Raw genomic sequence first — 144,179 nt, 5'->3', positions numbered from 1 at the left:
CTTGCCCCTCTCTGCCTTTTACACTATTACTACCTGTTACGACCAGGTGAGAAAGGTGTCTAAGGGTCCGTCTCAGCCTTCACGTGGTCTTACTGTAACAGGGTTTAATTTTAAACATACCATGTTTTCAGCTCCCCCTTGGTGAATCCTTATTCACCGCTTTCCGATTATAAGGTAGAGAAATTAGCACAAACAGGCTTTCTTAGGTTTAAAGGAGAAAGGTGAAATGTTATTAAACTTAAACTCTAATTCGGTTAACGCCTACGGATACACGACACGCCCACACAAGCATGCATACGCAATACACACATGCAGATAGAGACAGAAAAGAGCAGAAGAAAAAATAAAGTGAAAAGGTTTGAGGCAATATCTGAAGAGTTGTTACGGTTCTTTGAGCTCACTGTAGAGTCCTTGCTTGTAGGTAATTCTTGCTTTTCATTAGGGCCCAGTATTCTTCTTAAACTCTGTTCAGTGTAGGAGACTTTTCTCTCTTGGGGTTCATGTGTCTTCGTGAGAAAGTGATGGGACCAGACAGGAGAGGCTCTTTTCAATCCAGGAGCCAAGAGATTTCAGACTTCAAACACTGTTTCTCCAATTTAAAACTCCCCAAGTTGACCAGCAGGGTAGTCACATGACTGGTATAACCACTTCTGGCTTTGTGTATTGGGTGGGTCAGGGGATAGCTCCTTTGTTACAAGCAGTGTCTGTTAGTATGCAAAAATGTCCTTCCAGCCAGGGGCCTGCAACCCCTTGTAATAGGCCTTCTCTTCTTCCCAGCAACAATTGAAATTTAATGTCCATGTGGCAAAATTAATGTGCCCCATTCTTGGCAGCTGGGGGCCTGCATGACACTACCCCAGTCTATATCAGAATAATTAAAGTCCCTCATTATTACTACTCTATAATTCTTGCACTTACCTGTAATTTCCTTGCAAAATTGTTCCTCTATATCTTTCCCACTAATCGGTGGCCGATAGAATACACCCAGCAATGTAATGGTACCTCAATTGTTTCTTAGCTCTAACCAAATATTCAGGGGAAAAAAATTCCTTTACCTGTAATACCTAAAGCAAAACTTTTGACTTTTACTCTACTCTCTTCCCTTTCATTCGTTTTAGAATTATTCATATTAGTTTTCCACCTGACAGCATCTTGGTACAGTAGTTTGAATGCACACACCTAACGATCACCAACAGTATCTAGAGCGGGTAGATTATGACATCAATCAGTGTGCATCCTGATTTGACACCAGTATTGCCATTTTTGAATGCCACACTCGAGCCAACACCTTCTCCTGACTTTCCACAGCACAAAATGCATTTAACAGCATGAGGGATTTCACCAGTGCATCTCTGAGTACATCTCACTCTCCAACAGGTATTCAGTTTTGAATACTGAGGAAAGTGATGCTTCACCTGGGGAGTGCAGCCAGAGCCAAGTCCATGGCACCACGGGTGGCTCAGCTGCACATTGGGGTTCAGGGACAACTGGAAGAGCCATAGTAATAGGTGATTCAATAGTCAGGGGAACAGACAGGCGTTCCTGTGGCCTCAGACGTGAATCCAGGATGGTCTGTTGCCTCCCTGGTGCCAGGGTCAAGGATGTCACTGAGCGGCTGCAGAGCATCCTGAAGAGGGAAGGTGAACAGCCAGCAGTCATGGCCCACATCGGAACCAAGGACACAGGTAGAAAGAGGGATGTGGTCTTGCAGTCAGAATTTAGGGAGCTAGGGAAGAAATTAGCAAGCAGGAACTCAAAAGTAGTAATCTCCGGATTACTCCCAGTACCACGCGGAAGTGAGTACAGAAATAGAAGGATAAGACAGATGAATGCGTGGCTGGAAAGATGGTGCAGGAGGGAGAGCTTCAGGTTCCTGGGACATTGGGACCGGCTCTGGAGGAGATGGGATCTGTACAGGCTGAACGGGTTGCACCTGAACAGATCTGAGACTGAGTTCCTTCCAGAATGTTTTGCTAGTGCTATTGGGGAGAGTTTACACTAGTTTGGCAGGGGGATGGGAACCTGGTGGCAGACTCAGCTGGGACAAAATCAGAAATTAAAATGGAAGGATGAAAATTAATGGATGAGTCTGGAAGACAGAGGAAACAAGGGTTAGAAAATTTAAAAAAGAGAGTTTGGCAGTGCTCAAGGGTATCTATTTCAATGCAAGGAGTATAGCAAATAAAGCAGATGAGCTGAAGGCACAGATAGACACATGGCAGTATGATATCATAGCTATTACAGAAAGATGGCTTAAGGAGGGACAGGAATGTGGGTGGCACAGTGGTTAGCACTGTAGCCTCACAGCTCCAGCGACCCAGGTTCAGTTCTGGGTACTGGCTGTGTGGAATTTGTAAGTTCTCCCTGTGACCATGTGGGTTTATGCCAGGTGCTCCAGTTTCCTCCCACAGCCAAAGACTTGCAGGTTGATAGGTAAATTAGCCATTGTAAATTGCCCCCAGCGTAGGTAGGTGGTAGGAGAATTGAGGGAAGGTGGGGATGTGGTAGGGAATGTGGGATTAATGTAGGATTAGTATAAATGGGTTGTTGTTGGTCAGCACAGACTCAGTTGGCTGAAGGGCCTGTTTCAGTGCTGTATCTCTAAATAAATAAATTAAAATGGCAGCTCAATATTCCTAGTTACAGGGCTTTCAAATGCAATAAAGAGGGGGAGTGACAATTTTGGTCGAGGAAACTATTACAGCTATGAGGAGGGATGATGATATGTTGGAAAGTTCATCAAATGAGGCCATATGGATTGAGCTAAGGAACAAAAAAGGGGCAATCACACTGCTGGGAGTGTACTATAAACCCCGAAACAGTCGAGGGAGATAGAAGGGCAGATATGTAGGCAAATCTCTGAGAAGTGCAAGAACAATAGGGCAGTAATAGTAGGGGATTTTAATTACCCCAATATTAACTGGGATAGTTTTAGTGTGAAAGGAATTGAGGGAGCAGAATTCTTGACGTGCATTCAGGAGAACATTTTGGCCAGTATGTAGCAAGTCCAACAAGAGAGGGCGCAGTTTTAGACTTACTTTTTGGAAATGAAGATGGGCAGGTGCAAGGAATGGCAGTGGGAGTGCATTTTGGTGATAGTGATCATAATTCAGTCAGTTTTAACATAATTATGGAAAAAGACAGAGATATAACAAGAGTTAGAGTTCTCAATTGGAGCAAGGCCAATTTTACTAAACTGAGGAGTGATTTAGTGAAAGTGGACTGGAAACAGCTACTTGAAGGTAAATCAGTGTCAGAACAGCGGGAGGCATTCAAAGGGGAGATTCAAGGGGTTCAAGGTAAACATGTTCCCACAAAGAAAAAGGGTGAGGCGGCCAAATCTAGAGCCTCAAGGATGTCAAGGAGCCTACAGGGTAAGATAAGGCAGAAAAGGAAAGCTTATGTCTGACACCGAGAACTCAATACTACAGAAAGCCGAGAGGAGTATAGAAAGTGGAGGGGTGAAATCAAAAATGAAATTAGGAAAGCAAAGAGAGGGCATGGAAGAATATTGGCAAGAAAAATTCAGGTGAACCCAAAGATGTTTTATCAATACTTTAAGAGTAAGAGGATAACTAAGGAGAGAGTCGGGCCCATAAAAGACCAAAAAGGTAACCTATATGTAGGAGCGGAAGATATTGGTATGTTTCTTAATGAATACTTTGCGTCTGTCTTCACAAAAGAGGGGGAATGATGCAGGTATTGTAGTTAAGGAGGAACAGTGTGAAGTATTGGATGTGATAAACATAGAGAGAGAGGAAGTATTAATGGGATTAGCATCCTTGAAAGATGATAAATCACCAGGTCCAGATGATTTGTATCCCAGGCTGTTAAAAGAAGCAAGAGAGGAAATAGCAGAGGGTCTGACCATCATTTTCCAGTCCTCACTGGATACAGGTGTGGTGCTGGAGGATTGGAGAATTGCTAACGTTGCACCTCTGTTTAAAAAGGAAGCGAAGGATAAACCGAATAATTACAGGCCAGTCAGTCTAACCTCTGTAGTAGCAAATTATTGGAATCTATTCTGAGTGGCAGTATAAACTTTAATCACTTTAATCAAGGATAGTCAGCATGGATTTGTTAAGGGAAGATTTTGTTTGACCAACCTGATAGAATTTTTTGAAGAAGTAACAAGGAAGATAGATGAGGGTAGTGCAGTTGATGTAGTCTACATGGATTTTAGCAAGGCTTTTGACAAGGTCCCACATGGCAGACTGGTTAAAAAAATAAAATCCCATGGGATCCGGAGAAATGCAGCAAGGTGGATACAAAATTGGCTCAGTGGGAGGAAACAAAGGGTAATTGTTGATGGCTGTTTTAGCGACTGGAGGGCTGTTTCCAGTGGCGTTCCATCAGGTTCATTACTGGGTTCCCTGCTTTTTGTGGTGTATTTTAACGATTTGGACATAAATGTAGGAGGCAGAATCAAGATGTTTGCTGACGACACAAGGATTGGCCGTGTAGTAGATAGCGAGGAGGATAGCTGTAGGCTGCAGGAAGATATTGATGGTCTGGTCAGATGGGCAGAAAAGTGGCAAATGGAATTCAACTTGGAGAAGTGTGAGGTGATGCATTTGGGGAGGTCAAACAAGGCATAGGAATACACGACTAATGGGAAAATACTGAGAAGTGTAGAGGAAGTGAGGGGCCTTGGAGTGAATGTCTACAGATCCCTGAATGTAGCAGGACAGGTCGATAAAGTGGTTAAGAAGGCATATGGAATCCTTTCCTTCATTAGCCGAGGTATAGAATATAAGAGCAGGGAGATTATGCTGGAACTGTATAACTCATTGGTTGGGTCACAACTTGAGTACTGTGTGCAGTTCTGGTCACTTCATTACAGAAAGGTTGCAATTGCACTAGAGAGGGTGCAGAAGAGATTTACGAGGATGCTGCCGGGACTGCAAAAATGAAGCTATGAGGAAAGATTGGATAGGCTGGGGTTGTTCTCCTTGGAACAGAGAGGTCTGAGGGGAGATCTGATTAAAATGTACAAAATTTTGAGGAGCCTGAATAGAGTGGAGGTGAAGGGTCTATTCACCTTAGCAGAGAGGTCAGTGATGAGGGAGCATAGATTTAAAGTGATTAGTAGGAAAATTAGAGGGGAGATGAGGAAAAACCGTTTCACCCAGAGGGTGGTGATGGTCTGTAATTCACTGCCTGAAAGGGTAGATGAGGCAGAGACCCTCAACTCATTCAAAAGGAGTCTGGATATGCCTTCAAGTGCTGTAATCTGCAGGGCTACAGACCAAATGCTGGAAGGTGGGATTAGAATAGGTGGATGGTTTTTTGGCCGGCACAAACATGAGGGCCAAGTGGCCTCTTTCTGTGCATTAAACTTTCTATGATTCTATAAAGGGATCATGAACTACTTGCAGGTTAGTTGCTGGATTATTTCTTCTGACTGCTGGTGCAATTTGGAGCCTTCCTATACTTATCTAAAGTTTGAATCTACAAGGAGTGCTCTGGCTGATGTTGAAGTTTTTTTTTTGGTGGTTTAAAAGCTTGTGCTGAAACAAGTTGTTTCCAGACATGGGTAGCCTAGTAGTTCTTCCTCTTGGAATTCAGCAGAACTGGGAGGTTGAAGAGAAGCCACACCTAGCTAGACAAGCTGCTGGAAGAGGGTGGGAGAATGGCTCTGAGTGAGGTCATATATATTACGGTAGCAATTCTCTTACCTGATCTTCAGTGATAACTAATGCTTGTCTGTGCTTCATTGTGACTGAAATCTGCAGCCACAACTGGAACCTCAAAGCAGTGTGAGGACAACATTGCTTCTGGTTGTCAAATTGACTGTGGCTCTTAACTCTAATGTGTCTGTCTCCTTCCATGTTGTTGCTGGAGATACAAGAATCATCTCACAGTTTGTAATCCCCTTCTGCATAAGGGAGGTCACTGAGGCTCTCCATACACAGATAGACAGCTTCATTTCATTCCCTCTTGCCAGAGACAAGCAGGGGAGTGAGTGCAAGGGTTTTGCACTGATTGTAGGCTTCCCCATGATGATGGTGTCATTGACTGCATGAACGTCACTCTACATGCACCTTATGTGAACATTACCATGTTTATGAACTGAGAAGGATTCCACTCCCTCAATGTGTAGCTGGTGTGTTACTGCAGGGAGTTCATCATGCAGATGAATAATGATTCCTTCATTCTATGGTAATGCTCTATGCCAACTCTGGAGTGCTGTGATGTCCTGGAAACCCCCTTCAACACTATTATCTAGACCTATTATGAGAACAGTCTGAGCTTCCACTACTGTGCTCAGACCTTTGGAAGAAGCTATTTGTGCTGCAATGGAGTTGAGTCTTCAGTCATGAGACAGTGCATCATCCTGGGTTCCACGAGTGTGTTGATGGAGGTGACAAGGCTTTCAGACAAGTTTTCCAGTGCATCAAGCATTTGGTTATGTTCACCCATCAGCCTTGTCTGTAGCCTGGCCCAAAGTCACCATCTGACTTCTCTGCGGAAGTATGTGACCTCACCCTCCAGTGAGCTGGCACCTGTACTATTCTTTCCCCCCACTATACCTCCTGCGCACTTGTGCCCGATGTTTCACCACATATAGATCCCTCAGCTATCCTACCTCTAAAGATATGGGAAGTGTCAGCAGCTGAGCTGTTCACTGTGAGTCTAAGATCGAGGGCTGCACTCGGCAGTGAGCTTCAAAAATAGCGAGGTGCATGCACGAGATTCACTCCGCAGAGCCGCCGTGATGTTTAGCGCGGCGGCTCATTTACATGGATGGGGCAGATCGCACACCCCCCTCCCCCGCCGATGACGTGAAGGGGGTGAGGGCTCCATCCTCAGCAACAGCGTCCAGCGCCACTGCGCAGGTGCTGGCACCATTTTTAAAGGGCTTCAAGCCCTTCCATTACACTCGAATTTGTAAAGATATATACACCATACAATTAAAGTTATAAATTTAATGAAAGAATCAAGCCCCTCTCCCACCACCCTGATGACTAAACAATGTATTAATTGCCCTCTCCCCCCCAAAAAACCTACCTTGCGATCCCGACCTTTCCCCCAAGAACTTTATTAACTTTCACCTTCAACCCCTTCCCACCATCCCCTCCATCAATCACAATAGTTTTCCCTGCTCCCCCCCCCCCACCCTGAAAACTTACCTCCTCCCCCTCCCCACTACTGTTCCTCCCCCTTTCCACTACTGTTCCGCCATGCTTCACCTTTTGGGGATTGGACGGCACAGGAGTGCCAGCCACCAACTGTAATATGGGATTGGGACGACTGCGTGATGAGGTAAGTATTTATTCCTTCATTAGCATCCATTAGAATATTTAAATTTCGGCCCCGTCGCCGAGTGGAGGGGGCGCTGCCACGAGGCTTCGCTGCCGCCAGTAATATGGGGCGGGCCCTGCTCAGCGTCGAGGCCCTTGGCGGGCCTCTCCCAGAGGCATTTTCGAGCCCACCACCCCCCCCCCCCCCCCCACCGCCACGACCCCTCAACGTCAGGGGGCTGGTAAAATTCAGCCCCAGGGTTGGTGTGTCTTCATCTTCACTGTCTTCCTCCTGTTCCTCCACTGTCTGGCAAGGTTCCCGTTACTTCAATATCTGAAGTGAATTAAGGACAAAGGCTGGGTTGTAGTGAGGGGAGAGGGAAAAGTAAGAAGCACTTGCTTACACCATCAGCAGCTTCTCAGTCAGAAGAGACTGAAGGAGAGGTGTGGTGAGAAGGAGGATTAGCTATACATATACCTTCATAATTAATCGCTTCAGTCCCTCCAGTAGCTACAGCCTCAGCGATGCTCCTTCCCATGATGGTCATCACTCTCTCCTCCATGGGAGTTAAAACTTGCAGGTGCATTTGTCTTCCTCCATTTCTTTGCTGCTGCCTGTTGGTGTGCCCTACGTTCTCCTGCAAGAATGAAGGAAGTGTGTCAGTGAGTCTCCTGCAATATGAGTGGATGATGTGGCTGTCATGGTGACTAGCTGCCAGTTTATGTGAGCTGTGAGGATTGTTACAAGTTAAGAGTGTGAGGGTGAGTTAATGCATATGAACGGTAGGGTTGAGTACTGATTGATAGAAATTATTGGTATGTGAGTGATGTGAATGCAGTGAATTGAGTACCGAATGAGGCTACAGCTGCAGTTGGTAGGATATGGCATTTGAATAAGAAGTCACTCACCTTGAAAACTCGTGTGAGGATCATTAAGCTTCTTAAATCACTTATGATTGACAAATACTCCAGGTTGATTGGGGGATGCTTTGATTGCCATGTGAATGTAGTCAATGGCAGCCTGCAGCTGGGGAAATCCAGACGGAAATGCAAATCCCAATGCCTTCTCATTCTGTGTTCATTGGTAAAGTTTACAAATCCCCCAGCCCTGGCAAACAATCCGTTCATTACCTGCCTTATGCATTTATGTGCTGCAGACTGCTTATTGTACAGAATACAAATAATTATTTTGTGTAAAATGAATTTCTTAACTATTTCTCAATCTTAATCGCGAACACTTGTAGTGTCTTGCTACCTTAATTTGTGTCCAGTAGTGCCCTGGTAGAAGACAGAGGCAAAAATAAATTGGTAACTTTCACAGTCACAAGTAATGTGTGGCCACTAGGTCCAGCAAGTAGCAGGTCTTCTTCTAAGAGGCTGCAGATGTCTGCGACCACCTGATGTGACAACCTCAGCCTATGGAAGCACTGCTCTTCTAAGAGCTCAGGGGAGCTGAACCTGTCTGTAAAATCTGTTATGTGGAAAGTGTCTCCTGCGATCTCGACTCTCTGTTGCACCCTTCTCTGCGAGCCACAAATAGCTCCCTTCACAACATGCCTTTGTTGCTGCTGCTGATTGTCTTCATGGTTCAAAGTCCAATCGAGAGCAGCCATGGGACCACCCATTGTGATGTTCTCTGTATGAACACCTTCAAACTTTCCAAGTAAGTCTCTCACAAGAAATGATCACACCAAACGGTGTCCCAGAGGGACTTCATGTGGCGTTTGCAGACGTCTTTAAAGCGGACATATGGACGGCCGGTGGGTCTGATACCAGTGACGAGCTCGCTGTACAATGTGTCCTTGGGGATCCTGCCATCTTCCATGCGGCTCACATGGCCAAGCCATCTCAAGCGAAGTTGGCTCAGTAGGGTGTATATGCTGGAGATGTTGGCCGCCTCGAGGACTTCTGTGTTGGAGATACGGTCCTGCCACCTGATGCCAAGGATTCTTCGGAGGCAGCGAAGATGGAATGAGTTGAGACGTCGCTCTTGGCGGACATACGTTGTCCAGGCCTCACTGCCATAGAACAAGGTACTGAGGACACAGGCTTGAAACGCTCGGACTTTTGTGTTCCGTGTCAGTGCGCCATTTTCCCACATTCTCTTGGCCAGTCTGGACATAACAGTGGAAGTGTTTCCCATGCACTTGTTGATTTCTGCATTGAGAGACAGGTTACTGGTGATAGTTGAGCCTCGGTAGGTGAACTCTTGAACCACTTCCAGAGTGTGGTCGCCGATATTGATGGATGGAGCATTTCTGACGTCCTGCCCCATGATGTTCATTTTCTTGAGGCTGATAGTTCGGCCAAATTTGTTGCAGGCAGCTGCAAGCCTGTCGATGAGTCTCTGCAGCCACTCTTCAGTGTGAGATGTTAATGCAGCATCGTCAGCAAAGAGGAGTTTCCTGATGAGGACTTTCCGTACTTTGGTCTTTGCTCTAAGATGGGCAAGGTTGAACAACCTGCCACCTGATCTTGTGTGGAGGAAAATTACTTTTTCTGAAGACTTGAATGCATGTGAGAGCAGCAGGGAGAAGAAAATCCCAAACAGTGTAGGTGCAAGAACACAGCCCTGTTTCACGCCACTCAGGATAGGAAAGGGGTCTGATGAGGCACCGCTATGCTGAATTGTGCCTTTCATATTGTCGTGGAATGAGGCAATGATACTTAGTAGCTTTGGTGGACATCCAATCTTTGCTAGTAGTCTGAAGAGACCACATCTGCTGACGAGGTCAAAGGCTTCGGTGAGATCTATGAAAGCAACGTAGAGGGGCATCTGTTGTTCACGGCATTTCTCCTGTAGCTGGCAAAGGGAGAACAGCATGTCAATGGTGGATCTCTCTGCTCAAAAGCCACACTGTGCCTCAGGGTTGACACGCTCAGCCAGCTTCTGGAGTCTGTTTAAAATGACTCAAGCGAAGACTTTCCCCACTATGCTGAGCAGGGAGATTCCACGGTAGTTGTTGCAGTCACTGCGGTCCCCTTGTTCTTATACAGGGTGATGATATTGGCATTGCGCATGTCCTGTGGTACTGCTCCCTCATCCCAGCACAGGCAAAGCAGTTAATGGAGTGCTGAGAGTATAGCAGGCTTGGCACTCTTGATTATTTCAGGGGTAATGTCGTCCTTTCCAAGGGCTTTTCCACTGGCTAGAGAATCAATGGCATTACTGAGTTCCGATTTTGTTGGCTGTTCGTCCAGCTCATCCATGACTGGCAGAGACTGGGCTGCATTGAGGGTGGTATCAGTGACAGCATTCTCCCTGGAGTACAGTTCTAGGTAGTGCTCCACCCACCAAGCAATCTTGCCTCCATTTCATTGGCAATTTTCCCAACTCTCCGGAAACCTGTGCTGCACCAGTTAAATTAAATTTGAGATTTGAATTGTATTATAGAATCCCAATTTATTTATATTAATAAGCCTCCCACCTCTTCACAATCAAATGGCCCAATATCCAACACTGTACAAATTGTGGTTGGAGTGTACTTGCTTTATTGCAGTTGGGTTACGCAATTGGGGCACTTTAACCACAATCCTCCCCCCAACAGTCCTTCCTTTTTGTTCTTCTTCCCTCCTCCCCATTTTCACTTGCTCAAAGACTTCTAACTTTTGCCAGTTCTGATGAAGGGTCAGTATCTGTGTAGAGAGAAATGTTAACTCTGTTTCTCTCTACACAGATACTGCCAGACCTGCTGAGTATTTCCAACACTTTTTGTTCTCATTTCAGAGTTCCAGCATCTGCAGTATTTTGCTCTTATTGTAGCTTCTACATCTATTATAATTTAGTGTGGGGAAAAGGAAGTAACACCAAAAGTTTGGACAAAAGGAATCATTGTCAAGCTTCCCAAGGAGGAGTGATTATAATAATGGTGATGTTATAGTCTTCCCTTCACCTGGCAAACTCTTCTGGATCTTCAACAAAATGCGGGTGGCCATTAATGGCAGACTTTGAGAAGAGCAAGTTGGATTTGCCAGAGCTGGTCTTGCATTGAGCAGATCTTTATGCTTCATAATATCATTGAGCAAAGTAAGGAAAGGCAGTTACCAGTGGTGCTGAATTTCACAGACTTTCAGAAGGCATTTGATAGTGTCAATAGAAATTCACAATGGCAGATTCTCGAAGTGCATTGGCTACTGAGGAATCATTAGCATGATTAAGATTCTGCATCAAGAAGCACAGTGTGCAGTCAGAACAAGGCAATGAAAAATGTGACTAGTTTCATGTAACAACCGGCATTAGAAAAAGCTGCAACAAAAACAAGAAATGCTGGATTCACTCAGCAGGTCTGGCAGCATCTGTGGAAAGAGAAGCAGAGTTAACGTTTCGGGTCAGTGACCCTTCTTCTTAGAAAAAGCTGCACCTTGTCCCCCTTTACTTTTTTAGCATTGTGATTGATTTTGGGATGAAACATGCAGCTAGAGTTAAATTAAGCAAGGCATGCACCAGCAAAACACTTGAGGATCGAGAAATGTATCAGCATTTCTTCATTGTTAGGTCAAAATCTTGCAACTCCCTATCACACACCTTCCCTATTGTTCTTCTTCCCCCATCCCAGTGTTGTGAGAGTGCCTTCACCACGTGGGCTTCAGCAGTTCAAGAAGAAGGCCCATCATTACCCACTCAAGGATAACTGTGGACGGACAATAAATGCCAGTATTGCCAGAAATGCCCACATCCTGCCAATTAATAAAGGTGTTTCCGCTAACATCTGCCTCATTAATAAAAATATAGAGGACAAGATAAACAAGTTTTCAGACACAGTCAGATAAGTTAGCTTATCCATCAATGGTACAAAATCCAAAGTCACGAAGGTTGACATTAACTTGGACGAAAAATTACACCTGGAAACTGTGTGTTCTGTCACCTAAAAGGCAGTGTTGTAAAACATGGAGAGTGATGCTCAAAATAAAAGCAAAACACTGCGGATGCTGGAAATTTGAAATAAAAACAGAAAATGCTGGAAATACACAGCAGTTCTGGCAGCATCTGTGGAGAGAGAAGCAGAGTTAACGTTTCAGGACTGTGACCTTTCATCAGAACTGGCAAAAGTTAAAAATGTAATATTCTTTGAGCAAATGAAAGGGGGGAGGGGGAAGAAGAACAAAAGAGAAAATGTGTGATAGGGCGGAGGGCAGGAGAGATTAAATAACTGAGATGTCATGGAATAAAAGGCCATGGGAGTGTTAATAGTTGTAGTAAAAGACAAAGCATAAGTGCAGAGCGAATGTTAATGGCAGAATAATGAAAAGCTCATGTCCGAAAGCAAAATCATGAAAAACAAGTTTACGACAGGCGCACGATGAAAAATAAAATAAAATATTGGCAGTCATGCTCTGAAATTGTTGAACTCCATATTGAGCCAGAAGGGTGTAAAGTGCCTAATTAGAAGATGGGGTGCTGTTCCTAGAGCTTGCATTGAGCTTCACTGGAACCCTGCAGCAGGCCAAGGACAGAAATAGGGGCGTGAGAGCAGGGTGGTGAATTAAAATGGCAAGCAACTGGAATCTCGAGGTCATGCTTGCAGACTGGGCAGCGATGTTCTTCAGAGGGGTCACCCAATCTGTGTTTGGTCTCCCCATTGTAGAGGTGACCTCATTGTGAGCAGCAAATATAGTATACAAAATTAAAGAAGTACAAGTAAATCACTACTTCACCTGGAAAGAGTGTTTGGGATCTTGGATGGTGAGGAGAGAGGAGGTAAAAGGGCAGGTATTACACCTCCTGCGATTGCATGGGATGGTGCCATGGGAAGGAGACCAGGTGTCGAGGGTGATGCAGGAGTGGACCAGGATGTTATGGAGGGAGCAGTCCCTTCGGAATGCTGACAGGGGAGGAGAAGAGAAGATCTGCTTTGGGTGGCGTCACGCCAGAGGTGACGGAAATAGCGGAGGATGATCCTTTGGATGTGGAGGCTGGTGGGGTGGAAAGTGAGGACAAGGGTAACCCTGTTGCGGTTCTGGGAGGGAGGGTAAGGGTTGAGAGTAGAGGTGTGGGAAATGGGTCGGATGCATTCAAGGGCCCTGTCAACTACAGTGGGGCGGGGGGGGTGGGAATCCTCGGTTGAGAAAAAAGGAAGACCTATCAGAAGCGCTGTTGTGGAATGTTGCATCATCAGAGCAGATGTGCGGAGATGGAGAAACTGGGAGAATGGAATGGAGTCCTTACAGAAGGCAGGTGTGAAGAAGTGTAGTCGACGTTGTTCAACTATATTAATGGAAAACCTTTTCTCTTTCTTTCAGGTGTTGAGGAACGCAAGCTCCAGCAGCTCATGGGGACCAACCACCCCCCACCCCTCCAGACCCTTCTTCCTCTTCACTTTCCTCTGACCCCATCCCTTCTAGTAATCTCACCCCTTGCCATGTAGTTGCAAAACCCTCTGATCTTCCCCTCTCTGATGCTGAACGATCTATACTTAGCAAAGGACTCAGTTTTATCACCTTACGCCCCCACCTCAATGAATTTCACGCTCAGCATGACGTTGAGCTCTTCTTCTGTCGCCTTCACCTCCAGGCTCACTTCTTTGACCAGGAGTGCTGCCCCCCACCCCTCTCCCCCCAACCAGCGGAACCTTTCACTCACCTCCGATACTCTCCCTCCACCTGAACCATTCCCTCTGGCCTCTTACTCTCTCTTGCCCTTTTCATTGAGAACTGTTGGTGTGACATTGGATGTCTTAATTTCTCTGCTCCACTCACTCACTCTAACCTGTCTCCCTCTGAATTTGCTGCACTCAGTTCTTTCAAGTCTAACCTCGGCATTGTGATCAAACTGCTGATAAGAGTGGTGCTGTTGTTGTCTGGCATACCGACCTCTACCTTGCACAAGCTGAGTGCCAACTCTTAGACACTTCTTCCTACCTCCCCCTGGACCATGGCCCCCCACCAAACATCAATCCACCATCTCCAGGACTGCCACTGTCCTCATCTCCTCTGAAGATCTTCCCTCTACAGCTTCCCACTCATAGTCCTGCAACCCCGGACAGCCCGCTTCTATCTCCTTCCCAAAATCCACAAACAGGACTGTCCTGGTAGACCCATCATTTCAGCCTGTTCCTGCCCCACTGACCTTATTTATTCCTATCTTGACTCTATCTTTTCTCCCCTGGTCCAGTCTCTTCCCACCTATACCAGTGATTCTTCTGACGCCCTACATCATTTCGACAATTTCCAGTTTCCTGGCCCTAATCACCTCCTCTTCACTATGGACGTCCAATCTCTCTACACCTCCATCCCCCACCAGGACAGTTTAAAGGTTCTCCGCTCCTTCCTTGAACAGATGCCCAACCAGTCCCCATCTACCACCACCCTCCTCCACCTGGCTGAACTTGCTGTCATATTGAACAACTTCTCCTTCAACTCCACTCACTTCCTCCAAATAAAAAGTGTTGCTATGGGTACCCGCATGGGTCCTAGTTATGCCTGTCTTTTTGTGGAGTATGTTGAACATTCCTTGTTCCAGTCCTACTCAGGCCACCTTACTCACCTCTTTTTCAGGTACATTGATGACTATATAGGTGCCGTTCCCTGCTCTTGCCCCGAACTGGAAAACTTCATCAATTTTGCTGCCAATTTCCACCCTTCTCTCACCTTCACATGGTCCATCTCTGACTCTTCCCTTCCCTTCCTCGACTTCTCTGTCTCCATCTCTGGGAATGGGCTGTCTACTAATATTCATTATAAGCCCACCGATTCCCACAGCTACCTCGACTAGACTTCCTCACACCCTGCCTCCTGTAAGGACTCCATTCCATTCTCCCAGTTTCTCTGTCTCCAATGCATCTGCTCTGATGATGCAACTTTCACCAACAGCACTTCTGATATGTCTTCATTTTTCCTCAACCGAGGATTCCCACCCCCCCCAATTGCGGTTGACAGGGTCCTTGAATGTGTCCGACCCATTTCCCGAACTCCAGCTTTCACCCTTCCCCGAACCGCAGCAGGGTTCCCCTTGTCCTCATTTTTCACCACCACCAGCCTCCACATCCAAAGGATTATCCTCCGCCATTTCTGCCACCTCCAGCGTGATGCCACCACCAAACACATCTACCCCTCCCCTGTCAGCATTCCGAAGGGACCCTTCCCTCCGCAACACCCTGGTCCACTCCTCCATCACTCCTGATGCCCCGTCCTCTTCCTACATCTTCCCATGCAATCGCAGGAGGTGTAATACCTGCCCTTTTACCTCCTCTCTCCTCACCATCCAAGGTCCCAAATACTCCTTCCAGGTGAAGCAGCGATTTACTTGTCCTTCTTTCAACTTATTCAACTGTATTCGCTGCTCACAATGTGGTCTCCTCTACACTGGGAAGACCAAATGCAGACGGGGGACTGCTTTGCAGGACAACTCCGCTCAGTCTGCAAGCATGATCCCGTGCTTCTGGTTGCTTGCCATTTTAATTCACCACCTTGCTCTCACACCCACATTTCTGTCTTTGGCCTGCTGCAGGGTTCCAGTGAAGCTCTCAACGCAAGCTCGAGGAACAGCACCTCATCTTCTGATTAGGCACTCTACAGCCCTCTGGACTCAACATTGAGTTCAACAATTTCAGAACATAACTGCCATTTTTAAAATTTCTTTTTATTTTATTTTTTTACCATATGGTTGTCGTAAACTTGTTTTTCATGTTTTTGCTTTCGGACAGAACTTTTCATTATTCTGCCATTAACTTTTACTACAACTATTAACACTCCCATGGCCTTTTATTCTGTGACACCTCTGTCATTTAATCTGTCCTGCACTTCGCCCTATCTCACACCTTCCCTTTTGTTCTTCTTCCCCCTCCCCCCTTTCACTTGCTCAAAGCCTGTCACATTTCTAACCTTTGCCAGTTCTAATGAAAGGTCACAGACCTGAAAGGTTAACTCTGTTTCTCACTCCACAGATGCTGCCAGACCTGCTGTGTATTTCCAGCATTTTCCGTTTGTATATCGGAGAGTGATGCTCAATGCTCAGGGAGATGGTAGCGTAATGGTAATGTCACTGAACTAGTAATCCAGAGACCTGGGCTAATGCCCTGGGGACATGGGTTCAAACTCCACCACGACAGCAGGCGGAAGTTAAATTCAATTAATCAATAAATTCAATTAATTCATAGAAATTTAGAATTGAAAGCTGGTCTCAGTAATGACGTTATCAAACTATCATCGATTGTCATGAAAAACCATCTTGTTCACTATTGTCCTTTAGGGAAGGAAATCTGCTGTCCTTACCTGGTCTGGCCTACATGTGACTCCAGACCTACAACAATGTGGTTGACTCTTAAATGCCCTCTGAAATGCATGGCAAACCACTCAGTTGTCAAGGGCAATTAGGGATGGGCAACAAATGCTGGCCTTGTCAGTGATGTCCACATCCCATCAAAGAATTTTTAAAAAATTCCAAGCTCACATTGCAAAAACTAATGGAGCTTTTCACACTGCACACAATCAGGAAATCAAAATGTATTTGAAGAACAAACAACATTCAGAACATTTAAGAGTAATGCGCTACTGTGCTTCTATATGGATCAGTAATGTGGTGATCTAACAAAGCCAGGCAAAAGAATCTTCACAGCTTCCAGTGCAGCATACTTCAGAAAGCATGGATGCCATGAACCTACATTGCCATATTCTGAAATTGACAGACACAGGAATCCCTAAGCAAATGTGAAATTGGAAGTCAAATGGGAAAAGTGCGAGGTATCAACAGAGGAGCTTTGTGCAGTACAATAACAACAGATGCAGCTGAACTGCACTACACAGGCTGGAGGAAAAAGCCCAAGATAGAATTGGTTACTGCCTTATGTGCCTCAACAGCACAGGAACAATGATGATGGAAAAGGTTTATCAGCAATACTTTAAGGGGGTGAAACATGTTTAGACTAGTAAAAGGTAACATTAGGACTAATCAACACTTGGAATGGATTTATAGTCAGAGTGATGGAGATGAATACCCTTAAAACATTAAGGAAACAATTGACTGTAGAAATGGGAAGTGGAAGATCATTCTGGATGAAATAATAATGAGCCAAATGGCCTTCTTCGTCTGTCATTATCTTGTGAGAGAGAGGTCATTTCAGGGAGAGAGAAACAGGTCATTGCTGGGAGATGAGGAGAGAGAGAATGACAAGTTATTGCAGGGAAAAAGAGAAAGCAGGTCATTGAAGAGAGATAAAAGAATGACAGATGATTGCAGGGAAAAAGCAAACTAAGTCATTACAGATAGAGACACAGATAACTGAAGAGAGAGGCAGATCATTGTAGGGGGAGGCAGAGAGATGTCATCGCAGAGAGAGAAAGTCAGGCTATTGTGTGCACCTCTCTCTGTCTACAGAGTTCATTGCAGAGAGAGGTCGCTGCTGGGGGATGGAGAGACAAGCATTGTAGAGGAGATATCATCAGTCGTTGCACAGAGAGAGAGAGAGAGAGGGAGATGGGTTATTTTAGAGAGAGAGACAGAGAGCATCAGAGAAACAGACAGAAAGGTCATTACAAAGAGAGAGAAGATTATTGCAGAGAAAGGAAAATAAATTAGCCATTCCAATGAGAGCAAGGCCATTGCAGAGAGGGGGAAGTGAGAGAGAGATAGGTCATTGGAGAGAGAGAGAGAGGGGAGAGAGGCACACCGACCATCACAGGGAGGAACAGAAATGTCATTGCAAAGAGAGAGAAACAGGTCACTGCAGAGAGAGGAGAGATAATGGTAATTCCAGAAACTGACACATACAATTCACAGCAGACAGAGAGTGAGTAAAGGTCATTGGAGAGAGAGAGAGAGATAGGTGAATTTAGGAGAAATGTGACAGAGACAGAGAGAAACATAGAGGTCAATATGGGAAAAGAAAGAGTGAGAGGTAAACAGACAGTTTATTACAGGGAGACACAGGCAGAGATATGGAGAGAGATATGGGTTATTGCAGGGAGAGAGGTAGGACATTGCAGACAGAGATAGGGTCAGAACAGGGTTGATGTGATGGATAGTGTACAGAGTAAGGGAAACCCAGGTGTGATAGAGAACAAGGATCCACAGAAACTATTCCAACAGGTACAATGTATTTGCAACCTGCAAGGAGAGATATGGATAAAGACTGTCAGAAGGACAGCCAGAATGTGGACCAGGGCACCTTGGAGCAGGAGGTGGTCCAAAGTGGGGAGGAGGAGGAGGAGGGGAAGCCTAATTTAGTAACTAAAGGGGATTCAATAATTTGGGGACTGACAGCATCCTTTGTAATCAGGATCAGGAGTCCCACATGGTATATTGCTTACCTGGTACCAGAGTGAGAGACATCTCAAACCAGCTTGAAAGGATATTGGAGAGGGAGGCGGAAGATCCAGCAGTTGTGATCTATGTTGGGACAAACAACATAGGGAACAGTAGGCAAGACATCCTGTTTGGAGCGTATCAGGAACTGGGAGCACTACAAGTAAAGGGAAAACTAAAGATGTAACATAATTAAACCAGAAGAGATAAATAAGAAATGTGTGAATAAAACATTTGAGGTGGACGGGTTAGGGTGTGTGGCCCAAATAAGTGTCCTTTATACAGAATATAAGAAATAAATTGAATGAAGTGCAGGTGTAAATTCAACTTGGAAGGTATGACATGGTAGCCATTGCAGAGACATGGCTGAAAAATGGTCAGGACTGGGAATTAAATATACCAGTTTATAAGGTCTGCAGCAAAGATTGGGAAAATAGTAGAGGGGGAGGAGTAGCCTTAGTGCTTAAGGATAAAATCACTCCAATGATAAGAAACAATATAACGAGAAGTAAGCAGGACCTGGAGACTTTATAGTTAGAAGAAAGAAATAGAAAAGGATTTAAGACTGTAGTGGGAGTTGTGTACAGGCCCCTGGGAGTAGCTGTGAAACAGTAGAATGTACAAATGCAGAGATTTGACAAGTATGTAGCAAAGGCAGATTGGTTTTAATGCATATTTTAATTTTCATAGAGATTAGAATAAGCAGTCTAGCTCACGACAGAAAGGCAGTGAAATTGTTAGTGTGTTCAGAACAGTTTTCTGCAATAATATGTCTTCGAACCAACAAGGGGTCACAGCATATTAGATTTAGTAATGAGCCAGATTTAGTTAACAGCCTAATGATGCGTGAACCTTTATTTAATAGTGATCATAATATGATTAAGTTAAATGTTGTAAAAACAAGAAATGCTGGAACCACTCAGCAGGTCTGACAGCATCTGTGGAAAGAGAAGCAGAGTTAACGTTTCGGGTCAGTGACCCTTCTTCGGAACTTGTCTACCAAGTTAAATGTTGTGTTTGAAAGGGAGAAATGTGAAACAGCTACTATGATTCTAGATTTTGGTAAAGCTGACTTCAATGGGATGAAACAGAGACTGTACAGTAAACTGGACAAATCTGTTAATAAGTAAAATGACAGAAGATTAGTGGGAGGTTTTGAAAAAGAATGTAATATGACACAGAACCACTTTATAACCTGAAGGGCCAAGAGCCCTACCTGCTAAAAAAAAGCCATGGACAACTAAAGAGGTAAGAGACAATGCACAACGAAAAGAAAAAGCAAACAAAAATGCAAAAATAGCACAGATCCTGGTGAATGAGAGAGTACAAAGAACAGCAAAGGGGGCAAAATTAGATTGTAAGAGCTACGAAAAGGGAGTATGAAAAGAAACTTGCAAGGGATATCAAAAACAACACAAAAATATTTACAATTATGTTAGGAAATAGAAAGTGTTTAGGAGCTATGTGGGCCCCTTGAAAACTGATAATAATGAAATTGTCAATGAAAATAAGGAAAAAGCGGACATGTTGAATAATTAATTTGCATCAGTATTTACAGGAGAGGAAGAGATCAGCATGTCAATATCCCAAGGAAACTAATATTGAATCATCAGGGATGGGGACTCACCAAAAGTAATGTAAGCAAAATAACAGTAATGAAGAAAATAATGGCACTAAAGAATGATAAATCCCCAGGGCCAGATGGTTTCTATCCTAGCATTTTAAAGAAAGTAGGTGAGAGCATTGCAGATGCCCTAACTATAATATTCCAAAGTTTTCCTGATTCAGAAACTTCCTTTAGATTGGAGAATTATGAATGCTACGCCGTTATTTAAGAAAGGTAAAAGAAGGAAGCAAAGGAATTATAGGCCAGTTGGCCTAATATCTACTGTTACGAAATTATTAGAATCTATAATTAAGGATAGAATGACTGAACACCTTGAAATTTGCAGCTGATCAGAGGGAACTAGTATAGATTTGTAAGGGGTAGATCATGCCTGATGAACCTGATTGAATTTTTTGAAGAAGTGACTAAGGTAGTGGACAGACAAAGCCTATTGCTGTTATTTATATGGACTTCAGAAAATCCTTCATAAGAACTGTTAGCTAAAGTTGAAGCTCATGGAATTGAAGGCAAATTATTGTCCTGGATAGGAAATTGGATGAGTGGCAGGGGACAGAAATAGGGATAACGGGCAGGTAATTTAATTGGCAGGATGTAACTTGTGGTGTCTCGCAAGGATCTGTGTTGGGGCCTCAACTATTCACCATATTTGTTAGTGTTATGACCAAGGCAGGAGTAATGCACTGTTAATTCAGTCCCACTTCTCCACAGGTCGTAGCATATCAAATAAAGTTTCCCACCTACTGAAGACTAGCCAAAATAAACACTGTATTTTTCTCCCAGAATAAAGCACACCAAACCAGGTTTCTTTAAACAACAACAGTAACTATTTATTAGAAAATAAATAAATGGTCTTAACTACTAACGAGATATATCTTTATATATGAGAACACTCCTTAATCTCTTAAATCTCATGCACACACACATACATTCAAAGAGAAACAGTTAACCAGTTTCAAAAGGATGTTTTGCATTACAACTGTTTCTTAGGAATAGAAGGAATAATAAAAAATAATTGAGGTTCACATTCTGGTAGGATGTTTTTGGTATGGTGAAGTGTCCCAGAGTTGCAACTTGAAGTCTGTCCAGGCGAGGTTGATGAACAGTCTGTGATGGGTAGGTGTTCTTGGCAATTTAACTGCAGCAGGTGTTACATAGGTCTTCCATCAGGGATGTAGCAACAGATTTGCTTGGGTTTTGAAGCAGCAGTCTAGCAGTAGAAGAATTCTTCAGATTTAAGGATTTTCTATAACACAGGAGGCAGCAGGAATCTCACTGGATGCAGAAAATCTTTAGAGACTGGAGGCAACAGGAATCAGCTTTCTTTCAAATGCAGGATTCCTTTTTAAGAGGTACAAGTCTCATTAACAGAGAGGTAACACTTTTAGAGAGATACAGCACTGAAACAGGCCCTTCGTCCCACCGAGTCTGTGCTGACCATCAACCACCCATTTATACTAATCCTACATTAATCCCATATTTCCTACCACATCCCCACCATTCTCCTACCACCTACCTACACTAGGGGAAATTTACAATGGCCAATTTACCTATCAACCTGCAAGTCTTTGGCTGTGGGAAGAAACCGGAGCACCTGGCGGAAACCCACGCGGTCACAGGGAGAACTTGCAAACTCCGCACAGGCAGGACCCAGAACCAAACCTGGGTCGCTGGAGCTGTGAGGCTGCGGTGCTAACCACGGCACCTCTGTGCCATCTTTTCTCTCTGGCTCCAGGCAGGTCAAAGCAAAGACTTCAAATGCCTGCCCTTTGTCCAATTCACAGGCTTTTAAAGGGTCTGAAGTGAAAAAAGAACCTTCTTGAACATGGTCACATGTTCAGACACAATATCTCCCCCGGTTCAAAAGCTGCTCTGAAGAAAGGTCAAACTCCTGTGATTTCCTTGAAACTGTTGATCTTCCTGTCCTTTTACAAGTTTAACTTCCTTTCACAACACCCATAAAGTTCACTCTTGTTCTGAACTTCCTTTCAAAACATTGCAGGAATTCCAAGTATTTTTGCAGGTGTCTTTCACTGAACAAAATCCTTTTTTTCAGTTTTTTTGAAACACAAAGACATCCAAGATTTTAGTACAAAAATAAAACCTTTTGTGACATTAGTGACTCAAATGATGGGATAGAAAGCCACATGTCCAAGTTTGCCAATGATACAAAGACAGGCAGCATTGTAAGCAGTGTAGATGGAAACATAAAATTAGCAATGAACAGGCAAAACTGTGGCAAATGGATTTCAATGCAGGCAAATGTGAGGTCATCCACTTTGAATCTAAAAAGGATAGTGAAGAGCTCTTTCTAAATGGTGACAAGCTAGAAACAGTGAAGGTCCAAAGAGACTTTGTGTCCATGTACATAGATCATTAAAATGTCATGATCAGGTACAGAAAATAATCAAAAGGCTAATGGAATGCTGGCCTTTATATCTAGATGGCTAAAATACAAGCTATACAAAGCCCTGGTTATATCACACTTGGCTTAGTGTGAGAAATTCTGGGCACCACACCTTAGGAAGGATACATTGGCCTTGGAGGGAGTGCAGCAAAGATTTCCCAGAATGATACCTAGACTCCCAGGGCAGTATTTTATTAGTGGCACACCGTTCACAACAGCAGTATCGGAAGTGGGCAGCACTTCCGCTTTTGTGTCGGAAGCTGGTTCCCATGCGATTAAAATTAAAATATCATTGGCTGGCAGTGGGCACAGAAGAAAGATCGCACATCAGAGGAAGCTGATTGGTGAAAGCTGCCATTATTTAACATGCAGAAGGTACGTCTGGGCTATAAAACGGACCCCTGGGCAAACAGGGACGCTCTGCATCACAGCCACAATGTTCCTGGCTAGCTCCTTAACCTTAGTCAAGTATCTTTTTTTTCCGAGCATCAGTTCTTGTCCCTCACCCCAAGACGTAGTGATCGTAAGCGTAAACATAAGAGTTATTGAGAGCACAAAGGTGACACGGGTGTCCTTCAACAATATTTGTCAAATTTTTCACAATATATCTGTGTATGCATTATCTTCATTTTGTTTGGACTAGTTTAGTGGGAGAGCTAAATGTAATGGAATGCCTCATAGCTAGCACACTTTGATGGTTACAGAGCAGGTATGGAGATTGCATTTAACGTGGAAGTCACGATGTAGTGCTTCAGTGATCAAATTTCCATGAATGTTGGTGTTACTGCCCAGTTTTGTAGTTGACAGTCTGTGGGAAATGGCTGCACCTGCAAGTCCAGCTGGCATTCCCATTTGAGCACTGTCATGATGCCTGTTGCTGGCACTGCGAACTCAGTTGCTAAGCGGCAAGAGCCCTCCTTAGCAGCATCCTTTCCACCTGCTCCCGAGGTTCCAGGAAAATTGGGTATATAAGAACCAGATTATTCTAGCAACATAAGTGTGTTCATAAGGCAGACAGGGAAATGAAAACATCCTTGTCCATAGAACTGCTGAGCAGTGAGTTGATAAACCCCTCCCATTGTCTACCCACACAACTGCACCCACCCCACTCTGGCCTCCTCCCACTTCGATCTGCAATCCTTGCAGCCGCACGTGTGTCTTGAGATACTGTGAGAATACGGTACGTGTGAGCTTCCAGCTCAAGGCTTGACCCTCACCTTGCCTCATATCACCCTCACGCTTGTAACCAACACCCTTGATCCTCCCAACATCACCTTGCACCTTCCTTCTTTAACCCTTCAACCAAACCCATTTACCCTGGACCCTGTCACCATCTAATTGGATGTGCCCTCTCTCCCCCCTGAGCCGACACCTGTCCCCGTCAACATACCCACCCCTTATCCTAGGCCCTCCCCGCATTATCCTTAGAGTACTTGTTAGATCCCTTTGATTACCCCAACCTCAGACTGGACCTACCCCCTACCGAATTGAACTCCACCCCACCCCCGTGACTGTGATCATTCCCTTTTCCAGCCAGCACCCTGAGTTTGACCGACAGGACCCCAGTGTGGACATTACTGACTCATCCATTTAGGCCCCTCATTTCCCTTACCTTGACTGACTAAAATTCCACCCCCCCCTCAACATCTGGGATGCCAGGCCCTACCTACTTCACTCCTCCATTCACCCGACCCCTCCCTCTGTCCTCCTGTTTATCCCTCGGCCTACTCCTGTTCCTATGCTGATAGAGCACTATCCTGATCCATGACTGACATACTATTAATCCATTCTCCATATTTTATGACAGCCGATTACCACAGGGCTGTCTCGATTGCCTGCCAGAAATTTGGCAGATCCCCTTTATGCCATTTGTCCATGGTGGGAAACCCTCTGCAGGAACTCACTAAAATAAGTTCGAAAGGACTGTACCATAGTGTCACAGACCTTATTATAGTGGGATTTTGTTCATGTTTATAATTGATAATCTCAGCTGAAGTCTTTCTATTCCAGTAGAGACACAGATTGCTGCTGTACTTTTTCTCTCTGAAACCAGTTTCCCTGAACAGTTGGATTGGGAATAAATATATTATTTGTCTTCTTGAGTTCCAGTTTCCTCCCCTCCTCTTCTCCACAAACACCAACAGCCCTCTGGTACCTCGCTGACAGAAATCTGCTGTTTTGTTGGCATTGAATTTTTAACTTGTACAAATCCTATTACTGGAAACAGCACACATGAGGATTAATTATAGTTTTCTGGGAGCTGGGTGTCTGCATTGTGCTGAAAATAGACATTACGTTATCACAGGAGAAGGTCAACTAATGTGCATCGGGAGAGTGGTTGCTGTAAAATAGGGTGTTCTCATGTAAATGCAGGCTGAGTACAGGGACAAAGATGATGCACCATCTACAGTGGGAAGCACAGGAGTGTTCATTTTTTTGAATAAAGATAAGACGGGTTGCAGTTATTGAACTAAGGAAGCCCGATCATAATTGTTGATCTGTGTGCTCACTTGCTGTGAAATAAAACAGCTAAATAATTCATGTCTGTCCTCTCACCAGTTTCCTCCATCTGCATTTGAAAAGTTTGGAAAAACACACACGAAGACACATGCAAAACGCACGTTATCCAGGTTGATATGGCAACAGGAACACATTTCTTCATCCGGTGGGCTACACTATTGTCTAGATGTTGGGGCAGCAGTAAGTGAACTTTACAACATAAAGGACATGAGTGATTATTGCCACTAAGATGAATGTCCTTTAGGTAAGGAAATTAATATTCCATGTGAAATCCTCTCCCTCAGCGATGAGGTAGAAGACCACAGTATGCTAACAAGGAGCATTAAGAAGTGTCACGCAGAAGCCCCACCTGCCAAGAATGAGGCATATTAATTTTGTCATATGAACATTGATTTTAAACTATTGCTGGAGTGAAGAAATGACTTGTTAAACAGATCACCAAACATTTGGGCTGGAAAGATATTTGCATACTAAGATGCTGCTTGTGGAGTCAAAGGACTATTCCCTGTTCCAATTAACACAAATGGATTTTGATCACCAGACATTGAAGGTGTAAGGAAGTACATTCCAGGGACTACTAAGATAATACAATCCACAAACCTCACAGGAGAGACTGTTCCAAATAAGGAGCTAGTCACATGACTAACCTGCTGGGCAACCTGGGTTTTTTTTTAATTATGCCACACAGAAAGGAACAGAAGGTAGTTGTTTGCAACTGAAGCTGGAACAAGGAAGCCTGTCTCCTGGTGGTCTCTCTCTCGCTTTCTCCCAAGCCACCGGACCCACAGAAGACATGTAAACCTCAAGAGAGAAAAGACTCCGACACCAAAGCAAGTTGAAATGTGAACTGGGCCTCAATGAACAGCAGGATTTACCGGCAACCTCCACATGTCTTTACTCCACATTGAACTTAAAGGACTGTAATTATAATCCAGAGATTGCCTCAAACTTTTCTCTTTTATTCTTTTCTACTTTTTCAGTCTCTATCTGCGTGTGTGTTTATCTCGTATGCATGCTAGCGTGGTCATGTCACATATTCGTAGTTGTTAACCGGATTGGAGTTTAAGATTAATAAACTTTCTTCTTTCTTGTTTAAATCTAAGGAAACCTGTCTGACTTCTTTGCCTTACAGTTGGAGCAGTGAACAAGGATTCACTGATGGGGGTGGGGTGGGGGAAGCAGCTAAAAACAAGGTGTTTCTAAAATTAAACCGTTACGGTTAAGCCAGGCAAAGGCTGAGAGGGAACCCCTAGACCCTTCTCACCTGGTCATAACAGAAGTACGGACTATTGTCATTCATTCACCAACATCTTACTACAGGACTGAATGATCTAAAGCAAGATCCTAAACTGTGGCTATGGCTCACCATCTCTGCGCCAGCTTTCCAGATCAATCACTACTACTTTCTTTTCCACCATGGGACTCTGGGTCAGCCGGCATGGCTGATGAGGAAATGGAGACCCCCTCATAGACCAGCCGATGAGAGTGGGCAGTGGTTCATCAAATAGCGGTGCCCCGAGGTACTGAACAGAAATACTAAGACTGGCCCACGAGCTTCCCATGGCAGGACATGTCGGGGTACGGAAAACCAAGCCCGCATAAGGCAGCATTTTGACTGGCCACAACTCCACAAAGATGTGGTGGAATTCTGTAAAACCTGCCACACGTGCCAGGTGGTGGGGAAGCCCCAATTTGCAATTAAACCTGCCCCCCTAATTTCCATCCCCGCTTTTGGGGAACCCTTCAGCCGAGTGCCGGTGGACTGTGTGGGGCCCCTCCCAAAAACCAGGGGTTGGGGGGGGGGAGGGGAAGGCCACCAGTATCTCCTCACCATCATGGATGTCACTACCCGATTCCCAGAGGCCACTGGCCTATGAACTATCTCTGCAAAGGTGGTGGTCGATGGGCTAACACAATTCTTCACTCGCTATGGCCTGCCGGTCGAAATCCAGACAGATCAGGGCACTAATTTCATGTCTGGAGTCTTTCAAAAAGGCATGGGCAACCTGGGCATAACCCCACTAAAGCCCTCAGCCTACCACCCCCAGTCCTAAGGGATGTTAGAATGGTACCACCAAACCCTAAAGACAATGATCAGGGCTACTGCTATGAGTATCGCCATGACTGGGACAAAGGGCTGGAACTCCTCCTGTTTGCCACCAGGGAGTCGCCAAATGAGTCCACTGGTTTTAGCCCCTTTAAACTAGTTTATGGACACGAGGTGAGAGACTCCCTGAAACCAGTCAAAGAGAGGTTTCTGGGGCACGGGGGCGAGTCGCCTATGTTGGACTACATTTCCACACTACCGGAGCAGCTTACCAGAGCATGTGCAGTGGCTCTGAGCACCTCAAGGCCTCCCAGGCAGCTATGAAAAGGCAAGCTGATAAACATGCCAAAGACAGACCTCTTCGGCCTGGGGACCACGTATTGGTATTACTCCCGATTCAGGGCAGACCCCTGAAAGCTCGGTTCAGGGGTCCACACCAAGTGACAAAAAGAATCAGCCAGGTAAATTATTTAATCGACACCCCAGATCGAAGGAAAGAACAGAGGCTGCGCCACATTAACATGTTAAAGCAATACCACAGCCGGGAAGGGGATAGACAGGCACAGGTCTGTCAGGTAGTCCGGGAGGAAGGGGACAATCAGGACCATGGAGACGAGCTAGCGGAAGGCTTGGGGGACCCCCACATTGAACCCTCTCCTGCCCAGTTGACCAACACCAAAATGTTGAATAACCTGGACACCACACTCTCCTATTTAGAGGTGGAACAGAGAGGAGCCCTGGTCAGGCTGCTCACCACCTGTAAGGAAGTCTGCAAGGACACACCAGGGTGTATGACTTTAGCCCTACATGATGTGGAGGTGGGAGAGACCTCCCCCCGCATTAAACAGAACCCTTACCACATAGGCCCCCAGAAAGTGGCCCAGGTTCAGGAGGAAATCAGGTACATGCTAGACAACAACCTGAATGAGCCCAGCCAGAGCAGCTAGAGTTCGCCAGTGGTGCTAGTGCCCAAGCCCGATGGCTCTACCCGGCTCTGCATTGATTGCAGGCAAGTCAATGCAGTGACCAGAGCGGACTCCTATCCCATTCCCCGCCTGGAGGACTGCATTGATAGAGTGGGGAATGCCACCTGCATCCCAAAAATAGATTTACAAAAGGGGTATTGACAAGTTCCCTTAACCCCCACCAAGCCAAGGACATATCTGCATTTGTCACCCCAGATGGCCGACTTCAGTGTCGAGTAATGCCTTTAGGGCCGAAGAATGTCCCAGCCACCTTCCAAAGACTGATGACCTGGGTGGTGGCTGACCTACCTAATTGTGTGGTATACCTAGATGATCTGCTGGTATACAGTGAGACCTGGGGGGAATCACTTGGCCCAATTAGACGCCCTATTCCAACAATTGCAGGCAGCCCACCTGGTAGTAAACCTCACCAAGAGCGAGTTCGCTAAGGCCCAAGTGACCTACTTTGGGCATGTGGTAGAACAGGGACGAGTGCTACCCAGGTCAGCAAAATTACAAGCACTGGTGGACTTCTCTGCCCCTACCTCAAAATGGGAAATCATGCACCTCCGGGGGATGTGCGGGTTTTACTGCAAATTCGTTCCAAATTTCAGCATTATAGCTGCCCCACCCACGGACGTACTGCAGAAAAAAGCGAAGGTGGTGTGGTCAGAAAAGTGTCCAGCTGCTTTTGAGAGGCTAAAGGCCATATTGATGAATGAACCAATCCTGGCAGCTCCCAACTTTGCGACCTGGGGTAGGTACTATCCTGCTCCAGGATGATGATACAGGCATTGAGAGACCGGTAGGGTACTTCTCCAAAAAGCTAAATCAGCACCAGAAAAGGAACTCCACCACAGAAAAGGAGACGCTGGGGATGTTGCTAGCTCTCCAGCACTTCAGCATCTATGTGCAGAATGGATACAGGGAGACCATAAACCCCTAATCTTTGTGGAGAACGTCAAGGCCCAAAATGTCAGGCTGTTTCGATGGAGCCTGCTCCTACAGCCCTACCATTTAAAAATTACCCACATCGCAGGGAAAAGAAACATTATTGCAGATGCCTTGTCCCGGGTCTCAAATGAAACCTAACCATCATAAAGACCCTAGGCAATCATGGAAATGGGCAAACTGAAAAAAAAACTTTCCCAAAAACCACATTTACTAGGATGCCAAAAAAGGGGCAGTTTTACTAAGTTTTAGGATTTGTGAATGAATGAGAGAAATGCTTTTTTTTTTCTGTATCTGATATTTTCTCACGACCCTTTTCGGAAATGCGCTTTTCTCAAATTGCATTTCATTCTGCTGGGTGTGGAGGTGTCATGCTAGGCCCTCACCTGCCAATAATGAGGCACCGCAATTTTGTTATGAACATTGATTTTTAACTATTGTTGGAGTGAGGAAATGAATTGTTAAACAGATCAGCCGTGGCTGGAAAAAGAGTTACATACTAACAGACATCGAAAGTGAGGAAGTGCATTCCAGGGACTGCTAAGGAGGATACAATCCACAAGGACCAGGACTGGTTGGACCAGCTGGTCACATGACTACCTGGCTGTTCCAGGGTCTTCTTTTGAACTAGTCACAGAGAGTTTGAACTCAGAAAGACTGTTTGCTCCTGGACTGAGAAGATCTCTCCTGTCTGCTCCCATCTCTTTCTCACAAGCCTCTGAATCCACTGAAGCCACATGAACCCCAAGAGAGAAATGTCTCCTACAGCGAACAAGGTTTGAGAAGAATACTGGTCCCCAACGAAAAGCAAGATCTACCTACAATCAAGGACTCTACAGTCAGCTTGAAGAACCGTAACAACAACTCTTCAGATATTGCCTCAAACTTTTCCACTTTATTTTTCTTCTGCTCTTTTCTGTCTCTTTTTACATGCGTGTATGATGTATGCATGCTAGTGTGGACGCGTCGTGTATCCATAGGCATCAAACAAATTAGAGTTTAAGTTTAATAAATTTCAACTTTTCTTCTTTAAACCTAAGAAAGCCTGTCTGTGCTGGTTTCTTTGCCGCATAATTGGAAAGTGGTGAACAAGTATCCACCAAGCGGAAGCTAAAAATACGGTGTGTTTAAAATTAAATCCTGTTACAGTAAGACCAGGTGAAGGCTGAAAGGGAAGCCTAGACCTCTTTCTCACCTGGTCGTAACAGTATTATTTTATTAAAATAAAGATAGGGACAATAAATGAACAGACAGTGCTCACCAACCACTCTGTGGGTAAGCACAGTTAGCACAGCACCCCAGTCTTTCAGACCAGAGAGTCTGTTTTCCAGTCCCAGTCAGGCGCCAGTTAGTTGATCTCACTTGGGGCAGCAACTGAGACACTGAAATTGTTCCTGATCTCAGCAGCCTAGGTTGGGTAGGGTCGAATGAGAGGGAAATAAATCAACCACTGTTCCTGAACACAGTGATGCCTGCTGGATGGAGACATTGAGTTAGGTCGGGATTGGGCCTGGCTGGGTGCCTTCGTGCTTGAATAAGCCAATGCTCCATCTAGGCTCAAAGACCAAGAATGCTCACTTGAGCAAGGTACCTGTGCAACCATACTGCAGGAAGGGTCGTGCCTTCAGGTGAGGACAGGTGTAAAGAGAAGGGGGACTGACAATCCATTTGTTACATATGCTTTCAGAGCTTCATGTGGCTCCCCCTGTCTCTTCTCAGAAGATTTTACCCCATCTTGTTCAGATAGATATTTTACAACCAACAGGTCTTTCATTTCCCAGCTAACAAACTGAAAGAAATCAGACAGCCCGAACATTTCAGCATTTATTAACAATGGATTTGTACTGAGCCCAGTGATCAGTTAATGTCACGGTACTGTATCACACAGGCTGGGAGTCCACCAGTCAATTACACTCACGCCTCTGGCTGGTGGTTACAAACTGCCATCAATCCCAGGCCACTTGTGCAGTCATAGCACTGGGAACAATTTGAGATAATTAAACACTTCAATTCAACCTAACTGTTGGTTGACAAGCTGCCCGGTGCTCTACCAATTCAAAAGAAAAAAACTCTCACACACTCTCTCCCCCTTGTGCACTTGATAGTGAATGGGGACATGGACAGTGGCCTGAATCAATGCTGTGGGGAAGGCACAAACAATTAAATGGGTAGTGGGGAAAGGGGAAGGTGAGATTTGTGCTGCCTCTCTCAGCTGCTCAGACTGGCACAGGAGAATCAAACCAGAATTGCTGTAGTTCTACTACAGTTAGTTTGTGCTTCTTCAGGATATATTTAATAAATAGAACGCAGCTTTCTTTTTTGTTGCTGCCATGCTCCATGCCCCATTCCCCAGTAAACGAACACATTGATCAATTGCTGCTGCTGGCACTGGCTAAGGGTGGCCTGACTCATTTTTCTTTAACCTTCTCCTGAAGCAGTCTATTTGTGCAGTGATTCTGGCTTCACAGGTGTCACTAAACTTCCAGTGCCTCACCTTACTGGCCATTTACCATGAGGCAGTCAGGGCAGTGAATGCTGCTGGGCTGTTCAACCACAGATAGGTAACACACCACACCCAATTCCGTCCCTACCCGACACTGGTAGCTGGGTCACTGGTTAGTAATCAGGGGTGTGACCTCTGCAGATTTGTGTTAATCCCAGCACCGAAGAGTGCCCTAATCAACTGTAGCACCTCAAATAAGGTCAAGATACCTCAGCACAGATCACAGTTTGAACCTGGCAGCTTCCAGTCTCTATCAGTTTATACCTACATCCAAATAGACCACAGGGGACAAGGGAAGACAGTAATTTGACTTGACTTGCTCCCTTACACCCAGGGTGGGATCAGGAACTTTACTGCATTGAGAACTGCAGACAGAACAATGAGAGGGGAAAAATGAACAGTGAGGGGCAGAGGCTGAAGACGACAAATTAAATTCTACATTTTAAAAAATAAAGATACCCAAAAAGAAAGGGACAGATGAGAGGCAGCTGGATGCAGTTGACCATCGAGAGGGTGAGCCTGTAGCTTGACCAGACATGGCTCTATTTCTTCTTCAAGGCTCGCTTCCCTTCTCCTTTTTTTGGCTTCCCTTTGCCTCGCAACTTCCTGAGCCGCCTCATTTCCTCTTTGAAATCTTCGTGCTCGTCTCTGCGGAGACAAAAAGAGTGAGCCAGTTACAGGCGATCCGGCCAGGCAGCAGGATTTCACTCCAATCCCGTGACACAACCCCACGCTGCTGACCTCCCAGGTCAGAGCTCCGGGCTCAATCCCTAGTCGCTTTGGATTTAGTAATGCCCATGTTTTGGTGTTATTGTGTTTCTACACCACTGGCCTTTTCAATGTGTAAAAGTTCCTGCCTCACAATTTCTTCCCCAATATACTGACTCCTATTCCATAGGGACCGAAAGATCCTTGTGAAAATGCCCCATGTTGACCAAGAGTCCCAACAGATTATGTAACCATGGCTGGTACCACAGATGAGCCTAATCCTGTCCACACCCAATCTCCACATCTGTGCACTTCCAGCAGGGAACACAAATCAGTTCCCAGTGAGAGGAATGTAGCAGCATGCTTGGGAGGAAGAAGTCACTTGGTTTCATAGGAACAGGAGCAGGCCATTCAGTTCCACGAGCCTATTCTGCCAATCAATTGGATCACAACAGATCTGTATCTTAACTCCATCTACTGACCTTAGTTCCATAACCCTCGCTACCCTTCACAGAATCACAGAATAATACAGTGCACAAGAGGCCCTTCGGCCCATCGAGTCTGCACCGATGCATTGAAGACACCTGACCTGTCTACCTAATCCCATTTGCCAACACTTGGCCCATAGCCTTGAATGTTATGACGTGCCAAGTGCTCATCCAGGTACTTTTGAAAGGATGTGAGGCAACCCACCTCTACCACCCTCCCAGGCAGGGCATTCCGGACCGTCACCACCCTCTAGGTAAAAAAGTTCTTCCTCAAATTCCCCTTAAACCTCCCGCCCCTCACCTTAAACTTGTGACCCCTCGTAACTGACCCTTCAACTAAGGGGAACAGCTGTTCCCTATCCACCCTGTCCATGCCTCTCATAATCTTGTACACCTCGATCAGGTCACCCCTCAGTCTTCTCTGCTCCAGTGAAAACAACCCAAGCCTAACAAAAATCTAGCAATCTGTTTTGAAATTTTCAATTAACCCCCGGCCTCAACAGCTTTTTGGGGGAGAGAGTTCCAGATTTTCACCACCCTTTATGTGAAGGGTTGCTTCCTGCCATCACCCCTGAACGACCTCACTCCAATTTTAAGGTTATGCCTCCTTGATCTGGACACCCCCACCAGAGGGAATAATTCCTCTCTATCTAATCTATCAACTCCTTTAATCACCTCAAAGCTCTTCATCACTGGGCTTTTCCTTGCCTCATGTCTGGGTCTGTTATAGACTAACTGATAAGAGATTAATTGCTACAATCATCCAACAACTTCATTGTTGTTGTACCTCGTGACTACCAGGATGGCAGAAGACGAACTAGAATGACATTGGTCTTTTTACATCTAGCAATTCCTATGTTCCTTACATTAAACTTTTTCTGCACTAGAACCCAGGGAAATGGACTGATTGCAATGCCCCAAATGCCTGGTCAAACAGTTCTGCCCTGCCCAGGGACTGAATCTAGAACCCTCCAGTCTATATGGCTCAGCAGTGCACCAGCCAGTACATTTATCTACAAAGACACAAGCTGTATTCTCTCTGCACTCAATGTGGGCCATATTCTTATCTCCTTGCCATTCAGTAGAAACGAAATAAAGCATGGCCTTTCCAATCACCCCCATTGAGATAATAGATTTGCAGCTAATTTTCTAATGCCATGTCTGATGCGTAGGAAGCATGACAGGCAGGCTAGCACAAGCTGTTTTATAAGGATAGCAACAATGCATAATATAAAATACAAGGCATTATTTGTATAAGGAGGCAAAGTTTACAAATAGAAAGCCCTGTCATGCTCAGGGAATTGCTAGTTTTGCTGTCAATCTGGGGTGGGGGTGGGGGGGGTGCGTGCGGAGGGGGTTAATACAAAAATGAGGCAGGCACAGGTTTATCCTGGGATATGTGGCCTGCCTGTTGAGTGCCTGTTGAGTGTTGAAGTGTTAGGCTTTTACCGAAGGCACAAACCTCTGACAGAAACCATTTCTGGCTGCATTTCAGAAACACAGAATACTACTGTACAGGTAGGTTTAACCCTCGTCTTGTAAATGTTATTTTTTTACGACTTTATTTATCTTATTCCAGCACTGAGCACTCAGTTTAGAGGAAGAAACAGAGTGAAATGATAATGGGAAAATTCATTGCTGCATCTTGTGCCCACTTGAAAATCAATTCAAAGCACTCATCAGGCGATATGATAAACACTAACATTCATCAAACCTGAACTGAAGCACAACACGGCTAACATGATCTTTACCACAATGATTAAATAACGCTGGCAAGCGTGCTTCATGCTACTTACAATTCAGAAGCACCATCACCCAACCTCAAATGACAATAGTCCCCGCAATAGCATATTACTCTTATTATTGATGCACTTTGAGCTTACCGAGTTGGGGATTTCGTACTGAGGGAACACAACACTTGGCAGTCCAGCCACCTGGTATCAGTGTCAAGCACTCTCAAAGTCAGGCATATTACGTATAGAAAGCACAGTAAAGGTCCTTCTGTTGTGTTCCAACAATGTGCCTCAGCCCCAAATTCGGAACAGGACCCATTCTAACCCAAACTCAGAACAGGACCCATTCTACACCATTCGCACACTGACCACCCTCAGAGACTGCCAGTTTAGAACGAGTTTTGTGATATGGCGCATGTTCGTTAAGAACTAGGCTGAAAGTACTCAACCTCATTTTTATGTCGGGTCCTTACAATCAGCAGAGAATAGAGCAAATAAGGCGAAATTCATTCAACTGGTCCGATGATCATTAACCAGATGAACACAAGAAACATAAGAAATAGGAGCAGGAACAGACCATATGGCCCATCGAGCCTGCTCCACCATTCAAAACGATCATGGCTGATCTTAGGTTTCAACTCCACTTTCCCACCCTCTTGCCATATCCCTTATTTCCCTAGAGACCAAAAATCTATCTATCCCAGCCATAAATGTATTCAATGATGGAGCATTCACAATCCTCTGGGATAGAGAATTCCAAAGATTCACAACCCTTTGGGTGAAGTAATTCTTGCTTATCTAAGTCCTAAATGATCGGCCTCTTATCCTGAGATTGTGTCCCGTGTTTTAGATTCCTCAATTAGCTGAAACAATCTCTCAGTGTCTACCCTATCCAGCCCCTTCAGAATCATGTATGTTTCAATTAGATCACCTCTCATTCTTCTAAACTCCAGAGAATATAGGCCCAATTTACTCAGCCTGTCATCATCAGACAACCCCCTCATCCCAGGGACCAATTTAGTGAACCTTCGTTGTACCGCCTCCTATGCAAGTATATCCTTTCTTAAATGTAGAGACCAAAACTGCACACAGTACTCCAGATGTGGTCTCACCAAAACCCTGTGCAAATGTAGCAAGACTACTTTATTCCTGTGCTCCAAACCCTTTGCAATAAAGGCCAATGTGCCATTCGCTTTCCTAACTGCTTGCTGTACCTACATGCTAACTTTCTGCGTTCCTTGTACAAGCTCACCCAAGTCTCTTTGAACATCAATACTTCAAAGTTTAACACCTTTTAAAAAACATTCTGCTTTTCTATTCTTATGACCAAAGTGAATAACTTCACACTTCACTTCATTATGCTTGTTGCCCGCTCATTTAACCTGTCTATATCTCTTTGCAGCCTCTGTGTCCTCCCCACAGTTTACCTTTCCACCTATCTTTGTATCATCAGCAAACTTAGATACATTAGATACATCAGTTCCGAAGAAGGGTCACTGACCCGAAACGTTAACTCTGCTTCTCTTTCCACAGATGCTGCCAGAACTGCTGAGTGATTCCAGCATTTCTTGTTTTTGTTTCAGATTTCCAGCATCCGCAGTATTTTGCTTTTATTTTAGATACATTACTCTCTGTCTCTTCATCTAAGTCGTTAATATAGATTGTGAATAGCTGAGGCCCCAGCACTGATCCTTGCAGCACTCCACAATTCAATGCCTGCCAACCGGAAAATGGCCTATTTATGTCCACTCTTTGCTTCCTGTCTGTTAACCAATCCTCTATCCATGCTAATATATTACCCCCAAGTCCATGAGCCCTTATCTTACATATTAACCTTTTGCGTGGCACCTTATCGAATGCCTTTTGGAAATGCAGGTATACATCGTCTACTGGTTCCCCTTTATCTACCCTACTAGTTACATCCTCAAAAAACAGGATTTTAGTAAAACCATGTTGACTTGTTCTAATCATACTATGCTTTTCCAAGTGAATTGTTAAGACTTCCTGAATAACGGATTCCAGCATTTTTCTAACGGCTGATGTTAGGCTAATTGGCCTGTAGTTCACTGTTTTCTCTCTCCCTCCTTTCTTGAAAGTGGTGTAACATTTGCCAACTTCCAATCTGATGGGACTGTTCCCAAATCTAAGGAATTTTGGAAAATCATAGCTAGCGCATCCAGTATCTCTGCAGCTATCTCCTTTAGAATCCTAGGGTGTAGGCCATCAGGTCCCGGGGATTTGTTGGCTTTTAGTCCCTTATGTTTCCCCAATACATTTTCTCTGGTCAATAAGATGGCTAAGAAGGCATATGGAATCCTTTCCTTTATTATCTGAGGTATAGAATATAAGACCAGGGAGGTTATGCTGGAACTGTATAACTCACTGGTTAGGCCACAACTTGAGTACTGCGTGCAGTTCTGGTCACCTCATTACAGAAAGGATGTAATTGCACGAGAGAGGGTACAGAGGAGATTTACGAGGATATTGCCAGGACTGGAAAAATGCAGCTATGAGGAAAGATTGGATCGGCTGGGGTTGTTCTCCTTGGAACAGAGAAGGCTGAGGGGAGATCTGATTAAAACGTACAAAATTGTGAGGGGCCTGGATAGAGTGGAGGTGAAGGGCCTATTTACCTTAGCAGAGAGGTCTAGGGGGCATAGGTTTAAAGTGATTGGTAGAAAAATTAGAGGGGAGACGAGGAAAGATTTTTTCACCCAGAAGGTGGTGGGGGTCTGGAACTCACTGCCTGAAAGGGTAGTTGAGGCAGAGACCCTCAACTCATTCAAAAGGAGTCTGGATATGCACCTTAAGTGACGTAATCTGCAGGGCTACGGACCAAATGCTGGAAAGTGGGATTAGAATAGGTGGATCATTTTTCAGCCGGCACAGACATGATGGGCCAAGTGGCCTCTTTCTGTGCCTTAAACTTTCTATGATTCTATTGAGCATCCCCAATTTTAATCGCTTCATCGTTGGCAGCGGTGCCTTTAGTTGCCAGGGGCCTACTCTCTGGAGTTCCCACCTGAAAACTTGGCGCCTCTCTATTTCTCTTTTGTGCTTTAAGATGCTCCTTAAAACCTGCTTCTTTGTCTAAGCATTTGCTTTCTAGAGTTGGTCACCCACAGCTTAAGGGTATGCAGTCAGAGAGGAAATGGGTGACCCCCAAAGAGAAAAACAGGACTAGGCAGGTAGTGCAGGAGGCCTGAGTGTAACTCACTCTCCAACTAGTATGGAGTGCAGACAGAGCCAAGTACCATGGGCAGCTCAGCTGTGCAAAGGCAGGGGGGAGGAGGGCAGGAGAAAGACTGGGAAAGCAATAGTGTTAGGGGATTCTATAGTTAGGGGACCAGACAAGCATTTCGGCAGCCACAGATGTGAATCCAGGATGGTATATTGCCTCCCTGGTGCCAGGGTGTCACTAAGCAGCTGCAGAGTACTCTGAGGGGGGTGCTGGGGGGGAGGGTGATCAGCCAGAGGTCGTGGTCCATATCAATTCCAACTACATAGGCAGAAAGAGGGATGCGGCTCTCCAGGTAGATTTTACAAAGCTAGGAAGGAGACTAGCAAACAGGACTTCAAAGGTAGTAATCTCTGGATTACTCCCTGCGCCACACACCAGTGAGTATAGAAATAGGAGGATACAGCAGATGAATGGGTGGTTGGAGAGATGGTGCAGGAGAAAGGGCTTTTGATTCCTTGGACATTGGGACCAGCTCCGGGGGAGATGGGACCTGTACAGGCTGGATGGGTTGCACCTCAACAGAACTGGGACCAATACACTGGCGTGGTGATTTGCTAGAGTTGTTGGAGAGGGGTTAAACTACCTTGGCAGGGTGATGGGAAGTAGGAAGTAGCATTAGAAAGCAGAAACAAGATGCACAAAGGATTGGGAGAGACAGCTAGCACTACAGTAAAAAATATTAGGTGGGGTCAGACTAAAAGGAAATGTAATAAGGTCTGAATTCGGTTTACAGTCCATGTATGTAAACGCACAAGCGTGGTAAATAAGGTTTTTTTTTTAGAGATACAGCACTGAAACAGACCCTTCGGCCCACCGAGTCTGTGCCGACCATCAACCACCCATTTATACTAATCCTACACTAATCCCATATTCCTACCACATCCCCACCTGTCCCTATATTTCCCTACCACCTACCTATACTAGAGGCAATTTTATAATGGCCAATTAACCTATCAACCTGCAAGTCTTTGGCATGTGGGAGGAAACCGGAGCACCCGGAGGAAACCCACGCAAACACAGGGAGAACTTGCAAACTCCACACAGGCAGTACCCGGAATTGAACCCGGGTCCCTGGAGCTGTGAGGCTGCGGTGCTAACCACTGCGCCACTGTGCAGTGAGCTGCAGGCACTGATAGGCACATGGAAATATAATGTGGCAATAATGCAGACCTGGCTAACAAAGGGGCAGGACTGGGTCCTAAATATTCCTGCATACAAGGTGTTTAGGAAACACAGGGAAGGAAAGAAAGGAGGAGGGGTGATAGTATTGATTAAGGAGAATATTACAATGCTGGAGAGACAGGATATCCTAGAGGGGGTCAATGACAGAATCAATTTGGTTAGAGTTAAGAAACAATAGAGGTACCATTACACTACTGGGTGTATACTAATGGCCAGCAACTAGTGAGAAAGATATAGAGGAGCAAATATACTGGGAAATTACAGAGAGGTGCAAAAACTATAGGGTAGTGATAATGGAGGATCTTTAATTATCCTAATATAGACTGGAATAGTAATGGTGTAAAGTGCAGAGAGAGAGAAGAGTTTCTGAAGTGTGTTCAGGAGAATTTTCTTCATCTGTATGTTTCCAGAGTTTAGAAAAATGAGAGATGATCTTATTGAAACATATAAGATTCTGAGGGGGCTTGACAGGGTAAATGTTGAGAGGATATTTCCCCTTGTGGGGGAATGTAGAACTAGGGAACACAGTTTCAAAATAGGGGGTCTCCCATTTAAGACGGAAATGAGGAGAAATTTCTTCTCTCAGAGGGTTGTTAATTTTTGGAATTCTTTACCCCAGAGTGCAGTGGAAGCTGGGTCATTGAATACGTTCAAGGCTGAGTTAGACAAATTTTTGATTGACAAGGGAGTCGAGGGTGATGGGGGCAAGCAGGAAAGTGGAGTTGAGGCCACAATCAGATCGGCCACAATCTTATTGAATGGCAGAACAAGCTCGAGGGGCCTGAGGCACTAGATGAGTACTTTGCATCTGTCTTCACCATGAAAGATGCTGCCCAAGTCATAGTGAAAGAGTAGGTGGTTGACACACTGGATGGGATAAAAATTGATAAAGAGGAGATGTTAGAAAAGCTGACTGTTCTTAAGGTGATAGGTCACCAGGACTGAATAGGATGCATTTGAGAACCCTGAGGGCAGCAAGGGTAAAGATTGTGAAAGCACTGGCCATAATCTTCCAATCCTCCTTAGATACAGGGTGGTTTCAGAAGACTGGAGAATTGCAAATAGAGTCATAGAGTTATACAGCACAGAAACAGGCCCTTTGGCCCACCGTGTCCATGCTGGCCATCAAGCTCCTATCTATTCTAGTCCCATTTTCCAGCACTTGGCCCATAGCCTTGTATGCTATGATGTTTCAAGTGCTCATCTAAATACTTCTTAAATGTTGTGAGGGTTCCTGCCTCTACCACCCCTTCAGGTAATGTGTTCCAGATTCCAACCACCCTCTGGATGAAAAATGTTTTCTTCAAATCCCCTCTAAACCTCCTGCCCCTTACCTTAAATCTATGGCCCCTGGTTATTGACACCTCCGCTAAGGGAAAAAGTTTCTTCCTATCTACCCTATCTATGCCCCTCATAATTTTGTATAACTCAGTCAGGTTCCCCCCTCAGCCTTCTCTGCTCTAAGGAAAACACCCTGGCCTACCAGTCTCTCTTCATAGCTGAAATGCTCCAGCCCAGGCAACATCCTGAAGAATCTCCTCTGCACCCTCTCCAGTGCAATCACATCTTTCCTATCATGTGGTGACCAGAATTGTACACAGTACTCCAGCTGTGGCCTAACTAGCGTTTTATACAGCTCCATCATAACCTCCCTGCTCTTATATTCTATGCCTTCCTAACCACCTTATCTACCTGTGCTGTTGCCTTTAGTGATCTATGAACAAGTACACCAAAGTTCATCTGACCTTCTGTACTTCCTAGGGTCCTACCATCCATTGTATATGCCCTTGCCTCGTTAATTCTCCCGAAATGCATCACCTCACACTTCTCAGGATTAAATTCCATTTGTCATTGCTCTGCCCATCTTCCCAGCCCATGTGCAGCACAGTGGCGCAGTGGTTAGCACCGCAGCCTCACAGCTCCAGCGACCCGGGTTCAGTTCTGGGTACTGCCTGTGCGGAGTTTGCAAGTTCTCCCTGTGACCGCGTGAGTTTCCGCCGGGTGCTCCGGTTTCCTTCCACAGCCAAAGACTTGCAGGTTGATAGGTAAATTGGCCATTGTAAATTGCCCCTCATGTAGGTAGGTGGTAGGGAATATGGGATTAATGTAGGATTAGTATAAATGGGTGGTTGTTGGTCGGCACAGACTCGGTGTGCCGAAGGGCCTGTTTCAGTGCTGTATCTCTCTATATCGTCCTGTAATCTAAGGCTTTTTTCCTCACTATTTACGACACCACCAATTTTCGTGTCATCTGTGAACTTACTGATCATACCTCCTAGATTCACGTCTAAATCATTAATGTACACTACAAACAGCAAGGGTCCCAGCACCGATCCCTGCAGTACACCACTGGTCACAGGCTTCCAATTGCAAAAACAACCCTCGACCATTACCCTCTGCCTCCTGCCACTAAGCCAATTTTGGATCCAATTTGCCAAATTGCCCTGAATCCCATGGGTTGTTACCTTAGAAACATAGAAAAATAGGAGCAAGAGTAGGCCATTCAGCCCTTCGAGCCTGCTCCGCCATTCAATACGATCATGGCTTATCACCCAAACTCAGTAACCTGTTCCCGTTTTCTCCCTGTATCTCTTGATCTCATTAGCCCCAAGGACTATATCTACCTCTTTCTTGAATATATTTAATGATTTGACCTCAACTGTTTTCTGTGGTAGAGAATTCCACAGGTCCACCACTCTCTGGGTGAAGAAATCTCTCCTCATTTCAGTCCTAAATGGCTTACCCCTTATCCTTAGACAGTGACCCCTGGTCCTGGAATCCCCCGCCATCGGGAACATCCTTCCTGCATCTAGTCTGTGCAGTCCTGTTAAAATTTTGTAGGTTTCTATGAGATCCCCTCTCATTCTTCTAAACTCTAGTGAATACAAGTCTAATCGACCTAATCTCTCTTCATACGTCAGTCCTGCCATCCCAGGAATCTTGACCAATCTCCCATGCGGGACCTTATCAAAAGCCTTACTGAAGTCTATGTAGACTACATCAACTGCCCTACCCTCATCTACACACCTAGTCAATGACTCAAAAAATTCAATCAAATTTGTTAGACATGATCTCCCCTTGACAAGGCCATGCTGACTATCCTTGATTAATCCCTGCCTCTCCAAGTGGAGATTAATCCTGTCCCTCAGAATTTTTTCCAATAGTTTCCCTACCACTGATGTTAGACTCACTGGCCTGTAATTACCTGGTTTATCCCTTCTACCCTTCTTGAATAATGAAACCACATTCGCTGTCCTCCAGTCCTCTAGCACCTCTCCTGTGGCCAGCGAAGATTTGAAAATTTGTGTAATAGCCCCTGCAATCTCCTCCCTTGTCTCACATAGCAGCCTGGGATACATCTCACCTGGGCCTGGGGATTTATCCACTTATAAGCCCGCTAAAACAGCTAATACCTACTCCCTTTCAATGCTAATTTGTTCAAGTCTATCACAATCCCCCTCCTTGATCTCTACACCTACATCGTCCTTCTCCATAGAGAACACAGATGAAAAGTAATCATTTAAAACCTCACCTATGTCCTCCAGCTCCACACACAGATTGCTACTTTGGTCCCGAATGGGCCCTACTCTTTCCCTGGTTATCCTCTTGCCCTTAATGTATTTATAAAACACCTTGTGATTTTCCTTTAACTTGCCCGCCAGTGTTTTTTCATGCCCCCTCTTCGCTCTCCTAATTACTTTTTTTAAGTACCCCACTACACTTGCTTTACTCCTCTAGGGCCTCCGCTGTTTTCAGCCCTCAGAATCTGCCATAAGCCTCCTTTTTTTTTATCCAATCCTCTATATCAATTGATATCCAGGGTTCCCTGGACTTCTTGGTCCTACCCTTCACCTTTACGGGAACATATTGGCCCTGAACTCTCACTATTTCCTTTTTGAATTACACCCTTGTTTAAAACAGGGTGCAAGGATAAATCCAGAAATTATAGGCCAGTCAGTTTAACTTAGGTAGTGGAAAAGTTTTTAGAAATGATAATCTGGGAAAAAAATTAATAGCCACTTGGATAAATGTTGATAATTAAGGAAAGCTAGCACAGATTTGTTAAAGGCAAACCATGTTTAACTAACTTGGTTGAGTTTTTTGATGAGCTAACAGAGAGGGCTGATGAGGATTATGGTGCACATGGACTTCCAAAAAGCATTTGATAAAGTGCCACATAACAGCAATCTTGCCAGCAAAATTGAAGCCCATGGGAAAAAAGGGACAGTGGTAGTATGGATACGAAGTTGGCTGAGTGACAGTAGTGGTGAATGGTTGTTTTCCAAAGTGGAGAAAGGTATGCAGTGGACTACTGCTTTTCTTGGTACATATTTATGACCTAAACTTGGGTGTACAGGGCACAATTTCAAAATCTGTGAATTACACAAAACTTGAAAGTATTGTGAACTGTGAGGAGGCTAGTGATAGACTTCAAGAGGACATAGACATGCTGGTGGAATGGGTGGAGAGGACACATGAAATTTAATACAAAGAAGTGTGAAGTGGGGGGGAGGGGGAGACGGTGGCGTACTGGTATTGTCACTGGACTAGTAACCCAGATACCCAGGTATTGCTCTGGGGACATGGGTTCGAATCCCACTACACTCAATTAATAAATCTGGAATTTAAAAGCTAGTCTAATGATGGCCATGAAACCATTGTCGATTGTTGTAAAAACCCATCTGGTTCACTAATGTCCTTTAGGGAAGGAAATCTGCTGTCCTTACCTGGTCTGGCCTACATGTGACTCCAGATCCACAGCAATGTGGTTGACACTTACATGCCCTCGAAATGGCCTAGCAAGCCACTCAGTGCAAGGGCAATTAGGGATGGGCAATAAATGCTGGCCTGGCCTGCGACGCCCACATCCCATGAAAGAATAAAAAAAACTTGGTAGGATGAATGAGGGTATAATTCTAAAGGGGTGCAGGAACAGAGAGAGATCCAGGGGGACATGGGCACAAATCCTTGAAGGCGGCAGGGCAGGTTGAAAAAGTGGTTAAAAAGGCATAGGGGATCCTGGACTTTATGAATAGAGGCCATAGAGTACAAAAGCAACAAAGCCATGATGAACCAGGGATGAGACACTTCTATTACGTGGATAGATTGGACAAGCTGGGGTTGTTCTCCTTTGAGAAGGTTGAGAGGAGATTTAATAGAGGTGTTCAAAATCATGAGTGATCTAGGCGGAGTAGATAGAGAGAAACTTTCCATTTGGGGGAAGAGTCAAGAACCAGGAGGTCACTGTTATAAGGTGAATGGCAAAAGAATGGATGTGTGCAAACACCTTTTTATGCATCAAGTGGTTCGCATCTGGAATGCACTGCCTGAAGTGTGGTGGAGGCAGATTCAATTGTGGCTTTTAAAAGGGAATTGGATAAGCACCTGAAGGGAAACATTTGCCATGCGACAGGGAAAGGGTGGGGGACTGGGACTAGCTGAGCTGCTCTTACAGAGCGCCAGCATGGACACGATGGGCCAAATGGCCTCCTTCTGTGCTGTAACCATTCTATGATTCTGCGGTCATCTGCCCTAATATCTCCTGATGTGGTTGCATGTCAAATTTTGTATGATAATCGCTCCTGTGATGTGCCTTGGGATGTTCTACTTGTCAAGATTATTATTGCTGCTATAATTCGATAAACTAACCGAACAGCACAGGCTGGATATCATCACCAGATCCTCAGGTGGAAGGAGAGTACACTAAACCACTATTGTCCTATCCTGATCCAAACATTGTTGAGCATTAAACTTTGTGCCAGCTGCTTGGCTGCAGTCCAACAGACATCTGTTGCAAGACACAGAGCGCCTGCAGCCTGACCCTGAGCAAGTGGAGCTAATCTAGAAAGCTGCACAAAGACGGGGCAAGAGAGAAACAAGTATTGTTACCTGTACAAACCCAGAAGTCGTATTTTCTTCATCAGGGCGTAGTACTGGTTGTGCTGTGGATACCAATCATATACCTCTTTCTGCAGTGCCAGTGGCTGCTCGCTGAACAGCTTCACTACCTTCATCGACTGGTCATCAGTGGGTCGAGCGACCTCCTGAAAAATCTGTGCACTGAGTCGTACCATGCGCCGCGCATAATTGGACAGCGTCGACATCACAGCTTCAGGAGTACGAGAGCAGTCAGTCCTTGCAAGGGAAATAGCAGTACAACATGACAGAGCTTCCCAAAAGGCATATTTTACCATCCCATGAAACGCCTGAGACCACTCACACTTAATTCCAGCATAATACAGAGACAGACCTTTACCCACAGGTATTGTACCCCAGTGTAAAACTGTGACAGACCTTTACCCACCAGTATTGTAGCCCAGTGTTATACAGTGACAGACTTTTACCCACCAGTACTGTACCCCACTGTTATACAGTGACAGACCTTGACCCACCAGTATTGGATCCCAGTTTTATACAGTGACAGACCTTTACCCACCAGTATTGTATCCCAGTTTTATACAGTGACAGACCTTTACCCACCAGTATTGTATCCCAGTTTTATACAGTGACAGCCCTTTACCCACCAGTATTGTATCCCAGTTTTATACAGTGACAGACCTTTACCCACCAGTATTGTATCCCAGTTTTATACAGTGACAGCCCTTTACCCACCAGTATTGTATCCCAGTTTTATACAGTGACAGCCCTTTACCCACCAGTATTGTATCCCAGTTTTATACAGTGACAGACCTTTACCCACCAGTATTGTATCCCAGTTTTATACAGTGACAGCCCTTTACCCACCAGTATTGTATCCCAGTTTTATACAGTGACAGCCCTTGACCCACCAGTATTGTATCCCAGTTTTATACAGTGACAGACCTTTACCCACCAGTATTGTATCCCAGTTTTATAGTGACAGCCCTTTACCCACCAGTACTCTACCCCAGTGTGATACAGTGACAGACCTTTACCCACCAGTATTGTATCCCAGTGTTATACAGTGACAGACCTTTACCCACCAGTATTGTATCCCAGTTTTATACAGTGACAGCCCTTTACCCACCAGTACTCTACCCCAGTGTGATACAGTGACAGACCTTTACCCACCAGTATTGTATCCCAGTGTTATGCAGTGACAGACCTTTACCCACCAGTATTGTACCCCAGTGTTATACAGTGACAGACCTTTACCCACCAGTATTGTACCCCAGTGTCATACAGTGACAGACCTGTACCCCAGTGTTATACAGTAACAGATCTGTACCCCAGTGTTAGACAGTGACAGACCTGTCCCCACCAGTACTGTACCCAGTGTTATACAGTGACAGACTTGTACCCCAGTGTGATACAGTGACAGACCTTTACCCACCAGTATTGTATCCCAGTGTTATGCAGTGACAGACCTTTACCCACCAGTATTGTACCCCAGTGTTATACAGTGACAGACCTTTACCCACCAGTATTGTACCCCAGTGTCATACAGTGACAGACCTGTACCCCAGTGTTATACAGTAACAGATCTGTACCCCAGTGTTAGACAGTGACAGACCTGTCCCCACCAGTACTGTACCCATGTTATAGTGACAGTACTGTACCCACCAGTACTGTACCCTAGTGTTATAGTGACAGACCTGTCCCCACCAGTACTGTACCCGTGTTATACAGTGACAGACCTGTACCCCAGTGTTATACAGAGAAAGACCTGTCCCCACCAGTACTGTACCCCAGTGTTATAGTGACAGACCTGGACCCCAGTGTTATACAGTGACAGACCTGTCCCCACCAGTACTGTACCCCAGTGTTACACAATGACAGACCTGTACCCACCAGTACTGTACCCCAGTGTTATACAGTGACAGACCTGTACCACCAGTACTACACCCCAGTGTTATACAGTGACAGACCTGTACCATCAATACTGTGCCCCAATGTTATACAGTGACAGACCTGTACCCACCAGTACTATACCCCAGTGTTATACAGTGACAGACCTGTACCCACCAGTAGTGTCCCCCAGCATCATACAGTGACAGACCTGTACCACTGGTACTGCACCCCAGTGTTACACAGTGACAGACCTGTACCATCAATACTGTACCCCAGAGTTATACAGTGAAAGAACTGTACCCACCAGTATTGTACCCCAGTGTTATACAGTGACAGACCTGTACCCCAGAGTTATACAGTGAAAGACCTGTCCCCACCAGTACTGTACCCCAGTGTTATACAGTGACAGATCTGTACCCACCAGTACTGTACCCTAGTGTTATACAGTGACAGACCTGTACCTACCAGTACCGTACACCAGTGTGATACAGTGACAGACCTGTACCCCAGTGTTATACAGAGAAAGACCTGTCCCCACCAGTACTGTACCCCAGTGTTACAGTGACAGACCTGGACCCCAGTGTTATACAGTGACAGACCTGTCCCCACCAGTACTGTACCCCAGTGTTACACAGTGACTGACATGTCCCCACCAGCAGTGTACCCCAGCATTATACAGTGACAGACCTGTACCACTGGTACTGCACCCCAGTGTTACACAGTGACAGACCTGCACCATCAATACTGTACCCCAATGTTATACAGTGACAGACCTGTACCCCAGATTTATCCAGTGAAAGACCTGTCCCCACAAGTACTGTACCCCAGTGTTATACAGTGACAGATCTGTACCCACCAGTACTGTACCCCAGAGTTATACAGTGACAGACCTGTACCCACCAGTACCGTACACCAGTGTTATACAGTGACAGACCTGGACCCAGCGGTACTGTACCCCATGTTATACAGTGAAAGAACTGTACCCACCAGTACTGTACCCCAGTGTTATACACTGACAGACCTGTACCCCAGAGTTATACAGTGAAAGACCTGTCCCCACCAGTACTGTACCCCAGTGTTATACAGTGACAGATCTGTACCCACCAGTACTGTACCCTAGTGTTATACAGTGACAGACCTGTACCCACCAGTACCGTGCACCAGTGTTATACAGTGACAGACCTGGACCCAGCGGTTCTGTACCCCGTGTTATACAGTGACTGACCTGTAACCACCAGTACTGTGCCCCAGTGTTACACAGTGACAACAGTGTTACATAGTGACTGAGTGTCCCCACCAGTACTGTACCTCAGTGTAATACAGTGACACACCTGTACCCCAGTGTTATCCAGTGACAGACCTGTACCCACCAGTACTGTACCCTAGTTTTATACAGTGACAGAGCTCTCCACACCAGTACTGTACCCAGTGTTATACAGTGACAGACCTGTAGCCAGCTGTATTGTACCCCAGTGTTATCCAGTGACAGACCTGAATCCCAGTGTTATACAGTGACAGACCTGAACTGTACCCCACTGTTACACAGTGACAGTAGTGTTACATAGTGACTGAGTGTCCCCACCAGTACTTTACCCCAGTGTTATACAGTGACAGACCTGTCCCCACCAGTACTGCACCCCAGTGTTATACAGTGACAGACCTGTCCCCACCAGTACTGTACACCAGTTTTATACAGTGACAGAGCTGTCCCCACCAGTAATGTACCCAGTGTTATACAGTGACAGACCTGTACCCAGCTGTATTGTACCCCAGTGTTATAGTGACAGACCTGTATCCCAGTGTTACACAGTGACAGACCTGTACCCACCAGATCTGTACTCCAGTGTTATACAGTGACAGACCTGTATCCACCAGTACTGTATCCCAGTGTTATTAAGTGACAGACCTGTCCCCACCAGTACTGTATCCCAGTGTTATACACTGACTGACCTGTACGCACCAGATCTGTACTCCAGTATTATACAGTGACAGACCTGTACCCACCAGTACTGTATCCCAGTGTTATACAGTGACAGACTTGTACCCACCAGTACAGTACCCCAGTGTTATACAGTGACAGACCTGTACCCCAGAGTTATACAGTGAAAGAACTGTACCCACCAGTATTGGACCCCAGTGTTATACAGTGACAGACCTGCACCCCAGTGTTACACAGTGACAGATCTGCACCATCAATACTGCACCCCAATGTTATACAGTGACAGATCTGTACCCACCAGTACTGTACACCAGTGTTATACAGTGACAGACCTGGACCCAGCGGTACTGTACCCCATGTTATACAGTGAAAGAACTGTACCCACCAGTACTGTACCCCAGTGTTATACAGTGACAGACCTGTACCCCACAGTTATACAGCGAAAGACCTGTCCCCACCAGTACTGTACCCTAGTGTTATACAGTGACAGATCTGTACCCACCAGTACTGTACCCTAGTGTTAGACAGTGACAGACCTGTACCCACCAGTACTGTACCCTAGTGTTATACAGTGACAGACCTGTACCCACCAGTACCGTACACCAGTGTTATACAGTGACAGACCTGGACCCAGCGGTACTGTACCCCAGTGTTACACAGTGACAATAGTGTTACATAGTGACTGAGTGTCCCCACCAGTACTGTACCTCAGTGTAATACAGTGACAGACCTGTACCCCAGTGTTATACAGTGACAGACCTGTACTGTACCCCAGTGTTACACAGTGACAGTAGTGTTACATAGTGACTGAGTGTCCCCACCAGTACTGCACCCCAGTGTTATACAGTGACAGACCTGTCCCCACCAGTACTGTACACCAGTTTTATACAGTGACAGAGCTGTCCCCACCAGTAATGTACCCAGTGTTATACAGTGACAGACCTGTACCCAGCTGTATTGTACCCCAGTGTTATAGTGACAGACCTGTATCCCAGTGTTATACAGTGACAGACCTGTACCCACCAGATCTGTACTCCAGTGTTATACAGTGACAGACCTGTATCCACCAGTACTGTATCCCAGTGTTATTAAGTGACAGACCTGTACCCACCCGTACTGTATCCCAGTGTTATACAGTGACAGACCTGTCCCCAGCAGTACTGTACCCCAGTGTTATCCAGTGACAGACCCGTCCCCAGCAGTACTGTACCCCAGTGTTATACAGTGACAGACCTGTCCCCATCAGTTCCGTACCCCAGTGTTATACAGTGACAGACCTGTACCCACCAGTACTGTACTCCAGTGTTATTCAGTGGCTGACCTGTACCCACCCGTACTGTATCCCAGTGTTATACAGTGACAGACCTGTACCCACCAGTATTTCTTCTTTGATATCCTTGCCTCGGGAGACAATGGGTAAGCGCCTGAAGGTGGTCAGTGGTTTGTGGAGCTGCGCCTGGAGTGGCTAGAAAGGTCAATTCTAGAGTGACAGGCTCTTCCACAGGTGCTGCAGAAAAATTTGATTGTCGGGGCTGTTACACAGTTGGCTCTCCCCTTGCCCTTTTGTCTTTTTTCCTGCCAACTGCTAAGTCTCTTGGACTCGCCACACTTTAGCCCCGCCTTAATGACTGCCCGCCAGCTCTACAGAACGCTGGCAACAGACTCCCACGACTTGTGATCAATGTCACAGGACTTAATGTTGCGTTTGCAGACGTCTTTGAAGCGGAGACATGGACGGCCGGTGAGTCTGATGGCAGTGGCGAGCTCGCTGCACAATGTGTCTTTGGGGATCATGCCATCTTCCATGCGGCTCACATGGCGCACCCACCAGTACTGTATCCCAGTGTTATACAGTGACAGACCTGTACCCACCAGTACTGTACCCCAGTGTTATACAGTGACAGACCTGTATCCACCAGTACTGTACCCCAGTGTTATACAGTGACAGACCTGTACCCACCAGTACTGTACCCCAGTGTTATACAGTGACAGACCTGTATCCACCAGTACTGTACCCCAGTGTTATACAGTGACAGACCTGTACCCACCAGTACTGTATCCCAGTGTTATACAGTGACAGACCTGTACCCACCAGTACTGTATCCCAGTGTTATACAGTGACAGACCTGTACCCACCAGTACTGTACCCCAGTGTTATACAGTGACAGACCTGTATCCACCAGTACTGTACCCCAGTGTTATACAGTGACAGACCTGTACCCACCAGTACTGTATCCCAGTATTATACAGTGACTGACCTGTACCCCCAGTACTGTATCCCAGTGTTATACAGTGACAGACCTGTCCCCACCAGTACTGTACCCGTGTTATACAGTGACAGACCTGTCCCCACCAGTACTGTCCCCCAGTGTTATACAGTGACAGACCTGTACCCCAGTGTTATACAGTGACAGACCTGTTCCCAGCAGTACTGTACCCCAGTGTTACAGTGACAGACCTGGACCCCAGTGTTATACAGTGACAGACCTGTCCCCACCAGTACTGTATCCCAGTGTTATACAGTGACAGACCTGTACCCACCAGTACTGTATCCCAGTATTATACAGTGACTGACCTGTACCCCCAGTACTGTATCCCAGTGTTATACAGTGACAGACCTGTACCCACCAGTACTGTATTCCAGTATTATACAGTGACTGACCTGTACCCCCAGTACTGTATCCCAGTGTTATACAGTGACAGACCTGTACCCACCAGTACTGCACCCCAGTGTTAGACAGTGACAGACCTGTCCCCACCAGTACTGTACCCGTGTTATACAGTGACAGACCTGTACCCCAGTGTTATACAGTGACAGACCTGTCCCCACCAGTACTGTACCCCAGTGTTATACAGTGACAGACCTGTACCCCAGTGTTATACAGTAACAGACCTGTCCCCAGCAGTACTGTACCCCAGTGTTATACAGTGATTGACGTGTCCACACCAGTACTGTACCCCAGCGTTATACAGTGACAGACCTGTACCATCAATACTGTACCCCAGTGTTATACAGTGACAGACCTGTACCCCAGTGTTATACAGTAACAGACCTGTCCCCAGCAGTACTGTACCCCAGTGTTATACAGCGAAAGACCTGTACCCACCAGTACTGTACCCCAGTGTTATACAGTGATTGACGTGTCCACACCAGTACTGTACCCCAGCGTTATACAGTGACTGACCTGTACCATCAATACTGTACCCCAGTGTTATACAGTGACAGACCTGTACCCACCAGTACTGTACCCTAGTGTTATACAGTGACAGACCTGTACCCACCAGTACCGTACACCAGTGTTATACAGTGACAGACCTGGACCCAGCGGTACTGTACCCCGTGTTATACAGTGACTGACCTGTACCCACCAGTACTGTACCCCAGTGTTACACAGTGACAGTAGTGTTACATAGTGACTGAGTGTCCCCACCAGTACTGTACCTCAGTGTAATACAGTGACACACCTGTACCCCAGTGTTATGCAGTGACACACCTGTACCCACCAGTACTGTACCCAGTGTTATACAGTGACAGACCTGTAGCCAGCTGTATTGTACCCCAGTGTTATACAGTGACAGACCTGAATCCCAGTGTTATACAGTGACAGACCTGTACTGTACCCCAGTGTTACACAGTGACAGTAGTGTTACATAGTGACTGAGTGTCCCCACCAGTACTGTACCCGTGTTATAAAGTGACAGACCTGTCCCCACCAGTACTGTACACCAGTTTTATACAGTGACAGAGCTGTCCCCACCAGTAATGTACCCAGTGTTATACAGTGACAGACCTGTACCCAGCTGTATTGTACCCCAGTGTTATAGTGACAGACCTGTATCCCAGTGTTATACAGTGACTGACCTGTACGCACCAGATCTGCACTCCAGTATTATACAGTGACAGACCTGTATCCACCAGTACTGTATCCCAGTGTTATACAGTGACAGACCTGTACCCAGCTGTATTGTACCCCAGTGTTATAGTGACAGACCTGTATCCCAGTGTTATACAGTGACAGACCTGTACCCACCAGATCTGTACTCGTGTTATACAGTGACAGACCTGTATCCACCAGTACTGTATCCCAGTGTTATTAAGTGACAGACCTGTATCCACCAGTCCTGTATCCCAGTGTTATACAGTGACTGACCTGTACGCACCAGATCTGCACTCCAGTATTATACAGTGACAGACCTGTATCCACCAGTACTGTATCCCAGTGTTATACAGTGACAGACCTGTACCCACCAGTACTGTATCCCAGTGTTATACAGTGACAGACTTGTACCCACCAGTACAGTACCCCAGTGTTATACAGTGACAGACCTGTACCCACCAGTACTGTACTCCAGTGTTATACAGTGACTGACCTGTACCCACCCGTACTGTATCCCAGTGTTATACAATGACAGACCTGTACCCACCAGTATTTCTTCTTTGGTATCCTTGTCTCGGGAGACAATGGGTAAGCGCCTGGAGGTGGTCAGTGGTTTGTGGAGCAGCGCCTGGAGTGGCTATAAAGGTCAATTCTGGAGTGACAGGCTCTTCCACAGGTGCTGTAGAAAAATTTGATTGTCGGGGCTGTTACACAGTTGGCTCTCCCCTGCGCTTTTGTCTTTTTTCCTGCCAACTGCTAAGTCTCTTCGACTCGCCACACTTTAGCCCCGCCTTAATGACTGCCCACCAGCTCTACAGAACGCTGGCAACAGACTCCCACGACTTGTGATCAATGTCACAGGACTTAATGTTGCGTTTGCAGACGTCTTTGAAGCGGAGACATGGACGGCCGGTGAGTCTGATGGCAGTGGCGAGCTCGCTGCACAATGTGTCTTTGGGGATCCTGCCATCTTCCATGCGGCTCACATGGCGCACCCACCAGTACTGTATCCCAGTGTTATACAGTGACAGACCTGTACCCACCAGTACTGTATCCCAGTGTTATACAGTGACAGACCTGTACCCACCAGTACTGTATCCCAGTATTATACAGTGACAGACCTTTACCCACCAGTACTGTATCCCAGTGTTATACAGTGACAGACCTGTACCCACCAGTACTGTACCCCAGTGTTATACAGTGACAGACCATAACCACCAGTACTGTACCCCAGTGTTATACAGTGACAGACCTGTACCCGCCAGTACTGTATCCCAGTGTTATACAGTGACAGACCTGTACCCACCAGTACTGTATTCCAGTGTTATACAGTGACAGACCTGTACCCACCAGTACTGTATCCCAGTATTATACAGTGACTGACCTGTACCCCCAGAACTGTATCCCAGTGTTATACAGTGACAGACCTGTACCCACCTGTACTGCACCCCAGTGTTAGACAGTGACAGACCTGTCCCCACCAGTACTGTAACCGTGTTATACAGTGACAGACCTGTACCCCAGTGTTAGACAGTGACAGACCTGTCCCCACCAGTACTGTACCCCAGTGTTATACAGTGACAGACCTGTACCCCAGTGTTATACAGTAACAGACCTGTCCCCAGCAGTACTGTACCCCAGTGTTATACAGCGAAAGACCTGTACCCACCAGTACTGTACCCCAGTGTTATACAATGATTGACGTGTCCACACCAGTACTGTACCCCAGCGTTATACAGTGACAGACCTGTACCATCAATACTGTACCCCAGTGTTATACAGTGACAGACCTGTACCCACCAGTACTGTACCCTAGTGTTATACAGTGACAGACCTGTACCCACCAGTACCGTACCCCAGTGTTATACAGTGACAGACCTGAATCCCAGTGTTACACAGTGACAGACCTGTACTGTACCCCAGTGTTACACAGTGACAGTAGTGTTACATAGTGACTGAGTGTCCCCACCAGTACTGTACCCCAGTGTTATAAAGTGACAGACCTGTCCCCACCAGTACTGTACACCAGTTTTATACAGTGACAGAGCTGTCCCCACCAGTAATGTACCCAGTGTTATACAGTGACAGACCTGTACCCAGCTGTATTGTACCCCAGTGTTATAGTGACAGACCTGTATCCCAGTGTTATACAGTGACAGACCTGTACCCACCAGATCTGTACTCGTGTTATACAGTGACAGACCTGTATCCACCAGTACTGTATCCCAGTGTTATTAAGTGACAGACCTGTATCCACCAGTCCTGTATCCCAGTGTTATACAGTGACTGACCTGTACGCACCAGATCTGTACTCCAGTATTATACAGTGACAGACCTGTATCCACCAGTACTGTACCCCAGTGTTATACAGTGACAGACCTGTCCCCACCAGTACTGTACCCCAGTGTTATACAGTGACAGACCTGTACCCCAGTGTTATACAGTAACAGACCTGTCCCCAGCAGTACTGTACCCCAGTGTTATACAGCGAAAGACCTGTCCCCACCAGTACTGTACCCCAGTGTTATACAGTGACAGACCTGTACCCCAGTGTTATACAGTAACAGACCTGTCCCCAGCAGTACTGTACCCCAGTGTTATACAGTGATTGACGTGTCCACACCAGTACTGTACCCCAGCGTTATACAGTGACAGACCTGTACCATCAATACTGTACCCCAGTGTTATACAGTGACAGACCTGTACCCCAGTGTTATACAGTAACAGACCTGTCCCCAGCAGTACTGTACCCCAGTGTTATACAGCGAAAGACCTGTACCCACCAGTACTGTACCCCAGTGTTATACAGTGATTGACGTGTCCACACCAGTACTGTACCCCAGCGTTATACAGTGACTGACCTGTACCATCAATACTGTACCCCAGTGTTATACAGTGACAGACCTGTACCCACCAGTACTGTACCCTAGTGTTATACAGTGACAGACCTGTACCCACCAGTACCGTACACCAGTGTTATACAGTGACAGACCTGGACCCAGCGGTACTGTACCCCGTGTTATACAGTGACTGACCTGTACCCACCAGTACTGTACCCCAGTGTTACACAGTGACAGTAGTGTTACATAGTGACTGAGTGTCCCCACCAGTACTGTACCTCAGTGTAATACAGTGACACACCTGTACCCCAGTGTTATGCAGTGACACACCTGTACCCACCAGTACTGTACCCAGTGTTATACAGTGACAGACCTGTAGCCAGCTGTATTGTACCCCAGTGTTATACAGTGACAGACCTGAATCCCAGTGTTATACAGTGACAGACCTGTACTGTACCCCAGTGTTACACAGTGACAGTAGTGTTACATAGTGACTGAGTGTCCCCACCAGTACTGTACCCGTGTTATAAAGTGACAGACCTGTCCCCACCAGTACTGTACACCAGTTTTATACAGTGACAGAGCTGTCCCCACCAGTAATGTACCCAGTGTTATACAGTGACAGACCTGTACCCAGCTGTATTGTACCCCAGTGTTATAGTGACAGACCTGTATCCCAGTGTTATACAGTGACTGACCTGTACGCACCAGATCTGCACTCCAGTATTATACAGTGACAGACCTGTATCCACCAGTACTGTATCCCAGTGTTATACAGTGACAGACCTGTACCCAGCTGTATTGTACCCCAGTGTTATAGTGACAGACCTGTATCCCAGTGTTATACAGTGACAGACCTGTACCCACCAGATCTGTACTCGTGTTATACAGTGACAGACCTGTATCCACCAGTACTGTATCCCAGTGTTATTAAGTGACAGACCTGTATCCACCAGTCCTGTATCCCAGTGTTATACAGTGACTGACCTGTACGCACCAGATCTGCACTCCAGTATTATACAGTGACAGACCTGTATCCACCAGTACTGTATCCCAGTGTTATACAGTGACAGACCTGTACCCACCAGTACTGTATCCCAGTGTTATACAGTGACAGACTTGTACCCACCAGTACAGTACCCCAGTGTTATACAGTGACAGACCTGTACCCACCAGTACTGTACTCCAGTGTTATACAGTGACTGACCTGTACCCACCCGTACTGTATCCCAGTGTTATACAATGACAGACCTGTACCCACCAGTATTTCTTCTTTGGTATCCTTGTCTCGGGAGACAATGGGTAAGCGCCTGGAGGTGGTCAGTGGTTTGTGGAGCAGCGCCTGGAGTGGCTATAAAGGTCAATTCTGGAGTGACAGGCTCTTCCACAGGTGCTGTAGAAAAATTTGATTGTCGGGGCTGTTACACAGTTGGCTCTCCCCTGCGCTTTTGTCTTTTTTCCTGCCAACTGCTAAGTCTCTTCGACTCGCCACACTTTAGCCCCGCCTTAATGACTGCCCACCAGCTCTACAGAACGCTGGCAACAGACTCCCACGACTTGTGATCAATGTCACAGGACTTAATGTTGCGTTTGCAGACGTCTTTGAAGCGGAGACATGGACGGCCGGTGAGTCTGATGGCAGTGGCGAGCTCGCTGCACAATGTGTCTTTGGGGATCCTGCCATCTTCCATGCGGCTCACATGGCGCACCCACCAGTACTGTATCCCAGTGTTATACAGTGACAGACCTGTACCCACCAGTACTGTATCCCAGTGTTATACAGTGACAGACCTGTACCCACCAGTACTGTATCCCAGTATTATACAGTGACAGACCTTTACCCACCAGTACTGTATCCCAGTGTTATACAGTGACAGACCTGTACCCACCAGTACTGTACCCCAGTGTTATACAGTGACAGACCATAACCACCAGTACTGTACCCCAGTGTTATACAGTGACAGACCTGTACCCGCCAGTACTGTATCCCAGTGTTATACAGTGACAGACCTGTACCCACCAGTACTGTATTCCAGTGTTATACAGTGACAGACCTGTACCCACCAGTACTGTATCCCAGTATTATACAGTGACTGACCTGTACCCCCAGAACTGTATCCCAGTGTTATACAGTGACAGACCTGTACCCACCTGTACTGCACCCCAGTGTTAGACAGTGACAGACCTGTCCCCACCAGTACTGTAACCGTGTTATACAGTGACAGACCTGTACCCCAGTGTTAGACAGTGACAGACCTGTCCCCACCAGTACTGTACCCCAGTGTTATACAGTGACAGACCTGTACCCCAGTGTTATACAGTAACAGACCTGTCCCCAGCAGTACTGTACCCCAGTGTTATACAGCGAAAGACCTGTACCCACCAGTACTGTACCCCAGTGTTATACAATGATTGACGTGTCCACACCAGTACTGTACCCCAGCGTTATACAGTGACAGACCTGTACCATCAATACTGTACCCCAGTGTTATACAGTGACAGACCTGTACCCACCAGTACTGTACCCTAGTGTTATACAGTGACAGACCTGTACCCACCAGTACCGTACCCCAGTGTTATACAGTGACAGACCTGAATCCCAGTGTTACACAGTGACAGACCTGTACTGTACCCCAGTGTTATACAGTGACAGACCTGTACCCACCAGTACTGTACCCCAGTGTTATAAAGTGACAGACCTGTCCCCACCAGTACTGTACACCAGTTTTATACAGTGACAGAGCTGTCCCCACCAGTAATGTACCCAGTGTTATACAGTGACAGACCTGTACCCAGCTGTATTGTACCCCAGTGTTATAGTGACAGACCTGTATCCCAGTGTTATACAGTGACAGACCTGTACCCACCAGATCTGTACTCGTGTTATACAGTGACAGACCTGTATCCACCAGTACTGTATCCCAGTGTTATTAAGTGACAGACCTGTATCCACCAGTCCTGTATCCCAGTGTTATACAGTGACTGACCTGTACGCACCAGATCTGTACTCCAGTATTATACAGTGACAGACCTGTATCCACCAGTACTGTACCCCAGTGTTATACAGTGACAGACCTGTCCCCACCAGTACTGTACCCCAGTGTTATACAGTGACAGACCTGTACCCCAGTGTTATACAGTAACAGACCTGTCCCCAGCAGTACTGTACCCCAGTGTTATACAGCGAAAGACCTGTACCCACCAGTACTGTACCCCAGTGTTATACAGTGATTGACGTGTCCACACCAGTACTGTACCCCAGTGTTATACAGTGACAGACCTGTACCATCAATACTGTACCCCAGTGTTATACAGTGACAGACCTGTACCCACCAGTACTGTACCCTAGTGTTATACAGTGACAGACCTGTACCCACCAGTACTGTACCCTAGTGTTATACAGTGACAGACCTGTACCCACCAGTACCGTACACCAGTGTTATACAGTGACAGACCTGGACCCAGCGGTACTGTACCCTGTGTTATGCAGTGACTGACCTGTACCCACCAGTACTGTACCCCAGTGTTACACAGTGACAGTAGTGTTACATAGTGACTGAGTGTCCCCACCAGTACTGTACTTCAGTGTAATACAGTGACACACCTGTACCCCAGTGTTATACAGTGACAGACCTGTACCCACCAGTACTGTACCCTAGTTTTATACAGTGACAGAGCTCTCCACACCAGTACTGTACCCAGTGTTATACAGTGACAGACCTGTAGCCAGCTGTATTGTACCCCAGTGTTATACAGTGACAGACCTGAATCCCAGTGTTACACAGTGACAGACCTGTACTGTACCCCAGTGTTACACAGTGACAGTAGTGTTACATAGTGACTGAGTGTCCCCACCAGAACTGTACCCCAGTGTTATACAGTGACAGACCTGTCCCCACCAGTACTGCACCCCAGTTTTATACAGTGACAGAGCTGTCCCCACCAGTAATGTACCCAGTGTTATACAGTGACAGACCTGTACCCAGCTGTATTGTACCCCAGTGTTATAGTGACAGACCTGTATCCCAGTGTTATACAGTGACAGACCTGTACCCACCAGATCTGTACTCCAGTGTTATACAGTGACAGACCTGTATCCACCAGTACTGTATCCCAGTGTTATTAAGTGACAGACCTGTATCCACCAGTCCTGTATCCCAGTGTTATACAGTGACTGACCTGTACGCACCAGATCTGTACTCCAGTATTATACAGTGACAGACCTGTATCCACCAGTCCTGTATCCCAGTATTACACAGTGACAGACCTGTACCCACCAGTACTGTATCCCAGTGTTATACAGTGACAGACCTGTACCCACCAGTATTTCTTCTTTGGTATCCTTGTCTCGGGAGACAATGGGTAAGCGCCTGGAGGTGGTCAGTGGTTTGTGGAGCAGCGCCTGGAGTGGCTATAAAGGTCAATTCTAGAGTGACAGGCTCTTCCACAGGTGCTGCAGAAAAATTTGATTGTCGGGGCTGTTACACAGTTGGCTCTCCCCTGCGCTTTTGTCTTTTTTCCTGCCAACTGCTAAGTCTCTTCGACTCGCCACACTTTAGCCCCGCCTTAATGACTGCCCGCCAGCTCTGGCGACCGCTGGCAACAGACTCCCACGACCTGTGATCAATGTCACAGGACTTCATGTTGCGTTTGCAGACGTCTTTGAAGCGGAGACATGGACGGCCGGTGAGTTGATGGCAGTGGCGAGCTCGCTGTACAATGTGTCTTTGGGGATCCTGCCATCTTCCATGCGGCTCACATGGCGCACCCACCAGTACTGTATCCCAGTGTTATACAGTGACAGACCTGTACCCACCAGTACTGTATCCCAGTGTTATACAGTGACAGACCTGTACCCACCAGTACTGTATCCCAGTATTATACAGTGACAGACCTTTACCCACCAGTACTATATCCCAGTGTTATGCAGTGACAGACCTGTATCCACCAGTACTGTATCCCAGTGTTATACAGTGACAGACCATAACCACCAGCACTGTACCCCAGTGTTATACAGTGAGAGACCTGTACCCACCAGTACTGTATCCCAGTGTTATACAGTGACAGACCTGTACCCACCAGTACTGTATCCCAGTATTATAGTGACTGACCTGTACCCCCAGTACTGTATCCCAGTGTTATACAGTGACAGACCTGTCGCCACCAGTACTGTACCCGTGTTATACAGTGACAGACCTGTACCCACCAGTACTGTATCCCAGTGTTATACAGTGACAGACCTGTACCCACCAGCACTGTATCCCAGTGTTATACAGTGACAGACCTGTACCCACCAGTACTGTATCCCAGTATTATACAGTGACAGACCTTTACCCACCAGTACTATATCCCAGTGTTATGCAGTGACAGACCTGTATCCACCAGTACTGTATCCCAGTGTTATACAGTGACAGACCATAACCACCAGCACTGTACCCCAGTGTTATACAGTGACAGACCTGTACCCACCAGTACTGTATCCCAGTGTTATACAGTGACAGACCTGTACCCACCAGTACTGTATCCCAGTATTATAGTGACTGACCTGTACCCCCAGTACTGTATCCCAGTGTTATACAGTGACAGACCTGTCGCCACCAGTACTGTACCCGTGTTATACAGTGACAGACCTGTACCCCAGTGTTATACAGTGACAGACCTGTCCCCACCAGTACTGTCCCCCAGTGTTTTACAGTGACAGACCAGTACCGCAGTGTTATACAGTGACAGACCTGTCCCCAGCAGTACTGTACCCCAGTGTTATACAGCGAAAGACCTGTACCCACCAGTACTGTACCCCAGTGTTATACAGTGATTGACGTGTCCACACCAGTACTGTACCCCAGCGTTATACAGTGACAGACCTGTACCATCAATACTGTACCCCAGTGTTACACAGTGACAGACCTGTACCCAGCTGTAGTGTATCCGTGTTATACAGTGACAGACCTGTAACCAGCTGTATTGTACCCCAGTGTTATACAGTGACAGAACTGTACCCCAGTGTTATACAGTGACAGACCTGTCCCCATCAGTTCCGTACCCCAGTGTTATACAGTGACAGAGCTGTCCCCACCAGTACTGTACCCCAGCGTTATACAGTGACAGACCTGTACCATCAATACTGTACCCCAGTGTTATACAGTGACAGACCTGTACCCAGCTGTAGTGTATCCGTGTTATACAGTGACAGACCTGTACCCACCAGTACTTCTTCTTTGGAATCCTTGTCTCGGGAGACAATGGGTAAGTGCCTGGAGGTGGTCAGTGGTTAATGCAGCTGCGCCTGGAGTGGCTATTAAGGCCAATACTAGAGTGACTGGCTCTTCCACAGATGCTGCAGAAAAATTTGATTGAAGGGGCTGTTACACAGTTGGCTCTCCCCTTGCCGTTTTGTCTTTTTTCCTGCCAACTGCAAAGACTCTTCGACTCGCCACACTTTAGCCCCGCCTTAATGACTGCCCGCCATCTCTGGCGAACGCTGGCAACAGACTCCCACGACTTGTGATCAATGTCACAGGACTTAATGTTGCGTTTGCAGATGTCTTTGAAGCGGAGGCATGGACGGCCGGTGAGTCTGATGGCAGTGGCGAGCTCGCTGTACAATGTGTCTTTGGGGATCCTGCCATCCTCCATGCGGCTCACATGGCGCACCCACCAGTACTGTATCCCAGTGTTATACAGTGACAGACCTGTACCCACCAGTACTGTATCCCAGTGTTATACAGTGACAGACCTGTACCCACCAGTACTGTATCCCAGTATTATACAGTGACTGACCTGTACCCCCAGTACTGTATCCCAGTGTTATACAGTGACTGACCTTTACCCACCAGTACTGTATCCCAGTGTTATACAGTGACTGACCTGTACCCACCAGTACTGTACCCAGTGTTATACAGTGACTGACCTGTACCCACCAGTACTGTACCCCAGTGTTATACAGTGACAGACCTGCACCCTCCAGTACTGTACCCCAGTGATATACAGTGACAGACCTGTACCCACCAGTACTGTACCCCAGTGTTATACAGTGACTGACCTGTACCCACCAGTACAGTACCCCAGTGTTATACAGTGACAGACCTGCACCCACCCGTACTGGACCCCAGTGTTATACAGTGACTGACCTGTAGCGATCAGTACTGTACCCCAGTGTTATACAGTGACTGACCTGTACCCATCAGAAGTGTACCCAGTGTTATACAGTGACTGACCTGTACCCACCAGTACTGTACCCCAGTGTTATACAGTGACAGAGTTGTACCCATCAGTACTGTACCCCAGTGTTACACAGTGACTGACCTGTACCCACCAGTACTGTACCCCAGTGTTATACAGTGACTGACCTTTACCCATCAGTACTGTACCCCAGTGTTATACAGTGACAGACCTGTACCCACCAGTACTGTACCCCAGTGTTATACAGTGACTGACCTTTACCCATCAGTACTGTACCTCAGTGTTATACAGTGACAGACCTGTACCCACCAGTACTGTACCCCAGTGTTATACAGTGACTGACCTGTACCGATCAGTACTGTACCCCAGTGTTATACAGTGACTGACCTTTACCCATCAGTACTGTACCCCAGTCTTATACAGTGACAGACCTGTACCCACCAGTACTGTACCCCAGTGTTATACAGTGACAGACCTGTACCCACCAGTACTGTACCCCAGTGTTATACAGTGACAGACCTGTTCCCACCAGTACTGTACCCCAGTGTTATACAGTGACAGACCTGTACCCACCAGTACTGTACCCCAGATTTATACAGTGACTGACCTGTACCCACCAGTACTGTACCCCAGTGTTATACAGTGACAGACCTGTACCCACCAGTACTGTACCCCAGTGTTATACAGTGACAGACCTGTACCCACCAGTACTGTACCCCAGTGTTATACAGTGACAGACCTGTACCCACCAGTACTGTACCCCAGTGTTATACAGTGACAGACCTGTACCCACCAGTACTGTACCCCAGTGTTATACAGTGACAGACCTGTACCCACCAGTACTGTACCCCAGAGTTATACAGTGACAGACCTGTACCCACCAGTACTGTACCCCAGTGTTATACAGTGACAGACCTGTACCCACCAGTACTGTACCCCAGTGTTATACAGTGACAGACCTGTACCCACCAGTACTGTACCCCAGTTTTATACAGTGACTGACCTGTACCCACCAGTACTGTACCCCAGTGTTATACAGTGACAGACCTGTACCCACCAGTACTGTACCCCAGTGTTATACAGTGACAGACCTGTACCCACCAGTACTGTACCCCAGTGTTATACAGTGACAGACCTGTACCCACCAGTACTGTACCCCAGTGTTATACAGTGACAGACCTGTACCCACCAGTACTGTACCCCAGTGTTATACAGTGACAGACCTGTACCCACCAGTACTGTACCCCAGTGTTATACAGTGACAGACCTGTACCCACCAGTACTGTACCCCAGTGTTATACAGTGACAGACCTGTACCCACCAGTACTGTACCCCAGTGTTATACAGGGACAGACCTGTACCCACCAGTACTGTACCCCAGTGTTATACAGGGACAGACCTGTACCCACCAGTACTGTACCCCAGTGTTATACAGTGACAGACCTGTACCCACCAGTACTGTACCCCAGTGTTATACAGGGACAGACCTGTACCCACCAGTACTGTACCCCAGTGTTATTCAGGGACAGACCTGTACCCACCAGTACTGTACCCTAGTGTTATACAGTGACAGACCTGTACCCACCAGTACTGTACCCCAGTGTTATACAGTGACTGACCTTTACCCACCAGTACTGTATCCCAGTGTTATACAGTGACTGACCTGTACCCACCAGTACTGTACCCAGTGTTATACAGTGACTGACCTGTACCCACCAGTACTGTACCCCAGTGTTATACAGTGACAGACCTGCACCCTCCAGTACTGTACCCCAGTGATATACAGTGACAGACCTGTACCCACCAGTACTGTACCCCAGTGTTATACAGTGACTGACCTGTACCCACCAGTACAGTACCCCAGTGTTATACAGTGACAGACCTGTACCCACCCGTACTGGACCCCAGTGCTATACAGTGACTGACCTGTAGCGATCAGTACTGTACCCCAGTGTTATACAGTGACTGACCTGTACCCATCAGAGGTGTACCCAGTGTTATACAGTGACTGACCTGTACCCACCAGTACTGTACCCCAGTGTTATACAGTGACAGAGTTGTACCCATCAGTACTGTACCCCAGTGTTACACAGTGACAGACCTGTACCCACCAGTACTGTATCCCAGTGTTATACAGTGACAGACCTGTACCCACCAGTACTGTATCCCAGTATTATACAGTGACTGACCTGTACCCCCAGTACTGTATCCCAGTGTTATACAGTGACAGAGCTGTCCCCACCAGAACTGTACCCCAGTGTTATACAGTGACAGACCTGTCCCCACCAGTACTGCACCCCAGTTTTATACAGTGACAGAGCTGTCCCCACCAGTAATGTACCCAGTGTTATACAGTGACAGACCTGTACCCAGCTGTATTGTACCCCAGTGTTATAGTGACAGACCTGTATCCCAGTGTTATACAGTGACAGACCTGTACCCACCAGATCTGTACTCCAGTGTTATACAGTGACAGACCTGTATCCACCAGTACTGTATCCCAGTGTTATTAAGTGACAGACCTGTATCCACCAGTCCTGTATCCCAGTGTTATACAGTGACTGACCTGTACGCACCAGATCTGTACTCCAGTATTATACAGTGACAGACCTGTATCCACCAGTCCTGTATCCCAGTATTACACAGTGACAGACCTGTACCCACCAGTACTGTATCCCAGTGTTATACAGTGAGAGACCTGTACCCACCAGTATTTCTTCTTTGGTATCCTTGTCTCGGGAGACAATGGGTAAGCGCCTGGAGGTGGTCAGTGGTTTGTGGAGCAGCGCCTGGAGTGGCTATAAAGGTCAATTCTAGAGTGACAGGCTCTTCCACAGGTGCTGCAGAAAAATTTGATTGTCGGGGCTGTTACACAGTTGGCTCTCCCCTGCGCTTTTGTCTTTTTTCCTGCCAACTGCTAAGTCTCTTCGACTCGCCACACTTTAGCCCCGCCTTAATGACTGCCCGCCAGCTCTGGCGACCGCTGGCAACAGACTCCCACGACCTGTGATCAATGTCACAGGACTTCATGTTGCGTTTGCAGACGTCTTTGAAGCGGAGACATGGACGGCCGGTGAGTTGATGGCAGTGGCGAGCTCGCTGTACAATGTGTCTTTGGGGATCCTGCCATCTTCCATGCGGCTCACATGGCGCACCCACCAGTACTGTATCCCAGTGTTATACAGTGACAGACCTGTACCCACCAGTACTGTATCCCAGTGTTATACAGTGACAGACCTGTACCCACCAGTACTGTATCCCAGTATTATACAGTGACAGACCTTTACCCACCAGTACTATATCCCAGTGTTATGCAGTGACAGACCTGTATCCACCAGTACTGTATCCCAGTGTTATACAGTGACAGACCATAACCACCAGCACTGTACCCCAGTGTTATACAGTGAGAGACCTGTACCCACCAGTACTGTATCCCAGTGTTATACAGTGACAGACCTGTACCCACCAGTACTGTATCCCAGTATTATAGTGACTGACCTGTACCCCCAGTACTGTATCCCAGTGTTATACAGTGACAGACCTGTCGCCACCAGTACTGTACCCGTGTTATACAGTGACAGACCTGTACCCACCAGTACTGTATCCCAGTGTTATACAGTGACAGACCTGTACCCACCAGCACTGTATCCCAGTGTTATACAGTGACAGACCTGTACCCACCAGTACTGTATCCCAGTATTATACAGTGACAGACCTTTACCCACCAGTACTATATCCCAGTGTTATGCAGTGACAGACCTGTATCCACCAGTACTGTATCCCAGTGTTATACAGTGACAGACCATAACCACCAGCACTGTACCCCAGTGTTATACAGTGACAGACCTGTACCCACCAGTACTGTATCCCAGTGTTATACAGTGACAGACCTGTACCCACCAGTACTGTATCCCAGTATTATAGTGACTGACCTGTACCCCCAGTACTGTATCCCAGTGTTATACAGTGACAGACCTGTCGCCACCAGTACTGTACCCGTGTTATACAGTGACAGACCTGTACCCCAGTGTTATACAGTGACAGACCTGTCCCCACCAGTACTGTCCCCCAGTGTTTTACAGTGACAGACCAGTACCGCAGTGTTATACAGTGACAGACCTGTCCCCAGCAGTACTGTACCCCAGTGTTATACAGCGAAAGACCTGTACCCACCAGTACTGTACCCCAGTGTTATACAGTGATTGACGTGTCCACACCAGTACTGTACCCCAGCGTTATACAGTGACAGACCTGTACCATCAATACTGTACCCCAGTGTTACACAGTGACAGACCTGTACCCAGCTGTAGTGTATCCGTGTTATACAGTGACAGACCTGTAACCAGCTGTATTGTACCCCAGTGTTATACAGTGACAGAACTGTACCCCAGTGTTATACAGTGACAGAACTGTCCCCATCAGTTCCGTACCCCAGTGTTATACAGTGACAGAGCTGTCCCCACCAGTACTGTACCCCAGCGTTATACAGTGACAGACCTGTACCATCAATACTGTACCCCAGTGTTATACAGTGACAGACCTGTACCCAGCTGTAGTGTATCCGTGTTATACAGTGACAGACCTGTACCCACCAGTACTTCTTCTTTGGAATCCTTGTCTCGGGAGACAATGGGTAAGTGCCTGGAGGTGGTCAGTGGTTAATGCAGCTGCGCCTGGAGTGGCTATTAAGGCCAATACTAGAGTGACCGGCTCTTCCACAGATGCTGCAGAAAAATTTGATTGAAGGGGCTGTTACACAGTTGGCTCTCCCCTTGCCGTTTTGTCTTTTTTCCTGCCAACTGCAAAGACTCTTCGACTCGCCACACTTTAGCCCCGCCTTAATGACTGCCCGCCATCTCTGGCGAACGCTGGCAACAGACTCCCACGACTTGTGATCAATGTCACAGGACTTAATGTTGCGTTTGCAGATGTCTTTGAAGCGGAGGCATGGACGGCCGGTGAGTCTGATGGCAGTGGCGAGCTCGCTGTACAATGTGTCTTTGGGGATCCTGCCATCCTCCATGCGGCTCACATGGCGCACCCACCAGTACTGTATCCCAGTGTTATACAGTGACAGACCTGTACCCACCAGTACTGTATCCCAGTGTTATACAGTGACAGACCTGTACCCACCAGTACTGTATCCCAGTATTATACAGTGACTGACCTGTACCCCCAGTACTGTATCCCAGTGTTATACAGTGACTGACCTTTACCCACCAGTACTGTATCCCAGTGTTATACAGTGACTGACCTGTACCCACCAGTACTGTACCCAGTGTTATACAGTGACTGACCTGTACCCACCAGTACTGTACCCCAGTGTTATACAGTGACAGACCTGCACCCTCCAGTACTGTACCCCAGTGATATACAGTGACAGACCTGTACCCACCAGTACTGTACCCCAGTGTTATACAGTGACTGACCTGTACCCACCAGTACAGTACCCCAGTGTTATACAGTGACAGACCTGCACCCACCCGTACTGGACCCCAGTGTTATACAGTGACTGACCTGTAGCGATCAGTACTGTACCCCAGTGTTATACAGTGACTGACCTGTACCCATCAGAAGTGTACCCAGTGTTATACAGTGACTGACCTGTACCCACCAGTACTGTACCCCAGTGTTATACAGTGACAGAGTTGTACCCATCAGTACTGTACCCCAGTGTTACACAGTGACTGACCTGTACCCACCAGTACTGTACCCCAGTGTTATACAGTGACTGACCTTTACCCATCAGTACTGTACCCCAGTGTTATACAGTGACAGACCTGTACCCACCAGTACTGTACCCCAGTGTTATACAGTGACTGACCTTTACCCATCAGTACTGTACCTCAGTGTTATACAGTGACAGACCTGTACCCACCAGTACTGTACCCCAGTGTTATACAGTGACTGACCTGTACCGATCAGTACTGTACCCCAGTGTTATACAGTGACTGACCTTTACCCATCAGTACTGTACCCCAGTCTTATACAGTGACAGACCTGTACCCACCAGTACTGTACCCCAGTGTTATACAGTGACAGACCTGTACCCACCAGTACTGTACCCCAGTGTTATACAGTGACAGACCTGTTCCCACCAGTACTGTACCCCAGTGTTATACAGTGACAGACCTGTACCCACCAGTACTGTACCCCAGATTTATACAGTGACTGACCTGTACCCACCAGTACTGTACCCCAGTGTTATACAGTGACAGACCTGTACCCACCAGTACTGTACCCCAGTGTTATACAGTGACAGACCTGTACCCACCAGTACTGTACCCCAGTGTTATACAGTGACAGACCTGTACCCACCAGTACTGTACCCCAGTGTTATACAGTGACAGACCTGTACCCACCAGTACTGTACCCCAGTGTTATACAGTGACAGACCTGTACCCACCAGTACTGTACCCCAGAGTTATACAGTGACAGACCTATACCCACCAGTACTGTACCCCAGTGTTATACAGTGACAGACCTGTACCCACCAGTACTGTACCCCAGTGTTATACAGTGACAGACCTGTACCCACCAGTACTGTACCCCAGTTTTATACAGTGACTGACCTGTACCCACCAGTACTGTACCCCAGTGTTATACAGTGACAGACCTGTACCCACCAGTACTGTACCCCAGTGTTATACAGTGACAGACCTGTACCCACCAGTACTGTACCCCAGTGTTATACAGTGACAGACCTGTACCCACCAGTACTGTACCCCAGTGTTATACAGTGACAGACCTGTACCCACCAGTACTGTACCCCAGTGTTATACAGTGACAGACCTGTACCCACCAGTACTGTACCCCAGTGTTATACAGTGACAGACCTGTACCCACCAGTACTGTACCCCAGTGTTATACAGTGACAGACCTGTACCCACCAGTACTGTACCCCAGTGTTATACAGGGACAGACCTGTACCCACCAGTACTGTACCCCAGTGTTATACAGGGACAGACCTGTACCCACCAGTACTGTACCCCAGTGTTATACAGTGACAGACCTGTACCCACCAGTACTGTACCCCAGTGTTATACAGGGACAGACCTGTACCCACCAGTACTGTACCCCAGTGTTATTCAGGGACAGACCTGTACCCACCAGTACTGTACCCTAGTGTTATACAGTGACAGACCTGTACCCACCAGTACTGTACCCCAGTGTTATACAGTGACTGACCTTTACCCACCAGTACTGTATCCCAGTGTTATACAGTGACTGACCTGTACCCACCAGTACTGTACCCAGTGTTATACAGTGACTGACCTGTACCCACCAGTACTGTACCCCAGTGTTATACAGTGACAGACCTGCACCCTCCAGTACTGTACCCCAGTGATATACAGTGACAGACCTGTACCCACCAGTACTGTACCCCAGTGTTATACAGTGACTGACCTGTACCCACCAGTACAGTACCCCAGTGTTATACAGTGACAGACCTGTACCCACCCGTACTGGACCCCAGTGCTATACAGTGACTGACCTGTAGCGATCAGTACTGTACCCCAGTGTTATACAGTGACTGACCTGTACCCATCAGAGGTGTACCCAGTGTTATACAGTGACTGACCTGTACCCACCAGTACTGTACCCCAGTGTTATACAGTGACAGAGTTGTACCCATCAGTACTGTACCCCAGTGTTACACAGTGACAGACCTGTACCCACCAGTACTGTATCCCAGTGTTATACAGTGACAGACCTGTACCCACCAGTACTGTATCCCAGTATTATACAGTGACTGACCTGTACCCCCAGTACTGTATCCCAGTGTTATACAGTGACTGACCTTTACCCACCAGTACTGTATCCCAGTGTTATACAGTGACTGACCTGTACCCACCAGTACTGTACCCAGTGTTATACAGTGACTGACCTGTACCCACCAGTACTGTACCCCAGTGTTATACAGTGACAGACCTGCACCCTCCAGTACTGTACCCCAGTGATATACAGTGACAGACCTGTACCCACCAGTACTGTACCCCAGTGTTATACAGTGACTGACCTGTACCCACCAGTACAGTACCCCAGTGTTATACAGTGACAGACCTGCACCCACCCGTACTGGACCCCAGTGTTATACAGTGACTGACCTGTAGCGATCAGTACTGTACCCCAGTGTTATACAGTGACTGACCTGTACCCATCAGAAGTGTACCCAGTGTTATACAGTGACTGACCTGTACCCACCAGTACTGTACCCCAGTGTTATACAGTGACAGAGTTGTACCCATCAGTACTGTACCCCAGTGTTACACAGTGACTGACCTGTACCCACGTGTACTGTACCCCAGTGTTATACAGTGACTGACCTTTACCCATCAGTACTGTACCCCAGTGTTATACAGTGACAGACCTGTACCCACCAGTACTGTACCCCAGTGTTATACAGTGACTGACCTTTACCCATCAGTACTGTACCTCAGTGTTATACAGTGACAGACCTGTACCCACCAGTACTGTACCCCAGTGTTATACAGTGACTGACCTGTACCGATCAGTACTGTACCCCAGTGTTATACAGTGACTGACCTTTACCCATCAGTACTGTACCCCAGTCTTATACAGTGACAGACCTGTACCCACCAGTACTGTACCCCAGTGTTATACAGTGACAGACCTGTACCCACCAGTACTGTACCCCAGTGTTATACAGTGACAGACCTGTTCCCACCAGTACTGTACCCCAGTGTTATACAGTGACAGACCTGTACCCACCAGTACTGTACCACAGATTTATACAGTGACTGACCTGTACCCACCAGTACTGTACCCCAGTGTTATACAGTGACAGACCTGTACCCACCAGTACTGTACCCCAGTGTTATACAGTGACAGACCAGTACCCACCAGTACTGTACCCCAGTGTTATACAGTGACAGACCTGTACCCACCAGTACTGTACCCCAGTGTTATACAGTGACAGACCTGTACCCACCAGTACTGTACCCCAGTGTTATACAGGGACAGACCTGTACCCACCAGTACTGTACCCCAGTGTTATTCAGGGACAGACCTGTACCCACCAGTACTGTACCCCAGTGTTATACAGTGACAGACCTGTACCCACCAGTACTGTACCCCAGTGTTATACAGTGACTGACCTTTACCCACCAGTACTGTATCCCAGTGTTATACAGTGACTGACCTGTACCCACCAGTACTGTACCCAGTGTTATACAGTGACTGACCTGTACCCACCAGTACTGTACCCCAGTGTTATACAGTGACAGACCTGCACCCTCCAGTACTGTACCCCAGTGATATACAGTGACAGACCTGTACCCACCAGTACTGTACCCCAGTGTTATACAGTGACTGACCTGTACCCACCAGTACAGTACCCCAGTGTTATACAGTGACAGACCTGTACCCACCCGTACTGGACCCCAGTGCTATACAGTGACTGACCTGTAGCGATCAGTACTGTACCCCAGTGTTATACAGTGACTGACCTGTACCCATCAGAGGTGTACCCAGTGTTATACAGTGACTGACCTGTACCCACCAGTACTGTACCCCAGTGTTATACAGTGACAGAGTTGTACCCATCAGTACTGTACCCCAGTGTTACACAGTGACAGACCTGTACCCACCAGTACTGTATCCCAGTGTTATACAGTGACAGACCTGTACCCACCAGTACTGTATCCCAGTATTATACAGTGACTGACCTGTACCCCCAGTACTGTATCCCAGTGTTATACAGTGACTGACCTTTACCCACCAGTACTGTATCCCAGTGTTATACAGTGACTGACCTGTACCCACCAGTACTGTACCCAGTGTTATACAGTGACTGACCTGTACCCACCAGTACTGTACCCCAGTGTTATACAGTGACAGACCTGCACCCTCCAGTACTGTACCCCAGTGATATACAGTGACAGACCTGTACCCACCAGTACTGTACCCCAGTGTTATACAGTGACTGACCTGTACCCACCAGTACAGTACCCCAGTGTTATACAGTGACAGACCTGCACCCACCCGTACTGGACCCCAGTGTTATACAGTGACTGACCTGTAGCGATCAGTACTGTACCCCAGTGTTATACAGTGACTGACCTGTACCCATCAGAAGTGTACCCAGTGTTATACAGTGACTGACCTGTACCCACCAGTACTGTACCCCAGTGTTATACAGTGACAGAGTTGTACCCATCAGTACTGTACCCCAGTGTTACACAGTGACTGACCTGTACCCACCAGTACTGTACCCCAGTGTTATACAGTGACTGACCTTTACCCATCAGTACTGTACCCCAGTGTTATACAGTGACAGACCTGTACCCACCAGTACTGTACCCCAGTGTTATACAGTGACTGACCTTTACCCATCAGTACTGTACCTCAGTGTTATACAGTGACAGACCTGTACCCACCAGTACTGTACCCCAGTGTTATACAGTGACTGACCTGTACCGATCAGTACTGTACCCCAGTGTTATACAGTGACTGACCTTTACCCATCAGTACTGTACCCCAGTCTTATACAGTGACAGACCTGTACCCACCAGTACTGTACCCCAGTGTTATACAGTGACAGACCTGTACCCACCAGTACTGTACCCCAGTGTTATACAGTGACAGACCTGTTCCCACCAGTACTGTACCCCAGTGTTATACAGTGACAGACCTGTACCCACCAGTACTGTACCACAGATTTATACAGTGACTGACCTGTACCCACCAGTACTGTACCCCAGTGTTATACAGTGACAGACCTGTACCCACCAGTACTGTACCCCAGTGTTATACAGTGACAGACCAGTACCCACCAGTACTGTACCCCAGTGTTATACAGTGACAGACCTGTACCCACCAGTACTGTACCCCAGTGTTATACAGTGACAGACCTGTACCCACCAGTACTGTACCCCAGTGTTATACAGTGACAGACCTGTACCCACCAGTACTGTACCCCAGTGTTATACAGTGACAGACCTGTACCCACCAGTACTGTACCCCAGTGTTATACAGTGACAGACCTGTACCCACCAGTACTGTACCCCAGTGTTATACAGTGACAGACCTGTACCCACCAGTACTGTACCCCAGTTTTATACAGTGACTGACCTGTACCCACCAGTACTGTACCCCAGTGTTATACAGTGACAGACCTGTACCCACCAGTACTGTACCCCAGTGTTATACAGTGACAGACCTGTACCCACCAGTACTGTACCCCAGTGTTATACAGTGACAGACCTGTACCCACCAGTACTGTACCCCAGTGTTATACAGTGACAGACCTGTACCCACCAGTACTGTACCCCAGTGTTACACAGTGACAGACCTGTACCCACCAGTACTGTATCCCAGTGTTATACAGTGACAGAGTTGTACCCATCAGTACTGTACCCCAGTGTTACACAGTGACAGACCTGTACCCACCAGTACTGTATCCCAGTGTTATACAGTGACAGACCTGTACCCACCAGTACTGTATCCCAGTATTATACAGTGACTGACCTGTACCCCCAGTACTGTATCCCAGTGTTATACAGTGACTGACCTTTACCCACCAGTACTGTATCCCAGTGTTATACAGTGACTGACCTGTACCCACCAGTACTGTACCCAGTGTTATACAGTGACTGACCTGTACCCACCAGTACTGTACCCCAGTGTTATACAGTGACAGACCTGCACCCTCCAGTACTGTACCCCAGTGATATACAGTGACAGACCTGTACCCACCAGTACTGTACCCCAGTGTTATACAGTGACTGACCTGTACCCACCAGTACAGTACCCCAGTGTTATACAGTGACAGACCTGCACCCACCCGTACTGGACCCCAGTGTTATACAGTGACTGACCTGTAGCGATCAGTACTGTACCCCAGTGTTATACAGTGACTGACCTGTACCCATCAGAAGTGTACCCAGTGTTATACAGTGACTGACCTGTACCCACCAGTACTGTACCCCAGTGTTATACAGTGACAGAGTTGTACCCATCAGTACTGTACCCCAGTGTTACACAGTGACTGACCTGTACCCACCAGTACTGTACCCCAGTGTTATACAGTGACTGACCTTTACCCATCAGTACTGTACCCCAGTGTTATACAGTGACAGACCTGTACCCACCAGTACTGTACCCCAGTGTTATACAGTGACTGACCTTTACCCATCAGTACTGTACCTCAGTGTTATACAGTGACAGACCTGTACCCACCAGTACTGTACCCCAGTGTTATACAGTGACTGACCTGTACCGATCAGTACTGTACCCCAGTGTTATACAGTGACTGACCTTTACCCATCAGTACTGTACCCCAGTCTTATACAGTGACAGACCTGTACCCACCAGTACTGTACCCCAGTGTTATACAGTGACAGACCTGTACCCACCAGTACTGTACCCCAGTGTTATACAGTGACAGACCTGTTCCCACCAGTACTGTACCCCAGTGTTATACAGTGACAGACCTGTACCCACCAGTACTGTACCACAGATTTATACAGTGACTGACCTGTACCCACCAGTACTGTACCCCAGTGTTATACAGTGACAGACCTGTACCCACCAGTACTGTACCCCAGTGTTATACAGTGACAGACCAGTACCCACCAGTACTGTACCCCAGTGTTATACAGTGACAGACCTGTACCCACCAGTACTGTACCCCAGTGTTATACAGTGACAGACCTGTACCCACCAGTACTGTACCCCAGTGTTATACAGTGACAGACCTGTACCCACCAGTACTGTACCCCAGTGTTATACAGTGACAGACCTGTACCCACCAGTACTGTACCCCAGTGTTATACAGTGACAGACCTGTACCCACCAGTACTGTACCCCAGTGTTATACAGTGACAGACCTGTACCCACCAGTACTGTACCCCAGTTTTATACAGTGACTGACCTGTACCCACCAGTACTGTACCCCAGTGTTATACAGTGACAGACCTGTACCCACCAGTACTGTACCCCAGTGTTATACAGTGACAGACCTGTACCCACCAGTACTGTACCCCAGTGTTATACAGTGACAGACCTGTACCCACCAGTACTGTACCCCAGTGTTATACAGTGACAGACCTGTACCCACCAGTACTGTACCCCAGTGTTATACAGTGACAGACCTGTACCCACCAGTACTGTACCCCAGTGTTATACAGTGACAGACCTGTACCCACCAGTACTGTACCCCAGTGTTATACAGTGACAGACCTGTACCCACCAGTACTGTACCCCAGTGTTATACAGGGACAGACCTGTACCCACCAGTACTGTACCCCAGTGTTATACAGGGACAGACCTGTACCCACCAGTACTGTACCCCAGTGTTATACAGTGACAGACCTGTACCCACCAGTACTGTACCCCAGTGTTATACAGGGACAGACCTGTACCCACCAGTACTGTACCCCAGTGTTATTCAGGGACAGACCTGTACCCACCAGTACTGTACCCCAGTGTTATACAGTGACAGACCTGTACCCACCAGTACTGTACCCCAGTGTTATACAGTGACTGACCTTTACCCACCAGTACTGTATCCCAGTGTTATACAGTGACTGACCTGTACCCACCAGTACTGTACCCAGTGTTATACAGTGACTGACCTGTACCCACCAGTACTGTACCCCAGTGTTATACAGTGACAGACCTGCACCCTCCAGTACTGTACCCCAGTGATATACAGTGACAGACCTGTACCCACCAGTACTGTACCCCAGTGTTATACAGTGACTGACCTGTACCCACCAGTACAGTACCCCAGTGTTATACAGTGACAGACCTGTACCCACCCGTACTGGACCCCAGTGCTATACAGTGACTGACCTGTAGCGATCAGTACTGTACCCCAGTGTTATACAGTGACTGACCTGTACCCATCAGAGGTGTACCCAGTGTTATACAGTGACTGACCTGTACCCACCAGTACTGTACCCCAGTGTTATACAGTGACAGAGTTGTACCCATCAGTACTGTACCCCAGTGTTACACAGTGACTGACCTGTACCCACTAGTACTGTACCCCAGTGTTATACAGTGACTGACCTGTACCCACCAGTACTGTACCCCAGTGTTATGCAGTGACAGACCTGTACCCACCAGTACTGTACCCCAGTGTTATACAGTGACTGACCTTTACCCACCAGTACTGTACCCCAGTGTTATACAGTGACAGACCTGTACCCACCAGTACTGTACCCCAGTGTTATACAGTGACAGACCTGTACCCACCAGTACTGTACCCCAGTGTTATACAGTGACAGACCTGTACCCACCAGTACTGTACCCCAGTGTTATACAGTGACAGACCTGTACCCACCAGTACTGTACCCCAGTGTTATACAGTGACAGACCTGTACCCACCAGTACTGTACCCCAGTGTTATACAGTGACAGACCTGTACCCACCAGTACTGTACCCCAGTGTTATACAGGGACAGACCTGTACCCACCAGTACTGTACCCCAGTGTTGTACAGTGACAGACCTGTACCCACCAGTACTGTACCCTAGTGTTATACAGTGACAGACCTGTACCCACCAGTACTGTACCCCAGTGTTATACAGTGACAGACCTGTACCCACCAGTACTGTACCCCAGTGTTATACAGTGACAGACCTGTACCCACCAGTACTGTACCCCAGTGTTATACAGTGACAGACCTGTACCCACCAGTACTGTACCCCAGTGTTATACAGTGACAGACCTGTACCCACCAGTACTGTACCCCAGTGTTATACAGTGACAGACCTGTACCCACCAGTACTGTACCCCAGTGTTATACAGTGACAGACCTGTACCCACCAGTACTGTACCCCAGTGTTATACAGTGACAGACCTGTACCCACCAGTACTGTACCCCAGTGTTATACAGTGACAGACCTGTACCCACCAGTACTGTACCCCAGTGTTATACAGTGACAGACCTGTACCCACCAGTACTGTACCCCAGTGTTATACAGTGACAGAACTGTACCCACCAGTACTCTACCCCAGTTTTATACAGTGACAGACCTGTACCCACCAGTACTGTACCCCAGTGTTATACAGTGACAGATCTGTACCCACCAGTACTGTACCCCAGTGTTATACAGTGACAGACCTGTACCCACCAGTAATGTACCCCAGTGTTATACAGGGACAGACCTGTACCCACCAGTACTGTACCCCAGTGTTACACAGTGACAGACCTGTACCCACCAGTACTGTACCCCAGTGTTATACAGTGACAGACCTGTACCCACCAGTACTGTACCCCAGTTTTATACAGTGACTGACTTGTACCCACCAGTACTGTACCCCAGTGTTATACAGTGACAGACCTGTACCCACCAGTACTGTACCCCAGTGTTATACAGTGACAGACCTGTACCCACCAGTACTGTACCCCAGTGTTATACAGTGACTGACCTGTACCCACCAGTACTGTACCCCAGTGTTATACAGTGACAGACCTGTACCCACCAGTACTGTACCCCAGTGTTATACAGTGACAGACCTGTACCCACCAGTACTGTACCCCAGTGTTATACAGTGACAGACCTGTACCCACCAGTACTGTACCCCAGTGTTATACAGTGACAGACCTGTACCCACCTGTACTGTACCCCAGTGTTATACAGGGACAGACCTGTACCCACCAGTACTGTACCCCAGTGTTATACAGTGACAGACCTGTACCCACCAGTACTGTACCCCAGTGTTATACAGTGACAGACCTGTACCCACCAGTACTGTACCCCAGTGTTATACAGTGACAGACCTGTACCCACCAGTACTGTACCCCAGTGTTATACAGTGACAGACCTGTACCCACCAGTACTGTACCCCAGTGTTATACAGTGACAGACCTGTACCCACCAGTACTGTACCCCAGTGTTATACAGTGACAGACCTGTACCCACCAGTACTGTACCCCAGTGTTATACAGTGACAGACCTGTACCCACCAGTACTGTACCCCAGTGTTATACAGTGACAGACCTGTACCCACCAGTACTGTACCCCAGTGTTATACAGTGACAGACCTGTACCCACCAGTACTGTACCCCAGTGTTATACAGTGACAGACCTGTACCCACCAGTACTGTACCCCAGTGTTATACAGTGACAGACCTGTACCCACCAGTACTGTACCCCAGTGTTATACAGTGACAGACCTGTACCCACCAGTACTGTACCCCAGTTTTATACAGTGACTGACCTGTACCCCCCAGTACTGTACCCCAGTGTTATACAGTGACAGACCTGTACCCACCAGTACTGTACCCGTGTTATACAGTGACAGACCTGTACCCACCAGTACTGTACCCCAGTGTTATACAGTGACAGATCTGTACCCACCAGTACTGTACCCCAGTGTTATACAGTGACAGACCTGTACCCACCAGTACTGTACCCCAGTGTTATACAGGGACAGACCTGTACCCACCAGTACTGTACCCTAGTGTTACACAGTGACAGACCTGTACCCACCAGTACTGTACCCCAGTGTTATACAGTGACAGACCTGTACCCACCAGTACTGTACCCCAGTGTTATACAGTGACAGACCTGTACCCACCAGTACTGTACCCCAGTGTTATACAGTGACAGACCTGTACCCACCAGTACTGTACCCCAGTGTTATACAGTGACAGACCTGTACCCACCAGTACTGTACCCCAGTGTTATACAGTGACAGACCTGTACCCACCAGTACTGTACCCCAGTGTTATACAGTGACAGACCTGTACCCACCAGTACTGTACCCCAGTGTTATACAGTGACAGACCTGTACCCACCAGTACTGTACCCCAGTGTTATACAGTGACAGACCTGTACCCACCAGTACTGTACCCCAGTGTTACACAGTGACAGACCTGTACCCACCAGTACTGTACCCCAGTGTTATACAGTGACAGACCTGTACCCACCAGTACTGTACCCCAGTGTTATACAGTGACAGACCTGTACCCACCAGTACTGTACCCCAGTGTTATACAGGGACAGACCTGTACCCACCAGTACTGTACCCCAGTGTTATACAGTGACAGACCTGTACCCACCAGTACTGTACCCCAGTGTTATACAGTGACTGACCTTTACCCACCAGTACTGTATCCCAGTGTTATACAGTGACTGACCTGTACCCACCAGTACTGTACCCAGTGTTATACAGTGACTGACCTGTACCCACCAGTACTGTACCCCAGTGTTATACAGTGACAGACCTGCACCCTCCAGTACTGTACCCCAGTGATATACAGTGACAGACCTGTACCCACCAGTACTGTACCCCAGTGTTATACAGTGACTGACCTGTACCCACCAGTACAGTACCCCAGTGTTATACAGTGACAGACCTGTACCCACCCGTACTGGACCCCAGTGCTATACAGTGACTGACCTGTAGCGATCAGTACTGTACCCCAGTGTTATACAGTGACTGACCTGTACCCATCAGAGGTGTACCCAGTGTTATACAGTGACTGACCTGTACCCACCAGTACTGTACCCCAGTGTTATACAGTGACAGAGTTGTACCCATCAGTACTGTACCCCAGTGTTACACAGTGACTGACCTGTACCCACTAGTACTGTACCCCAGTGTTATACAGTGACTGACCTGTACCCACCAGTACTGTACCCCAGTGTTATGCAGTGACAGACCTGTACCCACCAGTACTGTACCCCAGTGTTATACAGTGACTGACCTTTACCCACCAGTACTGTACCCCAGTGTTATACAGTGACAGACCTGTACCCACCAGTACTGTACCCCAGTGTTATACAGTGACAGACCTGTACCCACCAGTACTGTACCCCAGTGTTATACAGTGACAGACCTGTACCCACCAGTACTGTACCCCAGTGTTATACAGTGACAGACCTGTACCCACCAGTACTGTACCCCAGTGTTATACAGTGACAGACCTGTACCCACCAGTACTGTACCCCAGTGTTATACAGTGACAGACCTGTACCCACCAGTACTGTACCCCAGTGTTATACAGGGACAGACCTGTACCCACCAGTACTGTACCCCAGTGTTGTACAGTGACAGACCTGTACCCACCAGTACTGTACCCCAGTGTTATACAGTGACAGACCTGTACCCACCAGTACTGTACCCCAGTGTTATACAGTGACAGACCTGTACCCACCAGTACTGTACCCCAGTGTTATACAGTGACAGACCTGTACCCACCAGTACTGTACCCCAGTGTTATACAGTGACAGACCTGTACCCACCAGTACTGTACCCCAGTGTTATACAGTGACAGACCTGTACCCACCAGTACTGTACCCCAGTGTTATACAGTGACAGACCTGTACCCACCAGTACTGTACCCCAGTGTTATACAGTGACAGACCTGTACCCACCAGTACTGTACCCCAGTGTTATACAGTGACAGACCTGTACCCACCAGTACTGTACCCCAGTGTTATACAGTGACAGACCTGTACCCACCAGTACTGTACCCCAGTGTTATACAGTGACAGACCTGTACCCACCAGTACTGTACCCCAGTGTTATACAGTGACAGACCTGTACCCACCAGTACTGTACCACAGATTTATACAGTGACTGACCTGTACCCACCAGTACTGTACCCCAGTGTTATACAGTGACAGACCTGTACCCACCAGTACTGTACCCCAGTGTTATACAGTGACAGACCAGTACCCACCAGTACTGTACCCCAGTGTTATACAGTGACAGACCTGTACCCACCAGTACTGTACCCCAGTGTTATACAGTGACAGACCTGTACCCACCAGTACTGTACCCCAGTGTTATACAGTGACAGACCTGTACCCACCAGTACTGTACCCCAGTGTTATACAGTGACAGACCTGTACCCACCAGTACTGTACCCCAGTGTTATACAGTGACAGACCTGTACCCACCAGTACTGTACCCCAGTGTTATACAGTGACAGACCTGTACCCACCAGTACTGTACCCCAGTTTTATACAGTGACTGACCTGTACCCACCAGTACTGTACCCCAGTGTTATACAGTGACAGACCTGTACCCACCAGTACTGTACCCCAGTGTTATACAGTGACAGACCTGTACCCACCAGTACTGTACCCCAGTGTTATACAGTGACAGACCTGTACCCACCAGTACTGTACCCCAGTGTTATACAGTGACAGACCTGTACCCACCAGTACTGTACCCCAGTGTTATACAGTGACAGACCTGTACCCACCAGTACTGTACCCCAGTGTTATACAGTGACAGACCTGTACCCACCAGTACTGTACCCCAGTGTTATACAGTGACAGACCTGTACCCACCAGTACTGTACCCCAGTGTTATACAGGGACAGACCTGTACCCACCAGTACTGTACCCCAGTGTTATACAGGGACAGACCTGTACCCACCAGTACTGTACCCCAGTGTTATACAGTGACAGACCTGTACCCACCAGTACTGTACCCCAGTGTTATACAGGGACAGACCTGTACCCACCAGTACTGTACCCCAGTGTTATTCAGGGACAGACCTGTACCCACCAGTACTGTACCCCAGTGTTATACAGTGACAGACCTGTACCCACCAGTACTGTACCCCAGTGTTATACAGTGACTGACCTTTACCCACCAGTACTGTATCCCAGTGTTATACAGTGACTGACCTGTACCCACCAGTACTGTACCCAGTGTTATACAGTGACTGACCTGTACCCACCAGTACTGTACCCCAGTGTTATACAGTGACAGACCTGCACCCTCCAGTACTGTACCCCAGTGATATACAGTGACAGACCTGTACCCACCAGTACTGTACCCCAGTGTTATACAGTGACTGACCTGTACCCACCAGTACAGTACCCCAGTGTTATACAGTGACAGACCTGTACCCACCCGTACTGGACCCCAGTGCTATACAGTGACTGACCTGTAGCGATCAGTACTGTACCCCAGTGTTATACAGTGACTGACCTGTACCCATCAGAGGTGTACCCAGTGTTATACAGTGACTGACCTGTACCCACCAGTACTGTACCCCAGTGTTATACAGTGACAGAGTTGTACCCATCAGTACTGTACCCCAGTGTTACACAGTGACTGACCTGTACCCACTAGTACTGTACCCCAGTGTTATACAGTGACTGACCTGTACCCACCAGTACTGTACCCCAGTGTTATGCAGTGACAGACCTGTACCCACCAGTACTGTACCCCAGTGTTATACAGTGACTGACCTTTACCCACCAGTACTGTACCCCAGTGTTATACAGTGACAGACCTGTACCCACCAGTACTGTACCCCAGTGTTATACAGTGACAGACCTGTACCCACCAGTACTGTACCCCAGTGTTATACAGTGACAGACCTGTACCCACCAGTACTGTACCCCAGTGTTATACAGTGACAGACCTGTACCCACCAGTACTGTACCCCAGTGTTATACAGTGACAGACCTGTACCCACCAGTACTGTACCCCAGTGTTATACAGTGACAGACCTGTACCCACCAGTACTGTACCCCAGTGTTATACAGGGACAGACCTGTACCCACCAGTACTGTACCCCAGTGTTGTACAGTGACAGACCTGTACCCACCAGTACTGTACCCTAGTGTTATACAGTGACAGACCTGTACCCACCAGTACTGTACCCCAGTGTTATACAGTGACAGACCTGTACCCACCAGTACTGTACCCCAGTGTTATACAGTGACAGACCTGTACCCACCAGTACTGTACCCCAGTGTTATACAGTGACAGACCTGTACCCACCAGTACTGTACCCCAGTGTTATACAGTGACAGACCTGTACCCACCAGTACTGTACCCCAGTGTTATACAGTGACAGACCTGTACCCACCAGTACTGTACCCCAGTGTTATACAGTGACAGACCTGTACCCACCAGTACTGTACCCCAGTGTTATACAGTGACAGACCTGTACCCACCAGTACTGTACCCCAGTGTTATACAGTGACAGACCTGTACCCACCAGTACTGTACCCCAGTGTTATACAGTGACAGACCTGTACCCACCAGTACTGTACCCCAGTGTTATACAGTGACAGACCTGTACCCACCAGTACTCTACCCCAGTTTTATACAGTGACAGACCTGTACCCACCAGTACTGTACCCCAGTGTTATACAGTGACAGATCTGTACCCACCAGTACTGTACCCCAGTGTTATACAGTGACAGACCTGTACCCACCAGTAATGTACCCCAGTGTTATACAGGGACAGACCTGTACCCACCAGTACTGTACCCCAGTGTTACACAGTGACAGACCTGTACCCACCAGTACTGTACCCCAGTGTTATACAGTGACAGACCTGTACCCACCAGTACTGTACCCCAGTTTTATACAGTGACTGACTTGTACCCACCAGTACTGTACCCCAGTGTTATACAGTGACAGACCTGTACCCACCAGTACTGTACCCCAGTGTTATACAGTGACAGACCTGTACCCACCAGTACTGTACCCCAGTGTTATACAGTGACAGACCTGTACCCACCAGTACTGTACCCCAGTGTTATACAGTGACAGACCTGTACCCACCAGTACTGTACCCCAGTGTTATACAGTGACAGACCTGTACCCACCAGTACTGTACCCCAGTGTTATACAGTGACAGACCTGTACCCACCAGTACTGTACCCCAGTGTTATACAGTGACAGACCTGTACCCACCTGTACTGTACCCCAGTGTTATACAGGGACAGACCTGTACCCACCAGTACTGTACCCCAGTGTTATACAGTGACAGACCTGTACCCACCAGTACTGTACCCCAGTGTTATACAGTGACAGACCTGTACCCACCAGTACTGTACCCCAGTGTTATACAGTGACAGACCTGTACCCACCAGTACTGTACCCCAGTGTTATACAGTGACAGACCTGTACCCACCAGTACTGTACCCCAGTGTTATACAGTGACAGACCTGTACCCACCAGTACTGTACCCCAGTGTTATACAGTGACAGACCTGTACCCACCAGTACTGTACCCCAGTGTTATACAGTGACAGACCTGTACCCACCAGTACTGTACCCCAGTGTTATACAGTGACAGACCTGTACCCACCAGTACTGTACCCCAGTGTTATACAGTGACAGACCTGTACCCACCAGTACTGTACCCCAGTGTTATACAGTGACAGACCTGTACCCACCAGTACTGTACCCCAGTGTTATACAGTGACAGACCTGTACCCACCAGTACTGTACCCCAGTGTTATACAGTGACAGACCTGTACCCACCAGTACTGTACCCCAGTTTTATACAGTGACTGACCTGTACCCCCCAGTACTGTACCCCAGTGTTATACAGTGACAGACCTGTACCCACCAGTACTGTACCCGTGTTATACAGTGACAGACCTGTACCCACCAGTACTGTACCCCAGTGTTATACAGTGACAGATCTGTACCCACCAGTACTGTACCCCAGTGTTATACAGTGACAGACCTGTACCCACCAGTACTGTACCCCAGTGTTATACAGGGACAGACCTGTACCCACCAGTACTGTACCCTAGTGTTACACAGTGACAGACCTGTACCCACCAGTACTGTACCCCAGTGTTATACAGTGACAGACCTGTACCCACCAGTACTGTACCCCAGTGTTATACAGTGACAGACCTGTACCCACCAGTACTGTACCCCAGTGTTATACAGTGACAGACCTGTACCCACCAGTACTGTACCCCAGTGTTATACAGTGACAGACCTGTACCCACCAGTACTGTACCCCAGTGTTATACAGTGACAGACCTGTACCCACCAGTACTGTACCCCAGTGTTATACAGTGACAGACCTGTACCCACCAGTACTGTACCCCAGTGTTATACAGTGACAGACCTGTACCCACCAGTACTGTACCCCAGTGTTATACAGTGACAGACCTGTACCCACCAGTACTGTACCCCAGTGTTACACAGTGACAGACCTGTACCCACCAGTACTGTACCCCAGTGTTATACAGTGACAGACCTGTACCCACCAGTACTGTACCCCAGTGTTATACAGTGACAGACCTGTACCCACCAGTACTGTACCCCAGTGTTATACAGGGACAGACCTGTACCCACCAGTACTGTACCCCAGTGTTATACAGTGACAGACCTGTACCCACCAGTACTGTACCCCAGTGTTATACAGTGACTGACCTTTACCCACCAGTACTGTATCCCAGTGTTATACAGTGACTGACCTGTACCCACCAGTACTGTACCCAGTGTTATACAGTGACTGACCTGTACCCACCAGTACTGTACCCCAGTGTTATACAGTGACAGACCTGCACCCTCCAGTACTGTACCCCAGTGATATACAGTGACAGACCTGTACCCACCAGTACTGTACCCCAGTGTTATACAGTGACTGACCTGTACCCACCAGTACAGTACCCCAGTGTTATACAGTGACAGACCTGTACCCACCCGTACTGGACCCCAGTGCTATACAGTGACTGACCTGTAGCGATCAGTACTGTACCCCAGTGTTATACAGTGACTGACCTGTACCCATCAGAGGTGTACCCAGTGTTATACAGTGACTGACCTGTACCCACCAGTACAGTACCCCAGTGTTATACAGTGACAGACCTGTACCCACCCGTACTGGACCCCAGTGCTATACAGTGACTGACCTGTAGCGATCAGTACTGTACCCCAGTGTTATACAGTGACTGACCTGTACCCATCAGAGGTGTACCCAGTGTTATACAGGGACAGACCTGTACCCACCAGTACTGTACCCTAGTGTTACACAGTGACAGACCTGTACCCACCAGTACTGTACCCCAGTGTTATACAGTGACAGACCTGTACCCACCAGTACTGTACCCCAGTGTTATACAGTGACAGACCTGTACCCACCAGTACTGTACCCCAGTGTTATACAGTGACAGACCTGTACCCACCAGTACTGTACCCCAGTGTTATACAGTGACAGACCTGTACCCACCAGTACTGTACCCCAGTGTTATACAGTGACAGACCTGTACCCACCAGTACTGTACCCCAGTGTTATACAGTGACAGACCTGTACCCACCAGTACTGTACCCCAGTGTTATACAGTGACAGACCTGTACCCACCAGTACTGTACCCCAGTGTTATACAGTGACAGACCTGTACCCACCAGTACTGTACCCCAGTGTTACACAGTGACAGACCTGTACCCACCAGTACTGTACCCCAGTGTTATACAGTGACAGACCTGTACCCACCAGTACTGTACCCCAGTGTTATACAGTGACAGACCTGTACCCACCAGTACTGTACCCCAGTGTTATACAGGGACAGACCTGTACCCACCAGTACTGTACCCCAGTGTTATACAGTGACAGACCTGTACCCACCAGTACTGTACCCCAGTGTTATACAGTGACTGACCTTTACCCACCAGTACTGTATCCCAGTGTTATACAGTGACTGACCTGTACCCACCAGTACTGTACCCAGTGTTATACAGTGACTGACCTGTACCCACCAGTACTGTACCCCAGTGTTATACAGTGACAGACCTGCACCCTCCAGTACTGTACCCCAGTGATATACAGTGACAGACCTGTACCCACCAGTACTGTACCCCAGTGTTATACAGTGACTGACCTGTACCCACCAGTACAGTACCCCAGTGTTATACAGTGACAGACCTGTACCCACCCGTACTGGACCCCAGTGCTATACAGTGACTGACCTGTAGCGATCAGTACTGTACCCCAGTGTTATACAGTGACTGACCTGTACCCATCAGAGGTGTACCCAGTGTTATACAGTGACTGACCTGTACCCACCAGTACTGTACCCCAGTGTTATACAGTGACTGACCTGTACCCACCAGTACTGTACCCCAGTGTTATGCAGTGACAGACCTGTACCCACCAGTACTGTACCCCAGTGTTATACAGTGACTGACCTTTACCCACCAGTACTGTACCCCAGTGTTATACAGTGACAGACCTGTACCCACCAGTACTGTACCCCAGTGTTATACAGTGACAGACCTGTACCCACCAGTACTGTACCCCAGTGTTATACAGTGACAGACCTGTACCCACCAGTACTGTACCCCAGTGTTATACAGTGACAGACCTGTACCCACCAGTACTGTACCCCAGTGTTATACAGTGACAGACCTGTACCCACCAGTACTGTACCCCAGTGTTATACAGTGACAGACCTGTACCCACCAGTACTGTACCCCAGTGTTATACAGGGACAGACCTGTACCCACCAGTACTGTACCCCAGTGTTGTACAGTGACAGACCTGTACCCACCAGTACTGTACCCCAGTGTTATACAGTGACAGACCTGTACCCACCAGTACTGTACCCCAGTGTTATACAGTGACAGACCTGTACCCACCAGTACTGTACCCCAGTGTTATACAGTGACAGACCTGTACCCACCAGTACTGTACCCCAGTGTTATACAGTGACAGACCTGTACCCACCAGTACTGTACCCCAGTGTTATACAGTGACAGACCTGTACCCACCAGTACTGTACCCCAGTGTTATACAGTGACAGACCTGTACCCACCAGTACTGTACCCCAGTGTTATACAGTGACAGACCTGTACCCACCAGTACTGTACCCCAGTGTTATACAGTGACAGACCTGTACCCACCAGTACTGTACCCCAGTGTTATACAGTGACAGACCTGTACCCACCAGTACTGTACCCCAGTGTTATACAGTGACAGACCTGTACCCACCAGTACTGTACCCCAGTGTTATACAGTGACAGACCTGTACCCACCAGTACTGTACCCCAGTTTTATACAGTGACAGACCTGTACCCACCAGTACTGTACCCCAGTGTTATACAGTGACAGATCTGTACCCACCAGTACTGTACCCCAGTGTTATACAGTGACAGACCTGTACCCACCAGTACTGTACCCCAGTGTTATACAGGGACAGACCTGTACCCACCAGTACTGTACCCCAGTGTTACACAGTGACAGACCTGTACCCACCAGTACTGTACCCCAGTGTTATACAGTGACAGACCTGTACCCACCAGTACTGTACCCCAGTTTTATACAGTGACTGACCTGTACCCACCAGTACTGTACCCCAGTGTTATACAGTGACAGACCTGTACCCACCAGTACTGTACCCCAGTGTTATACAGTGACAGACCTGTACCCACCAGTACTGTACCCCAGTGTTATACAGTGACAGACCTGTACCCACCAGTACTGTACCCCAGTGTTATACAGTGACAGACCTGTACCCACCAGTACTGTACCCCAGTGTTATACAGTGACAGACCTGTACCCACCAGTACTGTACCCCAGTGTTATACAGTGACAGACCTGTACCCACCAGTACTGTACCCCAGTGTTATACAGTGACAGACCTGTACCCACCAGTACTGTACCCCAGTGTTATACAGGGACAGACCTGTACCCACCAGTACTGTACCCCAGTGTTATACAGTGACAGACCTGTACCCACCAGTACTGTACCCCAGTGTTATACAGTGACAGACCTGTACCCACCAGTACTGTACCCCAGTGTTATACAGTGACAGACCTGTACCCACCAGTACTGTACCCCAGTGTTATACAGTGACAGACCTGTACCCACCTATACTGTACCCCAGTGTTATACAGTGACAGACCTGTACCCACCAGTACTGTACCCCAGTGTTATACAGTGACAGACCTGTACCCACCAGTACTGTACCCCAGTGTTATACAGTGACAGACCTGTACCCACCAGTACTGTACCCCAGTGTTATACAGTGACAGACCTGTACCCACCAGTACTGTACCCCAGTGTTATACAGTGACAGACCTGTACCCACCAGTACTGTACCCCAGTGTTATACAGTGACAGACCTGTACCCACCAGTACTGTACCCCAGTGTTATACAGTGACAGACCTGTACCCACCAGTACTGTACCCCAGTGTTATACAGTGACAGACCTGTACCCACCAGTACTGTACCCCAGTTTTATACAGTGACTGACCTGTACCCACCAGTACTGTACCCCAGTGTTATACAGTGACAGACCTGTACCCACCAGTACTGTACCCGTGTTATACAGTGACAGACCTGTACCCACCAGTACTGTACCCCAGTGTTATACAGTGACAGATCTGTACCCACCAGTACTGTACCCCAGTGTTATACAGTGACAGACCTGTACCCACCAGTACTGTACCCCAGTGTTATACAGGGACAGACCTGTACCCACCAGTACTGTACCCTAGTGTTACACAGTGACAGACCTGTACCCACCAGTACTGTACCCCAGTGTTATACAGTGACAGACCTGTACCCACCAGTACTGTACCCCAGTGTTATACAGTGACAGACCTGTACCCACCAGTACTGTACCCCAGTGTTATACAGTGACAGACCTGTACCCACCAGTACTGTACCCCAGTGTTATACAGTGACAGACCTGTACCCACCAGTACTGTACCCCAGTTTTATACAGTGACAGACCTGTACCCACCAGTACTGTACCCCAGTGTTATACAGTGACAGATCTGTACCCACCAGTACTGTACCCCAGTGTTATACAGTGACAGACCTGTACCCACCAGTACTGTACCCCAGTGTTATACAGGGACAGACCTGTACCCACCAGTACTGTACCCCAGTGTTACACAGTGACAGACCTGTACCCACCAGTACTGTACCCCAGTGTTATACAGTGACAGACCTGTACCCACCAGTACTGTACCCCAGTTTTATACAGTGACTGACCTGTACCCACCAGTACTGTACCCCAGTGTTATACAGTGACAGACCTGTACCCACCAGTACTGTACCCCAGTGTTATACAGTGACAGACCTGTACCCACCAGTACTGTACCCCAGTGTTATACAGTGACAGACCTGTACCCACCAGTACTGTACCCCAGTGTTATACAGTGACAGACCTGTACCCACCAGTACTGTACCCCAGTGTTATACAGTGACAGACCTGTACCCACCAGTACTGTACCCCAGTGTTATACAGTGACAGACCTGTACCCACCAGTACTGTACCCCAGTGTTATACAGTGACAGACCTGTACCCACCAGTACTGTACCCCAGTGTTATACAGGGACAGACCTGTACCCACCAGTACTGTACCCCAGTGTTATACAGTGACAGACCTGTACCCACCAGTACTGTACCCCAGTGTTATACAGTGACAGACCTGTACCCACCAGTACTGTACCCCAGTGTTATACAGTGACAGACCTGTACCCACCAGTACTGTACCCCAGTGTTATACAGTGACAGACCTGTACCCACCAGTACTGTACCCCAGTGTTATACAGTGACAGACCTGTACCCACCAGTACTGTACCCCAGTGTTATACAGTGACAGACCTGTACCCACCAGTACTGTACCCCAGTGTTATACAGTGACAGACCTGTACCCACCAGTACTGTACCCCAGTGTTATACAGTGACAGACCTGTACCCACCAGTACTGTACCCCAGTGTTATACAGTGACAGACCTGTACCCACCAGTACTGTACCCCAGTGTTATACAGTGACAGACCTGTACCCACCAGTACTGTACCCCAGTGTTATACAGTGACAGACCTGTACCCACCAGTACTGTACCCCAGTTTTATACAGTGACTGACCTGTACCCACCAGTACTGTACCCCAGTGTTATACAGTGACAGACCTGTACCCACCAGTACTGTACCCGTGTTATACAGTGACAGACCTGTACCCACCAGTACTGTACCCCAGTGTTATACAGTGACAGATCTGTACCCACCAGTACTGTACCCCAGTGTTATACAGTGACAGACCTGTACCCACCAGTACTGTACCCCAGTGTTATACAGGGACAGACCTGTACCCACCAGTACTGTACCCTAGTGTTACACAGTGACAGACCTGTACCCACCAGTACTGTACCCCAGTGTTATACAGTGACAGACCTGTACCCACCAGTACTGTACCCCAGTGTTATACAGTGACAGACCTGTACCCACCAGTACTGTACCCCAGTGTTATACAGTGACAGACCTGTACCCACCAGTACTGTACCCCAGTGTTATACAGTGACAGACCTGTACCCACCAGTACTGTACCCCAGTGTTATACAGTGACAGACCTGTACCCACCAGTACTGTACCCCAGTGTTATACAGTGACAGACCTGTACCCACCAGTACTGTACCCCAGTGTTATACAGTGACAGACCTGTACCCACCAGTACTGTACCCCAGTGTTATACAGTGACAGACCTGTACCCACCAGTACTGTACCCCAGTGTTACACAGTGACAGACCTGTACCCACCAGTACTGTACCCCAGTGTTATACAGTGACAGACCTGTACCCACCAGTACTGTACCCCAGTGTTATACAGTGACAGACCTGTACCCACCAGTACTGTACCCCAGTGTTATACAGTGACAGACCTGTACCCACCAGTACTGTACCCTAGTGTTATACAGTGACAGACCTGTACCCACCAGTACTGTACCCCAGTGTTATACAGTGACAGACCTGTACCCACCAGTACTGTACCCCAGTGTTATACAGTGACAGACCTGTACCCACCAGTCCTGTACCCCAGTGTTATACAGTGACAGACCTGTACCCACCAGTACTGTACCCCAGTGTTATACAGTGTCAGACCTGTACCCACCAGTACTGTACCCTAGTGTTATACAGTGACAGACCTGTACCCACCAGTACTGTACCCCAGTGTTATACAGTGACAGACCTGTACCCACCAGTACTGTACCCCAGTGTTATACAGTGACAGACCTGTACCCACCAGTACTGTACCCCAGTGTTATACAGTGACAGACCTGTACCCACCAGTACTGTACCCCAGTGTTATACAGTGACAGACCTGTACCCACCAGTACTGTACCCCAGTGTTATACAGTGACAGACCTGTACCCACCAGTACTGTACCCCAGTGTTATACAGTGACAGACCTGTACCCACCAGTACTGTACCCCAGTGTTATACAGTGACAGACCTGTACCCACCAGTACTGTACCCCAGTGTTATACAGTGACAGACCTGTACCCACCAGTACTGTACCCCAGTGTTATACAGTGACAGACCTGTACCCACCAGTACTGTACCCCAGTGTTATACAGTGACAGACCTGTACCCACCAGTACTGTACCCCAGTGTTATACAGTGACAGACCTGTACCCACCAGTACTGTACCCCAGTGTTATACAGGGACAGACCTGTACCCACCAGTACTGTACCCCAGTGTTGTACAGTGACAGACCTGTACCCACCAGTACTGTACCCCAGTGTTATACAGTGACAGACCTGTACCCACCAGTACTGTACCCCAGTGTTATACAGTGACAGACCTGTACCCACCAGTACTGTACCCCAGTGTTATACAGTGACAGACCTGTACCCACCAGTACTGTACCCCAGTGTTATACAGTGACAGACCTGTACCCACCAGTACTGTACCCCAGTGTTATACAGTGACAGACCTGTACCCACCAGTACTGTACCCCAGTGTTATACAGTGACAGACCTGTACCCACCAGTACTGTACCCCAGTGTTATACAGTGACAGACCTGTACCCACCAGTACTGTACCCCAGTGTTATACAGTGACAGACCTGTACCCACCAGTACTGTACCCCAGTGTTATACAGTGACAGACCTGTACCCACCAGTACTGTACCCCAGTGTTATACAGTGACAGACCTGTACCCACCAGTACTGTACCCCAGTGTTATACAGTGACAGACCTGTACCCACCAGTACTGTACCCCAGTGTTATACAGTGACAGACCTGTACCCACCAGTACTGTACCCCAGTTTTATACAGTGACAGACCTGTACCCACCAGTACTGTACCCCAGTGTTATACAGTGACAGATCTGTACCCACCAGTACTGTACCCCAGTGTTATACAGTGACAGACCTGTACCCACCAGTACTGTACCCCAGTGTTATACAGGGACAGACCTGTACCCACCAGTACTGTACCCCAGTGTTACACAGTGACAGACCTGTACCCACCAGTACTGTACCCCAGTGTTATACAGTGACAGACCTGTACCCACCAGTACTGTACCCCAGTTTTATACAGTGACTGACCTGTACCCACCAGTACTGTACCCCAGTGTTATACAGTGACAGACCTGTACCCACCAGTACTGTACCCCAGTGTTATACAGTGACAGACCTGTACCCACCAGTACTGTACCCCAGTGTTATACAGTGACAGACCTGTACCCACCAGTACTGTACCCCAGTGTTATACAGTGACAGACCTGTACCCACCAGTACTGTACCCCAGTGTTATACAGTGACAGACCTGTACCCACCAGTACTGTACCCCAGTGTTATACAGTGACAGACCTGTACCCACCAGTACTGTACCCCAGTGTTATACAGTGACAGACCTGTACCCACCAGTACTGTACCCCAGTGTTATACAGGGACAGACCTGTACCCACCAGTACTGTACCCCAGTGTTATACAGTGACAGACCTGTACCCACCAGTACTGTACCCCAGTGTTATACAGTGACAGACCTGTACCCACCAGTACTGTACCCCAGTGTTATACAGTGACAGACCTGTACCCACCAGTACTGTACCCCAGTGTTATACAGTGACAGACCTGTACCCACCTATACTGTACCCCAGTGTTATACAGTGACAGACCTGTACCCACCAGTACTGTACCCCAGTGTTATACAGTGACAGACCTGTACCCACCAGTACTGTACCCCAGTGTTATACAGTGACAGACCTGTACCCACCAGTACTGTACCCCAGTGTTATACAGTGACAGACCTGTACCCACCAGTACTGTACCCCAGTGTTATACAGTGACAGACCTGTACCCACCAGTACTGTACCCCAGTGTTATACAGTGACAGACCTGTACCCACCAGTACTGTACCCCAGTGTTATACAGTGACAGACCTGTACCCACCAGTACTGTACCCCAGTGTTATACAGTGACAGACCTGTACCCACCAGTACTGTACCCCAGTTTTATACAGTGACTGACCTGTACCCACCAGTACTGTACCCCAGTGTTATACAGTGACAGACCTGTACCCACCAGTACTGTACCCGTGTTATACAGTGACAGACCTGTACCCACCAGTACTGTACCCCAGTGTTATACAGTGACAGATCTGTACCCACCAGTACTGTACCCCAGTGTTATACAGTGACAGACCTGTACCCACCAGTACTGTACCCCAGTGTTATACAGGGACAGACCTGTACCCACCAGTACTGTACCCTAGTGTTACACAGTGACAGACCTGTACCCACCAGTACTGTACCCCAGTGTTATACAGTGACAGACCTGTACCCACCAGTACTGTACCCCAGTGTTATACAGTGACAGACCTGTACCCACCAGTACTGTACCCCAGTGTTATACAGTGACAGACCTGTACCCACCAGTACTGTACCCCAGTGTTATACAGTGACAGACCTGTACCCACCAGTACTGTACCCCAGTGTTATACAGTGACAGACCTGTACCCACCAGTACTGTACCCCAGTGTTATACAGTGACAGACCTGTACCCACCAGTACTGTACCCCAGTGTTATACAGTGACAGACCTGTACCCACCAGTACTGTACCCCAGTGTTATACAGTGACAGACCTGTACCCACCAGTACTGTACCCCAGTGTTACACAGTGACAGACCTGTACCCACCAGTACTGTACCCCAGTGTTATACAGTGACAGACCTGTACCCACCAGTACTGTACCCCAGTGTTATACAGTGACAGACCTGTACCCACCAGTACTGTACCCCAGTGTTATACAGTGACAGACCTGTACCCACCAGTACTGTACCCTAGTGTTATACAGTGACAGACCTGTACCCACCAGTACTGTACCCCAGTGTTATACAGTGACAGACCTGTACCCACCAGTACTGTACCCCAGTGTTATACAGTGACTGACCTGTTCTGAATATATTTCCTCCTCCAGTTTCACTGTTCCCCCGTTTATCAAGCTTCCTCCATTCTTTATATCTTCCGCCGGAAGTAGGTCCGTCAGTCAGGAGGCTCCGTCTTGGTACTGCATGCGGATTTCCGGTGGCGTTTTCGCGTTCTTGGTGCTGTTGAGCCTCCGCAGCTGAAGACCCTTCCCCCCGGGGTCTGGGGGACTCTCTCCCGGGGCTGGAGACCCTTCCCCCCGGGGTCTGGCGGACTCTCTCCCCCGGGCTGAAGACCCTTCCCCCCGGGGTCTGGCGGACTCTCTCCCCCGGGCTGAAGACCCTTCCCCCCGGGGTCTGGGGGACTCTCTCCCGGGGCTGGAGACCCTTCCCCCTGGGATCTGGGGGACTCTCTCCCCCGGGCTGAAGACCCTTCCCCCCGGGGTCTGGGGGACTCTCTCCCGGGGCTGGAGACCCTTCCCCCCGGGGTCTGGCGGACTCTCTCCCGGGGCTGGAGACCCTTCCCCCCGGGGTCTGGGGGACTCTCTCCCCCGGGCTGAAGACCCTTCCCCCGGGGGTCTGGGGGATTCTGTCCCCCGAGCTGGAGACCCTTCCCCCGGGGGCTGGGGGACTCTCTCCCGGTGCTGAATACTCTTCCCCCCCCCCCCCCCGGGGTATGGAGAACTCTCTCCCGGGGCTGAAGACCCTCCCCCTCGGGGGCTGGCGGATTCTGTCCCCCGAGCTGAAGACCCTTCCCCCCTGGGTTTGGCGGACTCTGTCCTTGGGGCTGAATACTCTTCCCCCCCGGGGTCTGGGGGACTCTCTCCCCTGAGCTGGAGACCCTTCCCCCGGGGGCTGGGGAACTCTGTCCCCGGGGCTGGAGACCCTTCTTATGGGGTCTGGGGGACTCTGTCCCCCGAGCTGGGGACCCTTCCCCCCGGGGTCTGGGGGACGCTTCCCCCTGAAGGCTGGGGGACTCTCGACCAGCTGCGATACCTCTCATCAAATGATCGAGAGCAGCCAAATCAGCAGCAGCATCACTTCAACAAAATATCTCCCTTGCAGTATTTCTCTTCCCTGTTTCTGTCCAGCTCCCCAAGGCTCAGTCAATGTGAACTGAAGCACATTTGCACAACAGTATCTCGATGCTTTACTGCACTATCTAATCAAAATTAAGGATGTGAACTGCTGGTGGGAGTTAGCTCCTGGCAGTGATGTATCAGTGCAGCAATCAGGAATGTTTGGAACAAAGATTAAGCAATCATAATGGACGATTTTAATTTCCTTACAGACTGGGAGGTACGAAACAGCATCGTCGTCGAGGCAGTCAATTTTTAGAGTGTATCCAGCACAATTTTCTGATATGATATTAATGACCCTCCCCCCATCCATGATGGTCATTCAGGGAGGAGATAAAAATTTTCAATTGCAAAACATGAGCCCAACTTGCCACGTGCATGCCTATTGCCATTTTCACAGCGGAGCATTACATGGTGTGTGTGTGCTCCCTCTTGGAGTGACAAGACACTTCATTTACATGTGTATGTCAGGCTCCCACCGTGCAATTGTGTTAAAGGTTGCTCGCAGGGTTTTCCAGGGCTTCGTGAGTGTTGTTGGAGCTGCACCCATCCAGGCAAATGGAGAGTATTTCATCACACTCCTGATTTGTGCCTTGTGGAAAGGCTTTGGGGAGTCAGGAGGTGAGTGGCTGCAGAATTCCCAGCTTCTGACCTGCTCTTGTAGCCACAGTACTAATATGGCTGGCCCAGTTCAGTCTCTGATCAATGGTAACCCTCAGGATGCTTGATGGCGGGGATTCAGTGACGGTAATCCCTTTGAATGCCAAGGGAAGGTGGTTAGATTCTCTCTTGTTGGAGGTGATCGTTGCCTGGCACTTGTGTGGCAGGAATGTAACTTGACACTTATCAGCCCAAGCCTGCATGTTGTCCAGGTCTTGCTGCAAGCGGGCATGGACTACATCATTATCTGTGGAGTTGCAAATCGAACTGAATACTGCAATAACCAGTGAACATCCCCAATTCTGATCGTATGATGAAGGGAGGGTTATTGATGAAGCAGCTGTAGATGGATGGGCCTAGGACACTACCCTGAGGAACTCCTGCAGTGATGTCCTCGGACTGAGATGATTGACTTCCAACAACCACAACCATCTTCCTTTGTGCTCAGGATGAGTCTAACCAATGGAACATTTTCCCCTTGATGCCCATTGACTCCAGTTTTGCTAGTGCTCCTTGATGCCACACTCAGTCACATGCTGCCTTGATGTCAAGGGCAGTCACTCTCACCTCACCTCGAGTTCAGCTCTTTTGTCCATGTTTGGACTAAGGCTGCATTGTGGTCTGGAGCTGAGCGCTGTGGGCGGGACCCAAGCTGAGCATCAATGAGAAGGCTATTGGTGAGTAAGTGCCGCTTGATAGCACTGTCACCGATACCTTCATTATTTTGATGATCAACAGTACACTGATGGGGCAGTAATTGGCTGCATTGGAATTGTCCTTTTTTGTGGACAGAATATATCTGGGCATTTGTTGGGCGGATGCCAGTATTATGGTGTCTGTCATATTGGTGCATTTGTCCCGAAAAATCCTTGCAGACGGGAATTATATGGCTAAAGCAAGGCTAGTTGCTCAGGATTTTGAAGAGCGACTGGGTGATATTAGGATTCTCCCACAGCTTGAAAATATTTTTTGTTCTTTTGGCCACATATTCATTGGAGTGTAGGTCAATAAACATCAAAGCCACATTTCTGCGGGGAGATACTTTTCAGAGATAAGTGTTTCTGGAACTGCCTAAAGAGGCAGCAGATGCAGAAGGAAAACTATGGAAGCTAAAAAAATGCATCTGTGGCCTGAATGATACTTCCAGAGTGTGGTATTTTTCGGTGAGATCTGTTTTGCTGAAAATAGTGTTATGATCCCTGTCGAGACCAGCAACGAACCAAATGAATCAAATCCACCGAGTGACCCCACTTTAGGAAACAATACCTAAATGGACAAGATTTCACTTTTATAAATTTTACTTGAACACTCAAACCATAAACAACATAACGTAAACATGAAATAACAGTTAAATCACAGTCAATATATATCTTAAAGGTTATGTGTTATCTATCGGGTGCAACAAGGAAGTATCTCACAGGTCCTTTGGCAGTCCTATCAGCAGGATGATGCCAAACTATCACAAAGTCCTTCAGGTCTTAGAACTTTTCGGGTAGATCTCCAGATCCCAACACCAAGATAACACACAGTTTCTCTGCAATTTGAACCTTACCGATACCGTCTCCACCAAGCCTGTGCACCCTTCTAGAACTTCCGTGGCTTTGCTCACAACAGTCTGGTGGTGTAGCTTTAGCGATCATTTTTTAAGGCACCGAAAACCACGGTAGCAAGTTATATTTTCCAAAGATCAGCTCCCAGTCCAAGCTCCTCTGCCTGTAATCAAAACAGCTACTTCAGTTTACTTCTTTCCAAGTAGCTTCCTTGGAAGCACCAAAATCTGCAGCTGGTCTCTTTAAACAACAACTCCCCAACTTTGCAGCTGGCTTCAACCTCCCTAAAATCATCTTGTTAAACTGAAACCTAAGCTCCAATTACATCTCTCTGGTAAAAAGAACCTGTTAGTTTTGTTAACCTGGTTCTGACCAGCCAGAAACTTGAAGCCTTTAGTTTCATTTTCAAACCAGGGTATGTCTCGAAAAAACATATGTTGAATCCAAAGTCACAGCACCCAACAGGTCAGCTGTACAGAATGCAGTCCGCACATGACGATTCCATCACAATAGGTAACGTTCATCTAAAAGCAGATCCCATAATGTTTTAATGGTATCATAAAGGAAAACTTTCAGACATCTTCATGATGCACGTTGATGATTTCCTATGGGGCAGTACTGTGGAATTTGAGAAATGTGTTATTAATAAGATTAGAGTAGAATTTAAGATTGGGAATCAGGCTTGTGGGGCTTTTAAATATATTGTTTTAGATATTAAGCAGAGTAAGTCTGGAATAACATTAAGTCAACAATCCCACTTAAAGAATGTTACTCCCATCCTGGTTAATTGTATTCGGTCATCGCAGAAACCTGATTTTACATCTAAAAGGAGAGACAGAATAATTGTGAACCTTGATTGGTCAGTTGAACTGGTTGGACACTCAGACTAGACCAGATGCTAATTTTGATATAAAAACAAAAAATGCTGGAAATACTCAGCAGGTCTGGCAGCATCTGTGGGGAGAGAAGCAGAGTTAACATTTCAGATCAGTGACCTTTCATCAGAACTAGTTTTGATTTGTTGGGGTTAAGCACTGCTGTAAACACCCTAACGTTGAGAATGTTTTAAGGGAAAATTATTTTTTAAAAAATAAAATCTGGAGAAAGGAATACTTAAGTTCCCACCCTTGATCATCAAAGTGATGGAGGGTATCGGCGACAGTACTATCAAGCGGCACTTACTCACTCAGCTTGGGTTCCACCCAAAGTGCTCAGCTCCAGGCCTCAAGAGCATGAAACAGTCATTTTTAGCAATGTTTTTCATGCTAATCAACCTGACGGTATTCCAGTTCAGCTAGTTTCATAATATTTCTGATGGGTGAGAATGGGAAATGTTGTCCTTAAGCTTGAGAAACTAAGAAAATAAAAAGTTTGTTAAAAGTACTCTGGCTGCAGAAACACTGGCTCTTGTGGAGGCAGTGAATGTTGGATTCTATTTGTCAAATATTTTCAGTGAGATTCTGTACAAGGGGTATACTGAAGACAGTATACCCATTGAATGTTATATAGATAATCATACATTGTGGGAGAATGTACACTCTACAAAATGTGAAAGTGAGAAAAGGTTACGGATTGACCATGCTGACTTAAAACAAATGCTGGAGAGATGGAAACATCTAGAATTATAAGGTTGGATCGCCATCAACTTTCTGATTGTTTCACTAAAATAGTGCATGTACGAAGAAATTGTTCGTGGTCCTAGAGGAGGGGCAATTCACAATCTAATGCTTTGTACAGAATATGGAAATCTTTGATTTAATTTGTTTTAATTGTACATATTTAATATTTAAAGAAAGAGAAGGGAATCTGTTAGTTGTATATTAATTGCACTTAATTAGATGCAGGTGGTGGGCGTTAACTAGATATTCATTTGGATTCCTATAAATAGGAACAGACTGGATCTGGGGTTGGGGTTAGGAGGTGCTTGGTTACAATCTGTAACTGTAAATAAATACTTATGTAAGTGTGTAAAGATTGGCTTCAGTTATATCCTTCCCCAATGGACTTTCTGGACTATAACAGCTACAGGTCAATAAGTTTGTCAGTTGTGGGGAAGATACTTGAATCTGTCTTTAGAGGTAAAGTACTCGAACTGTTGGATTAGTATGAGTGGATCAGAGAGTGTGAGCATGCTTATGAAAGGATATTGGCAGATAGCGTAAATGGATTCTTCTAAAGAAGAAATGCCCTTTGTAACACCTGAACTCTATGCCAGTGCCGAGTGATGCCATTTGTGTTTGCATGGTTCCTGCCACCTTGGAGCGACTAATAAATCAGATTTTCAGGCCTTGTGATCAGTACGCTGCCGTATACCTAGATGATGTTGAAATTTACAGGAATGAATGGAGTCCCATCAACAAATATTAGAAGGGGTGTGTAGTTGGGAGCTGATTAGTCAAACTCCAACTTGGCAAAGTACAGGCTATTAGAAAATGACCTCGACCTGTGATAGTAAAGCGAGTAAGAACTTTACTAAGCTTCCAAAGATATTAACAACAATTTATCCGAGACTTTGCCACCAGGCTGGCCCCTCAAACAGACTTAATCAAATCTCGGGGACTGAATATGGTTCAGTGGACCCCTGGAGGGGAACAGCATTTGGGGACCTCTGGAATGCCTTATGCTCAGATCCAGAACTGACATTCAGAATTTCACTCGGGAATTCATCCTCGAGATGGATGCATTCCACAATGAGTCATAGAGTTATACAACACAGAAACAGGCCCTTCGGCCCATCGTGTCTGTGCCGGCCATTAAACACCTAACTATTCTAATCCCATTTTCCAGCATTTGGCCCATAGCCTTGTATGCTATGGTGTATCAAGTGCTCATCTAAATACTTCTTAAATGTTATGAGGGTTCCTGCCTCTTCCACCTCTTCAGGCAATGCGTTCCAGATTCCAACCACCCTCTGAGTGAAAAAACATTTCCTCAAATCCCCTCTAAACCTCCTGCACCTTACCTTAAATCTATGTCCCCTGGTTATTGACCCCTCCACTAAGGGAAAAAGTTTCTTCCTATCTAACCTATCAATGCCCCTCATAATTTTGTATACCTCAATCATGCCCCCCTCAGCCTTCTCAGATCTAAGGAACACAACCTTAGCCTTTTCAGTCTCTCTTCATAGCTGAAATGCTCCAGCCCAGGCAACATCCTGGTGAATCTCCTCTGCACCATCTCCAGTACAATTACATCCTTCCGAAAGTGTGGTGCCCAGAACTGTACACCGTGCTCCAGCTGTGGCCTAACTAGCGTTTTATACAGCTCCATCATAACCTCCCTGCTCTTATATTCTGTGCCTCGGCTAATAAAGGCAAGTATCCCATATGCCTTCCTAACCACCTTAACTACCAGTGCTGCTGCCTTCAGTGATCTATGGACAAGTATACCAAGGTCCCTCTGACCCTCTATACTTCCTAGGGTCCTACCATCCATTGGATATTCCCTTGCCTTGTTAGTCCTCCCAAATGCATCACCTCACACTTCTCAGGATTAAAGTCCATTTGCCACAGCTCCGCCCATCTTCCTAGCCCATCTACATCGTCCTGTAATCTAAGGCTTTCCTCCTCATTATTTACGACACCACCAATTTTCGTGCCATCTGCGAACTTACTGATCATACCTCCTATATTCACGTCTAAATCATTAATGTACACTACAAACAGCAAAGGTCCCACCACCGATCCCTGTGGTACACCACTAGTCACAGGCTTCCACTTGCAACAACAATCCTCGACCATCACTCTCTGCCTCCTGCCACTAAGCCAATTTTGGATCCAATTTGCCAAACTGCCCTGGATCCCATGGGTTAGGGGTGGTACTATTCCAGGTTATCTAAGGGCCACGCATTGTATAATGTACCTGAGTAAAACGTCTTTTTGGCATGTTCTGTTACTCAGTCACCCTCAACACCCCGTCCCCTTCCCACAGCACCTTGTCATGCTGCAGCAGAAGATGTAATACCTGCCCTTTTACCTCCTCCCTTCTTACCCTCCAAGATCCCAAATACTCCTTCCAGGTGAAACAGCAATTAATTGTGCTTCTATCAGTTTAGTATAGTGTATTCACTATTCATGATGTGGTCTGTTGTACACTTGGGGAGACCAAATGCAAATTTGGTGACTGCTTTGTGGAACATCTCCATTGGTGACCCCGAGCTTCCGGTCACCTGCCATTTAAATTCACCTTGCTCCACTCTGACTTCTCTGTCCTCAGTCCCGTACACTGTTCCAATGAAGCTCAACATAAGCTCGAGGAACAGCACCTCATCTTTTGATTAGGCATTTTACAGCTTTTCAGAATAAAAGCAAAATACTGCAGATGCTGGAAATCTGAAGCACAAATAAATGCTGAAAATACTCAGCATCTGTGGAGAGAGAAGCAAAGTTAACATTTCAGGTCAGTGACCCTTCATTACAACTGGCTGATATTAGAATTGTAAATGGTTTTAAGCAAGACCCCACCCCTTCTGATCCGACCCCTTGCCGTGTATTCACTATACCGTCTGACCTTCCCCTCTCTGACACTGAACGTTCTGTACTTGGCAAAGGACTCAGTTTTATCCCCTTACGCGCCCACCTCAATGAATTTTGGGTTCAGCATGACGTTGAGCTCTTCTTCTATCGCCTCCGCCTTCGGGCTCACTTCTTTGACCAGGAGTCCTCCTCCCTGAACAGCAGACCCATTCACCTGTCTCCAGCATTCTCCTTCACCTGGACCCCTCCCTCTGGCCTCTTACCCGCTCTTGATCTTTTCATTAAAAATTGTCAGCGAGACATTGGTCATCTCAATTTCTCTGCTCCCCTCACTCCCTCCAACCTGTCCCCCTCTGAATGTGCCGTACTACGTTCTCTCAGGTCTAACCCTGACATTGTCATCAAACCTGCAGACAAGCATGGTGCTGTTGTTGTCTGGCCCACCGACCTCTACCTTGCAGAGGCTCAGCGCAAACTCTCAGACACTTCTTCCTACTTCCCCCTGGATCATGATCCCACCACCGAACATCAAGCTACTGTCCACAGGACTGTCACTGACCTCATCTCCTCTGGAGATCTGCCCTCTACAGCTTCCAATCTCATAGTCCCGCAACTCTGCACAGCCCGCTTCTACCTCCTTCCCAAAATCCACAAACAGGACTGTCCCGGCAGACCCATTGTTTCAGCCTGTTCCTGCCCCACTGAACTTATTTATTCCTGTCTTGACTCTATCTTTTCTCCCTTGGTCCAGTCACTTCCCACCTACATCCATGGCTCTTCTGATGCCCTACGTCATTTTGACAACTTCCAGTTTCCTGGCCGCAACTGCCTCCTCTTCACTATGGACGTCCAATCTCTCTACACCTCCATCCCCCACTAGGATGGTCTGAGGGCTCTCCGCTTCTTTCTTGAACAGAGGCCCAACCAGTCCCCATCCACCAACATCCTCCTCCGCCTGGCTGAACTTGTTCTCACATTGAACAATTTCTCCTTCAACTTCACTCACTTCCTTCAAGTAAAAGGTGTTGCTATGGGTACCCACATGAGTCCTAGTTATGCCTGTCTTTTTGTGGGATATGTCAAACATTCCTTGTTCCAGTCCTACTCAGGCCCCCTCCCCCAACTCTTTTTCCGCTACATTGATGACGGTATCGGTGCCGTTTCCTGCTCCCGCCCCGAACTGGAAATCTTTATCAACTTTGCTTCTAATTTCCACCCTTCTCTCACCTTCACAAGGTCCATCTTCCCTTCCCTTCCTCGACTTCTCTGTCTCCATCTCTGGGGATAGGCTCTCTACTAACATTCATTATAAGCCCACCGACTCTCACAGCTAGCTTGACTACACTGCTTCACACCCTGCCTCCTGTAAGGACTCCATTCCATTCTTTCAGTTTCTCCGTCTCCGATGCGTCTGCTCTGATGATGCTACCTTCCATGACAGCGCTTCTGATATGTCTTCCTTTTTCCTCAATCGAGGATCCCCCCCATTGCAGTTGACAGGGCCCTCAACCGTGTCTGGCCCATTTCCCACACCTTTACTCTCAACCCTTTCTCTCCCTCCCAGAACCGCAACAGGGTTCCCCTTGTCCTCACTTTCCACTCCACCAGCCTCCGCATCCAAAGAATCATTCTCCGCCATTTCCGCCACCTCCAGCATGATGACACTACCACACGCATCTTCCGCTCCCTTCCCCTGTCAGCATTCCGAAGGGATTGTTCCCTCTGCGACACCCTGGTCCACTCCTCCATTACCCCTACCACCTCGTCCCCTTCCCAAGGCACCTTCCCCTGCAATCGCAAGAGATGTAATATCTGCCCATTTACCTCTTCTCTCCTCACTATCCAAAGGCAGTGGACCAAACGCAGATTGGGTGACTGCTTTGCAGAATACCTCTTCTCAGTCCGAAAGCATGACCCCGAACTTCCGATCGCTTGCCATTTCAACACTCGCCCCTGCTCTCATACTCACATCTCTATCCTGGGATTGCTGCAGTGTTCCAGTGAACATCAATGCAAGCTCAAGTAACAGCATCTCATTTACCCATTAGGCACGCTACAGCCTGCCAGACTGAACATTGAGTTCAATCATTTCAGAGCATGACGGGCTCCCCTTTTTATTTTTAGTTATTTTTTATTTTTTGTGTTTATTTTATTTTAGTTTGTTTCTACTGTGCTTACCCACTATTTTTCAAGTTTTGCTTGGGGCCAGATTTCTCAGTTTTCTGCCCATTCACACCCTCTCTGTACTAACACTTTGTCTTTCACCACACCATTAACATACCGTTTACCTTTGCTCCATGACCTTCTGGTCAGTTATTCTGTGACCTTGTCCTATCTACACCTTCTCCTTTTGTTGTCTCTTGCCCCAACCCCGCTTTACTTGCTTAAAACCTTTTACATTTCTAATCTCTGCCAGTTCTGATGAAGGGTCACTGACCTGAAACATTAACTCTGCTTCTCTCTCCACTCATGCTGCCTGACCTGCTGAGTATTTCCAGCATTTCTTGTTTGTATGATGGAGTTCAATGATCTCAGGTTGCAACCTCGATCCCCATTTTGTTTCCTTTTTCTTTCCTCGCTTTGTTTTTTTTTTGGTTTTGGTTGGCAACTGTTCATCATTCTGCCCTTCACAACTCCTCTGGACACATCTTTTGTTTCTTTTCTTATCCCATTACCACTCCCTTTGGCCTTGCACCATCAACCTTTTTGACATTTAATCTCTCCTGCCTTCCACCCTATCGCATAACTTCCCTTTAGTTCCTTTGCCACCCTCCCCCTTTTCACTTCCTTTTAACCAGAGTTGTCCAACCTTTTCGCATGGGGGGGCCACATTACAATTTTTGTCTTACATTGGGGGCCCGCTGAGACAATTTCGGAAAGATAAAGGCATGAAAATTTATCTTGCTATTAATCAAAACAACAACAAAGGTATTTCCAGCATTTCTTGTTTTTATTTCAGATTTCCAGCATCCGCAGTATTTTGCTTTTAACAAAGGTGCTTTTTTGTGAGGAAGCTTTAAATGAGGAGATTTATTTATTGGCTTACTTTCTGGTTACTATATTGGATACTGATTTAGTGAGATACCTGGCATTTATTTGCTTGCACAAGTATTCAATGTTTGCCCACACATTTGATGTAGTGATACAGCCTATTCTGGATAGATGTCATTCTGTCAGGAGTGATCTTGATCACTCTCTCTCTCCCTCTGTCCCCCTCTCACTCTCTGTCCCCCTCCCCCTCTCTCTTCCCTTCTCTCTGCCCTCTTTCTCTATTTTCCACCTTTCTCTTTCTCTGCCCCCTCTCTCTTTGTGCCCCTTTCTTTCTCTCTCTGTCCTCTCTCTCTGCACCCTCTCTGTCCCCCTTTCTCTCTCTCTCGCCCCTCTCTCTCTGCTCCCTTTCCCTCTCTCTCTCGCTGCATCCCCCTCCCTCTCTCTGTCCCCTCTCTCTTTCCCCCTGCCCTCTCTCTGTCCCTCTTTTTCTCTCTCTCTCTCTGTCCCCCTTTCCCTCTCTCTCTCTCTCTGTCCCCCTTTCCCCCTCTCTCTCTCTGTTCCACTTTCCCCCTCTCTCTCTCTGTCCCCCTTTCCCTCTCTCTCTCTCGCTGTGTCCCCCTTTTCCTCTGTCTCTCTCTGCCCCCTTTCTCCCTGAGCCCCTTTCTCAGCCTTTCTCTCTCTCTCTCTCTCTCTGACATTTGCAGACGGCGGGAACGCTCAGCAGATGGTTGATCAGTTTTTTAAAAAATCTCAAATGTCAGAGCTCAATTTCAGAGCTGATAGCTCCTGACATCAGGAACAGCAGTTTCTGAACTTTGGACAGATTTGGGGTTTCCTGCCGGCTTTTAAAAAAACCATACCCCATGTTGAATGTTACATTGTATTGAATGCTACACTGAAAAATATTAGTAACTATTTTATTGTATTTCTGCAAACATACAAAGAAATAGATAAATACTAATTGGTTTATCCATCCTGTTACAGCCTGACATGTTGTAATCTACCAGCGCCATCAGCTCCCTCCTTCTCCTCGCCTCCTTCCCCATTGTCACAAAATCTCTTGGGAAGGGCGAAGAAACAGAGGTCAGTTTAGCGTAAAATAAACTCTGCAAGCTCCTTCTCCAAGTCCTGAAGTTCATTAAGCAAACTCCAAAGCAACTGATGCCCCTAGTCTGAGCAAGATCAAAGACTCTGAATCCTTTGAAGAGAGGTAGGCAGCCAAGATAGCTTCCATACACAATGAGAAAGAGAAAAGAGCTGTTATGCAAGGATGTAACATAAGTTTTAGCACAGCAGTTGCAAACTACATTATTTTCTACTACACTAGGAGCTAGTTAAACTTCAAATACTCAGCAGGTCTGGCAGCATCTGTGGAGAGAGAAGCAGAGTTACCATTTCAGGTCAGTGACCCTTCTTCAGAACTGTTGAACTTTTACATTTCTAATGTTTGCCAGTTCTGATGAAGGGTCACTGACCTGAAACGTTAACTCTGCTTCTCTCTCCACAGATGCTGCCAGACCTGCTGAGTATTTCCAGCGTTTCTTGTTTTTATTTCAGATTTCCAGCATCTGCAGTATTTTGCTTTTATTATGTTGTATTAATGCTTGTTCTGGTACTGTTTGATATATTTGTTGGCAGTTAAAGCCTTAGATAAAGAGTAGTGTAGTGTTCTTGTGTCAAAGTAAAGGAGGATCATCTGAGAACCAGCTGAAATAAACTGAATAACGTCTTCTCTTCACCCCTGGATACACTTAATTGGAAAGACTCTTGGGGACATAGGGAGCTGAAATTCACTGAAAACAACACTCCAAATCATCAAAGCCAAAAGTATCTAGAATTTAAAAAAAGAACCTTGGAACCTTTGTGATTCATTATTACACCAGATCATGTCTTAACTGACTGGGCCATCGCAAGAGCAAGTTGCTGTGGTCTGGAATTGCACTGCCTGAAAAGGTGGGTGGAAGCAGATTCAATAATAACTTTCGAAAGGGAATTGGACAAATACTTGAAAAGGTAAAACTTTACAGAGCTATGGGGAAAGAGTCAGGAAATGGGACTAATTGAATGGCTCTTTCAAAGCTTTTGAACAGGCAGGCTGGACTCAATGGCCACCTGTACAATATCATTCTATGATTCTAATTAACTGTTATTCACACTTCTTAACTAACATCTGCATAGGTTTTGTTTCTTGGAACATAGGACACCAAAGTAACTAGATACAGTGAATACAGCAATATTTTATTCCACTCAAAAGACTTTTTACTCACCAGTTCACAAGATCTTCAGATGCAGTTAGCCACGTGTCCAAAGCCTGTTTGTACCTTAGTCATTCGTGGACTGTGGCATTCCTAAATCATGCATTTTTCAATCATGTCTCCTCCTCCTCGTGTCCTGCAATTCAGCATTCTGAATATTCCTCAGAAGTTTGTCTCTCAGTGGGCTGCACCTTCTAACAATGGGATGTCCTGCTGTTTTGCAGATGTACACTAGGCTCCTCACCTAAAGACAGACATCAGACTTGCAGAGGCTCCCAATACTGACAGTTTGCAAAGATTCAGTGAGTGCACTGTGTGTGGAGATGAGCTTTGTGTTGATTAAGCCGAGCACAGGAAGCCCTTGGGCCTTTATCCCTGCTGAGATCTGTTCACCCATGGCCTCCAAGTATGTCGGGTCAGGGCAAGTCACTTGTCCCACTAGAGGCATCTCTCCTACACCATCTGTTTGAAATCCAATGTGTGCCCCACATCTACCATTGGATTGAGGAGCCCAGTTGGTCCCACTAGACGACCAGAAGCTGTACCTCTAGTTGGCACAAACTTCTAATCTGGGAGTTCCCAATCCCAGGTCACTCCCCATTGCCCTTACTTCAGATGAGCAGAGGCTCCACCCCTTACACAGCTACACGTGAGGGCCAGCATCACTAGAGTGTCCTGCAACTGTCAAATCCATCACTCATCTGTCACAGCCCTGTATTGCATATACTAATGAAAGGGATGCAGGCACCGAGTGAAAACCGATCACTGGTACACAGAGTGACACACACCCTGTGAGAGCAGATCACTGGTACACAGAGTGACACACACCCCGTGAGAATAGATCACGGTACACAGAGTGACACACACCCAGTGAGAGCAGATCACTGGTACAGAGTGACACACCCAGTGAGAATAGATCACTGGTACACAGAGTGAGAATAGATCACGGTACACAGAGTGACACACACCCAGTGAGAGCAGATCATGGTACACAGAGTGACACACACCCAGTGAGAGCAGATCATGGTACAGAGAGTGACACACACCCCTTGAGAGCAGATCACAGTACACAGAGTGACAAACACCCAGTGATAGGAGATTACTGCCAGACAAGAGTCACACACAGCCAGTGAGAGCAGATCACTGGTACACTGAGTCACAAAGAGGTGACTGGATGAACCTGCAACTATTCATTTAATGACTGAGTGAATCAGGAAGTATTGATTAGAAACTGGGTGAATCAGGCGCAGTGATTGGGTGACTGAGTGAATCAGGAAGTATTGATTAGAAACTGGGTGAATCAGGCGCAGTGATTGGGTGACTGAGTGAATCAGGAAGTATTGATTAGAAACTGGGTGAATCAGGCGCAGTGATTGGGTGACTGAGTGAATCAGGAAGTATTGATTAGGTGACAGCGTGAATTCGGAACTATTGATTCGTAGACATGGTGGATCAGGAAGCATTGATTGGTTGACTGGGTGAATCAAGAACTATTGATAAGGTGACTGCATGAATCAGGAAATGTTAGGGTGAAGTGCAACATCCAACTGCGTCAGCGGTGCGGGGGACAGCCGTAACAACCACCAGATATATAGGCTATGAAATAAGCAGGACTGCTCCTGATGAATAAGCAGTTATGACTGCAGCGGCAATGTGTTTAGGTGGGCTGAGGTAGAGAATGGTGCCTCTACATCATTCAAAAGCCCCATAAACCAACTTTACAGCACCCTGTGCCATGGCCGCCATTCAATAAGTCCAACCACAAACAAAATCCTTCAACGGTGGATCAGCTGATGGCTGTAAAGGCAGACAAAAGGTTGCAGCAGGGCCTGGTCCTGATTTATACAGGCTCACCTGATCATTGAAATCAGGCCGTGCCCTGCCAAGGCAGTGTGGGGCCCGCTGTGCAATAGGCCTCCCACTTTAAAAGACACCATGCACAGGCCCTTCTACAGATGGCAAATGTTCTCAAGATCAGCTAGTGGCGATGTGGGCAGGATCGTGATATCTGGGAGCTTCTAATCACAATCTGACATAAAGGCGGCAGTTACCAATTGACTGCTCCACTCTTAATCAAGGCAGAAGGGTGGTTCAGTGTTTGTAGCTGTGTCTGAGCAGCCCTCTTCAGCAGTACCTCTGCTGACCCCACTAGGGGAAAGGGCTGGATAAGGTATCCTAAAAATAGCCTGACTCACTCCAAACCCGGCTGGAAAACTGCATCCGGCAGGGTCACCCATCAACAATCAAGATGCACAAAAATAAACAATCAAGATAGGATCTTGAAATATCAGGTCATTGATGGATAACTCCCAACGACCTGAGAAATGAACAGTGATAGTAGTCTGCAAGCTCCGACGCCTAGACATTGACATAGTATCCCTTAGTGAGACCAGTAGAATGGATGTGGGACAAATCAAAGAACATGCAGGTGACTATACATTCTTCTGGAAAGGGAAATCATGAGAGGAACACAGAATTCATGGATATAATTACAGAATTCATGGAGTCAGCTTTGACATCAAAAATGAACTCAGGAAGAGACTTCACAAAGCCCCTGTTGTGACCAATGAGCATCGTATGACACTCAATCTTAAGCTTAAAAGCAATCAATTTGCCACCCACAGCAGGGTTTATGCACCTACCTATGACTCCAAGGACAAAGTAAAAGATGTTAAATTCCAGAAAGCTTGGTATGGAAGGATTATGCTGAAGCCAACATGACTCAGTTTCACTTTTATTGTACAGAATAAAAGGAATACAAGCATGTAGCTCTTTACTTAGGCATTTCGTTTTTGCAAGACAATCGGATAGCTGATGACTTGCATTTATCGATTTAAGTTTGGAGATTTCCTTTCTCGTCAGCATTTGTTTCAATCCAGCAAGGTCAATCCATAGTCTTTTCTCACTCACACGTTTTGTAAAGTGTACATTATCCCACAAGGAATGATTATCCACATGACATTCAATGGGTATCCTATCTTCAGTGTGCTTCTTATACAGAATCTCTCCTAAAATATTTGACAACTACAACTACATAGCCACTGCCTCCACAAAACCCAGTGTTTCTGCAGCTAAAGTGCTTTTAATGACCCTTTTTATTTTCTTAGCTTTCTACGCTACATTTCCCATTTTCACCCATCAGAAATATTATGAAACCAGCTGCACTTGAATACCCATCAGGAAGACTAAGGATGGGAACCTAAGTATGCATTTCTCTAGATTTGTTTAAATGTTTTATTTGTCCTTAAAAAAGTCTCAACTTTCAGGTGTTTCATCATAGTACTTAACTCCAGCACATCAACACGAGCATCAGGTTTAGTCTGAGTGCACAACCAGTATAATTGACCAATAAAGCTTCACAATTGTTCTGCCTCTACTTTAGATATATCATTATCTTTCTGTGATGATCGAGCATGATTAGCCAGGATGGGTGTAACACTCTCTAAATAGGATTGTTGATTTAAAGTTATTCCAGTCTTACTCTGCTTAATATCTAAACCAATATATTTAAAGGCACCACAAGGCTGACTTCCAATCTTAAATTCTACTCTTATTTTAGTAATAACACATTTCCCAAATTTCGCAGTACCACCCCAGAAGAAATCATCAATGGCATCATGAAGACACCTGAATGTTTCCCTTTATGATACCAATAAAACATTGCAGGATCTGCTTTCAGTTGAACACAATCAATTTTCAACAAAACAGATCTCACTGAGAAATACCACCCTGTGGAAGTAAAGGTCTGCTTAGATCGAGAAAAAGAACCCAACCCGAACCCAACCGATCCACAGCGGACCCGAGCCCGACCCGGCCCGAGTCCCTCCAATTTCGCCCCGAGCCCAACCCGACCTGAGCCCGACCCCACTCGACTCGACCTGAGCCCAACCCGACCCGAGAGCGACCCCACTCGACCCGAGCCGATCCCGACCTAATCATCCCTTTAGTTACCTTCCGACTGGGAAGCTCCATGAAGCTGCAGCGCTTGCGTGATGACATCATAGTGATGTCACTCGCTCACTGCGCAGACTTCAGTTTCATCCCGGACTCCCAGTCCAGGTAAGTCTTTTACTTTCAATATTTACCAGCAGAGCACTTACCCTGTGTGAGTCCGGCCCGACCCGACCTTGGCCCGACCCGACGCGACCCGAGCCCGAAAGCCGGACCCGGAAGAGGGGCCCGACCCGACCCGAACCTGACACATGTCGTTGGGACCCGTTGGGTTTGGGTCAGGTAGCAGGCCTTTACCTGGAACTTGTTTAGTTTCCATAGTTTTCCTTCTGCATCTGCTGCCTCTTTAGGCAGTTTCAGAGACACTTCTTGCTGAAAAGTATCACCCTGCAGAAATACAACTTTCATGTCAATTGATCTACATTCCCATGAATATGTGGCCAAAAGAGCTAATAAGATTTTCAAGATTAAAAATTGGGTGAAAGGGTAAGTCAGGATGTATTTTTTTGGAGATGGATGAAACACAAGGGGCTGAATATTGATATCAGTGGCGAGGTTCAAAGATGGCAGCCTGCATGCATGGGCTTTACTCCACGGAGCCACTGCGATATTAGACACAATGGCATTTACATAGTCGTGGCCAGCTGCTGCCACCAATATGGCACTGGGACCGATGGCGGGAGCAGGTAAGTATTTAATTAATTACTATAAATACATTTACATATTTAGATTTTGATGCCGCCGCCAAGCGGCAGGGGTGCGGGGGGCCACCATGAGGCCTTGCGGCCGCCAGCAATAAGGGGCTGGGCCTTCCCGACCTCGAGGCCCATGGCGGGCCTCTCCCGGAGGCATTTTCTGGGCCCCCTCCCCGCCACGATCCCCGATGTCGGGGGTGTCAGTAAAGTCCAGCCCAAGGTGTACATTAGTTAACAGAATAAATCAGAAAAGATTGATTAGTTGACAGGATGAATCTGGAAGTAATGTTTAGGAGACTGATTGGTCCATGAAGTTTTGATTAGATGACAGGAGAAATCAGGATCTGTTGATTGGGTGACTGGGTGAATCAGGAAATATTGAAGAAACAGGATATAATGATCAGGTAACTGGATGAATCAGGATGTATTGATCAGGTAGCTAGGTGAATCAGGATGTATTGATCAGGTAGCTGGATGAATCAGGATGTATTGATCAGGTAGCTAGGTGAATCAGGTTGAATGAATTATGTAACAATGTGAATCCAGAAGTATTGATTTGTTGACTGGATGAATCAGGCAGTATTAATTAGGTGACTGATGGAATCAGGAAATTTTGTTCGCAAGACTGGGTTATTCAAGAAGTACTGATTGGGTTCCCCTTGTCCTCATGTTCCATCCCACCAACCTTCATATTCAACGGTCATCCTTCGCCATTTCTGCCACTGCTAGGATGATGCCATCACCTTAAACTTCTTCCCTTCTCCTCCCCTTTCAGCATTCCAAAGGGACCTTTCCCTCTGTGATACCCTGGTTCACTCCTCAATTACACCCAACACAACCTCCCTTTCCTATGACACCTTTTGTTGCAAGTGCAAGAAATGCAATGCCTGCTCTTTGATCTCCTCCCTTCTCACCGTCCAAGGCCCCAAACACTCCCGTCAGGTGGAGCAGCAATTTACTTGTACTTCTTTCAATTTAGTATACTGTATTCACTGCTCACAATGCGGCCTCCTTTACACAGTGGAGACCAAACGCAGATTGGGTGACCGCTTTGTGGAAACCTTGTTCAGTTCGCATGCGTGACCCCGAATTTTGAATCACCTGTTATTTTATTTCTCCACTTTGCTCCCACTCTGACCTTTCTGTTCTAGGCCATCTGCAGTATTCCATTGAAGCTCAAAGCAAACTCGAGGAACAGCACCTCATCTTTCAACTGGGCCAGTTACAGCCTTCTGGACTCAACACTGAGTTCAACAACTTTACATCATAACCTCTGCCCCCATTTTGTTTTGTTTCTCTTTGCTTTTTTTTTCTCTTTTGTTTCTCGCTTATTTGCTTTCGGCAGATGTTCATGACTGCCATTCTCACCACTAGGCACATATTTTGTTTCTTTACTTGTCCCATTATCAGTGCGTTTGGCCTTGCGCCATCAATCCTTTGTTTATTTAATCTCTTCTGCCTTCCCACACACCTTCCCTTTCATTGTTCTTCCCCCATCCCCCCCTTTCATTTGCTCAAAATCTATTATATTTTTAACTTTTGCCAGTTCTGATGAAAGGTCATTGACCTGAAACGTTAACTCTGTTTCTCTGTCTAGAGATGCTGCCCGACCTGCTGAGTATTTCCAGCATTTTCTGTTTTTATCAGGAAGCATTGATTATGCGACAAGGTGAATTAGTATGTATTGATTAGGTGACCGGGTGAATCAGGAAGTATTGATTAGGTAGTTGAGTTAATCAGGACGTATTGATTAGATGGCATGGTGATTCGGGAAATATTGATTAGATGACTGGGTGACTCAAGAGGTTTTGATTCAGTACATGGGTGAATCAGAAAAACTGATTGGATAATTGGTGAATCAGGTTGAATTAGGAAGATTGATCAGGAGACTTGGTGAAACACAAAGTATTAAGTGACAGGATGAAACAGGATGTATTGAATAGTTGACAGTTTGCATCAAGCATTGATTAGCTGACCGTTTGAGTCAGGAAGTATCAATAAGGTGACGGTGTGAATCAGGAAGTATTGATTATGTGGCAGGATGAAACAGGAAGTATTGATCAAGTAACTCAGTGACTCAGGAGGTATTGATTAGGTGTCATTGTGAATCATAGAGTCATACAGCACTGAAACAGGCCCTTCGGCCCACTGAGTCTGTGCCAACCAACAACCACCCATTTATACTAATCATACATTAATCCCATATTCCCTATCACATCCCCACCATTCTCCTACCACCTACCTACACTAGGGACAATTTACAATGGCCAATTTACCTATCAACTTGCAGGTCTTTGGCTGTGGGAGGAAACCGGAGCACCCGGCAGAAACCCACACAGTCACAGGGAGAACTTGCAAACTCCACACAGGTAGTACCCAGAACCGAACCCGGGTCGCTGGAGCTGTGAGGCTGCGGTGCTAACCACTGCGCCACTGTGCCACCCAGGAGGTTTTGATTACTTGACATGATGAAATAGGAACTATTGATTTGGTGATTGGGTGAATCAGGAAGTTTTGTGTCAATCAGGACGTATTGATTAGATGACTAGGTGAATCAACATATCTTCATTAGGTAATTGGTTTAATTAGGAAGTATTGACTGGGTTTTTTTTATTCATTCATGGGATGTGAGCATCGGTGGCTAGGCCAGCATTTCTTGCCCATTCCTAATAGCCCTTGAGAAGGTGGTGGTGAGCCACTTTCTTGAACCGCTGCAGTCCTTGTAGTGTAGATACACCCACAGTGCTGTTATGGAGGATGTTCCAGGTTTTTACAAAGCAACAGTGAAGAATGGCGATATAGTTCCAAGTCAGGATGGTGTGTGACTTGGAGGGGAACTTGCAGGTGGTGGTATTCCTATGCGTCTGCTGTCCTTGTCCTTCTAGGTGATAGAAGTCGCAGGTTTGGAAAGTACTGTCGAAGGAGCATTGGTGAATTTCTGCAGTGTATACTGTAGATGGTACACCCTGTGTGCTGGTGGTGGAGGGAGTGAATGTTGAAAATGGTGGATGGCATGTCAATCAAGTGGGCTGCTTGTCCTCGATGGTGTCGAGCTTCTTGAGTGTTGTTGGAGCTGCACCCAACCAGGCAAATGGTGAGTATTCCATCACACTCCTGACTTGTGTCTTGTAGATGGTGGACAGCTTTGGGGAGCCAGGAGATGAGTTACTCACCACAGAATTCCCAGACTCTGACCTGCTCTTGTAGCCATAGTATATGGTTGGTCCAGTTAAGGTTCTGATCATTAGTAACCCCCAGGATATTGATGGTGTGGATTCAGCGATGGTAATGTCATTGAATATCAAGGGGAGATTCCCTCTTGTTGGAGATGGTTGTTGCCTGGAATTTGTCCGGCGCAAATGTTGCTTGCCATTTATCAGCCCAAGCCTAAATGTTGTCCAGGCCTTTCTGCATGTGAAATCAGACTGCTTCAGAATCTGAGGAGTTATAAATGGTACAGAACACTGTACAATTATCAGCAGACAGCCCTACTTCTGACCTTATGATGTAGGGAAGATCATTGATGAAGCAGCTGAAGATGGTTGGGCTTAGGACACTACCCTGAGGAATTCTTGCAGTGATTTCCTGGGACTGAGGTGATTGGCCTCCAACAACTACAACCATCTTCCTTTGTGCTACGTATGATTCCAACCTGTTTTTCCCCTGATTTCCATTGACTTCAATTTTGCTAGGGCTCCTTGATACGAACATGCGAACGTACGAATTAGGAGCAGGAGTAGACCACTCGGCCCCTCGAGCCTGCTCCACCATTCAATAAGTTCATGGCTGAAATGATTACTCCACATTTCCACCTGTCCCCGATAACCTTTCACCCCCTTGCTTATCAAGAATCTATCTACCTCTACCTTAAAAATATTCAAAGACTCTGCTTCCACCACCTTTTGAGGAAGAGATTTCCAAAGACTCAGGACCCTCTGAGAGAAAAAATTTGTCCTCATCTCTATCTTAAATGGGCAACCCCTTATTTTTAAACCGTGACCCCCTAGATTCTCCCACAAGGGGAAACATCCTTTCCATATCCACCCTGTCGAGACCTCAGGATCTTATATGTTTGAATCAAGTCAACACTTACTCTTCTAAATTCTAGCAGATACAAGCCTAGCCTGTCCAACCTTTCCTCGTAAGACAGCCTGTCCATTCCAGGTAATAGTCTAGTAAACCTTCTCTGTACTGCCTCCAACACATTTACATCCTTCCTTAAATAAGGAGACCAGTACTGTACACTGTACTCCAGATGTGGTCTCACCAATGCCCTGTATAGCTGAAGCATAACCTCCTTACTTTTGTATTCAATTCCCCTCGCAATAAACCATAACATTCTATTAGCTTTCCTAATTACGTGCTGTACCTGCATACTAACTGTCAGGCAAGTCCCCCACCTGCCAAGAATGAGGAAAATTAATTTCGCCACATGAACATTGATTTTAAACTGTTGTTGGTAGTGAAATAACTTGTTTTAAAACACAATTGGAGACTTTGGTTGGAGAGATACATTAGCATATCAACAGACAGTACTTCAAAGGACAAGGGGCTATTTCCTGCTCCAATTTAATCCACAATGGACTTTTGATTACCAGACATTGAAGGTGGAAAGGCTAGCATTCCAGGTTAACTGCTAAGATTGCCGAATACACAAAGAGATGTGGTCAGACCAGTTTAGTCACATGACTAACTGACTGTTGGAGTTTTTTTTGAATTTGAACTTCAAACAGGGAATTTGAACTCAGAAAGCTGTTTGATCCTGGACTGGAAAAGACCTCTCTCCTGTCTGCTCTCATCTCGCTCTCACCAGCTTCAGAAACCATTGAAGACGTAGGAACCCCAAGAGAGAAAAGTCTCCTACAGTGAACAAGGTTTAAGAAGAATACTGGCCCCCAACGAAAAGTAAGACTACCTATAATCAAGGACCCTACAAAGAGCTCAAAGCACAGTAGATAACCTTTCTTCAAAGATTGCCTCAAACCTCTCCACTTTATTTTTCTTCTCTTTTCTGTCTCTATTTGCATGTGCGTATCGCATATGTATGCCAGCATGGGGCGCAGGGTGTATCCATACGCGTTAACCATATTTGAGTTTAAGTTTCAGGTTTAATAAATTTCACTTTTTTTCTTTTAACCAAAGAAAACCTGGTGTGCTCATTTCTTTTCCTTATAATTGGAAAGCTGTGAACAAGGATTCACAAAGGGGGACTCAAAACACAGTGTGTTTAAAAATTAAACCTTGTTACAATAGGACCAGGCAAAGACAGTAAAAGACCCCTAGACACCTTTCTTACTTGGTCGTAACATAACCTTTTGCACTAGGACACCCAGATCCCTCTGCATCTCAGAGTTCTGCAATTTCTCACCATTTAGATAATGTGCTTCTGTTTTATTCTTCCTGCCAAAGTGGATAATTTCCCACTTTCCCACATTATACTCCATTTGCCAGATCTTTGCCCACTCACGTAAACTATCTATATCCCTTTGTTGCTGCCTTATGTCCTCTTCACAACTTACTTTCCTACCTATCTTTGTGTTATCAGAAAATTTAGTAACCATACCTTTGGGCCCTTCATCTAAGTCATTTATATAAATTATAAAAAGTTGAGGCCCCAGCAAGATCCCTGTTACATCTTGCCAACCAGAAAATGACCCATTTATGCCTACTCTCTGTTTTCTGTTAGCCAGCCAATCTTCTACCATGCCAATATGTTACCCCCTACACCATGAGCTTTTATTTTCTGCAATAACCTTTGATGTGTTACCTTATCAAATTCCTTCTGGAAATCTAAGTACAATACATCCACCGGTTCCCCTTTATCCACAGCACATATAACTCTCTCAAAGAACTCCGATAAATTGGTTAAACATGATTTCCCTTTCACAAAACCATGTTGACTCAGCCTGATTACCTTGAATTTTTCTAAATGCCCGTCTATAATGTCTTTAATAATACTTTAATAATGCCATACTCGGGCAAATGCTGCCTTGATGTCTCACCTCATCTCTGGAGTTCAGCTCTTTTGTTCATGTTGGACCAAAGGTGTAATGAGGTCTGGAACAGAATGGCCCTGGTGATACTCAAACTGCGTATCAGTGAGCAGGTTATTAGTCAGTAAGTGCCACTTGAAAGCACTGTCAACGGCACCTTCCATCACTTTACTAATGATAGAGAGTAGACTGATGGACAGTAATTGGCTGGATTGGATTTGTCCTGCTTTTTGTGGACTTGACATACCTGGGCAATTGTTGGGTAGCTGTCAGTTTTGTTGTGGTGACTGGGTGAATCAGAAAGTATTGATTGGAAGACAGGAAAAATTGACTGGGGGCCAGCATGAATAGGAAGTATTAATTGGGTGACAGGTTGAAACAGGAAGTACATGTGACAAGGTGAATCTGGAAATATTGATTGACTGACTGCGTATATCAGCAATTGGTGATTGAGTGACTGGGCGAATCAGAAAGTAATGATTGGGAGACAGGGTGATTTTGGAAATATTGATTGGGTGACTGGGTGAATCTGTATATATTGATCAGGTAACTGGATGAACCAGTTAATATTTATTATGTGACAAGGCGAATCAGAAAGTATTGATTGGGTAAAGAAAATGCTGGAAATACTCAGCAGGTATGGCAGCATCTGTGGAAAGAGAAACAGAGTTAACGGGCTGGATTTTACGGTGATGGCATGGGTCACAGTGACAGCACGGAAGCAGGTGCCATTTCCTTCATCGTGTTAAGCGGAAGGCAGCATGTGATCTCAAGGCGGCCGGACAATTAAGAAGTGTGCGGTATGGGTGCCACCCAATAAATGAGTGTGAGACACGGAGCCCATCCAATCCGGGGCCTGAGGCAGGAACGGAGGAGGCAAGGTCGGCGTCAGCTGACAGAGCGGCAAGTGCTGGTGCCATATTTAAAGGGCCTGGACACACTCTGCTGCTGCTGCCTTCAACTATCCTCCTCCTGCTGCTGCTGCTCCCCTCATTCAAGACTCAAAGATACCAAGGAGCTGGCCAGAAGGCACCACCTATAATGGCAGAAAGAAGGACCCCGGGTGGTCCCACAGTTCAGTGATGCCTCCCTGTAGGTTCTCCTCCAGGCTGTAAGGGCAAGACGGGGGAGGTCCTCTTCCCCAGGGACAGGAGGAGGAGACCGGCCCACATGACCAAGCAAGCCTGGACAGTGATTGCAGAGTAGGTCAGCAGCTGGGGGTAACCCCAAGAACTTGGATCCAGTGTCAGAAGAGCATCAATGACCTAATTCGGTCCACCAAGGTATGTACACCATACCTCATTTCCCTTTGGGTCTTGCATGTGAGAGGGTTGGCTTGGTGCTGAGGGAGTCACCACCCAGTTGATGGCAAGGCGTTCAGGCAGCAGCCTATCCTGTCTGAAGCATGGCTGCCTTTTGGTGAGAGGCACCATTCTGTGTTCCCTGACCCCCACAAGGTCTCTCAAGAGTGGCTGCATACAGGTGACCCCATCATGATCCTCTGGGTCAGCACCAGAATAGGCATTGTGCTTGTCTCCATGAGAATACTAACAGTCTTCCTTCTTGTACCCCTAGGAAAAGAGGGCACACAACATTAAAGAGAGGGCCAAGACTGGCAGAAGGGTGCCGTATCTTCACATCCCCACCCCTATAGAGAAGGAGGCCTTGGAGTTGGCAGGGTACCAAGGCGGCTATGCTATTGCTGATGGCAAGACAGCAGTGCCAACCCAAGAGGGTGAATCAATGAGTGCAGCTGCACAATTGTGCATCTGGCACACAGAAGGCATAGTGCCCATGTGACCAATGCTGTACACACGGAGCTCCAAAGCAAGCATGGCTGGGATGAGGAAATGGGAAGCCTCAACTCTTGCATGTTTATGTTCTCTCATGCAGGTCAGGGTCAAGCCAATGACAGAAGATGTCGAGAGACTGGTGGATAGTTAGCCACCTCTGAGGAGGAGGAGGGATCCTCAGAGGGTGCAGCGTCATAACATTCCCCCGCACCCTCCACCAGCGCAGATACTCTCACGTCAGTGGGTATGTGTTTGCAATTAGATTCAGAGTCACAAGCTGGTGAGCAGAGCACAGATGCGCCTGAGCAGCTGATGGAGGCTGTGACGGCCAAGGCTGGAGACAGTTGGAGGACAGGCCCATCCTGAGCCCCAGGCTGATGACGTGCCTTTGGAGTCAGTCATGACACGGCAACTGCTGCAGCTGCAGTGAAAGGTGATGGAACATCTGGCGGAGCTTCCAGAGGCTTTGTGCATCCATGCGCAGAAGGAGGAGGAGTCCATCCATGCCATGAGTGATGCCATGTCTTTGATGGGTGCATGCTTGTCTTCCGCCATGAGAGATTGGTGACCCTCATGATGGGCCAAATCCAACATTGCAGTCAGTGGATGCCAGAGATACATGCAGACCTTGGCCATGAGCTCAATGTCGCAGTGGCAAGATGAGGGGGGTAGGAGGCACTTGGATTCTTCACCAGATCCTTGTCTTTCTCAGGTGTAAAATTGCAGTTAATTGGGCTTTTAAAGGCCTCAATTGGTGTCCCACCACCTCATTGTCAGATGTCCAACCTCAATGATTCCCGCCACTGGTAAAATCTGGAAGTGACGCCATGACGACGGTCTGCTGTGTTTTATGGCCCCTCCCACCCCATGTCCAACCTCACACTTAGCGGGCCAGTAAAATTCTGGCCATTGTTTCAGGTCAATGTTCTTTTATTTGATGACCAGCATTTTCTGTCTTTATTTCAAATTTCCATCAAGCGTAGTATTTTGCTCTACTATTGATTAGGTGACTGGGCAAATCAGAAAGTATTGATTAGGACACAGAAGAAATTAGGAAATATTGATTGGGTAACTGCGTGAAGCAGGGTGTATTGATTATGAGACAGGGTGAACTGGCAAGTATTGATTAGGTGAATCTGTGAATCAGTAATATTGATTAGGTAATTGGGCGAATCGAGTTGAAGCAGGAAGCATTGATAGGGTGTCAGTGTGAATAAGAAAGTATTGATTATGTGGCAGCGTGAAACTGGAAGTACTGATTTGGTGACTGCATGAATCAGGAAGTATTGATTACATGACCAAATGAAACAGGATGTATCAATACATGATACATAGGTACATGGATGAATCAGGACATATTGATTACGTAACTGCATGAATCAGCGAGTATTAAATGACAGGGTAAATTGGGAAGTTTTGATTAGGTGGCATGTGAACCAAGAAGTTTTGATTAAGTGACAGGATGAATCAGGATGTATTGATGGTTCAGGACGTCTTAAGTAGGTAACAGAGTAAGCCAGCAAGTACTGATTAGGTGCCTGCATGAATCATACGAACATATAAACATAAGAAATAGGAGCAGGAGTAGGCCATTCGGCCCCTCAAGCCTGCCCCGCCATTCAATAAGATCAGGGCTGATCTGCCCTCAACTCCTCTTTCGTGCCAGCTCCTCATAGCCCTCAACTCCCTGATATTTCAAAAATCTATCTACCTCCTCTTTAAATACTTTCAGTGATCTAGCCTCCACAACTCTCCGGGGTAGAGAATTCCAGACATTCACTACCCTCTGAGAGAAGAAATTCCTTCGCATCTCAGTTTTAAATGAGTGTCCCCTTATTCTGTAACTATGTCCCCTAGTTCGAGATTCCCCCACTAGTGGAAACATCTTCCCAACTTCTACCTTGTCAAGCCCCCTCAGAATCTTGTATGTTTCAATAAGATCACCCCTCATTCTTCTAAATTCTAATGAATAAAGGCCTAATCTGTTTAGCCGTTCTTGATAAGTCAACCCCTTCATCCCAGGAATCAGCCTAATGAATCTCTTTTGAACTGCCTCCAATGCCAGTATATCCTTCCTTAAATTCGGGGACCAAAACTGTACACAATACTCCAAGGTGTGGCCTCACCAACACCTGTACATTTGTAACAAGACTTCCCTATTTTTAAACTCCAACCCCCTAGCAATAAAGGCCAAAATTCCATTTGCCTTCCTAATTACTTGCTACACCTGCATGCTAATTTTTTGAGTTTATGCTCAAGAACACCCAGATCCCTCTGTGCTGCACTTTTTTGAAGTCTCTGTCCATTTAAATAATAGTCTGTCTTTTGATTCTTCCTACCAAAGTGCATGACCTCACACTTTCCTACATTAAACTCCATCTGCCAAGTTTTTGTCCACTCACTCAACCTATCTATATCCCCTTGCAGATTCCTTCTGTCCTCATCACAACATGCCCTCCGATCTATTTTTGTATTGTCAGCAAATTTGGATATGTTACACTCTGCCCCCTCCTCTAAGTCATTAATATAGATAGTAAATAATTGAGGCCCTAAGACTAATCCTTGTGGCTCTCCACTAGTTACGTCTTTCCCACCTGAAAAAGATCCATTCATCCTGACTCTCTGTATTCTGTGTGTTAACCAATCCTCAATCCATGCTAATACATTACCCCCAATACCGTGAACTCCTATCTTGTGCAATAATCTTTTATGTGGCACCTTATCGAATGCCTTCTGGAAATCTAAATACACTACATCTACCAGTTCCCCTTTATCAACTCTGCTTGTTATATCCTAGCAAATTTGTCAAACATGATTTCCCTTTCACAAAACCTGCTCTGCCATTCAAACAGATCATGGCTGATCATCTACTTCGACGCCATTTTTCCCCACTATCTCCATATCCCTTGATGTCGTTAGTATTCAGAAATCTATCAATTTCTGTCTTGAACATGCTCAATGATTGAGCTTCCACAGCCCTCTGGGGTAGAGAATTCCAAAGATTCACCACCCTCTGAGTAAAGAAATTCCTCCTCATCTTAGTTTTAAATGGCCTGCCTCTTATTCTGAGACTGTGACCCCTTGTTCTAGACTCACCAGCCAGGGGAAACATCCTCTCCACATCTACCCTGTCACGCCCTGTAAGAATTTTGTATGTTTCAGGGAAATCACCTCTCATTCTTTGAAACTCTAGAGAATACAGTCCCAGTTTCTGCAATCTTTCCTCATAAGACAATCCTGCCATCCCAGGGATTAGTCTGGCGAACCTCCATTGCACTCCCTCTATGATAAGTATATCCTTCCTTAGATAAGGAAACCAAAACTGTACACAATACTCCAGATGCGGTTTCACCAAGGCTTTATACAATTGCAGCTTTACATCTTTACTCCTTTACTCAAATCCCCTTGCAATGCAGGTCAACATACCATTTGCCTTCTTAATTGCTTGCTGCACCTGCATACTACCTTTTACTGACTCACGAACAAGGACACCCAGGTCTCTTTGGACATCAACACTTCCCAAACTCTCACCATTTAAGAAATACTCTGCCTTTCTGTTTTTTCTAATAAAGTGGATCACTTCACACTTATTAATATTATATTCCATCTGCCATGTTCTTGCCCATTCACTTAGCCTGTCCAAGTCCCCTTGAAGCCTCCATGCATCCTCCTCACAACTTACATTCCCTCCTAGTTTTGTATCATCTGCAAATTTGGATATATTACAATTGGTCCCCATATCCAAATCATTTATATAGTCTGTTCACCAATTCTCAATCCATTGCAACATAATACCCCCAATCCCATGTACTCTAATTTTATTTACTAACTTCCTGTGTGGGACCTTATCAAAAACCTTCTGAAAATCCAAATACACCACATCTGCTGGTTCTCCTTTATCTATGCTACAAATAACATCCTCAAAAAACTCCAACAGGTTTGTCAAACATGATTTCCCTTTCACAAATCCACGTTGACTCTGCCCAATCATATCATTATTTTCTAAGTGTCCAGTTATCTCATCCTTTATAATAGATTCTATCATTTTCCCTACTACTGACATCAAACTAACGGGTCTGCAGTTCTCCGTTTTCTCTCTCGCTTCCTTCTTAAATAGTGGGGTTACGTTTGCTACTTTCCAGTCTTCAGGAACCCTTCCAGAATCTATAGAATTTTGAAAGAGAATCACCAATGCATCCACTAGCTCTATAGCCATTTCCTTCATTACTCTGGGATGTAGCTCATCTGGTCCAGGGGATTTATCAACTTTCAATCCAATTAAATTTTTGAGTATTACCTCTTTATTGATACTAATTACTTTCAGTTACTCATTATTACAAGTCCCTTGGTTCCCTAGTATTTCTTGGAGATTTTCTGTGTCTTCCTCCGTGAAGACATACACAAAGTAATTGTTTAGTCTCTCTGCCATTTCCCCATTCTCCATCACAAACTCTCCTGTCTCCACCTGCAATGGACTTACATTCGTCTTTGCTAATCATTTCCTTTTCACATACGTACATACTTAAAGAAGCTGTTACAGTACACCTTTATGTTTCTAGCTAGCTTATATTCATATTCTCTTTTATCTTTCTTTATCAGTTTCTTGGTCCTCCTTTGCTGGATTCTAAATTGCTCTCAATCCTCAGGCTTATCACTTTTTCTGGTGACTTTATAAGCCACTTCCTTTGACCTAATGCAATCCTTAACTTCTTTTGTTAGCCACGGTTGATTCATCTCTCCTGTTGGGTTTTTGGGTCTTAGAGGAATGTATATTTGTTGTAAACCATGCAATACTTCTTTAAATATTCGCTATTGCTTGTCTGCCATCAAATCATTTAATGTATTTTCCCAATCCACCACAGCCAACTTGCTTCTCATTCCTTCATAGTTTCCTTTGTTCAAATTTAAGACCCTAGTTTCAGAATGAACTATATCTCTTTCAAATCTAATGTAGAATTCAATCATATTGTGGTCAGTATTTCCTTTTGGGTCCTTTGCAGCAAAGTTATTAACTAGCCCTTTCTCATTCTCAATCTAAAATAGCCCATTCTATAGTTGGTTCCTCAACATATTATTCTAGAAAACCATCTTGTATACATTCCAGGAATTCGTCCTCCACAGCATTAGTGCTAATTAGGTTTATTCAGTCTATATGTAAATTGAAGTTGCCCATTATTACTGAATTGCCCATGCTACATGTATCTCCTGATTTATACCCTGCCCAACATGATCACTACAGTTTGGTGGCCTATAAACAACTCTCACCAATGTTTGCTGCTTCTTGCTGTTTCTTAGCTCCACCCAAACTGATTCTACATCTTGCTCCTTTGATCTAAAATCCTCTCTCACTAGTGTACTGATCTCGTCCCTTATCAACAGCGATACACTACTTCCTTTTCCTCTTTGCCTATCCCTCCTAAATGACGAGCATCCCTGAATATTCAGTTCCCAATCCTGGTCACCCTGTAACCACGTCTCCGTAATGACAATTAAATCAAACTCATTTACCTCTATTTGTACCTTCTAATCATCTATGTGTGCATTCAGATAGAGTGCCCTTAACTATGTCTTAACATTATTCCTCGTTCTAATCCTATTTGCCTTTGACTTGTCTGTCTTCCAATTTCGCTTACAACTTCCTGTTATCAGTTTTGCTTCCCTCCAATCTGAGCTCCCTCTTTGGTTTCCAACCCACTGACAATTTAGTTTAAATCCTCCCCAACAGCACGAGCAAATCTCCCTGTGAGGATGTTAGTCCCAGTCCTGCTAAGATGCAACCCGTCCATTTTGTAGAGGCACCTACCCCAGAACAGATCCCAATGCCTCAGAAATCTGATGCCGTCCCTCCTGCACCAATTCTCCAGCCACATGTCATAGAGTCATTACAGCACAAAAGGCAGCCACTCAGCCCATCGAATCCATGCCACCTCTCTGTAGAGCAATCCAGTCAGTCCCATTCCCCTGCTCTATCCCCGTAGCCCCGCAAGTTTATTTCCCTCAAGTGGCCATCCGATTTCTGTTTGAAATTATTGACCATCTCCGCTTCCACCACCCTCATAGTCAGCGAGTTCCTGGTCATTAACACTCACTGCGTAAAAATGTTCAGCCTCACATCCCCCCTGCATCTCTTGCCCAAAACCTTAAACCTGTGTCCCTAGTTCTTGTTCAATCAGCCAATGGGAACAGCTTTTCTGTGTCTACCTGATCTAAACCTGTCATAATCTTGTACACTTCTATCAAATTCCCCTTTAATCTCCTTTGCTCCAAGGAGAACAACCCCAGCTTCTCCAACTGAACCTTGTAGCTAAAATCCCTTGTCCCTGGAACCATTCTGGTAAATCTCCTCTGCACCCTCTCAAAGACCTTCACATCCTTCCTAAAGTGTGGTGACCAGAACTGGATGCAATACTCCAGTTGGGGCCTAACCAGAGATTTATAAAGGTTCAGCATAACTTCCCTGCTTTTGTACTCAATACCTTTATTTATGAAGACCAAGATTCCATATGCTTTGCTAACCACTCTCTCAATATGCCCTGCCACCTTCAAAGACCTATGCACATGAACTCTCAGGTCTCTCTGTCCTTGCACACTCTTTAGAATGGTGCCATTAAGTCTATATTGCCTTACTCACCTCACATTTCTCCATATTAAATTCCATCTGCCACTGTTCTGCTAGTCTATCTATGTCCTGTTACAGTTTTATCATTCTCACTGTCTGCCACATCTCCAAGTTTGGTATCATCGGCAAATTTTGAAATTTTACTCTGTATTCCAATACCTAAGTCATTTATATATATCAAAAAAAAGTAGTGGTCCTAACACTGAACCTTGGGGAATGCCACTGTACAGTGGCGCAGTGGTAGGGCGGCACAGTGGCGCAGTGGTTAGCACCGCAGCCTCACAGTTCCAGCGACCCGGGTTCAATTCTGGGTACTGCCTGTGTGGAGTTTGCAAGTTCTCCCTGTGTTTGCGTGGGTTTCCTCCGGGTGCTCCGGTTTCCTCCCACATGCCAAAGACTTGCAGGTTGATAGGCAAATTGGCCATTATAAATTGCCCCTAGTATCGGTAGGTGATAGGGAAATATAGGGACTGGTGGGGATGTGGTAGGAATATGGAATTAGTGTAGGATTAGTATAAATGGGTGGTTGATGGTCAGCACAGACTCAGTGGGCCGAAGGGCCTGTTTCAGTGCTGTATCTCTAATAAAAAAAAATAAAAAAAATAAAAATACCATCCTCCAATCTGAAAAACAACCATTTACCACAACCTGCGTGTTTCTGCCCTTAAGCCAGTCTTTTATCCAAGCTGACCCTGACCCTTCTAGTCCATGAGCCTCACTTTTGTTAACCAGACTTTTATGTGGTACTTTGTCAAAGGCTTTCTTAAAATCCATATAGACAACATCTACCGCATTCCCCTCATCAACCTTTTCTGTTACTTCATCAAAAAATTCAATTCGATTAGTCAAATACAATCTGCCTTTTACAAATCTGTACAGATCTCCTTAATCAACTCAAACTTTTCCAACGGCCAATTATTTTTTTCCCTGATTATTGTTTCTAAAACATTACCCACCACTGATATTAAACGGATTGGCCAGTAGTTACTCAGAATGTCCTTATACATTTCTTGAACATAGTTGCCACATTTTCCACTTTCCAATCCTTTGGCACCTCTCCCATATCGAGGGAAGATTGGGAGATTCTGGCAAGCACTTCCGCTATCCCCAACCTGAATGCAAGCCATCTGGACCAGGCAACTTATTCACTCTAAGCATCACTGCTTCTACTGATACTTTGTCAGTATCCCCTTTCTTAGTAAATACCAATACAAGGTACTCATTAAGTATTCTAGCCTTGTCCTGCTCATCTAAGCATATAGCACCCTCTTTGTCCTTAATAGGTGTCAACCCATCTCTTACTACCCACTTACTATTTACATGCTGATAGAATTTACCGAACAACCCCAATAAGAAAAACAAATGGCCAAGATATCACTTTTATAACCTTTTTATTTTAACAATCAAATGAAAATCAACATAAATTAAACATGAGTTAACAGACAAATCACAGTCAATATATAGATATTACAAATTACATATTAATTCTCAGATAAAACAAAGATAGATCGCACGGATTTACTGGGCAGTCCACTCAGTATACATGACGCCAAATACAGCCGCTAAGTTCTTCAAAGCTCTGAACTTCCTCAGGTAGATCTCCAGCTTCTTTTTTCAACGATGTTTCTACTGTTTCTCATCCAACAGCAGTTCCCTTCTCTCTTACACCCCTTCTGTAAACTCTGGACAGAGCACAGCAATTGTTTTTGTCTTGTAACATGCACAATTTTTAGTGTAAATAGCTGTAACATTGAACTCCAATGAAACAGCCTGTTCTGAACTTTTCTAGAAACACAAATGGGTTATGGTCTGTTTAGACGAGTATTTCCACCTGACTATTGGTTACATATTACCTCAAACGGTTGTAGAGCTAGTGTAAGACTTAAAGCCTCTTTCTCGACGGTTGAGTACTTTCTTTGATGCTTATTAATCTTCTGAAAGAAGTAGCTAATGGGTTGTTCCACTTTCAGCATCATCATCTTGGAGCAGCACTGCTCCTACCAGTACGTCACCGGCGTCGATAGCCACCTTGAATGACTTATTAAAATCTGGGCTGCAAGAATGGGCACTCTTATCAAAATGACCTTTAATTTCTCAAACGCTATTTGGCATGACTCTGACCATTCGAGCTTCACATTTTTCTTTAACAGATTAGTCAATGGTGTAACTACTGTGCTGAAATTAGGGACAAATTTCCTGTGGAAACGGCATATTCCCAGAAATCGTAACACTTCTTTCTTTGTCTTGGGTGCAGCTAGATTTATTATCACCTGAACCTTGGCCTCTCGTTGTAACACTTGACCCACGATTTTTTTTTTTCGTTCGTGGGATGTGGGCATCGCTGGCTATTTATTGCCCATCCCTAATTGCCCTTGAGAAGGTGGTTGTGAACTGCCTCCTTGAACCGCTACAGTCCTTGGAGTATAGGTACACACACAGTACTGTAAGGAAAGGAGTTCCAGGATTTTGACCCAGTGGTAGTGAAGGAATGGTGATATCGTTCCAAGTCAGGATGTTGTGTGGCTTGGATGGGAACTTGCAGGTGGTGGTGTTCCCATACATCTGCTGCCCTTGTCCTTCTAGGTGGTAGAGATCATGGGTTTGGAAGGTGCTGTGGAAGGAGTTTTGGTGAGTTGCCGCAGTGCATCTTGTAGATGGTACACACTGCTGCCACTGTGCGTCGGTGGTGAAGGGAGTGAATGTTGAAGGTGGTGAATGGTGTGCCAATCAAGGTGAGTTGCTTTGTCCTGGATATTGTCAAGATCTTTGAGTGTTATTGGTGCTGTACCCATCCAGGCAAGTGGAGAGTATTCCATCACACTGCTGACTTGTGCCTTGTAGAAGATGGACAGGCGGTGAGTTACTCACCGCAGGATTCCTAGCCTCTGACCTGCTTTTGTAGCTACAGTATTTATATTGTTGGTCCAGTTCAGTTTCTGGTCAATGGTAACCCCCAGGATGTTGATAGTGGGGGATTCAGCGATGGTAATAGGGGAGATGGTTAGATTCTTTCTTGGTTGAGATGGTCATTGTCTGGCACTTGTGTGGCATGAATGTAACGTGCCACTTATCAGCCCAAACCTGGATGTTGTCCAGGTCTTGCTGCATCTGGACATGATTGCTTCAGTATCTGAGGAGCTGCGAATGGTGCTGAACATTGTGAAATCATCAGCGAACATCCCCACTTCTGACCTTATGATGGAGGGAAGGTCATTGATGAAACAGCTGAAGATGGTTGGGCCTGGGCCTTGTCCTAAATAAATGGCCTTTGTCTTGGCAAACTCATTCTTATGACAAGATTAGCTTTGACGAATCTGCCAAACAGAGCTCTTAAATGTCTGACACGATCACTCCATGTGTCACTGTGCACCAAAAGGTCATTGATGTACACAACACAATTACTCATTCCTGCAATCACTTGATTGGTTAATCTTTGAAATGTAGCCAGTGCATTTTTCATACCAAAAGGCATGACTTTACATTGAAACAGACCATCTGGTGTCACAAAAACAGAAATTTCTTTGGCTTGGTCAGTCAAGGGGACTTGCCAATATCCCTTAAACAAATCAATCTTACAAACAAAGGCCGAGTTCCCCACTCTATCAATACAATCCTCAAGCCTTAGGATTGGATAGGAGTCCGCCGTCATTACAGCATTAACCTTTCGGTAACCAATGCAGAATCTTTGAGAGCCGTCTGCCTTTGGTACCAGGATGACAGGAGAACTCCAACTACTTTGACTGGGTTCAATTATATCATTATTTAACATGTATTGAACCTTCTCCTTGACTTTGGTCAGTTTGCTGGGATTGAATCTGTAGGGGTTTTGTTTAATTGGTTAGCTTTCCCTACATCAACCTCATGAATAGCCAGAGAAGTACGACCTGGCTTATCTGCGCATACAGGCTTATACTCTCTCAATAGGTCAGCTATGTCTTTCCTCTGTTGCTCAGGTAGATGATGTAGCATCTCATCCAGATTCTGCAACACCTCTGCATTCGCCAGCTTCAATGCAGGAGGCTCAATCTGAGAACTCTCAGTCTCAGACTCATCATCTCGTTTGTCACGTGCACCAGTATCACCATCTACATTCTCTACCACCTGTACCACACCTACTGGCTGACTGTGCTCACAGTCATTGTACCTCTTCAGCATATTCACATGACACACCCTTTGACTCTTTCATCTGTCTGGCGTACTAACTACATAGTTCACATCATTGAGTTTCCTGCTGATACAGTAGAGTTCACTAAAACTAGTTTTCAATGGTTTGCCAAAGAAAGGCAACAAGACAAGCACCTTACCTGTAGGTTGAAAACTACGTACCTTAGCTGTTCTATCTGCTTGGGCTTTCATCACCTGCTGAGAAGCCTTGGGATGTTCGCTGGCCATCGCACAACTTTCGAGAGCCTTTCTCAGAACTTTGATACATAATCTGGGAGGGAAGTTTCCTCCTCCTGTGCCAAACATCTCTGCTTAATGAGTTTAAGGGGGGGCGCTAACCTCATGCCCATAGACCAATTCAAAGGGACTGAAACCAGTATATTCATTTGATGTGTCCCGAGTTGCAAATAACAAGAATGATATCCCTTTATACCAGTTCTGGGGATACTCAAAATAATTGGCACTAATCATACCTCTCCAAAGCACCTTGGGACTGTGGGTGATAAGCAAATGGCTCGAGCTGCTTCTCTCCCAAATTACAGGTGACCTCCTGAAATACACCCGTCATGAGGTTTGACCCCTGGTCAGACTGAGTTTCTTTTGACAACCCATACCTAGTGAAAAACTGGACCAAATCCTCAATCACAACTTTCACTGTGATCTTCTTCAATGGTACTGCCTCTGGAAACTGAGTGGACAAATCCATGATGGTCAGGAGATACTTATGACCGGGCTTAGTCTTAGGCAAAGGTCTAACACAATCCACAAGGCCCCTACTAAATGGTTCATCAGATGTAGGTATCAGTATTAATGGGGCTGGCTAAATCGAAGGCTGTGGCTTCCCAACCGTCTGACATGTGTGACATGTCTTACAAAAGTCAACCACATCCTTATGCAGCTTTGGCCAGTAAAAATGTGCCATTACCCTAGCCTGAGTCTTCCAAATACCCATATGACCTTCGACTGGAATCTCACGGGCAATTCTCAAAATTTCACTGCATTAGCAAGGAGGGACAACAATTTTATGAACGAGAGCCCAATCCTCATCAGCGAGCCACTGGGGAGTCCTCCACTTCCTCATCAAAATGTCATTTTTGACATAATAACACTCAGGGACCATTTCAGTTTTACCTCAGAACGTCGTCTGAGACAAGCTCCTCAAATCAGGATCTGCTCATTGTGCCTCAACCAAGGAAGGTCCACCATTGTGAGCCTTGGATCCTTTAACACCAATATCCCTATGAAATTCCAGCCAACCAAACATCTGAATTGTCCTCCACAACAACTTAAACTGTCTCATCTTGTTTAACCCTATGAGTCTGGGACCTAGTCACGACATAATCCAGGAACAGTGTGGGAAATTCTTCCTGCAAAACCTCAGTTTCCACAGCCTCAGCTGGCTTCCCTGCAATCACTGGAGATGCCAATACCTTATCCCCAGCCAAGTAATTTCCTAGGAAAAAATCCACACCTTCAATAGGCAAACTAGGAACGACACCAATGGTAGCAGGACCAGTGACTAAGTCACATTTTAAATAATAAATATATAAGGGAACAGGTAAATAATTTTCATCAATACCCTGAATTAACACCACCGAGGGTGAAATTCATGTCACCTGCCAACATCAGTGACTGTGCCTTCCCTGTGTCTCTAAGGATAACAATTGACTTGCCTGCCTCAACAAACAAATGTGGGGATACTTCACCCTCAAAAGAAAGCTTTTACAGTTTTCTGGAATCTGATTCATTCTATCAATGAACATTGGAGAAACTACCTGTTTGTCGTGAATGTTAGCTGCTAGGACAGAATTTCCTGGGTTGTGGGGGGAGGGACACCATTTCACTGTACAAATGCAACAAGGCTTGTTTTTCCACTTCCGACACTTGGCCTTCACATGTCCTTTTTTATGACAAAAATAGCATGTTGGTCCTCTGGACTTTCTTTTTTTACTAACCTGAGGAGTGTCTGTGTCCCATCTTTCTCAATAGAGCCAGATCTCTTTTCATTATCAAACTTCCTATCTCTCCAATTTCTCTGAAGGTTTCCGAATTGGTGGCTGTTACTACTGCTCTTGTGAATCAATTCGTAATCATTTGCCACTACTGGGGCTTCCTTTATTTTACAAATTCCTTGTTCTTCCAGCTGGGACCTTATTCCCGAAAGGACCCTATTTTTGAATTCTTCCATCAGAATCACTTCCCTAATGCTCTCAAAGTCTTGTGCAACCTTCATCGATCTATACCACATATCAAACACCATTTCATTCTCTCCAGCAAATTCCACATATGTCTGGCCCTGTTTCCTTTTTAAATTTCTATCTGTAGGCCTCTGGTATCAACTCATAGGCATTGAGAGCAGAAGTCTTTACTTTATCATAGTCCCATGAGTGCTCTTCTGATAGGGACGAGTACACCTCCAAAGCTTTCCCTACGAATACACACTGTAGGAGCATTAACAAAGATGATTTATGCCAATCCAGATTCATGGCAATTTTCTCAAATGGCACAAAGCACTTTTCTACTCCCTCCTCACTAAATTTAGGGACCAGGCATCTTTTATTTGTCAAATCTAAACTACAAGGAGTTTGCTCTGGGTTATCGTCAACTTTCATCTCCAGTTCACATCCACAGACTTTGAGCATTCAAATTCAAATTCAAGTTTTTCCCTTTCTTGTTCCAAATCAGGTTTTTCTTCATTTCTCATTCTTTTTCTTTTTCTTCTCTTTCTCTTTCCAATTTCATTTTTTCTATTTTGAAGTGTCTAATTTTCCTGTCTTTTGCTAATTTAATTTTGGCTAGTTCTACTTGAGCACTAGCAGAATCATTCTTTTCTTTCTCAAGCTTCAAGTGACGAGCCAATTCTTCAATGATCTCCACCTCCCTAGCCCCTACTTTTAAGCTGACCCCTGGTTCTCTGCTATAGCCTTCAATTTATCTTTTGTCAACCGTTCCAAGGCACTAAGAGACAAATCCTCTCTCTCCAAAATACCTGAGCATCAAAGGTACTCATGTTGATTTCCCACCGACTACGGCAAAAGTAAATGTGAAATCATGTTTGTTTAAATTCTGGAAAATTCCTGTGAACCCATGTTACTGCCTAATTTGGATCAAACCCAGAGGTGCCCCCAAATTTGTTATGATCCCCATGGAGATCAACAAACCAAAAGAACCAAATTTACTGAAAGACCCCAATCAAAAAAGGCCAAGATTTCACTTTTGTAACTTTTACTTTAACAATCAAACGAATATCAACATAAATCAGTTAATGAGTTAATAGACAAATCACAGTCAATACACAGATATTACAAATTACACATTAACTATCAGATACAGCAAAGATAGATCTCACGGATTTACTGGGCAGTCCACTCAATATACATGGCACCCATTACAGCCACAAAGTTCTTCAAAGCTCTGAACTTCCTCAGGTAGATCTCCAGCTTCTTTCTTCAACAATGCATCCAATGATTCTTATCTGACAGCAGTTCCCCTTCAATTCAAACTCCACAGGTATGGTCTTCACCAAAAGGCATACTTCTCCAGAACTTTCTCAGCTCTGCTTATGACCGTCTTGATGGCATTAATCCACCGGTATTACCTTTATCTGAGCCCTTAAGTGACAACCCTATGTGTGGTCAGGTCTGGTTAATCAGTTACTTTAAGTAACAGAAACAGCTGCAGCATCCCCGGATTCAGCCTTCACTTTCTTCAGCCTGCTGGCACTCCACTCCTGAGTGATCTAAGCTTGGATGACTCTGTGTCCTTTTTATCTGGTTCCAACTAGTTTCTGTTTCCCCAGAAATCTGAAGTTTTATTTTCCATTTCCGTTTCTGTTTCAATTTCAGTTCTAGTTTTCATTTCAGTTTCAGTTCCAGTTTTAGTCTCCCGTTCAGTTAAGGTCTGTCTAAAAAAATGCTTTGAAGCCAGGGTCAGTGCGCCTAAAAGAACAATTGACAAGTCAGCTCTTCAGAGAACAGCTCACTGACGTTCCCCCACTGGTCTTTCAAACTATAGATTCTATCACATCTTTTATGTCAATTGCCATTCTATTCTCATATTCTCTCTTTGCCAGTCATTTTCCTCTTCAATTCCTCTCTCAACTTATTGTATTTGGCCTGGTACTTGCCTGAAGAATTCACCTGACATGCATCATACACCCTCTTTTTTTTGCTTCATCATATTGTCTATCTTCCTCGTCACCCCAAGAGCCCTGGCTTTGGTTCCCTTACTTTTCACACTTGTTGGCATGTACCTAGCCTGTACCTGAAACATCTCTTCCTTACAGATCACCCATTGCTCCATTACTGTCTTTCCTGCCAGTTTTTGGTTCCATCCTCTTCTCACCCCATTGAAGTTAGCTCTCTTCCAATTTAGAAGCTCTACTTTAGATTGTTCCTTCTGCATTACTAATCTAAACCTTATCATATGATGATCATTCTCACCCAAGTGCTCCCCCACAGACACTTGGTTCACTTGGCCCACCTCATGCCCCAGCACCAGATCCAGCAATGCCTCCTTCCTAGTTGGACCGAGAACATACTAGTCAAGGAAGTTCTCCTGAACACATTTAAGAAAGTCTTCCCTCTCCTTACCCTTTACTCTCACATTATCCCAATCGATATTTGAGTAATTAAAGTCCCCAATATCACCACTCTGTAGTTCTTGCACATCTCTATCATTTCCCTACATAATTGCTCCTCTATCTCTCTCCCACTATTTGGAGGACTATAAAATACCCCCAATAGTGTGATCAAAACCTTTTTGCTTCTGAACTCTAACCAAATGGATTCTGTCTTTGCCCCCTCAAGAACATCCTCGTTTTCCAACATTACAATCTCTTCCCTAAACAGTACTGACAGGAGAGTGGGTATGGAGTGGGCATGTTATGACACCTCCAGGAATAAGTCCAACCAGAGTTGGTAACCCTATGTTAGGTGTTCCAGCGACGGACTGAATTCCAAGCTACAATGAACAATGCACAATCTTGCAGTACTCCTGCTGGCCACAAGATGGGGCATGTGGCCTCAAAATGAGAGGCTGGGGTTGGCTTTTCCGACTTACGTCTGCAGGACCTTATTTAAAGTCTCTGTGGAAACCGTTCAACATCAGACTTTGAGTATGAAGTCCCTGGAGCAGAATTCTATCTTCCTTTCCCATGATAGCTCAGTGGGTGAAAGCATGCCATGTGTGCTAAGAGGGTAGATTTTCTGAGCATGGGCCAGGATGACTTGGGCTTGTGACTGAGAATGTGCTAAAAGCCCCATTTAAATACCTCAACCAACTACGAGCTCTGTTCTGACTCAGATTCCCTTCCATTGATCTAGTGTTATCATATTTTGCACCATCAGAATTGAACTGAATCACTGATCCCATGTTCCCATGAAATTCAACTAGTTTATTATCACATGAGGGCTCAGCAGATGTTCACGGTGTGTTTTGTAGCCCAGTACCTCCCCTTGGTGATAGTGTATGGTGTGTGTTCACAAAAGCCTGTCCCAGTGCAAGTTAGGCAGTTGCCTGCTAACAGTAAACCTAACCCTAACCCTAACCCTAACCCTAACCAAAACTCCAACATTGACTATATCCCTACCTATCCCTAATTCTAACTGTAACCCTATCCCGAAGCCGAACTCTAACCCTAACTTTATCCTATCCCTAACTCTAACTGTAAACCTCACCCTGTCTCTAGACTATCCCTATCCCTAACTCTAACTGAAACCATAATGCTATCCCAAACTTTAACTGTAACCCTATCCCTATCCCTATTCCTAACTCTAACTGTACCCCTATCCTTATCCCTAACTCCAGCTGTAACCCTGTCCCTAACCCTATCCCTAAAGCTAAATGTAACCCTATCCTTATCCATATCCCTAACCCCATCCCTAGCCCGATTCCTAATGCTAACCCTATCCCTATCACACACTCTAACTCTAACCCCATCCCTAACTGTAACCCTATCCCTAACACTAACTGTAACCCTATCCTTATCCCTATCCCTAACTCTAACTGTATCCCTATCCCTAACTCTAACTGTAACCCTATCCATATCCCTATCCCTAACTCTAACTGTAACCCTATCCCTATCCCTATCCCTATCTCTAACTGTAACCCTATCCCTATCCCTATCCCTAACACTAACTGTAACCCTTTTCCTTATCCCTATCCCTAACTCTAACTGTATCCCTATCCCTAACTCTAACTGTAACCCTATCCCTAACCCTATCCCTAACTCTAACTGTAACCCTATCCCTAACCCTATCCCTAACTCTAACTGTAACCCTATCCCTATCCCTATCCCTAACTCTAACTGTAACCCTATCCCTATACCTATCCCTAACTCTTACTGTAACCCTATCCCTATCCCTATCCCTAACTCTAACTGTAACCCTATCCCTATCCCTAACTCTAACTGTAACCCTATCCCTAACCCTATCCCTATCTCTTACTGTAACCCTATCCCTAACCCTATCCCTAACTCTAACTGTAACCCTATCCCTATCCCTAACTCTAACTGTAACCCTATCCCTAACCCTATCCCTAACTCTAACTGTAACCCTATCCCTAACCCTATCCCTAACTCTAACTGTAACCCTATCCCTCTCCCTATCCCTAACTCTAACTGTAACCCTATCCCTACCCTTATCCCTAACTCTAACTGTAACCCTATCCCTATCCCTATCCCTAACTCTAACTGTAACCCTATCCCTATCCCTATCCCTAACTCTAACTGTAAACCTATCCCTAACCCTATCCCTAACTCTAACTGTAACCCTATCCCTCTCGCTATCCCTAACTCTAACTGTAACCCTATCCCTCTCCCTATCCCTAACTCTAACTGTAACCCTATCCCTACCCTTATCCCTAACTCTAACTGTAACCCTATCCCTATCCCTATCCCTAACTCTAACTGTAAACCTATCCCTACCCTTATCCCTAACTCTAACTGTAACCCTATCCCTATCCCTATCCCTAACTCTAACTGTAAACCTATCCCTATCCCTATCCCTAACTCTAACTGCAACTCTATCCCTAGCCCTATCCCTAACTCTAACTGTAACCCTATCCCTATCCCTAACTCTAACTGTAACCCTATCCCTATCCCTATCCCTAACTCTAACTGTAACCCTATCCCTATCCCTAACTCTAACTGTAAACCTATCCCTAACCCTATCCCTAACTCTAACTGTAACCCTATCCCTCTCCCTATCCCTAACTCTAACTGTAACCCTATCCCTCTCCCTATCCCTAACTCTAACTGTAACCCTATCCCTATCCCTATCCCTAACTCTAACTGTAACCCTATCCCTCTCCCTATCCCTAACTCTAACTGTAACCCTATCCCTATCCCTATCCCTAACTCTAACTGTAACCCTATCCCTATCCCTAACTCTAACTGTAACCCTATCCCTAACTCTAACTGCAACCCTATCCCTCTCCCTATCCCTAACTCTAACTGTAACCCTATCCCTCTCCCTATCCCTAACTCTAACTGTAACCCTATCCCTATCCCTATCCCTAACTCTAACTGTAACCCTATCCCTATCCCTAACTCTAACTGTAACCCTATCCCTAACTCTAACTGTAACCCTATCCCTCTCCCTATCCCTAACTCTAACTGTAACCCTATCCCTAACTCTAACTGTAACCCTATCCCTCTCCCTATCCCTAACTCTAACTGTAACCCCATCCCTATCGCTAACTCTAACTCTAACTGTAACCCAATCCCTATCGCTAACTCTAACTCTAACTGTAACCCTATCCCTATCCCTAACTCTAACTCTAACTGTAACCCTATCCCTATCCCTAACTCTAACTCTAACTGTAACCCTATCCCTAACTCTAACTCTAACTGTAACCCTATCCCTATCCCTAACTCTAACTCTAACTGTAACCCTATCCCTATCCCTAACTCTAACTCTAACTGTAACCCTATCCCTATCCCTAACTCTAACTGTAACCCTATCCCTATCGTTAACTCTAACTCTAACTGTAACCCTATCCCTATCCCTAACTCTAACTGTAACCCTATCCCTATCGCTAACTCTAACTCTAACTGTAACCCTATCCCTATCGCTAACTCTAACTCTAACTGTAACCCTATCCCTATCCCTATCTCTAATTGTAACCCTATCCCTATCCCTAACTCTAACTGTAACCCTATCCCTATCGCTAACTCTAACTCTAACTGTAACCCTATCCCTATCGCTAACTCTAACTCTAACTGTAACCCTATCCCTATCCCTATCCCTAACTCTAACTGTAACCCTATCCCTAACTCTAACTGTAACCCTATCCCTCTCCCTATCCCTAACTCTAACTGTAACCCTATCCCTATCCCTATCCCTAACTCTAACTGTAACCCTATCCCTATCCCTAACTCTAACTGTAACCCTATGCCTAACTCTAACTGTAACCCTATCCCTCTCCCTATCCCTAACTCTAACTGTAACCCTATCCCTCTCCCTATCCCTATCTCTAACTGTAACCCTATCCCTATCCCTAACTCTAACTCTAACTGTAAACCTATCCCTAACTCTAACTGTAACCCCATCCCTATCGCTATCTCTAACTCTAACTGTAACCCTATCCCTATCTCTAACTCTAACTCTAACTGTAACCCTATCCCTATCCCTAACTCTAACTGTAACCCTATCCCTATCGCTATCTCTAACTCTAACTGTAACCCTATCCCTATCTCTAACTCTAACTCTAACTGTAACCCTATCCCTAACTCTAACTGTAACCCTATCCCTATCGCTAACTCTAACTCTAACTGTAACCCTATCCCTATCCCTAACTCTAACTGTAACCCTATCCCTATCTCTAACTCTAACTCTAACTGTAACCCTATCCCTAACTCTAACTGTAACCCTATCCCTATCCCTAACTCTAACTGTAACCCTATCCCTATCCCTAACTCTAACTGTAACCCTATCCCTATCTCTAACTCTAACTCTAACTGTAACCCTATCCCTATCGCTATCTCTAACTCTAACTGTAACCCTATCCCTATCCCTAACTCTAACTGTAACCCTATCCCTATCGCTAACTCTAACTCTAACTGTAACCCTATCCCTATCCCTAACTCTAACTGTAACCCTATCCCTATCGCTAACTCTAACTCTAACTGTAACCCTATCCCTATCCCTAACTCTAACTGTAACCCTATCCCTATCGCTATCTCTAACTCTAACTGTAACCCTATCCCTATCTCTAACTCTAACTCTAACTGTAACCCTATCCCTATCCCTAACTCTAACTGTAACCCTATCCCTATCGCTAACTCTAACTCTAACTGTAACCCTATCCCTATCCCTAACTCTAACTGTAACCCTATCCCTATCGCTAACTCTAACTCTAACTGTAACCCTATCCCTATCCCTAACTCTAACTGTAACCCTATCCCTATCGCTATCTCTAACTCTAACTGTAACCCTATCCCTATCTCTAACTCTAACTCTAACTGTAACCCTATCCCTATCCCTAACTCTAACTGTAACCCTATCCCTATCCCTAACTCTAACTGTAACCCTATCCCTATCGCTAACTCTAACTCTAACTGTAAACCTATCCCTAACTCTAACTGTAACCCTATCCCTATCGCTATCTCTAACTCTAACTGTAACCCTATCCCTATCTCTAACTCTAACTCTAACTGTAACCCTATCCCTATCCCTAACTCTAACTGTAACCCTATCCCTATCCCTAACTCTAACTGTAACCCTATCCCTATCGCTAACTCTAACTCTAACTGTAAACCTATCCCTAACTCTAACTGTAACCCTATCCCTATCGCTAACTCTAACTCTAACTGTAACCCTATCCCTATCCCTAACTCTAACTGTAACCCTATCCCTATCTCTAACTCTAACTCTAACTGTAACCCTATCCCTATCCCTAACTCTAACTGTAACCCTATCCCTATCCCTAACTCTAACTGTAACCCTATCCCTATCGCTAACTCTAACTCTAACTGTAAACCTATCCCTAACTCTAACTGTAACCCTATCCCTATCGCTATCTCTAACTCTAACTGTAACCCTATCCCTATCTCTAACTCTAACTCTAACTGTAACCCTATCCCTAACTCTAACTGTAACCCTATCCCTATCGCTAACTCTAACTCTAACTGTAAACCTATCCCTAACTCTAACTGTAACCCTATCCCTATCCCTAACTCTAACTCTAACTGTAAACCTATCCCTAACTCTAACTGTAACCCCATCCCTATCGCTAACTCTAACTCTAACTGTAACCCTATCCCTATCGCTATCTCTAACTCTAACTGTAACCCTATCCCTATCGCTAACTCTAACTGTAACTGTAACCCTATCCCTAACTCTAACTGTAACCCTATCCCTATCGCTAACTCTAACTGTAACCCTATCCCTATCCCTAACTCTAACTGTAACCCTATCCCTATCGCTAACTCTAACTCTAACTGTAACCCTATCCCTATCCCTAACTCTACATCTAACTGTAACCCTATCCCTAACTCTAACTGTAACCCTATCCCTATCCCTAACTCTAACTCTAACTGTAAACCTATCCCTAACTCTAACTGTAACCCCATCCCTATCGCTAACTCTAACTCTAACTGTAACCCTATCCCTATCGCGAAATCTAACTGTAACCCTTTCCCTATCGCTAACTCTAACTCTAACTGTAACCCTATCCCTATCCCTAACTCTAACTCTAACTGTAACCCTATCCCTAACTCTAACTGTAACCCTATCCCTATCCCTCACTCTAACTGTAACCCTATCCCTAACTCTAACTGTAACCCTATCCCTATCCCTAACTCTAACTGTAACCCTATCCCTATCTCTAACTGTATCTCCTATCCCTATCGCTAACTCTAACTCTAACTGTAACCCTATCCCTATCCCTAACTCTAACTGTAACCCTATCCCTAACTCTAACTGTAACCCTATCCCTATCGCTAACTCTAACTCTAACTGTAACCCTATCCCTATCCCTAACTCTAACTGTAACCCTATCCCTAACTCTAACTGTAACTCTATCCCTATCCCTAACTCTAACTCTAACTGTAACCCTATCCCTAACTCTAACTGTAACTGTAACCCTATCCCTATCCCTATCCCAAACTCTAACTGTAACCCTATCCCTCTTCCTATCCCTAACTCTAACTGTAACCCTATCCCTCTCCCTATCCCTAACTCTAACTGTAACCCTATCCCTCTCCCTATCCCTAACTGTCACCCTATCCCTCTCCCTATCCCTAACTCTAACTGTAACCCTATCCCTAACTCTAACTGTAACCCTATCCCTAACTCTAACTGTAACCCTATCCCTATTCCTAACCTTAACTCTAACTGTAACCCTATCCCTCTCCCTATCCCTAACTGTAACCCTATCCCTAGCCCTATCCCTATCTCTAACTGTAACCCTATCCCTAACTCTAACTGTAACCCTATCCCTATCCCTAACTCTAACTGTAACCCTATCCCTATTCCTAACCTTAACTCTAACTGTAACCCTATCCCTCTCCCTATCCCTAACTGTAACCCTATCCCTAGCCCTATCCCTATCTCTAACTGTAACCCTATCCCTAACTCTAACTGTAACCCTATCCCTATCCCTAACTCTAACTGTAACCCTATCCCTCTCCCTATCCCTAACTCTAACTATAACCCTATCCCTAACTCTAACTGTAACCCTATCCCTATCCCTAACTCTAACTGTAACCCTATCCCTATCCCTAACTCTAACTGTAACCCTATCCCTATCGCTAACTCTAACTCTAACTGTAACCCTATCCCTATCCCTAACTCTAACTGTAACCCTATCCCTATCCCTAACTCTAACTGTAACCCTATCCCTCTCCCTATCCCTAACTCTAACTATAACCCTATCCCTAACTCTAACTGTAACCCTATCCCTAACTCTAACTGTAACCCTATCCCTATCGCTAACTCTAACTCTAACTGTAACCCTATCCCTATCCCTAACTCTAACTGTAACCCTATCCCTATCCCTAACTCTAACTGTAACCCTATCCCTATCCCTAACTCTAACTGTAACCCTATCCCTATCGCTAACTCTAACTCTAACTGTAACCCTATCCCTAACCCTAACTCTAACTGTAACCCTATCCCTCTCCCTATCCCTATCTCTAACTGTAACCCTATCCCTATCCCTAACTCTAACTGTAACCCTATCCCTATCCCTAACTCTAACTGTAACCCTATCCCTATCCCTAACTCTAACTGTAACCCTATCCCTATTCCTAACCTTAACTCTAACTGTAACCCTATCCCTCTCCCTATCCCTAACTGTAACCCTATCCCTAGCCCTATCCCTATCTCTAACTGTAACCCTATCCCTAACTCTAACTGTAACCCTATCCCTATCCCTAACTCTAACTGTAACCCTATCCCTCTCCCTATCCCTAACTCTAACTATAACCCTATCCCTAACTCTAACTGTAACCCTATCCCTATCCCTAACTCTAACTGTAACCCTATCCCTATCCCTAACTCTAACTGTAACCCTATCCCTATCGCTAACTCTAACTCTAACTGTAACCCTATCCCTATCCCTAACTCTAACTGTAACCCTATCCCTATCCCTAACTCTAACTGTAACCCTATCCCTCTCCCTA

General features: G+C 46.2%; 1 protein-coding gene across 1 annotated transcript; it reads right to left on the bottom strand.

Annotated features, from left to right (window-relative positions):
- Positions 1 to 30,808: 30,808 nt before the first annotated feature.
- mrps33 (mitochondrial ribosomal protein S33) lies at positions 30,809 to 95,439 on the bottom strand. Its single transcript, XM_068051073.1, has 3 exons — positions 95,356 to 95,439; positions 44,742 to 44,987; positions 30,809 to 32,148 (listed from the first exon to the last, which is right to left on the bottom strand). The coding sequence occupies exons 2-3, from the start codon at positions 44,954 to 44,956 to the stop codon at positions 32,043 to 32,045; spliced, it is 321 nt and encodes a 106-aa protein (XP_067907174.1). The 5' UTR covers positions 44,957 to 44,987; positions 95,356 to 95,439; the 3' UTR covers positions 30,809 to 32,042.
- Between the last annotated feature and the right edge of the window lie 48,740 nt (positions 95,440 to 144,179).

This window comes from Heterodontus francisci, chromosome 18, assembly GCF_036365525.1.
Source record: "Heterodontus francisci isolate sHetFra1 chromosome 18, sHetFra1.hap1, whole genome shotgun sequence".
Classification (NCBI taxonomy): domain Eukaryota; kingdom Metazoa; phylum Chordata; class Chondrichthyes; order Heterodontiformes; family Heterodontidae; genus Heterodontus; species Heterodontus francisci.
This window is presented reverse-complemented; position numbering and strand designations above follow the sequence as displayed.

Coding starts and splice junctions, on each gene's coding strand:
- mrps33 (XM_068051073.1), bottom strand. CDS start 44,956: ATGTCGACGCTGTCCAATTATGCGCGGCGCATGGTACGACTCAGTGCA. Junction 32,149..44,741: donor CGACTTCTGGGTTTGTACAG/GTAACAATACTT, acceptor TTGTCTCCGCAG/AGACGAGCACGAAGATTTCA.